The 124,483-nt window shown below is 45.0% G+C and overlaps 6 protein-coding genes across 6 annotated transcripts; 2 read left to right on the forward strand and 4 right to left on the reverse strand.

Annotated features, from left to right (window-relative positions):
* Nucleotides 1-15,180: 15,180 nt before the first annotated feature.
* On the reverse strand, nucleotides 15,181-21,868 carry LOC128726783 (uncharacterized). The gene is made up of 3 exons (XM_053820611.1): nucleotides 17,310-21,868; nucleotides 16,859-17,036; nucleotides 15,181-15,528 (listed from the first exon to the last, which is right to left on the reverse strand). Exons 1-3 carry the CDS (start codon nucleotides 21,866-21,868, stop codon nucleotides 15,382-15,384), a joined length of 4,884 nt encoding a protein of 1,627 aa, XP_053676586.1. The 3' UTR covers nucleotides 15,181-15,381.
* A 17,333-nt stretch (nucleotides 21,869-39,201) lies between these two features.
* LOC128724890 (DNA ligase 1) lies at nucleotides 39,202-42,395 on the forward strand. The gene is made up of 4 exons (XM_053818611.1): nucleotides 39,202-39,221; nucleotides 39,659-39,817; nucleotides 39,913-40,407; nucleotides 40,496-42,395. The coding sequence occupies exons 1-4, from the start codon at nucleotides 39,202-39,204 to the stop codon at nucleotides 42,390-42,392; spliced, it is 2,571 nt and encodes an 856-aa protein (XP_053674586.1). The 3' UTR covers nucleotides 42,393-42,395.
* Nucleotides 42,396-42,532: 137 nt separating this feature from the next.
* LOC128724891 (trichohyalin-like) lies at nucleotides 42,533-46,961 on the reverse strand. The gene is made up of 8 exons (XM_053818612.1): nucleotides 46,615-46,961; nucleotides 45,896-46,550; nucleotides 45,525-45,726; nucleotides 45,051-45,166; nucleotides 44,675-44,978; nucleotides 44,569-44,603; nucleotides 43,536-44,130; nucleotides 42,533-43,261 (listed from the first exon to the last, which is right to left on the reverse strand). The coding sequence occupies exons 1-8, from the start codon at nucleotides 46,959-46,961 to the stop codon at nucleotides 42,594-42,596; spliced, it is 2,922 nt and encodes a 973-aa protein (XP_053674587.1). The 3' UTR covers nucleotides 42,533-42,593.
* Nucleotides 46,962-47,332: 371 nt separating this feature from the next.
* LOC128727254 (vigilin) lies at nucleotides 47,333-58,895 on the reverse strand. Its single transcript, XM_053821148.1, has 5 exons — nucleotides 58,867-58,895; nucleotides 57,307-57,387; nucleotides 52,728-55,066; nucleotides 51,014-52,643; nucleotides 47,333-49,395 (listed from the first exon to the last, which is right to left on the reverse strand). Exons 3-4 carry the CDS (start codon nucleotides 54,997-54,999, stop codon nucleotides 51,022-51,024), a joined length of 3,894 nt encoding a protein of 1,297 aa, XP_053677123.1. The 5' UTR covers nucleotides 55,000-55,066; nucleotides 57,307-57,387; nucleotides 58,867-58,895; the 3' UTR covers nucleotides 47,333-49,395; nucleotides 51,014-51,021.
* An 8,056-nt stretch (nucleotides 58,896-66,951) lies between these two features.
* LOC128724892 (ionotropic receptor 75a-like) lies at nucleotides 66,952-69,321 on the forward strand. The gene is made up of 6 exons (XM_053818613.1): nucleotides 66,952-67,144; nucleotides 67,220-67,615; nucleotides 67,684-67,885; nucleotides 67,948-68,266; nucleotides 68,343-69,016; nucleotides 69,090-69,321. Exons 1-6 carry the CDS (start codon nucleotides 66,952-66,954, stop codon nucleotides 69,319-69,321), a joined length of 2,016 nt encoding a protein of 671 aa, XP_053674588.1.
* A 138-nt stretch (nucleotides 69,322-69,459) lies between these two features.
* LOC128724893 (diuretic hormone receptor-like) lies at nucleotides 69,460-90,381 on the reverse strand. The gene is made up of 14 exons (XM_053818614.1): nucleotides 90,376-90,381; nucleotides 89,579-89,761; nucleotides 89,348-89,471; nucleotides 87,677-87,860; nucleotides 87,505-87,598; nucleotides 87,076-87,175; nucleotides 80,423-80,503; nucleotides 79,081-79,157; nucleotides 77,128-77,238; nucleotides 76,841-77,026; nucleotides 74,725-74,852; nucleotides 72,605-72,670; nucleotides 70,423-70,576; nucleotides 69,460-70,194 (listed from the first exon to the last, which is right to left on the reverse strand). Exons 1-14 carry the CDS (start codon nucleotides 90,379-90,381, stop codon nucleotides 70,171-70,173), a joined length of 1,518 nt encoding a protein of 505 aa, XP_053674589.1. The 3' UTR covers nucleotides 69,460-70,170.
* Between the last annotated feature and the right edge of the window lie 34,102 nt (nucleotides 90,382-124,483).

The raw sequence follows: 124,483 nt of genomic DNA on the forward strand, positions 1-124,483 counted from the left end.
AGAGCAAAGCATGCTAAACTCGTTAGACCTAGTCCTATCCATCATCGGTGCTCACCATGACCGACGTTCTTCAATCTCACCCTGCTCATGCGTCAGGGTGAAGCGATTGCGTCATAAGGTAGGAAATAGCAACAAAAAGGCCTGGTGTAGGCCACGAAATCGTGCGCGAATCAAAACTAAAATAATTAATTCAATCCCGAGCAGTGGCCAAGAATAGCGACTGTATTGCAATAAAGCATTACACGCAGACTCGCGAAGTAAATATTGAATCCTCTGGATAGGTCAGTGAATGTATCTCGGTTTCCTGCCGGAAGATCAGCTCGTATAGTGTGATTTGTACGAGGGAAAAATAGAAATCACTTGCCTGGTTGGACATGAACATGGGTATGATTCGCTTTTCCATGGAAAATTCTAAATTTAGCCCTAAATAAACTGCTCGTCGTGTGGTTATTTTTCTGGCTTTGGTCGATCGTACGCACGGATGAAAGCTGGTGGAAAGCACCCGGGCAAAGGTTAATCTTGTCTATTTGTGTTTCTTTTTTTTCGCTGCTTCCTTTGCTCCAAAAAACCCGTGTCCACTAAAGCTGAAGGTCACAAGTCTACTTTCCTGTATGTTTACAGGCATTTTGTTGATTTTATGTAGCGGCATGTTGGTGCTGTTTGGATAGTGTGATGTAAGTTTAAAAAAGTACTACTAATGCGCCAGTGTAGATGAGTGGTTAATGTTTCTCGTGAAATGTTTTGCTTTGGCCACCAAATGTTAGTAATAGTAACGATCACTCCCTCTCTCTCTCTCTCTTTCTTCTTCGTATTTGCCACAAGCCATCCGTAAGTCAGCACATGCGGCCACGTTTAGCTCAGCTGATTAGTTGCGTTCGTAGTTAGATGAGATGAGTAAATGGTAATCTCGAGGTGTGCTGATAGTGAACACACTGTGTTCCCCAAAATGGACGCTGACCGAATGGAGTGGATACCTAGCCTGAGCTTGGTCCAACCACTCGACGGCGCTTACCTTGAAGAGAAGTTTGTAATCGTTGATACGTTGGATCGGAAGCTTGAGATGTTCGGTGAGGCTTTTATCGTCGTCAATTTTCGCTGAGAGCTCCTGTGTTTGTTCCGTAACGGTCGTAGTAATACAAACAACACCAAAGATAAAGAAGGACAGAGAGAAGAGAGAATAAAAATTTGGGCTTTTATTAACTGATCACATATTGATGCACACATTCACTGGCACTGATGGGAGTAAATTATGCACATTCCATCGATACGTTCGAGTCACTTAAGGGAACCTCACGAAAACACTCAAATATGCACTGATTTCTTGCTTTTGGTTGTGTCTACGAACGGCAAGCCAAACGTCGCACTTTTCTAGAAATAAATTCAGCCTCACGCTAGAGATTGTCACATAAAATTAAGTGACGCTTTCCGTTTGAACAAACCGGATGGTCGAATAAATTTGGAGCAGCACCCGTTGCAGGTCCCGTCTGTATAATTCGGTAAAAATAGTCCTAACTGATAAACGGCACCGACTGCGGATGTTTTCGACGGAGGAAATCGATCGCATCGGTTCGTAGCATCACGCTTGGGTTACTATTTTTAATCATCTTCCATAAGCCGAAATTCATATGTGGTCCCGAAACACGAACGGGTTAGTTGATTCAAGACGTTTAGTAAGATTTTTATACATTCATCAATGTTTTAACCTAAAAATATATCCAGCAAACAACACTCCGCATATAGAGCATCTAACTAGGTTATCATACTAAGAAGATCAAATGGAGGCCAAGGCTGCCATCATGTGCACCCGATGACTTATGCGAAAGAGTCTGGAAACGGCCCTACTTGAGGATGAAATCACTTCATCGCACTACTCACAAACCACTGATCTCGATAGTGATCATCACCAACGCCTACGGTTGGAATAGTTTACCAGGGTGACATTTGATGGTCATCTTCTTTGCCATAATTTTCAGTAACTCTTCATAGCATGATCTCAATGGGGGGTGCAACGGTTATTTTCAGCCTGAACGGAGGCACGTCCAATCGAGCATAAGTCACTCAGCTCGTGAGTAATGTGCGCCGTGGGTGGAAAACTGACCACCAGCCAACCAGGTACAACATCACAAACAACACTTTTACGATGAATCGCGAGAATGAGGTAATGTCAGCGCTTCACAGTGTCCGTGACAACCCCCTTCAAATGTCTCGGTTCCGGCCGTATAAGACCGGAGGGTGAGATGATCTAAGACGGTTGTTGATGGAATAAGCCGTGTGGAAAAGGAGGAAACCTTGGACTGGTGAAAAAGTAGAGCAATGTCAGCAGGGACGCAATAGTGTTCTGGTTAGGCAGGGTTTTTGTTGTAAGGGAGCCTGTCTTAGACGATAAATTTGTATTTATGTAACTATTTTAAGCACCAAATATTTGTATGTTGTGCTATTACTATTATTATTTTACATTTAAACTTAAGTTCAAGTTATGTTTGGTACATCGAAAAGGTTTTTATTTATCGCTAGACCTTGTTGTTCCAGTAGAACTAATTTTGATGGAGACGCCCAGTCTTTTTCAATAAATTTTTCTTATTAAGGGGAATTTCTTTAAAAGATGCAATACCACTGAGTTTTCCTTAAATAGTATATTATTTAGTTACTGCTTTAACATAGCTTAATCCAACAAAAAAATTAAATTTTGTTCTTACGACAGTATCATCAAAGCTACTTGTAATGGAGGCGCCCGGTCTTTTTGATTAGCCATGTGATCAATAAAACCACCTAGTGATGTATATGAACATAAAAAATTCTTGATGCTTTCTAAATAAGGATCATAGAGTATCCGATAAAACCTTGATGATCTGTAATATAATTTTGCAATCCTTTTAAATAGAATGTCTTATGCCCCACTACATCAATGGAGGCGCCTGGTATCTGGTGAAAGCTATTATTCTCCGTAAAATAACAGTCGTCTGTTGCTGCAAACTTGATAGCTAAATTTGGTCGGTTGCAAAAATATTTCTTTACGGTCTGAGTACTCTGTTTTTATACGTAAACAATATTTGGGATATATTGCGCTTATTAAAATAACAACTGTATCCACAAGTTGTTTCAACAAAACCATAAATTACGGTCATATTTCCCCGAAAATTGTCATAAATTTCTGATATGCTTAATGAAGTACGTGTACCGCTGCCTGACGAACGACTTAGCGATTATAAAAGAGTTGAGATGTTTCTGTATTCTATTGCTACTCAAGAGATGCACAATAATTGATGCTTATGAACGCTAAAAGGAAGACAAACTCATGTGTGTTTAGTGACTATCTACATCCCCAGACCAAGCACTCTCGCTCAAATTATGTTCCTTGGGTGTCTGGTTGATCTGGTCTGGTCGTGGGCTAGTTGATTGTTATAAATAAAATCTGTCCTGCTTTTGTCACGACCAGCGTGTGCAATTGAAACGACTGAGACGGAGAACATTTTCGATTTGTTTTTCTGGCTCGTTTCTAAGATCAAGTGAATTCAATTTCACGGAAAGCCAAACAAACTCAACCAGACGTCCAAGCGAGGTGTCGGTGAACGTTTAAATATTTAAACATCCTTATAGCATGATGGAAATGTTGCTTGTTCCAATCGAAAAAGATAAGCATGAAGACGGATAAAAGAAAACAACTTGTCGCTGAAAAAAAGATTTATTTTTTCCTTATTGTTGCCTCGGACGATTTATTTGCCTTCGAGCGAATGTAGATGCTTCCGGATATTGCGTGGGTGAGCCGTGACGTAAATAAGCGACCACGAAATACTATTTCTCACATTTTTTGCACATAGCCCTCGCTCTCTTTCTCTGCGTCTATCTCTGTTAAACACATAGAAACACACTTGCATAAACGTGAAATTTTTGGCGAATTAAATCAGCACTCGATTTAGAAAATCATTTGCTTTTTCTTCAAAAAGAGCCTTATTCTTCACATATTTTCACACACAGCGTTTTCGATAGCTAACTTTTGGATTATTACACATATTGGGATAACATTTTCTATGATTAATCACATCACTTTTGCTAAAAGATTCGATATTTGTATTTGTTCAACAAATCATTACTTCATCCAGGATCATCCAGGATCATAAGAAAAAAATATAGCACACAGCTCTTCCTCCCTGTCATTCTCTTTCTACACAATAGGCCATGATCAGTTGTTCAAAAATAAAACGAAATTTCCCACAATTTCTCCCCAAATTTTCAACACCGAATTGCACACAAACACACGGGTAGAGCACATATATGCAAACAGAAGCACCAGAAAAATTAACGGCTTTTTTGTTGAGCGGGTGAGACACACTGATAGGAACGATTATGCAACAACCCGTCGTTGAGAGGATCGGGTTAACCATTGACACTCAAATGACACTGGTCGACTTTCCTCCTCTGTGACGTTACTTATAGCACATTCTTTAGTAAACGAGGATTTAAGCTATCAAAGTAGGCGTATTCTTTTTGCAACGAATCTTTTATATTACACCCTATTGTATTGCTCATTGTGTGATAATTACTTTTTTGCTGTTGTGTCGTAGCGCGAAGAATATGCTAACTCGATATGGTGCAGACGGGAGTGGACGAAAAAATTCACACACCCGATAAACTATCACTCGGTTATCGAGCTAAATTACGCCGGTCCGCGATAGACGCGACGATTCGCGACTCCAGCAAAACGGCCCGAAAACCGGATGCGATCGGACGCACTTCCTCACACGGGCTTCGCACGGATTACGGATTATCGGTCTTTCTCAGACGGTGCTCGATTCGATCTGTCTACTGGCAGCTTTGAAGAACGACTGAACCTCGGCCGCCCGCCATCGGCCGTGAGCGAAAAATATAGATATTCTAAAATTACGTCCGGACCGTCGAAAATTTTCTACCACCGCGCGCATCTCGTGTGAGTGTGAGCGTCGGGTGCGTCGAACAGTTACCGTGGTGGAAGTAACGAAGGGAGCTGGAGGTAACAGGTGGTGCCCCAATGGTGCCCGTGGCTGTGTGTGTTCGTTCACGGTGTGACGACGAACGAGACAACAGTGACGATGAAGTGGCCATTTGTCGGCCGTTGGCCATTCTGTGCCGGGGATCAGGCTCGATGTGATCGACGAATGATGGGAGTGTTTTTTACTGCGGATCAGGCAGGTTTGTTGGTTTCTTTTTTTCTGGAGCTGGATAGCTAAATTTACACACCAACAAACTGATGTTCTTTTCCAATCAAAATTAATGAGAACTAACTACAGTTTTGACTTTGGGAGGTCCGAATGCCATTCTCTACGGGCGCTCATTTGCTTTCCCCTACTGAGGGTTAGCCATGGCAATGGAAATCAGGGAGGTGGCGCACATGGCATTGATTTTTAGACGCGCCTGGTGACGTTAATGTTGACGCCAGGTTAGCAATTTTCTGGTGCAATGCCATGTCGACGGTGAGTTGAAAAAAATGGAGAGAGCCATCGTAAAGGAATGCGAAGCTGCCGAAAACGCTGCTCACCTTGACTTATTTCTCTCACCGGATGGGGCGGAAAGAATATGGGGGATAAAATTATTTGCTTTTGCCTCGGTGCAGGGAATTTATCACATTCACGGCACAGCACCAATGTTGGCGCTATCGCAGCGGATGTTGGGTATGCATTTAATTGGTAGAAAGCACTTTCATGTCTTTCAAAAACAGAACGTAGCTTACAAAGTATTTGCAGCTGTTTGAATTCAAATCTGCAAAGAACTACAGTATGTGACTTTTAGCATGCATTAATATTTCAAAAACTTGCATGTTGCTTGTGCTTCAAATAGTCGTTTGTGCTTATTTTAGCTGTAAATACTTAAATACAGTGGGCCGAAAAAAAGGCGATCAATATTACGCAATATTGTTTTGTGTTGGTTTTTTTTCTCAGCTAAAGATGTAAACAGCATCATAAATACTGCAAACCAAACATGCCACCATCAATTAAAAGTATATGAAAACCATCGACATATATGAATGCTCAACGAGTAGTATATTTGAAGTATACACAAGAAGAGTTGTTAGCAACGCATTGGATGTTGCAAAAACGGAGAAAAACAAACAGGTTGGAAATCGACGAGACAAGAAAATCGGCTCGTTGTGCATGAAAAATCGTATAGCCAATTTTCGCCAACAGCGTGCTATAAATAGCATATTCTCGGTTCCGAAAAACACACATGCATTCCGTTTCCTCATGTACGGCAGATACGCACCAAGCCAAGCTGTTCCGATCATTGACACTAGCACAGCTGCTTTGGATTGTTCGCTAATCGATCATTTGCTTTGGCGGCCATATGCGATCACGCACCGGAGAGCCATTCCGTCCATCATCATCTGCCGCAAGCCCACTCATTTAAATTTAGACCACCCGTAATGAAATGAGACGCCCCTGTAATAAAATCGAGCATGCTGAAACCCGGCCAGAACTTCCTTCACCGGCCTATTTCAAATCACCCATTCAAATCGTTCTGCTAATGATATCGGTACCACCAGAACAAATCCAAATGGTCCTTCTCTGTTCCACCGTTCGAAACGCTTTCCTTTTATTTTTCTTGCTTGTTTTTGCACCACCAGCTATTGTGTGTCAGTACGTGATCAGGGGCCGCCATCTTGCTCCCATAAACACGCTCGGATTTATCGGGCACGTACAAGTTAATGTACCGGGGGCCATATCTTTCGTTTGGCCCCAACGTTTATTGCCCCCGGCATCACAAGGTGCCAGCATGAAATCCGCGCTCGGCGTGCATGTGTGTTGGTCGCAGCTTCCTTCATTGTATAATAGCAGAGCAATTCCACCGAGCATTAAAACTGTGTGACATAATCGAGTTTTGATGAGTTTGCCCGTCCCAAAGGATGTCGTAATGGGGCCGGTCAAAGCGCCCTGTGAAAGAGTGCTTTATCGCAATAAAGTCGGTGGGGTTCGAAAAATAGAAACCTAATCCGCCCGTAGCATGTTGACCGAACCTAGGGTGCGTCGAACGCACACACGCCATTTCCGGCAGTCACGATTGAGTAACAAGTGTGTGCGCGTTGTTTGCTGTTTCTGCCGGGTTTTGCTGCATGGCTGCCATTTCATCACTTTCGACTTTGACAGCTGCCGGACGATCGCGAACGCTGCTGTTCATGGGGAGGGAAAGCCACTAGAGGCCGCGATTCTCATTACACACCGGCTGGTGAAACTGTACCACAACGGCACTGTGCGCACGTTTCAGTGGACATGCAGTTCCGTCATGGCGCTGGCAATACAATCTTGCACCGGGACCATGTTAATCGGCTGAGCGATCGTATATTAACCAGAGCCGCCTAATCCCGTTGACCGTTTCAGCTAATCTCCGGCGAGTTTTCCGGCATCAGGCATTCAGGTTTGAGGATGGCCGAATCGTGTCTACGTGCGGTAAGGACAGTATCGGTAAACACAAAACGTTTAACACCAGTGAGAAAAGAGAAAAGTGTTGCATGGCTATTCTTTTCATTCCTGGTGTTGGATCAAAAGTGTTGAACGATGCTCAAGAATGCATTCAGAAGTATAAGATAACTCGAAGACAGTTTTCCGCCTTTTTTTAGTAAGGATTTTGAGTAAGCAGATGCACTGAATTCCAACAGATGGCGCTAGTGTCGTGAAAGAGGAATAAAGTTTCTTAGTACGCAAACTTTCGACTGCACTAAAAAGCTTCAGTAACGATCATTTCGTTTGCAAAAGTATTTTGATTTCACCTTACTCGAGGGTATGTGCAACAGTGCAAGGTGTGAAAATAGTAATAAGTTTGCAGTTTTATTACAGTTTTTTTAATCATAAGAGAACTGGGAATAAATTTTTTATAGGATACAAAGCAGTCTGTCATCGATTTGGTCTCTTTGGTCCATCCGAAGAAGCGATCCTCTCTATGTCTGTTATCTTTTTCCAATCACTCAGTGTATGTTTACTCACCATGAAGAAATCGCGGATAGCATCGTTAGACGCGAGGAACTCTTGCGCGATCGGAGCGTCCCGGCAGTACTTCACGTGCTTGTCGAAGTCCCGCTCGAGTCGCAGGAACGTTTTGCCGATCATCTTCGGGTTGTTGGCGTAATACTTCACGCCCTCGATCAGCACCCTGCGGCGAGTGGTACATTAACATTTACGCCCTCGAACATTAAGGCAACACTACTCTAGAGCGCTATAAAACCGCATCCACATGCGATCCCATCGTACCACTCCACTCCAAAGCACTTACGTGTTGTGAAAGTCCGCGATCTGCTTGAAGTTATTGAAGATGTCGTCTTTATGATCGCGAACCACCCGCGGCACCTTATTGTCCTTGTTGTCGATGTACTTGAGGTAGTTGTCGACGACTTGCTGGAGATCCTTGGCGAACTCTTCCTCCGTTTCGACCAGTTCGCGTACCACAGCTCTTTGAGCGGGGAAAAGTGTTTGAAAGAAAAATATAAAAGCTGTTGGTGAAAACGTATCACTACGAGGATTGCGACTTACTCTCGTCTGTAGGAGGCATCGTTGGATTTCTCGCCAAATACGGCCTGCTCGGTGTGCATGATGTCCAGCACGGACACCGGTATCCAGCCGGCCTTGGCATTGTCGTCACCGTCGAAGATTCGCACTTTCCACCTAATTGCGAGAACGTCAGCAAGAATAATTAGTCCCCAAGTAACAGGTGCAAAGCGCTGCACGCGACAAGGACTTACTTCTCGTTCGGTTTCGGTTGATACGGTGGCTGTGGACTAACGCTACGTCGGTGGGCCGAGCTCTGGTGGTTTTTCTTCGGTTTCACAGCCAGCTTGTGCCGTGAGGCGGAACTGTCGAGTCGCTCCTCGGTTTGCCCAATGTTCATCTGCGGGTCGAGCTTCGGCTTTCTGCGGAACAGAATGCAAAAGTACCATTGTCCATAAGACGGAAGCTTGTTTTGTGCACGAAACATGTACTTACTTTGCCGCATTGGCAGCCGAATCGCCCATGTCGAGTACCTCGACGAGATCGCCGATCCGCACCGAGATCGAGTCCGGTCCCTCGGCATCGTAGTTTTTGTTTACAACCAAAATATCGTACATCTACTTGGGCCCGCATGTTGATGAGAAAATCAAAAGGAAATAGATTAATTTCGAGCCAAACAATACGTAGTGTGATTCAAATGACCATCATGTCTCGGGACAATTCATCCTGGCGTAATTTCCGGACCGATACCACCGACATGCGATTGCTCGAAGGACATGATCCGAGACACTGAAAAGCGTGTGTCTTGTACGGTTGAACGAATACGGGCGTGTTGCGCTGGTACGAAGTTGGCGTGTTGCCTTTTCGCTGCACGGACGAATGTCCATGATGAGGATGATGCATGCTATCGAGGTGTTGAAGACGACATTTTGGCATCTCTAATTGACCAAATCTGCTCATTTATTTTGCTAATGCACCCTGCAATGGATGCCCTGAGTTGGCAGTGGCTAAATGCGCACCCGAGTGTTAAAAAAGGGCTGGCTTGACGTGATGGGGAAGTAAACAGCGTCATTGAGCCGGAAAGCACACCCATACGCTTCACATGAAATACGATACTTGTCGTAACCGCAGACAGTTCGCTCGAGCTAGAAAGTAAAATTAATCCCAAATGATGAATTTATTGCCTGGTATTCGATTTCTTCTCGAATAGGGTGAAGTGTTAAATAAATCGACTACGCTCAAATACCGAGACATTCCCGATCCTCGCGCAACGGTGGTATCAACGTGACAACATTTTCTCCCGCCAGAGAGGTACCTTCTAATGAGACCATAAATCCGTCAACCACTAATGATACAATCTATCAAATGCTCGTTTTACTGCCGCTCGTATACCATTTTTCCCATGAGCGCATATATTATCCTCTAAAAATCCTGGCATCTCTCCAGTCAACCGAGCTCTTAACGTACCAATCGTGTATGTTTTTTTTTCGCTAGATATTTATCGCCAAATGCCACTCTAGCGATGATAGAGCTGCTCAGTTGCAGATTAATGGAAGTGATAGCCAAAGTGGAATCAACGATTTTTGATGCCATAAGTCGAAGTCCTTTGCAAATAAGTGGTTGTGGTAACGATGGCCAAACTGTTCGAACCTAATTGAGATCGATCGTACCATTCCTGCACCGGCATGCCATCTATGGACGTCATCCTACTCGGAAAACTGACCAAAGCTGGGACATATCAATTTGCGACAGAATCTTCGGACAAAAAGAAAAATAAAACAAAAAATATCACGCTAGATCCGCGTGGATTTGCAGCATCCTTCACCACGCTAATTGGCGCTCCGTCAGGATATGTCAAAATGCGCACTGACTGAGAACAGGATGAGTTTGTTAACATTCCGTACTATGCGCCAAAATTGGGTGGTCGCGACGACAACCACAAGGTGCAATTCTGGTGGCAACTGAACAAACAAAAACTAGCACACAAACGTGTGCCGAAAAATAATATAATTCCGAACAGTGTCGCGGGAACAACGTCCCTGCCTGAAATGACATTTCCTGCGACATGTGACCTCGTTAGAGCTGGCCTGCTTACCCAAACTTATTTCCCATCTACGAGAACAGCCCGCAAAGGAAAACAGGTGATATAAGCCTGCTTCAGTTCCGACTCAGCACCTTGACCGTGGCGATCTAGTTAGGTTTACGGTATTTTCAAGGATCAATTTTCCCACGCGTAGCAAAAACAACTTCCCCACCGGAGCAGAGGTGAGATGTTGGCACTACGCTTACACGACAGGGTGGGCTATATTTAGCCGATCGTGTTTAAGTGGAGCCGATTTCGATAAGTAATACCGATAGTTTGTTGTGGGATATTCCGAGCGTCTGGATACGGGTCGCTTGGCTTTCGCGTGCGTGCACAATATTTACGATCCTTTGGATCTTCTCCTGGTCTCGACGTCGGAATTACTATGGAGGGACTGTATTTTGAGCCTACCTACGAGGCGGCTGCGTCTGGGAGAGAAAGGTTGCATTGTTGACTTCGAATCTGTTTATCGTGCGAAGGAAAACAGAGAACCCTCACCGTCAGCCGGGAGGAATGTGATTTGAAATATAATTTGTAGCAGCCGGTCGGAGTCGGTGAAGGCGAGCGCGGATCGTAGATAAATTGCACCGGCATTCCTAATGGTAAATCGTGATGATAAATTTTCGATGTGCGGCCATACGGTTACAATTTCGCCGAGAAGTTTTGCGTCGTACTCAATATAGTAGCTTGCAATCAGAATAAATTTCCATCAGGAGATTATTATAATGGCTCATGGGTTACATTCTTTGCGTAACAAACTGTGTGAGATCTGTTGAAGATCTAATTTAATTGATAAAGATAATTTCTATGGATGTGTGTATGGATTCTGTTATTCCATACCATTTTTTAAAGGTCAGTCATAGCTCAAACCAACCATATTCTAATCCTTTCGTTGATGAGTTAATACCTGACAATCATCTCTAAAACCTTGAGTCCAGGTGCTCGAATGTAAGCCTTCGTTTCATAGGCAAATAAATAAGGTGTATTTTGACCTTCGTATGTTTTTCTCAACCGACACTAATGCTACTGGATGAAAAGTATGTTCTTAATTTGGCATGACATTGAAACTCGTCAACCAATTTCCGATCATCTAAATGTGTAACGTGTTCCGAAGCATTGCTGACCTTCTCAGGTTCTTGAGGGTCTCAGATAACCCTATCATAACCTCTTCTGTAAAAACGACCAATCCACTGAAGCTACTTAACGATGTCAATCATGCCACAATGGTGTTCGTGGTTCGTCATCAAGCCCTGAAGATTTTCTCCGAATGCATTCAAGCGAATCATCGAACGGCCCCTAAAAGCAAAGGACGCCGAATGTGGTGAATGTGAACACATAGCTTCAACAGTGCTGCCGTGGTTCGGAAGTGTCGATCATATTTCCCAAACATATATCTATATGCTCTAAACGGAGCTCTGTGCACGTTTGGACACGCACTACCGTCTTGACTCTATTTTTATGCGTTTCTGTCTATTAGATCTTCCATCGGACGATGGGGGCTAAAATAAATAATAAATACGGCCTATTTTTAGTTCCTCGTCTGGTAGCACGGCACGTTCCGGCGACGATGGAAGAAGTGAGAAGGATAGAAGCGCACGCACGCATGATGACGTGACGGTCCAGCCGACGAAAATGGTACCAGTAAGCATTAACATCGAAGGAAATCTCGCTCTTGACGTGCTCGCAGCGCTCTTTATTATATACTCCAAATTGTTGGCAATAAACTGTTTGTTTGTCGTAAACTCTTTGCTCTCGCCACGGGGGGTTTGTTTTTGAAACATTGTTTTCCTTCGCGAACCGGCTCAACACCGGCGAGTGGTGTAGGTCAAAACACGGAAACGTGTCACGTGTGTGCGATCGAGTCGGTCCATTCATGCCTGACAACCAACCAGCTGTTGATTCGAAGGCGTCCCACCCAATGATGCATAGGTTAGGCGGACAGATGAAATATGCCTGAAAACGGCTACAGGCAGCAAAAAAAAAGAAGAAGCGGCAATAAAACCGCTTCCAACGACATCAGCTGAGATTGAGTCATCATCGCGTAGGGAGCTACACCAGAGCATCTGTTTTTCATGTCGGAATCTCCGGCGCGATGGGAATGTTTGCAATATGGAGCCGAGAATGCCTAAGACCTTGTCTTTTTTGTAATTAAAATTAAAGTGTTAATAACTTTCAAACAAGAACCCCCAAAAGAAACCCGTTTTCACACACAAAACCGTTAGACATAGGTTTTTTGTAACATTTCACGGGCGCTCGTGATGCGTCAGGATCTCAGCAAACTGGGATCGAAGTAGGTCACCACGAGAGAATGATTCATTGAAGGCGATCCCTATGGACACGTCATGGTACGTTATGTAAGTCAGTGTAAAATGTGACTACAAACCTGTCGAAATGGGGCGGTTTTTTGTTTTTTTTTTAAATTTCGGATTGCTTTACGTTTCTGTGACAGTTTTCTATAGAGAAGATGATTTAAGGTGGAAGGACATGTCAACTTTGCAACCGAAAAAAGAAAATATTGACGGTAATAGTTTAATTAAATGATTCGTACAATTTTAGAACCTCTCCAAGTTCAGGTGTGACTGTCTTAAACATCCCAAGAGCTGCTTCCTCCCACCAACAGGACGTATTTAATTATGCATGCGTTAAAACCCCCCAACCATCATCTGGAGTTCATTAATTGTCCACGGCTGACGTCAGGTGAGGGAGATGAGAACCTTACCTTGAGAGTGGCTGGTTTTGTTCTCCAAAGTGCGCACCGTTGCGAACAATAAAACATCTGTTAGCAAATGTTTCCCCGGGCGTTCTGCGAAGGCACTTTCAGCGGACAGCGCTCAAACGCAGTACCGCTCTTACGCAAAAGCCGCTCCGATGACGCTCACACAATGAGGTATGGCCACGTTCGTGCACGCTTCATTATGTCCGTCAACGGGCGGGTGGGAAAGGCCATTTTTAGAATTTCCCCCAGCGTGGGAATTGTTCCAAGCTGTTCGGTAAACGAAAGTGTTTTTTCTTCTGGAGCGACGCACACCAAAAGAAAGCGACACTCGGTACAAAGTGAAGGTGTCAGCAAACGGCAAGGGCATAAATATAGCTCCACCCTTTCCGGAGTTCATTCACATCACATCGAATCGAGATTGGTTACCAGCTTCTGTGGGACAACGTTGATGCTAGACGCACCTCGACAGATAGAATACGAGCAGTTCGGACATTTTGGAGCACCTGAGCATCGAGTTTGGGACTGCACGTGGCCATGCGTGCGTGCGTGCGTTTGCTGCGTATTGCCCACGCTTGCCAGCCGATGATGAAGGGCTCGCTAACGCGGGATGGATTCTATTTTAAGAATTATGCAACCATCACCGATCACCAGCCAGACCGAACGCACAGACACACTGGCTTCGCTGACCACGGGAGGATGATGATGGACGTACGGCAACATCGCGGTACACGGTTTGGTAATCGCTAATCCACTAATAGAGCGCGATCGCGTACAGACGACACGATTCCACCAGCGCCGCAGGAAAGTGTCATCTTCATCGCGCAGGCATCAGACGAGAAGTTGGGTGAGTGACACATGGGCCAATTTGGGACCTTTCCAATGCGGATCGCCTAATGAGAGCTAATGAAACAGCAAAGAGCTATTCACACCAACGGTGTAAGAGAGGCTTCCTCGTCGGTAAACGATCTTCGTCGTGTGCACGCAGCGGAAACTCACCAGGGGAAAAGCATTGGTACACTGGCTGTTGGGTTGGTTGGAATAAATCATAAGAACCTTGCAGCTGGTAATATCGGTGCGTAAGAAAACAAACAATTTTCGGCCGATTTTTAAGCTCACTGTTCGATCGTGTACTCCGTGTTTCAGCCGTTAAATTTTCAGACAACGGCAACGTGAGCTACGATAGAGTGGGTTCACTTCATAACTAAAAACCATCGGACAGCCGGAATCTTCAAAGGAGCACTCGCAACCGAGAGGCTGTTTGTTTGTTCTTACGTACGCTCGTAGGCAAAACGTGGCACTCTCGTTGCATAATGGACAGTGTTCGGACGTGGGTAAATATGTGGGTCAAGCACACAGAAGCTCATATCCCGTCGGAGACTCTCCGGACGATGGTCAGCGTTTAGTTGACAGTCGTGACGACATCTTAAGCCGTTGGTCCTCGTGCTTAAACCCACAAAGGCTAAGCTACACCAAAATGCTAAGATCACCCGCTGAGATGTGCAAAAACTCCGAGACCTAGAAGCCCCGAACGTGGACGTTTGAGAAAGTGTTCAAATGACCTTGCTCAGCATGTCAACTGTCGCGTATGGAACACACCATACCTTCCAGCCACGGTCCATTAGCGATCCGGGAGCTTCGCATCAGCGGTGGTCAGCAGAATTCGTCCCACACGCCAACGTTGACACAACATGATTTATGCACGCAGTTTTACTTTAAACGTCTCCATCCGGTGAGTAATTACGGTGTCGTAGAACGGCCCTAAGCCACAGCTCGGACGCAGATGGTTTTGCAACCGTATCCGGTTTCAAGTGTCAGCGGTAAAGGTCGGGTGATATATCACTAAAGCGAGCGCGATCTAGTACAACATCATAAGGTCGACTTCAATGGAAGCAGAAATGCATGTTTTATATGAGGGTGATATTTATTTTATTCCATTCACAGTCCTCTAAGCCAAGAATATGTGTACATCCGTGTGAGAATTCAGTTCAGCTTTACATCGAGCCCTGCTTTGGATGGGGAGGTCAGGTCTCCGTCCAAACGCATCGCGCTCTGCAAAGTTCCCTATCGTGTCCTTAAAAAACTAACTAACACAAGCAATCACGGGCGTGAGTCTGGGCCCTTTTTTTTCGTGTTCATCACTTCCAGTTCCAGTCGTGCATGCTCGTCCGGGATGACGTCCGATGGATCGAGTCCCGACTGCCTGAGCGATGGCAGCTTGATGGTTCGCGACCTTGCGCCAGCGAGGCCTTGATTGCTATCCGCATTGCCATCGGTAGAGTCTGCTGGAAAGAAGCATAGCGTTCATGAAAGATGAGTACACGCGAACGCGGATGCAGAAGAACGAACGTCGAACGATCGGTAGGGTGGCTTATAACGAACCCCAGATGTTCCCGCACCGGACAAGCTGCCTCTCATCGTTTAATTTTTGTAAGATGCAAAGCAAACCCGGTGAATGGGAGCATCTGCGAGGGATTCGGTAACGGTAGGGTCTTGACCGCAATCGATCTATTAGGACCGATGGGATTAATGTGATATTCGACAGCCAAACTTCGACCTCCACCGGGTTCGGCAAAACCCACTCCTCTGATCGATCGAGTTCGCAAACGCCACTAGACGCCCTTTTTAAGCACTATTTATAGACGACGATCGAAGCGATCGCAGCAAACGTAGGCCATTGCGAAGACGACGACGACGACTACAACGAATTGGTCGAGTAGCACATGATCCATTACCCCAAAACGACTGACGAGTTGGTTGGTACGTTTTTCCTGGTGGAAACCCTAGCGTAAGGTATTCTTCTGTGCGCGCTGCTATGCGTCGCAACCAAGCCGAACGAATGGTAAAAATAGACCTCCCCGTGTGGTACTCCGCTATCGTCTATTATCACCTCACGACCGTGGATGTCTTCTGCAGGGATGCCTCTCGGGAGGGTGGAATGGGAACCATTTGCTTGGGCGCAACGTTCTAGAAACGCGCCTCGTAAACAGTTCTCACTCGTGGCAGTAAACCGTAGGGAAGCTAATAATTTGCTGGCCGGGTAATGAACTACGTCCAGGCTGCAATCTGGGTCAGCGGAGGATTTATCTTAAACGCAAACGCAAACCCGTTAGAATCAACGACCGTTTGTTTGGTTTTTTAAACCCTGTCTTAACTTCGGTCCGGTGCCATTTATAACGTTCCTAGCGGCTAATGGAGACTAAGCGTTGACAAGCAGTTATCAGCGTTATGGACAACATCATGTTTTTGTCGTCATCGTCGTCGTCGTCTTCCACATCCCACGGATCTCAGTTGAGATTTTGAGAAGATTAATCTTTCGAAAACATACCATTTTCGAGAGAGCAAAAAAAAAGCACAACACAAAATTGGCTATGAAACTCTGGGACTATCGCTGTTTCTCGCTCCTTCGTGTAGCTTGAATCGCGACGAAATGTCAACTGCTATGTTGTCGGTTGTCCTTCAAAACAGGCGATTATTTGGCCACCTCGATGTTGTCTATAATTAGTGCACGCCCAGTGCGTTCGGCAGGGGCTTGCGACTTCAACCGTCGCTTTGAAACAGGGCTCTGAAACAGTAGGCACACGTGGTGCCAAGAGCTGAGCTGCAAGAACCTACCTTAACATTGTCTGCCTTTGCCGTGGGGTAATGCTTCTGGTAATGCGGCTGCGGCTGGTGTTGCTGCTGCTGTCGAGGCAGGTGTTGCTGAAGCTGCACACTCGGACTGCTGGCTACTGGCAACGAGCCGTGCTGATGTAGTGATTGATAAGGTTGATGTATTGGTTGGTGTGCAGGGCTAACATGGAACGATCCCGGTTGGTGTAAGTGCTGCAGCTTGTACGGCTGTTGATGCTGACCAACAGCAAATGGACCGTGGCCGTGCAGATGTAGCGATGGATACGGTTGCTGAAGCGGCTGGTGGTGATGACTGACTGAGAAAGGCCCATGGAGATTTGGCTGCTGAAGTGGCAGATCATGTTGACTAACAGACGCTGAACCGGTTGTAGTGAAAGAACCGTGATGATGCAGTGGCTTTTGAGTTTTGAACGGCAGCTCAAGGGGTTGGTACGACTTCGACATTGGTTCTCGATTCGTATGGTGGAACCCGTTCAAAGGTGGCATCTTGCGACGTTCCAACCGCGGACTAAACGACTCCTGGCGAGTCTCAAGCTTGCGAGTCGCTCCAATCTCAGACAGAGGTACTCTTAGCGATCCACGACGTGACAGAGGTCGGTAATAGTACGCCACTTCATCCACGGTGTCAAGCGCGTCGTGGCTGCTGCTTCCACTACTGCTGAACGTCTCACAATCCGGCTCTTCTTGTACAACGCAGGTGTACATCGAGAAGCGGTGCAAGAATCGTGGTTTGAGCTGTAACGCCGAGAGTACGTTCATCGGCTCAAAGTGCCGGATACCATCCTCATCCAGCACGGTATATGCGATCCTTCCAGCCAACACCTCATGGCTAGACTCACGCGGGATCACCGCCTGTAGCCCACGCTTGATGATAAGGAACGCCTTCGGTGCAGATCGCTGTCCAGTGACCCGACCACTTCGCAGTAGGAACTCCTCGATCGCGAGCTGGTTGTTGGTGTAGAACAACGACAACGGTACGTCCCGCGACGATTCGATGGCAGGACGACGTCGAGCAGGTGCGTGTGACAACGCACCACTCTGACGGATCAACTCCCGCAGTTTATCACTCTTGGTAGCGTGAGCGGGCGTTCTTTCCAGCCCATCCATTAGCTCTCGGTACTCGTCGTCGTCCTCGGCAAGCTGCTCCATGATCAACACCCGGTTGATGAGCGTAAACAGTTCGTCCTCGCGATTCAGCTCACGTAGGGCGGTCGGGTTCGTCAGCAGATACCCGAGTGCTTCTGCTTCCTTTGCGTGCCCAAGGGCATGTGCTAAACCTTCTGATTTGCGTAGTAACGTCCGAAGTGCATCCTGTGAGCCTTCATCCTCGACGAGCTCAACGAGAGCGGCTTGCGCTCGTTCCTGCACACTATCCACGAGCGCCGTTTGCAGGATCTCCGCAATGTTGACGCTGTCTTCCAGGACTCCAGAACTGCGCAGACTACCCACGATCGAGCGGAACAGATGTTCGTCCTTCTTGAGTAGGTTTACGAACGCCTCAGACATAGCGCCATTGTCGAGTAGTTGGCAGAATTCCTCGATGGCACCCGTTGGCAGAACCGATCCACCGGTGGCGTCATCTCGAGGTGTACCATCGTCCGTGTCTCCGTCGATTAGCGCCGTAAGCGTTCGTAGCTTCTGGTCGATGTTGCTTCGTACGATCGTTCGCGCGACGGCTCCCATCAGGTAGTCCACAGCCTCCGGTGACTCCACAACATGCCGTAACTCGTCAACCGTGTACTCTCCCGTTGATGCTTTGATGGCTTCCGCGATAAGCTCGTACATAGGACGTTCTGGACCATCACTCGTCTCAGTGAGCATGCCTGCGAGGCTCGCAGCAAGCGCTTCCACAACTCCGATCGAGCCATTACACACAGTTTCGTCGAGAGGTGCTCGTGGATCGCTGTACTGTAGTGACTCCCGGTCAACTTGCCGGCAGACCTGCTTCAACCCATCGAAGATACTCTCGAGTGCATCCAGTTCTGCGCCTGGCAGGCCACCCTCTGCAAGGAATTTCTGCAGTGCCTTACGCTCCTGCGTACTCTCGAGCACGTAGTCCACGGCAGATGCCTCCACCTGGCGCCCGATTGGCATGCCTGATTGTGCCAAGCCCTGCAGGATCGTGCTGTCTAGGCTGACGACAAGTGAGCCCTCACCTGAGACAGCTCCACCGTACGCGGGTTGACTAGGCTTGAGAAGCTTCAACTCCTCAGGCGTTACGGTGAAGCTCTGCACCGAGAACTCTTCGTCGCCATCTTCGGTGTCCTTGAGATCGGGCGCCACAAATCGCGGTCCGTCAGCTGTCTGCACGATCCGACCTGGGATGAAAGTGACCCGATTCTCTGATTCGACGACACGTCCTGGCACAAACCGTGGTCCATCCTCGGTGTCAACGATCTGTCCAGGCACGAACTTCTCTCCATCATCATCCGTACTGATCACCTGACCAGGGATGAAGGTAGGACCGGCGCGTGTGTTGATGATCTGACCCGGCACAAACCTCGCTCCGTCCGGTGTCTCCATTGTCTGGCCAGGCACGAATTTGGGACCACTTTTCGTCTCAATGATCTGTCCGGGTACGAACTTCATGCCCTCGGACGTCTCAATCACTTGCCCAGGGACGAACTGCTCTCCTCGATCGGTCAGCACAACCTGACCTGGCATGAAGCCACCGTCTTCGGTTTTCACGCCCGGTATGAACTTCGACTCGGCGAGCTGGCGAACTAACTGACCCGGGATCACCTTCCCAGCTGGCAGATGTTCTCGCCCAATCCGCTCCGGGTAGAACTCAACACTACCGGCTTCGTTCTGTACCAGATGGCCGAATACACACAGCGAAGGTTCTCCGGCGGCCAATCGGTCTCCATCCACGACCAGCCCAACAGGGATAGCTTCTCGGAATCGCACCGCATCGATGGTAGATGCCAGTTCGAAGGTTACTTCGCCATTTGAACCCACGGCCGTCGTTCCTGGCATGAACACGTCACCGTGACGCGTGCGTACAACCTGTCCCTCGACGAACTTGGAGCCTTCCTTCGTTTCGATGTTCACTCCCGGCACAAACCGGGCACCATCATCGTCGTCGATGCCCGGTACGAACGTGTCCCCAACGTAGCGACCCGGCACGAATCGGGCTCCTTCAGATGTCACGATTGTCTTTCCTGGCACGAACCGTTCGGTTGCATCTCCCGCGAGCTGGTTGGGAACTGTTTGACCAGGCACGAACACTAATCCACCATCACCGGTAGGTACGTTCTGGCCCGGAACGAACCGTTCACGACCAGCAACCGTGATCGTTTGACCCGGCACAAACCGAACGCCTCCCGGAGTGTCGATCGCTTGTCCAGGAACGAACGAACCAGTTCGTTCGTCTACAACACCTGCCACAAATTTACTAGCGCCCTCTGGTGTCACGACCGTTTGACCCGGCACAAAACGTGGCTCGCCGTCTCCATCCACTAGCACCTGACCACACACGAACCGACCCTCGACTGTACGTCCTGCCACGAACGCACGACCTGTCACTTCACCTGGCACGAACTGAACTGTTCCATCTGGTCCGGCCATAGTGACACCGGGAACGAACTCGAGCAGTTCACCGGACGGTAGTGACTGGCCCGGTACAAAAGTGGGGCCCTTTTTACCGACCTGTACCGTTTGGCCTGGGAGAAACACGGGTTGATGGTTCACGACCAACCGCACTCCAGGTACTCCCTCCACCTCGATCTGTTCGCCTTGTGTGCCTGCGAGAGCTGTCACGATCGAAGCGAGATCGTCTGGATGAGGCAACAGTTCACTTCCCGCCAATCGTTCCGTGAGTCGAGCGGTCTTGCTGAGAGTTTCCTGGTCCAGTGCTGCCATTGCAGCTATTCGTTCCGGACGCACTTCAACCCGTGCTGGCTCGATCGTGCCGACGTATGAAGCCGCATCTAGACCGGAGCATCGAGTGAGCTGTTCGGAGTCGATTGCGATCGGTCGTGGGATTTCCAAAACCGCGGGGATCACTCGTAGAGGAGCAGGAAGAGTCCGCACCGAGCTCACAACCCCACCACCTTCGGCACTACGATCCGCGGCTTCACGTTCCAGCGTTCCCCAATCCCAGGACTCGATAAGCGGTTTCACCAGATCACCCAGCTCAGGATCCTGTCCTAGCAGGTGTTCGTTGAGCCGAAGTGCCTGTTGTTGCTCTTCCCGCTGACGTTCACGCCGTTCAGCTGCCAACTTAGCTGCTTTCTCACGGTGTTCCTCGATGAAGCGCTGTTCCTGTTCGAGTTGTTCCTCTTCGGCACGTTCCTTCCGCTCGAAGATGTGCGCGATGGACGACAAGGCGCCTCCATTGGCTTTTGGCTTGGGTCGAGCTGCATCCTCGCGCTCGCGCCGTTTGATCACTTCTTCACGAGGACCTTCACCTTCGTACAGTGCATTATCTGGGCCAGCTGTCTCGAAACCTTTCAACGGTACAGCCACACTGGCACCCTTGCGCAATCGGATCAACAACTTATCGGACTCCTTCGCCAGCAGCACATCGCGTACGTCACCATCGCGTACGGCCGCTTCAAGTCGTGCTGGAAAGACGAGTCCAAAACCACGCTCTTCCACCCGGTACACGTACAGTGTCTGCTCGAGTGGAGCCGTTTTGCGTGCCAACACCTCGCTCAGGTTACGTTGGGCCTCATCACCGGCGTCCAGCACCGGTAGAACGTACCGGAACGCGCTCACCAGCTCGTGTGGTCGGTTTCCGTACGCACCCGGTTGGTAATGGTGCCGTTCCAGCTCGGCGGACACGTTCGTGACACGGCACCGATCCGCACCGGTTCCGTTGCGAGGTCTGGCCAACGCCACCGGGATGAAATGGTGTGATGGTAGCCCGTATGATTTGCCCGTGACCCGGCAAAAACGCTTGGCAGCTGCCGGTGAGATCGGTGGCAACATCGGGAAGTAGTTGGGCTTTGGCAGCGACCTGCACTTGCCCGTGATCCGGCAAAACGACATCGTGGTGGTTCTGGTGGGTGCTTGTGCAACAGCAAGATGTTCGGTTTCGTTCTCGACTCCACCGGTTCAGTCTCGTCCTCTCGGGATCAGACTGGAACTCCAACGAAGCTGGCCCAAAAATAGCTCGTTCCCCTTTTTTGGGGTGCGCGTGATGTTGGTATGAGAGCGTGAGTTTTCCCGTTTTCGTTTCCGGACGGAATGCGACGCCACGCAGGCACGCTCCACCGACGGCGACGCCGGTGAGATTGCGCGTCTTTCGATGTTTATTTTCGGCTGTTCCGGATGCCGTTGGGATGCACCGCTTTCAGGAGCCCTTAAGCAATGTGTGCACTTTTCTTCGCTGCTTGAATGCCAACGATCGTTGTGGGCCCGAGCAGTGGAATTAGCATTTAATGTTTGATTAAACGCGGTGCCTCACGGAACGCGCACACCGATCCGAGATCATAAACGCTGCGAAGGCTTATGTCACTTGCTCGTCGTGATTATTAGTGCTGTTTTTTTTTTCTTTTTTTTTTAGCAAATTTCAGATGGATGGTTCGTGACTTTTTTCACGTTCTGCTGGGTGGTGATGTGAAGCGAACTTGACACGTTCTGACGCGGTTTTCCGACCTCGTGATCACCACGCGTCTGCCGTGCCGAAATACGATATTGTTCCCCGTGAAAAGGTAAAAACCTCACCACCGGGGGTGGACTAAAAATATCACAAATTCTTCAACCGAAAATGTTGCGCTTTTATTTTCTCACTGTGACTGTGCGTCCTGTGGCTTGACAGGATCTAACACGCGTGCGGGTGGCTGTACAGTCACCCCTTTTATGTTGATGTCTTATCCTTCGATTAACCGCGTGCTACACGCTTTATTAACGCTTTCTTCACCGCGACGTGGTGGCGTAACGGACTTCCGTGGTTTTTTCTCCTTTTTTCCCAAGCAAACACTAGCCTTCACTCTATATTCATCACTTCCGCAAAACGTGCACTAACTGTGGGCTTTTAGTGCGGACGGTATGTATCACATCTGTTACCGTCGGTCGGTTTTCTTTTCATCGCTCACACCATCTTTGAAGCAAACACTTTGAAACCGGGAAATGATCGGAAAAACCACTGCTTTGCGATTTCGTAAACAGCCCCTTGCCACACTGCTCTGCCCGTCAGAGCAAAAACTCGGCTTTCGAATGCGTTCCGGCGTCTGGCGGCAACCGGACCGGACCGACCAACCGACTCGAACTGACTGACTGTGCCTCAAGATCTCTGGGAAAACTCCCGCGAGGGTGTTCACGCTCTCGCAAGGTGCGCGCCGGTTCTTGTGTTAAATATATCAAACCTGTCTCCCTTTCTTGCCAACCGGGACTTTCCTCTGCCCCGCTCTTTCGAAATCACGTCTCGCTCACACGCGTTGCATTCAGAGCGAGCGGCTAAAGCTGGGTGAGCGGATTTTCCAACCCGAAGGTGGCAACTTTCCCAAACGATCGTGCGATCCGTTGGAAACGCATGACTCACGCGGCACTCATTCTCGCGCAGGATCTCACCCGTTTGAGGCTGGTGTCGGTGATTTTCCGGTCTACCCCGGCGTTCAGGTGTAAAGGTGAACACCATTTTTCATGAACCGACGCGTACGTGCTCCGGACGTCCAACGAGCCGTTGCTGGCGAGAAGGTGCAAAAATGGCCCACGCCGCCTCATTGGTTTTGAAAATTGGACCATGATGGATGACGCTTCACGTGGCGTGGAAATGAAGGGAAAAGGGCAGGGTTTTTTTCTCCTCTTTTCCATTTGCAAGCAGATAATTAACGACGACACAAAGCGCGCTTGCAACCGTTCAACCAAATTAGATGAGTTCTTTTTTCTCGGCAGCCATGATTATTACTCACCGAAAAGACGGTGATGCAGAATCGTCTAGTTCGCAGCGTCATTGGGTATAAGGTTTTTTTTTGAGGAAATAGCTTGGATGGAAACCTCCTCTATATCACGATACGTGAAATGATTTTTGGGAAAAATCGTGTAAAAATTAAAGGCCAAAAACTGCGATCGTATCGTTTCGGGGGAACCGGCCGTTTACGATGGTTAATTGTTTGTAAACAAGCTGTATGAACGAGAAGCTGTGAAAAAATCCAGCATCTGCTATAATAAACCGCAATCGCATCTGCAATTAATCATTCGCAGTTTGAATGCGTCGGATTTTGCATCGATCAGAATGATTGAGTTATTTTACAAATTCATCCACTCTACGCCTCCGAGCACTACTGCTCTTGCTTATTATACATATCCCCATATTGAACTCATTTAAGTATTCAGTATTACTCACTCAAGTCGGTAATTCCAATTAACCCAACCATAGCCCAGATGAGCACGCAAAAATGTGTTTCGTTGTGAAGAAAGAGAAAATTCTGTCAGCCGTTGTTTTTCCGGCGTGGCATCCCGAGGCAAAGCAAAAAGTCTACGAGTCGAGTTGCTCGTAGAACATGACATGTGGCCTTGTTTGATCACCGACGGAACAGTGAAGCTGCAAGAAATCCAAATTAATCAAACCCGGAGATGATGCGTGGGCCTGTTTCCGGGTGCAATTCACAAGCTTTTTTGCTTCCTTTGAAATGTGATCCGACAAAGGCGAATCGCCGAAATAAAAAGAGAAAAAGAGTGCTCAGTCACAAGTTCTTGTGCGGGGGTATGATAAATGGGCAAGATCGTTCACATCGGCTAGAAGAAAGAAAATTATTGAGAACTTCTCTCGTTGATTGAGAGAAGATAATTATCTCAATAATTAAGTGTGTTACCGTTAGCGAATGTTACAAAGATAAAAGGTTACCTACTTTTGTATTTCCCGCAATTCATGCAGATGCAAAAAATGTTACTTGAAATATTCAGAAATTCAGTATTGATTTTACCACGTCTCTCTAAAAAATTTCTCTGAAAAAAAATTATAGATTTATTTACAACAGATTATAAAACAAAATCTTCACATGTTGCAACGCTTCATAAGCAGCAACGCAATAAAGATAATTGTTACGGTCTACAGAAATATTGACATGAGTAAAGGAATAAATGTTTCGCCACACCATCGATTCCTAGTGTATAAAGCTGCATACCAAAAAACGTAGCCAAAACGGCCCTTAATTCATATCCTAACGGTCGCATGACTAACTTCATTCAGAGAATTTAAATACACGTGAAATCCAATCTGAAATCGTACGTAGAAAAAAACTCGAAACAAGTCCCGTATCGTATGGTTTAACCCGTTTCGAGATTCATTCAATAAATCTGTCGCTGTCCCGGCCCGAGTGTAGCGTTTTTTTATCCTCCCAGGTCCCTGATTAATGACCTTCGAAGAGAAGGTTTAGCGTGATTGGGGCGGAGTTTTTCCTTCTTTGACGTAGACCGAGCGAAACAAAAATGCCAAATTGGCCAACGGATTCAGTTTTCTTTTACCACATGGGTGAAAAATCAACTGGATGGATCGGTGAGTGTTCACTTGGCAGCGGACGATGTTTGCTTTCTGGCAATAAATGAGCCATTACGTGCCAATAAGAAACGGTCCCGGATAGATCCGGTTTCGATTTCAAATCGGTTATTTTTTTGGCCTTTTTTCGTTTTTATAACGATCCTACGCTGATTGATTTGCCGTGGCCTCGGTGAAGATCGTGCACCTCGATCAAGGTTTCAAGCAAGAGGTCGCGATCTTCTTACTTGATCGTAAGGAAAAGAGAAATCCTACAACAAACCACCCGCCCACGGGAACTGACAGCCAAGCTACCCTGACGGATGCTGTTTGACAGTTGGCCGTTCCATCCGGGGTTTTTGAGTCACGCCGTCTCTGACGGGGCATGAATATTCATGCAATCAACCGGGCGTGTGCATCAGCGAGGTGAACATCCAACGCCGGCTGGCCGCGAAATGCAGCTGATGGATGGGTGGATTAAGTGGCCACGGCAGACAGCGCCGGGAAATCGTGGGAACGTATTTTTGCTTTCTCCTTGCACATTTTCCTGACTCTTTTTGCGAATGTCTTGCCCTCTTCTCGGCTTGGAGAAACTAATGAGCAACAGCGGTTGCTTAAGGATTATATTAAACACGTCCGAAATGAGTAGCAAACGAAGAAGTTGGTAAAAAACCTACCATAAACGAGGCGTTAAACCGAAAGGTGTTATATTTACGCTTGTGAGATTGTAAGTTTTAAATTAAATTCAATATACCACCAGTTACCTTGATAGTGTTCTTCATTCTTCAAAGGTGCGTAGTTAAATGTTTTTTCAAACCCAAAAAAAATGAGCACATCTCGAGTACGTGTTTCAAGTGCACCTTTCGGTAAATTTTCAATAAACTCACATTGTTTTCTCTCTTTTCAGTCTTTCCATCACTCCCTCTCTTACTCTCTCTTCCTCTCTCTCCCTTACTTATTGCACTAGTGGCTCACGTCTTTTTTTGCGCTCGGATGCACATTGGCTATGCCATAACAAAAACCTCAGGCATATGCTGTCAGGCTGCACATCTGGTGTGCATCATGAGCACATATCTCTCTGGCAGTGGATCAACTTTGCCGAAATGTGGCAGAGAATACGCTTTATTTTTTTTAAGCCAAAGCTATCATTTCCGTCCTAGGTTCATAGCCAGCTTTGTGGTGAATAATACCCAAAAAATGCACAGCCTCGATGGCAAATCGCAATATCAACTACAAAGGACCAGGCGCCTCCATACGTGAGCAGTCATTTGGCTAGTCAGCAGCTTGGCTGTGGATCTACATCTCAAACGTAACTTTTGATCCGTCACTCATGTTTTGGAGTGACAAATTGTACCATTTACCCTGACAGAGACAAGCTTAATTAATCAAACAACAGCAGGAGAAACATGTGCAGTGTTGCTGTTTTCTTATTTATAGGGATTTGAAAAAATAACTGAGAAATAAATCATACACAGTGAATGGAAACCACCTGGGTATGGCAATGTAGAAACGTTATGCATTAGGAGAAATGTTTGCCAGTAGTGGATGGGAAATGAATTACGGTGAAAGGAGAAATATGACATCAAGTAAAAAATAAATGTAATAATCTCACAAAATAAATCACTACCAGCAGCTCAAAACGATCATGAAACACGTACAGAATCAATTGCACTTGTGTTGGTCATTCTGACCGATGTAACAAACTCTGTCTGTTTGTGAATGGTCACATGGTTCCAAAATTAACTCGTCGTTCATGAGCTGATTCATTGCGGATCGCGAGTACATTCGGTACAAAAAAGAGACGAGCTGTGCATGATTTAATATTCCTTTCTTTTTTGCAATATGTTCATATACTCCGGTATGCGCCTTACGATATGTGAGAAGACTTACGATGCAATCATATAATACTGAGCATTATAATTAAAGACTATTATGAATTATCAAATATCAGGTAACCAGATCCGGAAAGGAGTAATTCATTGTACGCTACGTACATCTTGGTTATCTATACTTTCAATACGCTAAAAGGAGACCAAAGAGAGATGTTCTAAAACAAGATTGTGGAAATAGCTGACTAAAAATATGCAACGCGGATTGCGAAAATGCAAGCTTTCGTAGAAAATGAGCTTTTTGGAAGCATTTTAAACGCTTGAAACGCTTCTGAAGATCGGCTCTTAGAGAGAGATACACAGTTTATTTTCGTCTCGCATCTATCTTTACAGTGCAGCGTATGTTGTTGAGTGCGTAAACGAAAAGAAAAATTATATTGCAAAATGATATTGGCAACATTCGTGTTTGAATAAATAAATTACAAATGATTTGATTCATATGGTATATTTCAAGCTTGTCTCGAGATGTTATAAAACAACATGAAATCCAATTCAAACCACAAAAAATTGTTTTGTGAGCTATAGACATCCTGATTGTCTTGTCCCTGCTCATTTGTGCACTGATAGAATGGAAATTAATAAGTTAAAACTAGTTTTTCAAAAAGGCATTATGTTATTTTTCTCTCATTCTTATGTTCTTCTTTCAAACGCTATGAAATTTTCCCACGGTGTGTGAGATAATTTATTTTTAAAAACAGCCACCTTCATCAAACGACAGCTACTAACGGTGGCGGCGCCGTCGAGCAACCGCAGGACCGAGAGTGTTAAAAGAATGTGAAAATCATATAATTCCCTTGGCGTTTCTTGTACGCCACCCCTATCGAGTATTCGAGCTGGCGCCACCAGAGCACGCTTTCTGTCTCTTGGTATATCTTATTTTCTAAGGTAACCTTGGGAAAAGTATCGAATTTGTTAAACAATCGCTCGAAATTGGTATCGGTCGAAAAGGCTGATGATAGTGATAAAATGTTGCAATATTGCACCACCTACCTTAAAGCCCTCGCTAGGGGTGTCGTCGTCGGATTCGTTGGGATCGTTGGAGTAGCGCAGCCCAGAGGACGTCGCGTTGCATGGACGGTAGTGGTAGATCGGCCGAGTCGCCAGTCGCTGTGACTCAGGACGATGAGTCGCAACACATCCGAGCTCGCGGGAACGCTGCTGGCAGGGCTGTGTTGCTGGCGGTGAATCGGCTGAAGGTGCCTGAGGTGCGCGGTGCTGGCGTTTCGATGGCAGAAGGATGTCTTCCTTGCTATAGGACACGCCGAAGTCTGCTCCCAGCGCGCGCAATTAACCAGTGCAAAGAAGAAGAAAGCAGGATACAAATTAACTGATCGTAAAAGTGAGATTGGAATGTCACCCCAAACAGATTGCGGACGAGAATTATAGACACCGTATTTTTTGCAACACTTTCAAACATATTAGGTATACAAAATCAACCACGGCAAAACACTCGCCGTGCGATTTGTATCCCATCGCAGGATGAATGTCTTCATTATTGTGCGAGATTATTTACGACACGTTCGTTTCCTCCCCGCTGAAACAGCCATTAGTTCCGGTGCGCAAACACACCAACCGAGCCGTGAGCATTCTAGTCTGTTCCGTGGCTGGTTTTATTTGTGGCACTTACGTTTATTAGCACGAACACATACACTGGTTTTCGTATTTACTCACAACACGTTAAACGCAAACATCAAACACTCAACGAAAGAAAGTGTTAAAACCGATCGGTTTGGATACGGTGCGGCTAAGAGATGTGTGAATTATATCTGTTCCGCCCGTGGGACGCGAACACCGACGATGACACAACGAGCCAGCATTGGTTATGGGTCGTAAATTTTAACGACCTCTCGGACGGCAGTAAACAAACGATGGTAACAGAAACCGGGGCGGATTGTTGATGGGAGCTTAAAAATGCAATGATTTAGTAGTTCGGTTCCTGACTCCATACTATTTCGAACTCTCAAAGTATGCTTTTGTAGTTTGCTTTTGTTATTAAACGCAATCATTTGATCAATTTAATGGAAATGCATATTATTCAATGGAGACGCCTGGTTGTTTGAACCCATTGGCGCCTAAAGTTAGTCTATACGGATAACATGATACATACATTAAATTGACCGGTAATTGGTAAAAACCGCAGGGTATGAATTAATAAAAATGGATCATCCTGATCACTATGAAACACACACTCCCTCAAAGAGCAATATTTTGAATCTGTCTGTAAATACGTGTTATGAATCTCGTCTCAAATCTCGGTTGTTGGTTCATTATTCAAACGAGTTTCCCGCCATAATACGGCACCGAACGAACATTCTCTTGCGCATGGTGTTTTGTCTTGGGTTACTGCTGTCGTGGTATTTTATTTGATGCTGTTTTTGTGTAATTTTTTTAAATTCCAACATCATTCACGTTTCGAATGGGAGCAGTACCCACAGCAACTTGTTTTTTTTTAACTTTCACTGAGCCGTTTCTATTGCTGAGCGTTTCTGCGCTAGCAGTGGATCGGGCCTAGCGAGTGAATGCAAATTCATGGCGCCCAATTTGTGCGCCAAATATTTCCCAACGGCACGACATCACCCTCAAGCCAACCGCTCGTGCATGCCTTTTCCGCGACTGAACGAACCGGCCATAAATCACGGCCATTGGCTTTAATTAAACGAACTACCACCGGCCATCGAAAGGAAGCCGGGAGATGCCTCGTGTCTGATGCAACGACAGCGCGTGCACCACGAATGCACCCCAATTGACGTGAGCTGCATGATGCATTTTTCCCTCGCTAGTCGATCGGCGAGTCAGCGGAAATATGAACCCATTACGAAACTAGCAACGAACAAGAAAAGAAATCCAACCTAACCGACCACTCGATGCGGGTTATGTCGCACCGAGCTCGAGTTGCCTCTTTACTGCCACCTAAAATTAATGCGGCGCATCGTTAGGGTAGATAAATTTGTCACCCATTTAAACGTTTAGCGCGGCGTAGGGCGACGACGGAACTCGATCTCACCGTGGTATCGATCGCGTCCACCATTGCTGGCATTTGCTCGCGATGGGATTTGGCTGACTCGGAATGTAGCGGCCACTTGACCTTGTCAAATTGGGTTTGCGCGGAGATGTGAACATGTTTCCTGTCAATTACGTTGCACACGAGCGAACGTGTGGTGGCATGCAGCTTAACACATTAATGCTTGGTGTATGTGTGTGAGGTGTGTAAGAAAATTGGGTGTACATTTTTTTTAATCACCGCCAACAGTGGCTACACAGAACAATACGAAAAACAACGGCAACGTTACCCGGTTTGACGTCGGCGGTCAGTATTTCATCTTTCAGCGTCATGCTGACGGCGGTCCTGTGGCGAGGGCCACTCGATTGCAGACACCAGCACCTCTAGGAGACTCTAGGACTCGCACGCGGAACGCAGTACTGGCACGGTGAACAGGGGAGTTGGAAGCGAATTCAGCCCGGCCCAGTAGCCGGTTCGAGAGAAAAGCAAACGGGGATATAAGGTAGGATATGCAGGGACAGCACGGGGAAAAACAAACACTAGTGCACAATCACGCACTCACACTCACACACACCACACACGAAGCCACGTGAGGTGTGTATTCAGTCGGAAAATTTTTCTCCTTCAAACAATCACTAACGCGATCTAGTGGTGGAAACCCACACTAGGCTGCACGCACTGCACTTATCGTAACAATAACTACAAAAAAAAGAAGCAAAATCACACACTCACACACAGGGGCGCGGACGCGAGAGCTCAATCAAGTGGGAGATCGCCCTTTTGTTTTGTCGCCACTGGGAGGGGGAAAAACTGTCACCACCGTTGGAAGGGGACACGAATATGAAGAAAGATTGAGAGAACGTAAGCGATAATACTTCATTAATGGTATCGAGCGCAAGCACAAGTAATTAGAAAGATTGGAGCGATACGCTTCACAAGTTTGTCAGTTTAATATACTTAAGAAGCAAACAGCACCCAGGTAAACGCTGTTTAGCGAGATTAGAGCAGATCATAGAATCGAAATCGTAACACCGAAAGCGTTGTGTTATCTTTTTTTATGTGTATTACGATCTGGAACCTCATACGCTAATTTGGAAGCAAAAGCAAAAGCAGTGTATCGTGTTTGTTTTGCTCGGGTTTTGTGACCAGCAGTTTTTCTAGCTCAAAAAGCAACGCTTGATGATAGTTTAAAAATGATAAATAGAAACTTAAACGTGTTTTTGGTGGGCATTTTGATTCATGAAACGTGTATTGCTGCAATGATTGTGAAATTCTCAACAATCCGCACTTCGTTGGCAATAGAGCCATAGGTTACCAAACGCATGTTTGCTCCTACCATGACTAAAAACTTACAAGTAACTATTTAACTAAAATAATTACATCACAACTGAACTTCAGCTCGCACGTCAATTAGTGTCTTGGCATTCCTCGTGGTTCTGCGGCTCAAAAAAAAAACGAGCCCACATAAGAAGCCAATCCCGAGGCGATGATCTATTGTGGCCATCGGTCACAAAACAATGGATTGGACGTCCGATTAACATCGAAAGTTTAAAATTAGGGCTAAATTTAATCACCCCTTCACACGCCGCAACGCTTAAAAGCCACATCATTTCCCCCGCGGGGCCCGTTTTACGATAAGTGAATGTAGTTCGTGCGCGATTGGCAAGTCAATTACGATTGCGCAATGTTCGTCAACTGTGGATGGTGGGTTTTTACTGCCGATCCGGCACAAGGTGAGGTCGAAATAGTTGCGGCCCGGCAATCACGCACCATCGGAATCGCTCCGTATCGAGGCCACGCGAAGATTCGATTTCGACACGCCAAGGGACAGGCCATGAACGGAAAGGGAAAATCGCAGCAACATTTCACGTCGCCCACAAGTGGTTTCCGCTGTTGGCTTGGCTTCAAACTTATTTACCTCTTTTTTCGCTAGGTGCCTTTCTAGACCCATGCGCCTTTTGCGAGCGACAGGTGAGTAGACGCCAATTTCGCACCTGGTGATGGCGTTGTTTTCACCCCGCGTAGTTGCCATCCAAACATCAACCAGTTCTTCCTTTTCCCCGGCTCAAACCCGCTCATCGAAACACATTCCTTTGCCTCGCGTACCCACACGAGGGTTGAAATTCCGCACCGTAATCTCGTGTGGAGCGGTGCCGGAACACTGCAAACGGCTGACCGGTGGAAAGCAAAAACCCGCGAGATCGTAAATAATCCATCGCCTCTGGCAAGCCGATCGTTAAATGTGCTCATTTCTGCACTTGCTCAACCGGCACATTTTGCGGCACGGTGAATTAATAGCTCGTCCTGCTCCTTCACTGTGGAAGCCAGTGGTTCCGGTGGAGACGCACGCGGTGTTAAGCCAGGTATTAATAATTTTCAAGATCACGCGGGCCACCGTTTTCCAACGACCTTCTTGCAGGCGTTTGGGATGATTCTTTTTCTTCCTACCGTACGGGAGAGAAAATGTGATGCCGGATAGATGGGTAAGTTATGACTAACCACGTTTTCAGCGTGTTCCTGGGTAGGTTTTGCGAGAACGCGTAGGTTAGGTTTTGCGAGAAGAATTTTCTGTAATACACTGAAAGATTCGAACACACGTGAACGATCGATCGCGTATATAATCTCCTAGGTAGAAATAGCAACAGATATTTGAAGACCAGGTGTTGTGGTGTTATACCACAAACGCATAAAATGGTCGTGATGGAAAACGAAATCTGAAATCTTTAATACAACACGTTAAATTACCAACTCCTATGTGGAATTTTTTAGCTTTCGAATAAGAAGCGGCTTTTACAAGAGCATTACATTTCGTTCTTGCAATCATAAGACAATTCCTCCCTTGAATGATCAACTTAGATCCACGAAAACGCCCAAGAAGAGACAATTGACGAAAAAATGGACCGACTATTGACAAACTATTTCCCAGTTTTCGCCGTTTCCTTCCTGTGCAGTGTTTTCAAACGCCAGGACGGCGCATTACAATGTCGCAACGTTCGCTTGACGTTCGTGTCCAATCGTGATGGACGCCGTTTAAACAGTGCCATTACCATTATGCGGACCTTTCCCGCAATGCGCTGGGTTTCCGTTAACCTTGCAACCGTCAAATTTTTGGAAGCAAGCCTAAATCTGCTTGAAAAAGCGGCCTAAAACATTTTGCGCAAGTGCTATTCCCCGCTCGTACGCTCGGAGAATTTGAAGTTCGGTTTTAGAAAAATGTTACTGTGGTTTATCACGAGGAATTGCAACAGCGTCTGAAGCGTGATCATGTCATACAATCACGTGTCGGTAACGACCTGATACTTTATCTACAAGGTGCAGCAGCTTGAAAGAAGTACTTGTTTGACAATCCACAGGTATTACAAAAAGATTCTGCGAATTCGTTCATAGTGGCATTGCGCCAGACACATTTGGCCTAGGTTTCACTGGATGTTTAGTAATCAGTTGCAATCAAACTGCTCTCGAAATTGACAACACGATTGTAGGAGATTATCGCGCTGTATAAACACATATTTTCGTTAAGCCATTCGATCGCGAATCACCTGTAGCTCCGGTAAACAAGCCCTGATGTTAATGACAAATTTGTGCTTGTAAATTCTCGACTTCGAATAAAGATTAGTAAACGTCAAATCGCAGCATAACGCTAGATTCTTAGCACTCGCAAACGTTCGGCATCAACTCGATCAACAAACACAGTCAGAACAAACCGGTTGCCAAAATAATCAGGAAATCAGATCCATCGTCGGATTGTTGTGTTCAAGCGACAGATGCTTGATAAATTTTCCCCAACAACAACAGTCAAAACGCGTGAACTTGGGAGGTAAGATCCCAACGCGTCGTTGCAGAACCTCACGATCATAAAACACTCCGACAAATCCGTAGAATCCGACAAATGAAATCGATCCCTCGCTTCACAGTGGTAGTAGACATGTAGCAGGGTTGAGAACACCCGGCGATCATAGAGGATCGTACGGCATTAGCCGGCTGCTAGCTCTAATTATACATTACGCACTCTATCACGCCGGCCACCAATCGAACGGGACGGGCTAAGTAAGCGGCTCAACTGTCTGACTTCCTCTTTCATGGGGATTGATTTTGTTTTGCTCGTATCAAACCCCTTGGCCAGCGCCAGGAGGATCGTCTGCATGCAGCCGTGTATTGTCGGCTGTCATTGCCCGACAACAAGTGCGTTGTGCTTGGCGGCGCTACCGTGAGGCTTCTATTTCATTCCCCAGCTAACCAACCGATTGCTGTGCTTCCTGCTCGTGTCTGCAGCGATCCTCACCACGCTGTACACTCCTTGAGTTTTCTTTTCATTTTCTTTTTTGCTCCACCCAAACGTGCCGAGAAAGCGACATTGTCGCACCCGAAGGCAGTCGTGAAATTTCACTTTAAATTAAAATACCATGTTCTAGATTCTATAAATTGTTGGCAAACGCTTGATGAAACCGAACCACCCCGAATGGGGAGACCCGTCCAAGGGTGCTTGTATTGAGAAGGATGCGGGGATTGAGATGCTGTGTGCGTGTCCGTGCAACGAGGAGATAATCGAAATCTGCGTCGTCGTGCGTTGCGATTTATGCTCGGATCCGCTTGGCTTTTTATCGTTGTGCGCACTACCCCCGGGGTTGCGAACACGCGTCTGCTAAACGCCACCAACCCTTAAGGTGCCAATAATGGTGGACCTTCGTTGGTGTGGAAAATGAGCCACAAATCCGTAACCCTTAGCTGCGAGGGATGAAATATTTCTTCACCCTGCAATACCATACCAATGCGCCTACTAAGATAATGGCATTCGAATCATTCACACGTGAATAATTCGTCCTCATTCAAGAGCTGCTTATTGGCCAAAGTCCCCGTCAACTAGGCAAAGGCTCTCGCAGGACCTATTTCGCAATATGAAGCAAACCAGTTGCACTGTTGTATAAAACTACCAATTGCAGTCTCTCCCAGTTCTTCGCTGTGTTGCTGTGGAACTTGATCAATTAACAAGGCTTCAGGACACCCATTTTACAAGGCTTAATTCAGCCAACACCATTAGTTTTCCTGAGCGATACTGTGAATTTGGTAACACCATCCATCTCAAAACCGAGTATTAACGATTTTAAAACGATCTCCTCAATTCTTCGTCAAGTCTGATCCTGGCTAAGGCGGAACACACGCGATTAGTTTTTTGACCAGTAGTCACTTTCTTTCCACCTGCCGGTCAAAGGGTTTTCCCTTCTATTCGCCGGTATCGGTGTACCTCGCAGCGTCCCGGTTGACGCCGAGAGTGACTATCGCCAGCGTTGTATCGCGTTGCTGCACTTCATCACCACGATCGCTCACGGGGATCCGCCAGTGACGGAAGGGATTCAGAGCACAAGCGCACACCCAACAACTCCGGCCACCGAGGGAACAGCTGCTACGCCTCGACCAGGTGGCATAGCCCTCCCGAGAACCTGCGGCCGTGCGTTCGAGTACGCAAGACCCGCAAGCCGATCGAAAATAACACCACCGGGAATCGTTCGGATCTTCGGGAGCTCGGTCGCTCGGTCGGGCTCGGGAAAGTTCACGAACTTTTCACGTTTTCCCAGCACCGGCTGGCTTTTGTTTGCGTCCCCTTCACCTGCTTCTCCACTCTCTCTCTCTCTCTCTCTCTCTCTCTCTGCGATGATCCGTTTCGAAGGGATAAACGCACTGCCGATGATGCCGACGACCGAAACCTGTTGCTTCGTTTCACTGCCTCGCCGTGCCGCGATCGCTCGGATGCAGTCAATTAAACGGAAGTCTCCGACCGTTTACTCGACCGAATCACGACGAATCTAATCCCTCTCCCTTGCCGAACACACCGTTGTTTTGTCTGCCCCACTAGGCCCCGTGTCGAGGTTTCGTGTGTGGCATCCGAGCTGACATTCATAGCACTCGCACTCGCAAAACAAAAAAAATATCCACCGCACATACACGCACTGCCACGAGCCTTTCGGGGCTCATGAAGAGGAGGGGCCACTGAGATCGATCGCTGTTCGATCGATCGTTCGGGTGTCGATTTTCGCGACTATTGCCCATTATGTGATCACTTTTTTGCACCTTATGTAATGGGCTGCAGCGGTTACCCAATCGTGCGGATTGGCTCCGGAAAATCAGCCCTTTTCCACCGACAATTTCCGCTTCGATGACTCACCGACGGCGCACCGGCCACGGCGAGGGCTTCGAACGGAAACGCAAAACACAGCACAATGCCCAACGTCAACGTATTTTCCACAAGTGCGCCTAGAGAGTTGTCGGATACCTTTGGAAAGGATACTCCTTCTTGTCGTTTTTTTTCACGTCCACCGATTGTGCCTGCTAGTTTACTTCTATTTCTCTTTTACACGCAGTGGCACTTGTTTTCAGGAAATTCCGGAGCACAGTTTCCCACCGCGAGTTTTCTCGAGAATGTCACAGACGGGACCGTGTGAAAAATGTATGCTTTTTGGACACAACGCATTTTCCGCTACAGCCCAACGCATATCAAGGATACGTAACACTTGGCTATCGCCACAGCGAATCCTAGCGCGGAGGAATCGCCTCCCTTGCTTTGCGATTTACTCCTTGTCCACAGGAGCACCGGATTGATAACTCACTTTTCTGCTCGAAAGCTCGACTGAAACTGACTCGCGGTCGAGTGTCGGTGTCTGGCTCGAGGGAAGATCCGCCGATTCGCGATCGTCGCGCTCGCTTGTGTCGCGTTCGTTTTCCGCATGGTTCGGTAGCACCGTATATCCTCGCCGGTGAGCTGAGGTTGCCAACACCAAAGCAAGAGCATATGTGTGTGTGTCTATGGGGATGCAAAGATGTTTTCTTTTCTCTTGCGTTGATTTTCATGATGCCGACCAGTTGTCGTCGGTACACGCCACCTTCGTTTGCTATCGTGTTTCTTGTCTTTTAATCGAGTCAAGTTCGACCCAAGTTTTGTCGTTTTATTCGTTATCATTTAATCATAGCTTAGCGGCTCGTCACAGAGCCAAAAATCACATGCGTTCGAACGCGACCAGGCGCCTCCATTTACTACTTTTGTTTGCGATTTTCCTCCCATGTGCTTTGCAAAAGGCGCGCATAATAGCGGGCGATAACCGTTATTTTCTTCGGAGTTTCTCTCTTCCGTTTGCGTCCCAAACATCGCGGAAAACATTATTAGAACCGCGTAAATATGGGTACGATAGTGTACGGCGCATTCGGATCGGAAGTTAGGCGGCGCATCGATGTTTGCGTGTGGTGTATTTTTAATTACAATTCTCACTTGTTGATCAACGAACGATGCCTGAATCTGTAGTTTACTAGTTTACTTTTAAAATATCTCGTCTATGGTTTAGTGTTCGTGTGAAGCCGGGTAGCTGCTTCGAGCGTTTTGTGCGGCAGTTTCGTTTACGTCACAGGGTAATTCATTTTAAATCATAGACTGTGTATTGTGTCTCATGTAATTTAATGCGGCAACGAAAACAATTTTCACGTCAATTTGTTTCTAGAATGAGTCACAAAGCAAAGTCTTTTGCATTGGTTTGCATTTAAACTAAAAGAACACGTAACATGAACTTTATTAGCTTATTTTCGAAACGAATCAACACATCCAATTGCATTCCATACTGAAACTTATATAAAAGCAAAAAATTTATATCTATGGAAATTTTAATACAATGTATATTCATTTGGATAAAATTCCAAAAGTTGGGCCATAAAATTGGTGCGAATTGTAAAAAAACGAATATGTGCTAAGCAAGTTATGCTCAGTAAATATGAAAATACAACAGCTACCACTTTGCACAACCACAGAAAAACTGTAATTTTAGAAACTATTAAAATTTTAAACTGTAAAATTAGAATAGAAAACCCTTACAGAATAATTGCTCTTGATAATCGATTATGCGATCTATGCTTCAGAGACGGGACCTGTCGATGAAATGTTGCCTAATGTTGAAACGCACAGTTACATTAGGGTTGCAATCGAACTCCGTCGCTGTAAATCGAAGCAACATACTACCACCATATATTTTATATTAGTGTAATAACATCAATAAAAATTAGTCAGATCTCTTCAACCACCATGACATTCTTCAACGGTCGAAAGGATTGCGACAAATAACGATTCAGACCAATTGCCTTACCATGTTTTTCCAACTCCAGATTCGCCCTAAATTATGATTTTAAATTTTTTCGGAGGGCTACTGTTCTGTTTTAGAAATATTTCAAAAACAGGCCATCGATTTAACTGAGTTTTTAAATCGTAATTCCGGGAAGCTTCATACACAATTATATCATCATTCTATAATATTTTTAAGTTATCACATGTCTGTTTTCCTATCTCAGCATATCACGTGCCAAGCGTTTTTTTAGGAAATTTCAAAGAATGCCTCGATTCAAGCGTTTCTTGTTCATATGTCATAGCCACGGTTGCACCGGCTCTAATTCTTTACGTTCTACGTTTGAGATGAATTGTTGGATTTTTTTTGCGTTTATTCGTATTTCTGTTTGGTCATAATTTTGATATTTAAGCATAATAGCTGTTCTAAATATTCAAAAATTGCATTTTAAAATCAAGCGTTTTTGCCGTCACCTAAAAATGGGTTACATGGCCTCTTGGAAAATTTGTCGTCACCCATTTTTTGAGTGAGGGGGCACTTAAGGAGTTAATGTTAACAAGTTTTAATAATGGATTTAAAGAAAAAAGATTCAGTATTGCTCTCCGTAAACGGAACAATCTCCTCTAACTGTCAAACACTTATAATGTATGAAATAATGGCCTAGCCTTGTCTAAGGACAAAACTGGTCAAAATGTCAAACATAGCTAACATCACTTTGGCATTTAAGCGCGTAAATATTAGCGTCGTCGGCAAAAGTCCTGTCTATTATTACACAAGAAATACATGCCGTGAAAATATTTCAGTTGGTTCCGTTCGATACATTTAACCTTAGTTATTTCTAGGTACAGAATATATGCTTTTATGACGCAGTTATATGTAAGTTATATCTTGTGTCGCGCAACCGTTCGTGTTTAATCATGTCTCAGAAGTCAATACTGTAAGTACGATCAATCATTACGATAATTCATGTTTTCTCGAACGTAATATTTATAAAAACAACCTTACTTAGTTCATTTTTCAGTAAACAACCTAGCAAAGGTACCACACCAGTTGAAAAAAGTTCTCCTGCTAAAAAAATAAAAGTGGAAACCAATGGTTCTTCTGGAAGGTATATATAGAACTAATATCGTCAAGTTTATACAAGTGGCAGTCGATTGTGCTACAACAGAGAACCATGCTGTTGCAAAATATGGCGAGTCGCTTGTTGTTGTTTTCAAAGTCCAGCAGCAATATCTATGCAGCCGTGATTTGTTTCACAAGATACACAATGCAAATTAGCAGCACCAGCTATTACGTATCGCTCAAGGATTGTGCAGTAGTACCATTAAGATGTGTCTCTTCTTATCATTTCATCCGCCGTTCTGTACACTGCAGTATTTCACCGGCGAGCAAACGAATCCCCGATCAAGAAGGCAGCGAAGCTTCCAACTCGCCAGAAAAAAGCCTTAAAAGAACGAAAAGAAAACGTGTCATTTCGAGCAGTAGCAGCAGCGGTGAGGATGAGCAAAACTCACTCTCGAAAGCTTCCAACAAGTATGCATTTACAGTTGAACCGCAAATGTTCCATTATACTCTTCTTTTAAACCATTTCATTCTATTCTCTCTTGTTCTCCATTTTTGTGTTTCAGTAATGCTGAAAAGAAATCGGATACGATAAAAACTCCCAACAAAAAACATCTCAAGAACGGTGATGGTAGCCCTGGAAAAGTTAAAACCGAAAGTCCGGAAAAGGAATCCACTCAACATGATATTAGAGCTACTGAAAAAGCTTCGACGAAGAGCAGCCCTAAGTCGAAAACTACGCCCAAATCAAACATTAAAACTCAACCTAAAAAGGAAAAGATAAGCCCGAAGGGGAGCGTGCTTGCGTCTCCAAAATCTAACGCCAAAGCCCAACCGAAGGAGGAAAAAGTATCACCCAAGCAGAATGACTCTACGTCATCATCTAAAGCATCCTCAGACACAAACGGTGGCCAACCAGTCGCTCGTTCGTTTTTCTTCTCAGTTAAAAAGAAACAAGATGATGCGACTGGCGCATCTGACAACAATAATGGACCGACGTTCGATCCTTCAAAGAAAAATTATCATCCTACCAAAGATGCCTTCTGGAAGCAGGGTGAAAAGTAAGTTATTGATGCCCTTACAGTGGCTACAGTGGTAATATGGTACTAACATTTTGTCTTGTGATATTTCCTTACCCATCCTTGACAGAGTGCCCTACCTGGCGTTAGCCCGTACGTTCGAAAAGATCGAAGAAACGAGCGGCCGATTGAGGATGATAGAAATACTGTCGAACTTCTTCCGCTCCGTCATCTTGCTCAGCCCGAACGATCTGCTTGCCAGCGTGTACCTCTGCCTGAACCAGCTCGCACCGGCATACGAAGGTGTGGAACTTGGCATTGCAGAATTTTCGCTAATGAAGGCTATCGCGCAGTGCACCGGGCGCAGCCTAGCACAGATTAAAACGGACGCTCAAGCAACGGGCGATCTAGGCCTGGTGGCGGAACAGTCCAAAAGCAGTCAGCATTTAATGTTTCGTCCGACGCCGCTCACAGTGGAGGCGGTGTTTGGCAAACTGCGCGAGATTGCCTCGATGACCGGGTCCACCTCGATGGCGAAGAAAATGGACAAGATACAGTCGATGTTCGTGGCCTGTCGGTACGCTGAATCGCGCTTCATCATCCGTTCGCTCGCCGGAAAGCTACGGATCGGGCTGGCTGAACAGTCGCTTCTGCAGGCACTAGCACAAGCCACGGCACTGACACCGCCCCAAATGGATCCACCGGTTGTGAACGCGCTAGCGGGAGAGTCGGAAGCGCGCGTGAAAGCACGTGTGGAAGAGGTCGCACTCGCGCTCAAAACGGTTTACTGTCAGTGCCCGAACTACAACCAGATCATACCGGTGTTGCTGAAGCACGGCTTCGAGAACCTCACCCAGCACTGCCCAATGCTTCCGGGTACCCCGCTCAAGCCGATGCTGGCGCACCCAACGAAGGGCGTTCAGGAGGTGCTGCAGCGTTTCGAGGGAATCGATTTCACGTGCGAGTGGAAGTACGACGGCGAACGGGCACAGATTCACTTGCTGGCCGATGGGTCGGTGCAAATTTTCAGCCGCAACCAGGAGAACAACACCAGCAAGTACCCGGATATTATCGAGCGACTAGAGTTCACGAAGACGGAACAGGTCACAAGCGCGATACTCGATTGTGAGGCAGTGGCATGGGACACGGAGCAGCAGCAGATACTGCCATTCCAGGTTTTGAGTACTCGCAAACGCAAGGATGCGATCGCGACCGACATCAAGGTGCAGGTGTGCGTGTTCATGTTCGATCTGCTCTACCTCAACGGGGAACCGCTCGTAGAGCGGCCATTTACTGAACGACGTGACCTTCTCTACTCGCACTTCCGCGAGGTCGAGGGACAGTGGAAATACGCAACCCGGCTCGACACGAACGATCTGGACGAATTGCAGCGTTTCCTGGACGAAGCCGTCAAGGGCAACTGCGAAGGATTGATGGTGAAAACGCTGCAACGCGAGGCAACTTACGAAATCGCGAAGAGATCGCGCAACTGGCTCAAGCTGAAGAAAGACTACCTTTCCGGGGTTGGCGATTCGCTTGATCTCGTCGTGATAGGCGGCTACCGGGGGCGCGGTAAACGCACCGGCACGTACGGCGGATTTCTGCTCGCGTGCTACGACGACGAGAACGAAGAATACCAAACGATCTGCAAGATCGGTACCGGGTTCTCCGACGACGACCTACAGCGGCATACCGACTTCTTCCGCCAGCAGATCATCCCAAAGGCGAAGCATTACTATCGCCATGAGGCGAACATGGTGCCGGACGATTGGTTCGAACCCGTCCAAGTGTGGGAAGTCCTGTGTGCGGATCTTTCACTCAGTCCCGTGCACCGGGCGGGTATCGGTATTATCGATCCGGAAAAGGGAATTTCGTTGCGGTTTCCACGCTTCATCCGCATACGGGAGGATAAGGGCGCAAACGATGCCACTAGCGCTCGACAGGTGTCCGAGATGTACCTGAATCAGGACCAGATCAAGAACCAAACCCGCACCGCTGGTCGGGATGCCGAGGAAGACTTTTACTGAGCCGCAACGACTAATATTCTCTTAGCTGTGTGCCTGATTGCTCCATGTATTGTAAAATACGTGTTTGTGTTTTGATAAAAAAGTTTATTGATGAGACGAATAAAGCTCTTCGTTACATATTGTGCTAATTTAAATGAAACTATTCCCCGCATTGGTAAAATAAACATACTGGTAACGGTTAATTGTAATGCAAAACAGACTTCATTGGCTCCCCGCAAAAGACTGCAACAATTTGATGTCCTCGAGCACGATTTGCAGCACGCCTATTTCATCGTGGTTACCTTCGAAATCGTAGATGGGCGTATCCAGGATAAGTGCGGCACTCTGCCCCGATGCTGCGTTTTGTAACGCGTTCCTCAACCGAACGGTGGCGTAACCAATGGTATCGCAAGCCTTTCCTTCGTTCTCGTTCACCACGACAAACCTTACCGCGTCGTTACCGTCTGGTCGAAGCATCGTCCTTAGCTGCTCCTGGCGTTCTCTGTGCCGTTCGTCGTCCAGCTCCACACTGACACGAAACTTAAACGTATGACTTAACCGGAGACTACCGTCGGCCGCGAGGAACTTATCCGAACAGGGTGTTTCCATCCGGTGCCCGTGTAGGTCCAGGAACTCGAACTCGACGTAGTAAAGCGATATCTTGGCCGCCAGCAAACGCTCAACGGCAAACTTATGCCATCGAACTGATCGTATCTCGATCGTTAGCACATCGCTTTTTGGAGACGGTGTCGCGATCGAGTGCGCGGGAGTTGTAGATGTAGATGGGGATGCTGACGGTATGGCGTTGTCCGCAAACTTGTGCCACATGGACGGAACCCGATGGATCTCGAAGAAACGCTCATAGTTTGCTTTCATCGCCGTATTTCCAGCTGCGGGTGAGCGTAATGATAGAAATAGTTACTTATAAGAGAACGGCATCGCTGTAGAGCTCTTTATACGCCTGTCGAAATACGGACCGTTGTCAGAATCAACAAACGAAATCCTGCGCTTATCGGAACTGGTCGAATGCCTTGGAGCATCGCGAACCGTTTGTTTTTGCCGAGTTGACTTTTGGAGGTCATAGAAGTAGTCACTCGCGCGGAAAGATTTCTATAATGGAAAATAATGCCAGTTTTACTACTCCGGAGGAACGATCGCCAAAACCAACGAATTCAAGCTGGTCGTAAATTACCTCCAGCGTTGCGGGATAACTGTTCGCAATCAGCAACTCGACATTGTTCGGTCGGGTGGATTCCTCCGCGCCGCTGTTCATAATTTGCGACAATTTCGGTATCATCTGGTTGATGCTCACGTGCCGGACGAGCTGCTGGGCAGCTTCGGCCGTTTCCACCGCGTGTCGCTCCCGACTCATTTGTACGGCGATCGACATGTGGCGCACCTTCACATGTGACTCCGAATCCATTCGAGCAGCATCTTCGTTCACCGGATCCTTAACGAGCACGTGCGATGGCCTTCTCATGTCCTGACCGTCGTCAGCAACAGCTTCCTCGTGGACTACGAGTTGCTCGTGGGGCGTTTTCGTTTTTCTGACCATATCTTTTCCATTTAGCTCATTACTTTCCGCAAGAATTCCAGCAAGAGATGTAGACATTTGAACGGACGTCTTAGGCGGTTCAGATCTTTGGAGATGCATTTTCGACTTTCTAATAATATCCTTCGTACTACCATTGTCATCTGTTCGGGGTTCCTCAAGACCATCGTTAACCGTCTGAACGGCTGCGTGCACCAGTTCCAGTCTCTGGAGATGAAGAAGGAGCGAAACGGAAAACTAACTAAGGGAAGATGCGTTCCAACGTTCCAATCGAGACAGGCTTTCGGTAGTCGGTGGGCAATAGCCTGCGATACACGCAATCAAAACGCCACGGATTGCAATAAACGATAAACGACGGACAATTGGTTCTATTATCACACTTTCGAGTGCAGCTGCTCCACCGGGAGTTTGAAAGACTACAAAATCGTGATCCTACGGCTCGTCAATGTAACTGTACTTTTGGTGCACAACTCCGTATCGTTAGTGGGCGAGTCCTGCCGAAAAGCATTGGAAGCGTACGCTTTCGCAAGTCAAAAGGTTCGTTTGAATGGCTGCTCAAAAACACGTCGTTAGTCCAGTCGGTGTGTTTGGTCGTGTAATTCGTCGATCCAGTGGGAAGAAGTAAAACGCTGCGCTTTAACCTACCGGCGACATCGGGCGACTTTCTCTGATAGGTGATGCTAGAAACGAGAAAAAACACAATCACATTAGCAAACATGCCGCATGAAACACACTCCAATGCTGGTCGAACCTTCCAAACTCTTCAAACTCTGCTCCAGCTGGACGCGTTCCTCGGCTAGCATTTCATTTTCGGTGCGCAATCCTTCGAGCATCACCGACAGCGTGTCGTTGTCCTGCTGCAGCGTCTTCAGCTTTTCCAGCAGTTCACGCTGCGATTCTTTCGTGACGAGTTCCTCTTCCTTCAGCGAGTCGATCTGCTTCAGCAGGTCCTCGTTGTGTTTCCGCAGCTCGTCCAGCTGATACTTGAGCAGCTTGTTTTCGTCGACGATTTTGGAAAAGTTTTCCTGCTGCCGTTTAAGGAAATCCCGCTCGATCTAACCAGAAGAAGATGATGCAGTTGTTTTCTGGGTTATTCAACAGAGGCATAGAAAGTGGCTCTTGCTTACCTCGACCTCGGACAAGTTTTCCTTCAACTTTTCAATGTTCTTCTTCAAGCGCTCGCATTCCTCGAACAGGGACGTGTTTTTGTCTTTCTCCTTGCGAATCTGCGCTTCAAGATTACCTACAAGAAAAGAAGGCAATGTATTGTTGGCAGCTAATACAGCATCGCTTACAACTTTACCGAAGCTAGGGCGCCTATGCTGCGTGATTATGTGCGTAATCGTATTTTCTTTACTATTTCATAAACAAGAAAAAAGCTACCCGTGTTGAAGCATATAACCAGACTGTAATCGCCTTTGCATACCAAAAATATTCACGAGGAAAAGATTGATCAAGGATTTCGGTTGTAAGTGAAAGAAAGGCATTGAAAACATCCCAACGTGGGTAACGATAGATTATTTAAAGCACCACATATTTGGCCCCTAGCAACACTAGCATCCGCCCTGGTAGCCTGGCGGCTGGCTTTCACTTTCTCCTACCTTGCTTCCGCGCCTCCTGCTCCACAGAGCGTTTCTGTTCGTCCACCTGGCGTTGCAGCTCCTTCGCCAGGTCCTCCACCTGACGGTTGAGGTTGAGAATTTCGAGGTTCTCAGCCGCGTTTCGCTTCATAATTTCGTACGACAGCTTTTCCTCGAGCTGGCGTGCCAGCAGCGCACTTTTTTCCTTTTCGTTTTGTAGTTCCTACCATCGGAAAGCAAACAATAAAAAACAGGATACAATGAAAATTAATACGGCTTGCCGAAGGTCACGGCTTGACGCGTGTGACCTTCACACCTCTAGTGGCAGGTACATGATGGAAGCACGGAAAATCGATTTCCACTTCATCCTTCCACCGCTGTGAGACTCTCACCTTGTGCAGATACTTGATGTTGAGCTTCATTTTTACGAGGTCAGTTTCAAGGGTAAGCTGCTCCGTACGATGCCGTTCGCAGTCGGGACAGTGTCTATGCGAATCCTTGCTCCTTGCCGATCGAGTATGGCGTTCCTTCCCACCACCGGTGACTCCAACCGAGGCAGACTCCCTTCCTCCCGCGTGTATGTCGTCACTTTCCCCGGACAGGACATCCCGATCTTCGTCCTCCGCTTCAGCGTCCTCTTCATTGTCATCCTCGTCATTATCACCCTCATCGTCGGCACCGTACGATTTCCGGTGGCCGTTTCTGTGGGTGGCCGCATGGTTTTCCTCCTCATCGTCGGTGCGGTCGTCGGTACTGGTGCGAGTTTTCCCGGCGACCAGCCGTCGACACTGCCGTTCATCCTCCTCATCGTACCCGTCGTTCGACGGCGTGGAAGATTTGTACTCCCGACATCGGCCAACTTCGGTATCCTTGACCGGGTGGGCACTCTTCGAGCGGCGCTGGTTTGGCGCTATTTGGCGTGTAGTTCTGGTACCGCTGGGTTTGTTACCGCTTACCGACCGCCGTCCGTCGGAAGAAGTCGCTCGTCGAAGCGCCTCCAGCTTTTCGTGCAGTTCCCTACGCTGTAGCTCCAGGTCGTGCAGTCTGCTAGAAATACACCAAAGAACACACGTAAATGACGCGTGCAATGCGGATGTTATGTCTCCTTTACCTGTAATGCTCACTCGAGTTTAGATCCAACCGTGACTTGGATCGGTTCGTGCTTTCACTGGACAACCGCATGAGTTTCGTCTTGAGCCGCTTGATCTGCTCCTCCTGGTCGTGGAACCGCTTCTTGATGCTGTAGTTTTCGTCGCACAGGCTGAGATACTTGTCCTCGAGTTCGCGGCGCGTTAGCTTCGACACCAGCAGTCGATGGTTGATCAGATGTCGCTGGCAGAGATCGATCTGCGGCCGGTAGTTCTCCGAGTACGGTGACGCACTAACCGGACGGCCCGACCTCCGACTGGCACCGGACGCCATCACGGTGTCCTTTTCGCGGATGGAATCCTTACCCATGCCCCGGTCCCGTGGGAGCCGATTTGTGCACGCCTCACCTGGCAGAGGGTGGCGTCGAGTGAAACACCTCGGCTACGGACGATTTCGCTTCGGTGTTCTTCAGTCGCTGTGGACACGGGCGAACGCAGCAGGCTGACAACGAGCTGCCATTTTTTTTCTTCCTATTTCAACCTCCAAACGAGCAACGGCAGCGAGCCCATCGAACGCGAAAACAAAGCAAGGTTGCTGCAAAATAGTTGGCCTCTCTGCACACGCGAAAGGTAAATTGATTTCGTTGGTGTTTTTGTTAGCACCGTCACCAGGGAAACGGTTTGAATGCAAGAGTCCTTTCGTGACACTGCATGCAAGCCGTTTTTGCACGCAAGCGTCTTACGAAAACGAGAAACGGCGCAATGAAGGAAAAACGCTAACACACCGAGCCGATTACAGAAAATGTAATAAGTTTTTATTTCACCACAAGTTGTATTAGCTTCCTGGGTGACATGCTGGCTTACGCCACCTTTTCGTGATTTTCTCCCCGCTGGGCGCAAGACTCTCTTTTTCTTCTGTGATCGAAGTGGCCCACCAACCAACCGCGAGGAGTTTCTGAGCGGCGCTATTTCACTCTCGTTATTACGCTTTTTTATACCGTAAAAGGAAGCTAATTTATAATTCCTTCTCGATCTCGTTGCACGGCGTCTCCCATGATCCGCGCGTTGTAGTATGTGGCTGCTTTACTACAAACCAGCCCCTTTTCTCGTTTGGGGCCATCATCCGTCGCCGCCGTTTCAATTCCACCTAGTATATCCTTGCGCACAGGACGATGCCACTTTCAGTGATCACCTTCCGTTCATTCCCATAAGCATGCTTGTGTGTAGGCGTGTTGCGCTGAACAAACAATCTTTTACGGGGGTTTTCCGTCATATCTGTTATAACACTTCGCCACGATTCACCGTCGCAAGCACCTTTTTTCTCGATCTTCCTCTCTCTATTTTCTCTATCCCCCGTGTTGTTTTCATCCAACTGTTGCACAATGCCATTACTACAATTATTAGTTTCATTCCACTCTTAACTTTTCTCCATTATATCTCTAAGTTCAATATATATATTGTTGTATAATTAGTTTTCCTTTTGCGCCTCTCTCCCACATCATAATTGCAGCAATTCAACTCAACGAGTTTCGCCAGCCTCTTCCTCCTACTAGAAACCAAAGCCAGCCTTCCCTTAGATTTACTCAGTTATTATTGTTTCCATTTCTTTTTAGCCTGCAGTTTCTTTGTCCGCTAGAAGCGTGATACTTCGTTCAATCCTTGACGCGCTTCGTCTTTAGGACGAAAACGGGTCAGGCTGATTTGCGGTCAGCTAGCTTGCACGCGCTGCTTTTCTTGACGCAGGGTTACTGCTCACTCAGCATCGTCTCCGATCCGGGCTATGTTTTACCTAATGTAAAGAAACGGACGCGATCCTGTCGAACGGGGTGCAACCTATCGAGATGCGAACAGCGCATTTGCACACATGCACACACACACAAACCTTGTCTTTATTTTATACGATAGTGAAAATAATATTTGATTATCAAAATATGTATATATATGTTTTGCATTGTGTGTGTGTGTGTTTTTGTCGGTATATATCTCTCTTTTCTAACGTTTGTTACAGTTTGTTTCGTTTTCTGTCCTCCGTAGTCCTTTATGGTATCCAAAAATGGTAAATATTACACCACTTTTACAGAAAAAACAAGTGCAAATAAAACGCTCATTCGCGATCGGCGCGAACGGCAGCACACAGGTTAATTATATAACAGCGATAGAACGAAAATCGGTGAACACACAAAAAGAAATAGAGGTGTCCTCTCTCTTTCAACTACTGGTGTCTTTCTCATTCTTCGCGTTTCACGTTGCTGACTCGAAAGGAAGCAAAATTGACCGTTCGCAACAGTGAAGTGTAGAAAATATAGAAGAGAAACAAAAATCTCCCTAATCTTTTGGCTAAACGGGTATCGTTGCAAGGGGGAGTATTGTGCCGGTGAGCAAACGTGACAGTAAGTTTAGTTGCATTTCGAACTGCAGTCGTTCATTTCGTCTATGCTAGAGTAAGAGTGGATACTAAATTCTGGTACGTTGTTGGGTTCCTCTATTCTCCTCACCGTTCCGTTCTGTATCTCTATCGATTGAGCTTTATCTAAAAACGAGCGCCCCAAATTTTACAGTATTGCATAGGATCTCCGCTGCCACCGAGTGGACGAGTGCGGAGAGGACGCAATAGAGGAATTGCACCGGTTGCGGTTCCGGTATACTACTTAAAAGGTTAACTTTCTTCCTTTCTATTAACAAATGATTGCTTTTGTAAGAATTATTCCAGAGTCCTGTGCCGAGGGGGTTGTGTTTAGGGGTTCGACGTTCAATCCATGGCGAGCCGGGAATAAGATGGTGGGACGAACGAAAAAACTTGGCGCCTGTTGATGTAAATAAAAAAAACCAAATTAATCAACGTGATCACATTGCTATAGCAGTTAACTATTAGGCATGCTCTTTCTTACTGTTTACTTATTAACGAGTGGTGTGCAATGAATAAATTACAAAAAAAAACATCCATTGACCGTAATTACATAACTTCGCGGCAGCTGTGATGAAAGTGGTTTCTATTTCTCAAACGAAGAAGGCCCTTATTAATGGGACCCAATTAAACAAAAGACGCGTTTTTAATATGTCATTGGGAAGAAGAAATATGTGAAAAAATCAGATGCCATCCCTTTCTGTTTTATCTTTCGGCAAAAAATGCATTAAAACAACACGCGCCATCTGTCTGTTGAATTTTCCCACTTGAATGTACTGCTAGCGGTGAGATATTTCTGTGTTCTAACTAATTTCGAAACAGAAGAGGTTTAGAAATTTCATGACGTACCCGACCGCAGCCCGTCACTTCCAGTGTCAAAAATCATTTTTTGAGTCTATTTCCTTTCTCGTTGTTAAAATATCTACATTGCAATTCCATTCAATAATAATTCGCCAGTTCTACCATGTTTTTTCAGTTGTTATCCAGCTCAGGCAAAGCATTTGAAAAAGTATATTCATGAAAAAGACATACACAATCCGCTTACAAAAATTCTAAAGTCTAATTTAATATACAGTCCTCGTAGAAACCTTATCATTTTCAATCATAAAACTCGGATAGAAATGCAGATTGATTTCCGAATAATCATGAATCAAACGAGGACAAAAGCCAAATAGCCTTTCTCAGGCACCGAGATGTACGTAAAATATAAATACACGATAAAAGTTCACAACTATCAATTCTCCACATACGTATGACAAAATGCTTTAATTTGACAAAACAATTAAGGGCAAAAATTATTTTTTAACGCCGTAAAAAAAATCGTAACACGGCAGAAAAACAAAGAATCGCACTAAATATAAATAAATGGTTAAGATGGCTGCGGATTGCCTTCATTGCTGGAATGCTACCATTCTATTGTGTCGTGATTTCGATAAACGGTTCACCATGCAACATAAAGCAACTAGTTGTAGACCCTGGCAGAATCAATAAAAGAATGTTTCTATGTTTGTCCTTCATCTGTCATGCTTCTTTTGCTATCTTAACTCCTCGTTTTTTCATTTCTCTAACTCTCACTCACTTGCTACTGCATCAGATTTTATATTTACACTGTATCGGACGCGATAGTTCATTTGCGAAAGAAAAAGTAACACATGTTGATCCTTTAGCGGAAGGAATATTTCCGAAGGACGAACATCAAAAGAAAGCAGCCATTATTCCATTATCACGAAAATGCACGCTTCTTTGCTAAACGATAATTCTCGTGCACTTCCATCATCATTTACAGAAAAATAGGGTAGCATTTCACGGTTAGGATTTCCTTATATCATACCATCCAAATGGTGTTTCCACACTTTCTGTGATCTTTCTTTCGCTTTTGTGTCGTGTTTTCATACCGCAAGTTCGTACTCGGATGTTCCCTCTTTCTCGCGTTTGCTGTCTGATATTGCTGTTCGATCGTCACCCCACGGAGCCCACGTGCCATTTAACCTCTCCATATTTTCCCAGCACAACCGTACCTCGCCCATTAATGCTTGGCATTCCAGGCAGAGTTGATGGGCGCCTGCGCGTTCTGCTCGGCGCTAGCCGCTGCCGGTCCCGGACCCCCGCCAAGTCCACCAAAGTCAGGGAAATCTTCCAGCGATTGTGTGTTGGGTGCCTTGCGCTCCCACGGAGCACCACTGACAACGAAGCCCTGTTTGTTGGTCTGCTGGTTGCTGAGCGTATCCTCCATAATCTGCGAGAAGCTGGTCGGTTGGGTCGGAGCGGCCGACACGTCCTGCAGGAACTCTTCCTCCAGATTCAGCAGGTAGTCACGGCACGCCTCGACGTTATCCGGTGTACCGGCAAGCGTGACCAGCGATTTGTCTGCATCGTCCATGCGCGGGAACGTGATCTCCACACCGTACTGCTCCTTGATCTCGCGCAGCCGCTTGCCACGGAAACCGATGAAGCGTCGGTGCACGCGCTCGTCGATGCGGATCTCCTCTTTGTACACCGAGCTGAGCGTGTCAACCATGGCGAGGATTTCGTCGCGAGCCGCAAGTGCCTTCTCCTCGTAACCCTGGATCGTGATGATGCTGTTTTGTGGGTCGTCCTGTTTCGGGAAGGAGATTTGCACGTCGTGGTTGGCGCGGATCTTGTTGATTACGACACCGCGCCGGCCAATGATCTTCTGGTGGTAAACCGGATCCACCTCTACCTTGACCTCGAACGAGCGAAGCTCTCGGTCCTTTCGGTCCGCCTCCAGATGTTTGATGCGCTCGGCGATCGCCTCCTTCGCGTCGGCGATGGCCGTCTTCGTGCCTGTCACCTTGATGATGTCGAGCTTCTTGTCCTGCGGCGACATCTCGATATGCACGTCGTACGTGTTCATCAGCTCTTTCACGTCGCGACCTTTCTGTCCGATCAGCGACCGGTGTAGGTCGAACGGCACGATGATTTCCTCCGTCTGAGGCACCAGCGCCAGCAGAGCTGCCTTCGCCTGCTCACACTTTTCTATGTTGCCGCTGATGCGAATCAGGTCCGAAACACGCTGGACCGGCTCAACGACTGCCTGCTCGCCACCGCCACCATTCAACACAGCAGCCTCTCCGCCCTCAGTGCCAGCTTCTCCCTCGTTTGCCTCGCCGCCATTGCCGTTCTGTGTGGCGACGGTAGAATCAACGGTCATCGGAGCGTCCATCGTCATGCCAGAACCGCGCTCGGGGAACTTAATGTTCACACCGAACTCCGACGTAATGCCCTGCACCTTGGAACCACCGCGGCCCATCACGATGCGATGGTGACGGGCGGGAATGTAGCACTCGATCGTCACCATCGATTCAAGTTCACGTACGATCTCCACGATACGTTGTTTTGCCGTTTCAATACAGTCCTTCGGGCCCTTCAGCGTGACGCGATCGTTGCGGTCGTCGCGATCGCTGCGCGGGAACGAAATCGACATGCCACCGCACTCCTCCTCGATGCGACGCAGTACCTTTCCACGGTTCGAGATGAAGTGCTTATGATACTTCGGTTCTACGCTGATCTCGTCATCGACAATGTTATCGATGTTTTTAATAATCGCTTCCAGCTCGATCTTTGCCTCCTCGACGTTTTCCTTCTTGCCCATGATGGTGATCACCTCATTGTCCTGGTCGTTCACACCTGTAAGTAACATTTGGCACAACAATACCGATTAGAGAAACCTACGAGAGAAATTCGTACAAACCTACCAGCAAAGAAACCTACCTGGGAAGATCACTCGAGCACCCGTTTTGTCACGAATCTTCTTGATGGAAGCACCGTTCTTGCCGATCAGGAACTTGTGGTGCTGCGGTTTGGCACGGATCTGCACCGAGTATGAAGACAGTTCCTTCTCGCTGGCCAGCTCCAGCAACTGCTGCTTGGCACGTTCCACGTCTTCCTTAGGGCCGCGGATTACCACCTTGTCGCTCTTGGCTTCCGAGTTGGGGAACTTGATCGAAACCCCACCACATTCCTCCATAATCGAGTTGATCAGCATACCGCCGGTTCCGATCAGCGAGATGTGATGCTTCGCCGGGATGGCCACCTCTTCCGATACGATGTTCGCCATCTCGTTCTGGATCTTCTGGATACGGTCACGGGCTTCCTTCACGTTCTCGCGCTTGCCCGTGATCACGATCATCTCGTTCTGGTCCCCTTCATCGGGCAGGTCGATTTTCGTTTGCGTTTCATCGCGAATCTTCTTAATGTTGGCACCACCCTTACCGATCACATACTTGTGAAACTGCTTGAAGATCGGCACCTCCATCACGAACGAGTGCTTCTGCAGCTCCTTGACGTACTGTGTGAGGTACTTGTGGCACCGATCGACGTCCTCCTTCATGCCGCGGATCTTTACGATGTCCGACTTGTCGTTCGGTCCAGGGAACACAATTTGCACCTGGTTGTGCATGTCGCGAATCTCGCGGATCTTCTCGCCCTTCGCACCGATGATCGTCTTGAACAGCCGGTGGTCGATGATGATCGATTCCTCCTTCTCGTTCTCCCATTTGGCGATCTTCTCCAGCAGCTCCTGTTGCGCCTTTGCCACACCCTCACGCGGCCCTTCGATGCGAATCGGCTTCGCGTCCTTCTCGTCGATGTTGATCTGCACGTCGTACTCCTCCTTCATGCGGTTGATGTTGGCACCCGCCTTGCCAATGATGTGCTTGCAGTGCACCGGGTCGACAGCCATCTCAGCAAACGTCAGTCGGCCGGTCAAGTCGTTCACCATCTTCTGCAGCTCATCGGACGCGACCTCGACCTGTTCCGGTGGGCCGTCGATCTTGATCTTGTCCTCGTTGAACTCGACGTGCACGTTCGGGTGCTGGACGGAGAACTCCTTGATGTGGCCGCCCTCACGACCGATGATGTACTTGTGGATCCACTGCGGGCACTCCAGGACATTCGTGCGGATCGAGTGGGCTTTCTGATACACCACGCTCAGCGCGTTACCCAGCTTGTCCTGCGGGCCACGCAGTGTGATCGTGTCGCTCGGTGAGTCGCTTGGGGGCATCTCCACCGACACGCCCGTCATCTGCAGGATCTCCTGTATGGTCGAACCGCGCGGACCGTACACGTATCTATGCTGAGCACGCGAAACTTCCACCGCAACCGAGGTACACTTCTTTTCCATCTCCTTATAGATCGCCTCAATGCGCGCCTTTGCAGCCAGCACGCCCTCCTTCTCGCCCGTAATAATGATTTCGTCCTTCTGCACCGACTGGGGCGGTACGTTGATCTTGGCGCCCGTCTCCTCCATCATCTTCTGCAGATTCTCGCCGTACGCCCCTTGCACGAACGGATGGTAGATCTTCGGCACGCTGAATCGCTCGAATGCCTTGCGAGACTGCTCGTCGGACATCGTGCGGATCTCATGCTCCGCCTTCTCGATGCCTTCCTTCGTGCCAAGGATCGTGATCACGTCCGATTCCTCGCTGATGCGCGGCACGTTGATCTTCGTCGCCGTGGTACGCTCGAGCTCGCGCAGCCGCTCACCCTTCTTGCCAAGGATCCAGCGGTGGTGTTCGCGAGGGATGCTGATCGTCTTGCTTGCTTGCGTCTGGAAGTGCACCAGAATCTTACGGCGGGCCTCGAACACCTCGTGTACCTTGCCCGTCACCAGGAACGTCAGCGACTGATCCTTGCCGCTTGAGATCTCGATGTGCGCGTTCGTTTCCTTCATGATTGTCTGGCACGTGCGCAGGGACTCGCCCTCGCCGAACTTGTCCGAATCATGCTTGCGTTCGCCAGACGGAACGATGAACACCTGCGTCACGACCGAGCTACCGACACGCATGCTCTGCGCCGCCGGAGACAGGGCGCTATTGAAGCGCGGTGGTTCGCTCTCCGGTAGCGCCGGAAACAGATCGTCGTAACAGGGCGTCGACGCAACCGGGGCCACATTGACCGGCATGCTGTTTTCGTAGGCCGCGTTACCGGACAGTTGCTGCTGATCCATTCCTCCTCCCATTGCATTTGCGGAATCCTCCATCATTGCTGCCTGCTTGTTGTTACTGCTTGGAAAGAAAAGTCCTATTTCGTTGCAAGTCTTTACAGTACAGCTGGAAAGCACGAGAATGATTGAATATTAGTATTAGCGCCGAAATGGTATTTGTTATATGAATACGAAAGCGTACCATCGAGAGGTGAGTTAATCAGTCTAACACTAATGTTCCTCAATATCCATCAAAGTAAATTAACAAAGAACCTCCTAATGCATCAGCCATGATGCTGATATCAGAAACATCTGATCTGAAAAATAAATGCACCCCAAAAAGTTCTGATATCATCATCTATCTGATGCTGGTATTAGAGCAGTGATGGTATCAGAACTTTTTGGGGTGCATTTATATTTGAGTGGGACAGATAACAGGGGCCGTGACGATAGATCTCCTTTAGAAAGAGACACAAGAATGTTTGTGTTTTCCTTTAGATATTTCCTTTTCTCTATCTTTCAGAAAATTCGCTGTAAGTCCTTCTTCACCTCTCACAACAGTTAACACTAATTTACACGTACATATGATTGCTTTTGCGCGGAATACGTTTAACCGTGTACGGTTTCATCTATGTTAACAAGAAATATAAGAGGATAGTGATAGTAAGATACGTTTAAAGCTAACTTTTTTAAAAAAATGGTTTGCAATAAACATCAACTACCTTAATATTAACGGTATAATTGTTAGAGGAGTCTCAATAGCAAAGAGTGGAAAAATTAAGCCTTAGTAAAACATCAGCATCTCGCTTAGGTTAGATGAAAGCAAAACATTTTCACGGTTAAATAAGATTTGCTGCTTTTCTCATGCACTATCCAGATTTTCAAAAATCAATGCCTATCAATATTATTTTATGGGCCCGATTCATACAAATTATATTTACGTGAACCCCATCATCAATCCAAAATATGTTTTAAGTTCTATTTCTATTCGCTACATTCACAGATACATGCAACTATGTTGTGCATCAGTAACTCCCCGTCTAAACGGCCACTTGCCCAAGGGTATCTAAAGGATCATCTTCGGTTATCAATGAAAACGCAATGATGAGCGGCCAACAGTGAACGTTCGACCGTTTGCGAACACCCCTCCTCTACGCTTTCGTTCCACGTTGGTGCACTCCGCGTTTTCGAATCGCGATGCTTTATCGAGACAGTTACGAAGGTACGCAGTCGGGAAAACGGAGGGAAACGCGGCACAGGTTAGACAGCACACTACCATCGGTAACTCGGTGCTGTTGGGCAATCGCTGGAGGCTGATAAGCATGAATCGGCTTGGAACCAAGCTTGGAAGCAATCAAGAACGCGTCACGATGCTAGCGGGAAGCTGGAGTTGTGAGTAAAATCTCTTAGCCCAGCCGGCATCTGCTGTTGATAGTATAAGGAGGAGCCATGCTCACTCATGCTGACGAAGAAAATTATAATTCAGCACATCGTGCATCGGCACCCCCGTTATCAGTAAGACTGGTTGCTGGGGAGCCGACTTAGGAGGCATATTCTTTGAACATATTCGTTCTCCGGTCAGTTCCCGGGACGATGGTTGGCTGTGGAGCAGCAGCAACACGTCTCACGCTAGAAGATTAGACCGATGGCAGATATTGCACTACGTGGCGGTAGAGCGGAGCAGGTTGTGCGGAGTCATGTGACACGTGGCTTACAGTTTTGCGACCATTTTCCGTACAATTAAGATAGTGCAATCGATTCAATTTATGAATAAAATCAATTTTTCTAGTCTACAGAAGTCCACTCGTTGAGAAAATAGTTCGATGTCCGACGGAGGTCGTTGTCTTGTTTTTTTTTTCAACAAAGTGTTGTTTCACATCTATCTTTTCTCTTTTCAATTTCCCTTTTTGGTTTCTCTTCCATTCTCTTTGCGCGCTTTCTTTACCCGTGGCGAAGAATGTGCGGTAAGAATAAACAATAAAAAAACACATAACGGTGGTTTTGTCAGGTTATGTTTTGATCGGCTACGAATGTCGTCGAACCTGGTTCATGCTGTTCCAGCGCGGCGAACGAATGAACGACGTCGTGTCAGGTTCATTCTGTTCATCTTCTGTGCAGGTTGCACACACGCGCGTGTGTGTGTGAAAGGGACAAACACCAAACACCGTACACGATGTTTTCCGAAGTCCTTTTAGGTGAAGATAACTTAAGAGGAAAACCTTTACAACATTGGTTTGTTTATGTAGAAGAAAGAGGTTAAATGCACCCATCTACGGGTGCGTTGACATATGGGAAAATACTGACACAAGATGGACAATTCACCCCGGTTCAATGTTTTATTCAACCAGGGATACATGTATTACTTACTGTACTGCGTATACCAAAGATCCGGGATTAGATGGGGGTTGTCCTCGTTAGAGACTCCAGTTTGCTGCACTTGGCTTTGACCTTTGAGATGCCGGCACGGCAAGAGAGAACGTGCAAATCACAGCACCAAACCACACACGGCACGTATAATCGCATTCACCACGGTACCGCAAACACGCAATTTCACAACCGGACCAACATGAAAGAAAAACGATTACAATTAGATTATCCTGCCAACCAAAACACCATCCGTGCACGCGTATTATTATTAGGATTTCTGCACTCCACCCAGCGACGCGAGAACGAGAAAGAGCGCGACTAGCGTACGGTAACAGGGACGACCTGCGAGGTTTGATTTGTAAGTGTGCCGACGCACTATTTCTGCCGTTTTTCCATTCCCCCTGCTTGCGTTGGTAGCACAGCCTGCTACGTACGGAATATTTTGTCGCTCCGTCTGGGAGGCGCAATATGGGACCGACTGACAGCTCCACTGACAGCTCGTCCTGCCAGCTCCCCGGGATGAGAGAAAGAGCAAGCGAGAGAAGTGCCCGATAATAGGGTGATGCTCGAGACCACGTTTTTCCCAATGCTTTGACTAAAATATGCCCGGCTCAACGCGAATCCCGCTATCCACGCCAGAACCACTTCGATTCCATTGCAATTGAGCTCAAAAAAAGTAGCCACTATCTAGGGGTCAGATAACTTTCCCGTGCTCGCTGCACAGCCATGGATTTTCCCTGGACCTATCTCTAACCCGCGATAGCGATAAGTGGCGACATCTTTGCACAACGTTGTTCTACCTTGTTCCGACAACAATAATAGTACTTTTTTCGGGCGATAAAATTCCACTCAACGCCGAATTGATACGCACTCGATCGAGATCGCCACCAATTGCGACACCCGAAACGGTTCGACGTAATGACACGCGCACAGATAGAGCGAGCGAGACAGAGAAAGCGCGGCAAGTAACGTGCCAGACAAGGAGGTCTGGACCAGCAGCAGCCACCGCAGCACCAGCAGCAGCAGCAATATGGTTCTGCGGAATGTCGTCGACCCACAATGGGAAGAGCGAGATTTACCGCGGGGCAATTAGAACACGCACATCGAATCGGGAAACTGTTCCCAAAACCGGATCCCGAGCGAAGAACGGTTCGTGTACGTTCTCGTTCCGTCACCGCGGCATGGGTCGGACGGAATTCGATGACGCGTCACTTGCCGCCGATGAACCGGAATTTTTTACCACACTTCGCGCACACACTCAACCAAATGGGGACGGCACAAAGAACCGGCAAGAAAGGACAGTGATTTGGACACTGCGGATGATTCTCTATCAGCCCCCGGCCGGAAGACACGACACCGTTTGCACGATTTTACACGCGGTGCGTGTCACATCTTGGCACACCGGGTTGCACGGTTTTGGCCAACTGTGCCTACGCAGCAGGAGGAAACGACGGAGAGTTTTCTACACTGTACCGGCTCAAAAATAAAGTTCCAAAAACACGTACGGTGCTGGGGAGCGAGAAATAACGCCAACAACGAGATTAGTATGCGTCCACTGACCAGTTTTCAGAGCGATTGCGACCCGTTCTTTCTAGCGACTTGCTTTCGTCTACGTATCAAAAGTCTGCTTCTTCTTGCTCTTCGTCTTCTTCTTTGAAACGGACGAACTAAATGCTACGGAACCTATGCTGTTACCCTGCTTAAAGGTCTACTTTAACTGTGCTTAAGCCGTACGTTATTTCGCTAGGTTCTTTTTTTTGTCACAAAGACCATAGGTTTACTCGTATTTTAAAGAAATAACCAAAATTTTGGCCAACAAAAATACCAACCGGAACAATCGCACAAACACACTCACTTTGACACTATGAATGTCATTTTCGTATGACTCTGCAGTCAATTATGAACCCGTTGGAATACGTTATATATTAGACTTTCTTCACCTTATATAATATCATAATATTTTGTATTTTGTTTTAAACATAAAACTGAACTTAACAAGTAATTTTCACTCTCCAGTTAACCTTTCAACGATGAAGAAAATCGGCAAACAGCTGTCAACAACTTTAGAACACACTTTCTAATGAAGTCTACGGGTTTTTATTAAAACTTCGTTCAAAAGAAGACATTTTGAAACAAAAGTATTAATTTTATCACACGAAGTCTAGCTAAGCTACCGTTCAATACCGAGGCTTCCATTTTTTCGATCAACTCGCAATTGGATTTAATTAAATTAGCCATTCCTACCAAATCGGCATACTCGAGATTGTGCTAAAAACTGTTGTTCTAATGTGCAGACAGAGCTGTCAAACTAATTTAATGGAGTGCACTGAAAAGCGATAAGTACTGATTATATTTTACTGGTATTTTCTAATAGATCTTTAATTTAAAGTTTCTCAACAATTTTTCAAACTATAGAACAGTACCTTGAATGTCTTATGATGTATATCTTATCTTACATATAATTTATTATCTGAATATCTTATATATAATTTATTATAGAGCAAAAGTATCAGCTTGAATTTTCGACATCGAGAATCATGTTAAGGAAATCAATCGAAGACATAGTGCCTAACATTTCTTTTTAAATTACTATAGACATTGTTTCGCGTAATGAAACAGAAGTCACTATGCTGCCATAGAGCTAAAGCAAAGTCATGAGCCCTTGAGCTGATAGTCGCAAAAACATTTTTTCAAAAATTGTGGTCAAGCATGGCTGTTGGCTTTGAATTACACCGTTGAAAATCCCTTTAACAGCTATGTTATATGACCCTATTAGGTAAATAAAGCATAAACTTTTCACAGAAGTTTTTTTTCTCGATTGAAACCACAATTTGAACATGGAACAAGAAGTAGCCTAAACAAGAGAGCAGTATAAGAAAGCACCAAGCATTTTTTTAAATAATACAGAGAACAAAAGATTCACGATGCGATCTATTAAGACTTAAGGTATCCATATTTCTATTCATATTTTGGAGGCTTTGGCTTAATATCCAATAAACCTAGTTTCATGCTAGATATCTACCACGGGAAAACCTGTACTTCACGAAGCATTAATGTTTAAGCGATAGTTTCGCAAAATTAAGTTCGTGTTGTCTCTTGGCGACGTGCATGCATAAAGAAATAAATTACTCCTTAAGTCAGTGCACACCTCCAGCCTTGCCATTATTGGTGTCGTTATCTGCAGCGGTTCCTTTTGAGTGGATAGCATAGCCGTCAGTGCTGCAAAATCGCTTATTTTAAACACGACTGTAACACGGAATCAACCCATTATTTCTTTGTGCATTGGCCACCTTCTCTCGTTACGCTTGCTGCACCTCTTTTTTCGGATGGTGTTTGTTTAATGCAACTGAAACCATAACATCGTCTTAATAGCGTGTTTCGGGTGAAGACGATGATTGCTTCTTCAAGTACATCGTCTCTGTGTACTTCTTCCGTTCAGGTTAATCCTAAACTGAAGCACCGGCGAGGACCGAGAGATTGCATTTTCCACACCTTCCTTTGCTTGATCACGTACTTTCGCACTAGTAAAGCTTTTACGATGGGATATTATAGCTTTAATCTGCAAAGAAAATCGATGCCCTAATTCGACCAAGCGTTTCCTAGTGCATTTGATCGCATGTGGTGATTCAATACACAGCAGCTCTTGATCTGTAAGTGGAAAGTTTTTCCACCCACTGGCGTGATTTACATCAACGATCCTTAGCGCTTTTAATCAGGAAGTATGCTGCTTCAAAATTTAAAAAAAATTCAGTCCTTAGGTGCATTGCGTGCGTTGATGAAAAGAAGTCGCATACAAATTGGTCGATTGTGACATGCTTTTTTTTATTCTTTTCAGCTAACAAACACATACTGCTTTGAATAGATTTTCATAACGAAGCGATACGCAGCAATTCATATGTTAAACATTCATAACCCCAGTGCAAGGCCAAAACATAAACAGCGTGTTTTTAGCACATAATAATAATAATAATAAAAGTAAAAAGAACACATAACAACAAGCTGATTGCTACCCCCAGAAATCCCTGGTGATTAATTTGTGGCATGTTGTGCGTTGCTTTTCATCAAATACACGAATTGTGACAAAAAGATACCCCCTTCACTCGACTCAATTTATTTCCACTAGAACGCAAGCGATGTAAACGTGCAGGCTAGGCGTCTACGTTCCGAAACCGCAGAACGTACGTGTATTAATGAAAAAGAAGTGCATAAATTTCCCGGAACGCTTTCTTCGCTAACGATTCCAGATGATTGCACGATCCACGACGAAATGCGGGAGCATCATTTCGCGACAAAGCGCCCTGCCAAGCGCATCGGTTATCAGTTGGTGGTGGTACAGCCACCATGCGCCTCCATCGAAGAAGTAGGCTACGGTGGGTTGCCATGGTAGCTCTTGCCCTCCATGCTCGAGCTTCTCGAACGCTTACTTTAGAACGGCACTGCCGATCGATGACTGGGTTTCCTTCCGAAGCGGCTTCTTGTCCTGATGGTGCGTCGAAGGACGATAGCTCTCGAACAGCGCTCGCACGCTGCTCCACCTAGCGGCCAGAACTGGAACTGTTTTCGGTGCATTTTTTGGTGGCATCGTCTCGGGTGCCGTTACCGACGCCTTTATGCTACCGGCGCCCGATGAGTGTAGTTTTATTTTCGCACTTTTCTTCACGTTATCACGACGGCTTTCATTAGCACGCATTCTTTTCGCTTTGCTCGAATGTTTCACATGTTGGTGGTGATGGATTGCGCCGTGTTTGCGATGCTTTGCTTGCTGTATTTTGGCCGCTTTGGATTGTGGCTCTTCATCCGAAGCTGGCGTCACTTGTGGGCGTTTTGTGTGTTTTCGTTCTTGGTGAGTTGGTGCTTTTTCTGTTAACATTCGACGAATCAACGTTTTCTTGAGGCTTGGCTTAGCAGGCGATTGAGTGGTGAGCTGCTTTGGATGCCTCGTTTTCATCCTGAGCTTGTTGGAAATTTTGTCACTTGGTAAAGACGCCGCTGTGGAACGAAGTGGAATGAAGAAAATAGTAGTCGATGTGCTGCGTTTCGGTGACGGAGACGACAGGCGTAAGATGGGTTTGGTGCGTCGCGTTTGGTGCATTTTGTCTGAATCACGAATTGGACGATATTTTTCCGTTTTATCCGAAACCAACCTCGAGGAGGCCACCATTTCTGCTGGCGCAGATTCCTCAGCAGGATCGGTTCCTTCGCCTTCACCTTCACCGCCCGCTTCTTCTCCTTCGCCACCTCCTTCTTCTTCACCGCCTGATTCTTCTTCGCCACCTGCTTCTTCTTCACCACCTGCTTCTTCTTCGCCACCTGCTTCTTCTTCGCCACCACCTTCTCCTTCCTCACCACCGCCTTCTCCTTCCTCATCACCTCCTTCTCCTTCCTCACCACCGCCTTCTCCTTCCTCACCACCTCCTTCTCCTTCTTCACCACCTCCTTCTTCTTCACCTCCTCCTTCTTCTTCGCCCCCTGCTTCTTCCTCACCACCAGCTTCACTTTCTCCTTCTTCACCACCTGCTTCCTCACCACCTTCTTCACCCCCGCCTTCTCCTTCCTCGCCACCACCATCGCCTTCTTCACCACCAGTTTCATCCCCTCCTTCATCACCACCTTCTTCACCACCCGCATCCTCTCCATCTTCCCCACCTTCACCGGCTTCTTCACCACCATCGCTTTCTTCACCACCTCCTTCTTCTTCTTCTGCTCCACCACCCTCCTCATCACCATCGCCATTTTCTTCACCATTTCCATCACCTTCCTCACCTCCTTCTTCTTCCCCTCCATTTTCTTCTCCTCCATCGTCTCCAGTTCCTTCTTCATCAACCTCTCCACCATCTTCTTCTTCACCTTCTTCACCATTTTCTTCTCCACCCTCGTCGCCGTCGTCTTCCTCCTCACCTTCTCCATCGTCCACCTCTCCGTCTCCATCGTCTTCTTCTGCTTCGTCGTCGTCGTCCTCCTCACCTTCATTTTCTTCATCTTCCCCTTCATTTTCTTCGTCCGCTCCATCCTCCTCACCATCTTCTTCCTCCTCTTCATCATCAGGCTCACTTTCACCGCCCTCTCCATCGTCCGCGTCCTCGCCACCATCGCCACCGTTGTCCGGCATCTCGTCCGCCTCATCCGGGACGGAAGTAATACCGGTCACGACACCCGTATCAATCGACGACTCCGTGGTGCTGGTCCTGCCGGGCATTATATACACCGGATAAACTGGGTACACGACGCCACACAGGTTTCACGTGCGCGCGCACCATAAAGAAGAAGAAAAAAAAGAACAATAAAGGACAACGTAAAACAACAGTCCATCTAAGGCGGCGGAACGAGTCATCGATCTTGAATGAAAGCATGCGCTCCTTGGATTGAATTTGAAAAAGCAACTGCTTTATTGAAGCGAAACTCACATGGCTGCCGGAACCGGCGGGTTGGTTTTCCCCGAGTGGGGGATGCACTTTCCAGCGGGCTTACTTTTGCGACTCACCTGGATAAGCACAGCAGGGTCGTCGGACGAACGCGATCCGGACGTAGTTGGCGCAGTACTTGCGCACACCAAGGTCATCGAGGGCAAACACGTGCCTTCCAAGGTCAACGATGGCCGCCTGCAAGTATGGCGGGTAAGCCGGCCACCGACCGGTCGCCGCATAATTGCAGAGGATTTCTGTACGGAAACGGAAAGCGAACGGGTTCAATTACCAGCTGTCTCGGCGACATGTCCAAAGGGGGTCCCTCGGGACGCACTGGTAAAGTAAGTGCACCTTGGCACCGGCAACTCTGGTAACCCTGCTTAATGCACAAAACCAGCTGCGAAACGGTCACTTACGGGGCAAACGCAGCAGATCCTGAGAGCTGCCTTGTGGTTCCTTGGGTCCGGTTCCGGAGATCGGTGGTGGGAGTACGGGTACCAGCGATGGTGGTCGCCAACCATTCGGTGGGTCACCTGATATCGGCGAATCGGTCGGAATGGGACGTATCCAGAAGAAGGTGGCCGCGCACGGTCGGATGCTAACGCAGGCAAGCAGCACAATTAGCAAAGTGCTCACGAAACACCCACTTTTACATGGGATTTCCATTTCGCACGACCCGTGGGTGCGGTCCCTGAGGCGCCAACAGTCAAACCGGCCGGGTTTGGGAGCTTAGCCGTAGCAAAAGCTCAGCAGCTACGCAGAAGTGAGCTGTGTTAATTTGGTTGATCAGTAACAGAGGGCGCGTTTTTCGTTTAAATATGCTTCATTGTTGTGATCTTGTAAAAAAAAATTTTTATATTTAATTACGGAGAGATCACTTGTCAAAAACTTCAACAATGAATGCACTGTCTCGTTGCCGTCAAAACGTCTTGCGATCCGACTCGAGGTTCACTTATGGCCTGCTGCGATTAAACTGTGCCCAGTTACTAGCGATTGTCTACGAACTAGGGGCAAAGGTACTAGTACTTCTTCAATATCACATCAAAAAAGCCGTTGTGAAATAAGGTATTACCGATTGATAGTTCTTTCGTTGGTCATTAGATTGTGTCACGAAATATATGGAACAAATGATGCAAGTTGCCTAATACGCTTGGCACAACAGTAAAAAGAATGGATATCAAGTGAATCTCTTGTGAAATGAGCTTTTGAGAATGTGCTAGTTCGATTATTCGAAATCATGGCTTATTATTTAATGCTATACTGTAGAAAATTGTTCGAATATTCTTTCCAATAAATTTAATATGAAATAATAATTGGTTGTTTTAACTTTGACTTAGTAAAATATGAGTAAAATTGTTATTCTACTAGTTTTCTTTTATCATTCGCATGTTTGTCGACGAAATGAAAGATCTGCTTGAATAAGTACTTATGCATGCAGTTGAAAGCTTAAGTACGAATAGGAAAATCGATCTCGTTTCGCCATTGTGGTGCAAGCTGCAGTTGCAAAGATGTTACATTCTCAACGACCCTTGAAATGTTCATATTGGTCGTATCATCGTGTTATCACGAGCCATGTGAGTTTTCGATCAAGTCAAAATTAACTACAGCCAATGCGATCGACATACCGGAAGCATTTCCACAAGCGCATTTGCACTGTGTACCGTCCTTGATGCAGGTCAAGTGCAGCGGTTAAAGGGAACTGGATTAACTTGTCGATGTTGAATGTTACACGAGGGACTACCCTTCTCCCAAGGCGTTCTTGCATCGGCGTTGCTACATGTATGAATATCACGACGGCTAAGCAACAGGTTGCTGGAAAGCGAGTTTTTCCACCGGCACTCTCAGTAACGGAATGTTTCAACTTGTCAGCTACGCAAAGGAAGCTGAGCCTTTTGCGTATGGATGGTTCGCATCACCATGTCTGGGCGAAGAATGTGCTTTATTGAAGCACTCTGGGAACATGCGAGTCGAATACTTGTGTGGGACGTACTGTCCTTTGGAACTTTGGTGAGTAGCGTTTTTCCATACCTGGAGCTAACATCCGCTTTCACGTGGGAGCTCTGACCGGTTGCTGGTAATGGTGATGAGTGTGCGCATATTACGATATCGTTCGGTGTATCGGTGGGGGTATAATTTTGTAATACTATCAGTTTCGTGTACAGTCAGCTATGCACCATTTCCCAGGCTTCGTTTTTCTCTTTTATTTTCCTCACGGGAATAGGCGATTTCCAATTCCATTTGTAATTTCCATTGTGCCAAATTTGCATATTAATATACATCACTCGGAAGGTAATTGGAAACGGAGCTGCTATTTCAGGGGTTATATGTAATTTGAGCTTTTCACACGCTTTGACCAAACTGTGTTTACAATTACGTTTCCGTGAAATTCATGATGAATTTCATATTAAAAAAGCAGGGAATGAATTTGTAAAATATTTTATCAAAAATAATTTTCATTTCTTATGTAATAGACACGTACCATTTAAGCTTGTGATTCTTTTTAAGAATGCTTATAAAAGTTAGAAATGCGTACATACCGTTTACTATTTAGGTCCATTTTCTTCTGCGCTTCGTAGACTTTCTTAAAGCGCTGTTCCAACGTTTCCACTCTCTTTTTGACGATGAATTTTATGCGAAAAAGCTCACCGTATCGCATGCCCGGCCACAATGAAACGAATGTATGATATTTGTCTCGATAATTCGATTCGTACGTGGGACGTACCGCAGTAAAGGATCATCGCAAGTGCTCTGGCGGGGCGTATCATACGCTCCCGTACCACATCCCGATCATTCTGCACCGTTCCTGGCGCTAGCACAGGTGCGACCACTTCCCACGGGCTACGATACCGCGTATGCAAATGATAAGGACGAGCCGGGGCTTTGGTGTTTACCGAGCAAATGGTAGCTTGTTGGCAGTGGATAATTCAATAACCGTATTCAAACGGCATTTCTGGGACCGGGCTGCCTTTGCGAGCTGAGCTGCCAGTGACTTGATTGCATGCATGATTGAAACCCGGACTGGCTGCGTCTTGGCCTTTCACCTGCAATCGGTTGGCTTTCTTTTCTATTGACTCTCACAACGGAAGTTAATTGTGTTTGCTCGGGGTGATTGAATCTCCGGCTATAAATATCGGCTTCCCGAGCACATTGTCGAGCCTGCTTTGATCTCATCGAGCGGTGTGTGTGTTTGTGTGCATTGCAGATTTACGGAAAATCAACCAAACGTGGCTGTATGATCGCAATGATCGGAGGTGGTGCACGGAATGTTATTCTGCTCTTACAGGCGAGTGTTCTACCGTTCAGCCTGTGGACGCTTGCAATCAACGGACAACATTCTGCTGCTGAATCATCTACTGCCGCAGCCGTAGGAGCATTGCTGAAGCTCATCGGGACATCTCTGAAAGTAACTGCCTTTGTAGAATGCTGGGATGAAGGTACGTAGCCGAATTGCGGGGGAAAACTAAATTACAATTCCTAAGAATATCCATTTGTTATCATCATACAATCAGATGAAAGGCTTGAGTTTGCAAAAATCAGTCTTCAAAGTGGTCAGCACTTTTGGCAATTCGTGAGTTCAAAAGACGCACCCGTTGGAGAAAATGGCGACAGGAAAGATGCCTTAAATCAATGGTATTCCACGCTCGATGCTGACATTGAAAGCCACCAATCGCTGGTGCTGGTGGATCTACGATGCAATCAATCGATGCGCCTGTTGAGAGAAGCAGGACAGCGCCTTTATTTGAATTACCGTTGGTTAGTAATGGATTCACGTAGAATCGATGGTAACGTGGTGCCGAATTCATCTGAGCACACGCTGGACGTTCTGCGCGATCTGCCGGTTTTAGTGAGCAGCGAGATTTTCGTGATGGTTAGAGACGACGATGGATCCTTGAACTTCATGCAAGGTACATTTCTTGCGTCTTTCGATTGGAATTTGCAATAGGTTTATGGATGTTTGAATGTGTCTTTGCAGTTTATAAAGTGAGCAAGGATGCGGAGTTGCGAACGGAAAACTATGCTGTGTGGCGTTCGAATTCTACCAACGGTGGAAAAATGACCGATTTACGCGTACAGAAGGTCACCTCGGTTAGGCGTAAGAACCTGTACGATCACTTTTTGCGCGCTTCCATGGTAATCACCAATCCCGACACGATCAACCATCTAACGGACTACAAGTAAGTGCTTTAAACGAGGCTAACATGGGTTTTGCAAGGATTTGTCGCACATTTTTCTCCAGAGACAAACACATCGATACGATTACGAAGGTGAATTACATCTTGACGAACTACTTGGTGGCGTACCTCGGGGCACGGGTCAATTATTCGCGTGTCTCAACCTGGGGTTATTACAACAGCAGCACTGGGATGTGGGACGGTATGATAGGAGAGCTGGTCCACAATACAGCTGATTTGGGTGCTTCGCCGCTGTTCTTTACAACTGATCGAATCGCGGTCATCGAGTACATAGCCATGACGTCCGAAACGCGCTCAAAGTTTATCTTCCGTTCACCGAAGCTTTCGTACACGGATAACGTGTTCGTGTTGCCGTTTGATGATGTAAGCTTTTCTACTTTTACTCCTTCATGTTCGTGTAGCAGATGCGTGTTTGAGAGTGTTTTATTTCACATTTTAGAAAGTTTGGTGCTGCGTAATTGCAGTAATCGTTGTTTCTGCCTTCCTGCTACTCGTCACACTGTGGGTCGAATGGAAAATAAAGTCCCGAAGCGGCAATAAACCTACTCAAACACCTGCCGATGGCTCAGTCATGCCTGTCAGCCTTCGCGATACGTTGCTGATGATGTACGGAGCTTCCTGTCAGCAGGGTTCGTCCGTTCTACCACGCAGCTTTTCAGCCCGCACGATCACGATGCTGTCGTTCACGGTGCTGATGTTTTTGTATGCCAGCTACTCGGCCAACATCGTCGCCTTGCTGCAGAGTCCGTCGAGGAAAATTCAAACGCTTGATGATCTGCTAACGTCGCGGCTCAAGTTCGGTGTACACGATACGGTCTTTAATCGGCACTATTTCACGCATGCGACTGAGAGAACTCGGCGCGCGCTGTACGAGCAGAAAATACGCAGACCGTATGGGCCGGATGCGTTCATCGCGCTCGAACAGGGCATCGAGCGGATTCGGCATGGATTGTATGCGTTTCACGTGGAGCAGGGCGTCGGCTATAAGGTGATCAGCGAGACGTACCAGGAGGATGAAAAGTGTGGTCTGCAAGAGATTCAGTATTTGCAGGTGATCGATCCGTACTATGCGATCCAGAAAAACTCCTCTTACAAGGAGATGATCAAGATCGGGTAAACGAAAACCGACGAACTAGAGCAGGCGACACTTGCTGGCTAAATTTAAGCGACTGCTTCTTCGTTGCAGATTATTTCGGCTGAATGAGCACGGCATTCAGTACCGAGAGAACGCAAAGTTGTACACCAAAAAACCTACTTGTTCCGGGGGCGGCGGGAAGTTCGTATCGGTGAGTCTGGTTGACGTGGAACCGGCCGTGTGGATTATCCTGTGGGGTGGTGGGCTTGCGGTGGGATTTTTTGTTGTAGAACTCATCTATTCGCGAGCTCTGCCTCGTTTGATGAAAGGAAGAACGGAATGAGACTTTTTATGACAATGAAATTACACTGCACAACGGGCAATCAGCTTGTCATCAACTTCAACAGAGATCAGAGTGTCAGAGTTGTCTTTTGTTAAATAAATTTATTTACTCAAAAAGAGAGAAAAACTATACCGATGAGATTTTAACTACAGTATATGTATAATATGTATGTATAATGAATGTACTACAGCGAGTATACAAATAGTAACGGTTTTCACGCGTTTGGTTTCATTGTTCGTTTAGTAGGTTTTGCACATCAATATAATCTTTGTTTGCCTTATAGGTAGAGATTTGCCATACATTTTCATCGATTTTACGTACAAACAAAACAAGATATATACTACTCTACAAGTGTCTCCATCTACCAGTCTTCCCGAACGCCGCTTTCAAGGCTTACAAGACTTCCTTTATCGGTGCAACATCATGCTGCCTAAATCCTAATACAATTTTTGTAACAACATGCTGATAAAATCTTAATCCAACTGGATTTGGATGTGGTTTTTTTACAGTCGTGTCTAGGAATAATTTTCATTTGCTACACCTTTTGCTGAAACTTTTAATGGCATGATTTAAATCTCTTAGCTTTCATGTCAACCCTAGCCTTACCCATCTAGATGGACCGTGGTGGTGTACATATGTAAAGAAGTAGCTGCTCACTCTCTAAAAAAACGGGACTGACTTTCCTGCATCCGGAATTATCACCATGAAAGGCCAGTTCAAGTGTTACAGCTAAAGTTCGTGGTTGATAGCAGCCCGTTGCGTCGTTGCCATGTTACTTTTCGTGCATTCGATTTTCGTTCCATTAGAATCGTACTTGCTTCCGACGTCGAGTCCTTTTTAAACCCCTTTTCATACAGAGTTCTCATCAAGACCCTAGAAGAAGACCAAATGAAAGAAAAGAGACGATACGATACGTAATGCATAAGACGAACGAACAAAAGGTCTTTAGTATGTTTCCTTCTGTGGAGAAAATAAAACTACATCAAATAAAGGCTCCGATATATGGTTTGATTTTTGTAACAATTCAACTGAGCCACACGATTTATGACCTTCCGCTTTTGCACGTTCCATGGTCAATGACCACGTGTGGTGTCAACATACCTGCATCAGAGGACTGATTGCACGGGGCGCAATCGATTGCATGTGAAGAGCGCCATTGGATCCTCGCATTGCACTAGGGTAGGTGTGTGGACCCAGCAGGGTCGTAGTCGTGGCCGATGAGGCACAGGATTCGCGCTTGTTGTAGGTAAGCGGTCTGCAATGAACCAAGACGAGAAAGCACAAAACGCAACGATGAGAACCGATTTCAGCACAGGTCGTCGAAAATCGTCCAAATCAATTACAGAGCTCGGCATGAGCAAAAAATGAAATAGACGGGAAGCCGGAAAGCTTCGATTAATGATGGATAGCGCCGACTCGATTGGCGTCGTCTGGGATAGGGTTTTGTTCCTCGTTTTAAGCGAAAAAGATCGAACAGATACTATCATGGTCGTAAGGTTCTGGTGGGTGGGTCGTAAATTGGGGTAGTATTCCATTTTGGGTGCGCGAAAAGCTCTATGGACGAATGGAATGGTTGGAAAAGTAATGGCCACTAATCAATTGCAAAGTTGGCTACCACTCGGAAGGATATGGCTAGTGGACGGAAATTCGTTAAATTTATTTCATGAGTTGAAATTTACGATAAGCAGTTTCCGAGTGACAAGGAGTCTGTTCTTGTTTGGAAAAAAAAATCAAAACTTCTTTTAATGTTGAACTAATACTCATGTGCAATAAATGACGCGTTAGCGACGAAACATTTACGGTGTTTCATTTTTCTAATTTAAATATCAAAAGGTTTTTTTGTTTCCAAAGTGTTGGCTACCTTGGACGCCACGGATGACGATAAGTTTTTTTTTAGCAATAGACGTTTGATATTATACGTAGGAGGCTGTGTATTTTTCTTGACATTAACGTAACGGGTTGATTGTTGAAGATATGTAATTTTTGGCAACGGATGCAGCAGAGCAAAACATTCTCGGCTCGAGAAGCAACAAAATGTCTGTGCAGACAGCTGAGTAAGTGAACTCGTGAACGTATTTTTATGGTTAAAGAACAAAATATTGATGCAACAATAATATCTTTGCGTTTGCAGTGGTAGTTGTTCGATTTGTCTGGAGCGCGTCGTGACAGATGAAAAATATCTATGGTGTACCCATCTGTTCCACGAGTCTTGCATTAACCGTTGGCTGGAGTATCATTCAAGCTGCCCCTTATGTCGTTCTCGTGAATTCTCTGATGTGGAGGAATACTCATCTTATGATGAAGAAATGGACACTGAACAGTCTGCCTGGCAGGAGGAAGACTATGAGAGCAGCGATTTAAGTATGGTAGATGATACAGAACTGAACTCAGGAGATGAACTATCTGGTAGTGAAACAGAATTATCGGAAAGTTCAACAAGTTTGCCCACCTACCAACATCAACAGACGGATAGTTGTTAATTTCTATAGGGCGTATATTCTTTGTGCTCTCAAAAGTCAGTGCTATATTTGTAGTTCATTACATACATTTTGAACTTGTTTTCAGTTCGTTATGAACGTAGCTGATCGTGATTTTATCGATTGTAGCAAATATCCTTGTAATGTAACAAAAGGTTAAAATTGCAGCATATTTTGTGTTAGAGCGAACTTGAAATTATTTGGATGTACACTAAAGAGATTCTTCTCATAGATATATCCTGATGTTATTACTTACTCGCTAGTACATGTTTCCGCTAATTAACAAAAATATATAGCAACAATTGTTCCATTTCAGGTAGACAATTTATTAAAGCTATTTGTTAACAGATGCGTTGTTTTTGTATAACTATGTAACGAGTGTCAAAATAAAAAAATATCGTGGAATACTCTATCTTTGGCTGAATGGTCGTAGAAGAAAAGCTTTGTTTAGGGTTTACGAGGCTTTACAATATTGATTTTTTTTTCACTGAATGCTAGCGTGAAGTGCTACTTCCGGCATCATCCACAAATATGTGGAGGATTGTGTTAAAGTACGTCATTATCGTTAAATTTATAAATATTGTTTAAATAGTGATCTAGGCAGAAAAGCTATCAGTAGAGGTGCAGTTAACAAGCAACCCTGAATCCCCTCTTGCGTGCAGAACGTTTGTATTCGTTATTTAATAGTTATAACAATAATCATTCAATAAGTATAAAGTAGCAAATCAAAAGATACATTCAAAGCAGTCGAAATAAGAACAATGCACCGATCGAATCAAACAGAAATGTGGGAAAAACGGACTTACCGGAAGCTTTCCGTGCGAGACCGTGGAGAACATTCTTTCGATTGATTGTATCCGGAATTGGTGAATCTAGATTGGTGGTTGGTAGATGAATTCGCGTTTGATACACATGCAATAACGTTGAATGATAAACGCCGGAGAAGCATAACAGCGCATCGGGATGGGAAAGATGCATATACCGAGATAGAAGGAAGCAACATTGAAAGACGCGCGAGACCAAGAAAGAGATGAGAAGTATGGCACGAATCATTAGTAAAACGTTCAATAGCGACCAAGGAGTTGTTGTTTTCAAGGAATCTACTGAGGAGAAAGAAAAGGCAAACTTTTATAATTTTACAGAAATATTTACAGTATTTATGCTAGTATAATTTCTCGTCACATTTGTGCTCATACACGATAATCAGATAAATGGACGACTATGCTTTTAAGAGCGTAAAGCGCAACATATGCAAATTTTTTAGCATACTCTAGGATATTTTTTTTTGTATTTTTACCATGCTTTTTTACATTATTCAAGTTTAACGGATAAATACGACAGGGGCTTTAAGATTGGTCGGTATGGAATTGTGGCTAAATCGGCTATTTATGATGAAGCGCAGGAGCACGATGCCAGCCGGGTACAGCCAGCAAAGCGCGATCTGAAAATCGCAGTAAGCATGGGAACGGCTATTTTTGGCTTGGCTCGACGATATTCGGCCATATTTTACACGATACCGTTGCACTCGATTTACTCAGCCGCACCCTGACCAACCATTTTTTTTACGTTTACGTCAACGGAAGCTGGTGGCGTGGGATGATTGGTAGCGATAAAATAAATCGGTGAAAAATAAAGTAAAACGTGCCCATGAAGGCAAGCAATGGGCGGGAAAATTGGCTGGTCTGGAAAAAGAAGGCAGGCTTTGGGATAGTGAGAGTAATAATTTTGCTAATTTACAAAAAAAAAACCGAAGCGATCCTCAATGGTGGCCTTAGCTTTCGTTGCTCATCGTCAGTCATGAGATACGTTTCTTGGTGGAAAGCAGAACACCATGGAGCGCCTCCGGTATCGGGAACGACGTACCGTGTCCGTGTTTCAATTTTCTAAAGATAAACTGGGGGCCATTTTTCTTCCCGCCATGCCGGAAGTATCGTATGTCGAGATTGTTCATTTTTCCTTTGTTCGGAGCTCGCCTCGAATCGCTTTGTGCTTGGTTTAAAATTTTCTTGCCCGCACAACGAAGATGGACATTTTGGCTTGGATTTTTTCCTCGAATTTGCCATCGTCCTATGGCAAAAATGCCCCAGTATTGCAGCAATGCGAAGTAGAACGATGAGCATGCCATATGGCTTTTCGTTCGGCTTTGTGTGAAAAGCCACTTTAACTCTTGCTGCAGTTTTTAAACTAAAAATAAGAGAACTTTGATTGACTTATAATTATATTATTCATCATAGAGTATATTTCTTGGACCATTTCATGCGAATTTTCCAGACGATGTTATGAACAGGAGCTAAAAGCTGGCTGACGATGGTCGGTATAAAACAGAGCTTTAATACCGGTAAATGGAGTAGATGGATAAGCAGTACGTCGTGTGCATCGAGTGAGCTGGCATTGCAGCGTGAGTGCTGCATAATGCACGATTATGCACCAGCGTATTCAATATCACCGCTACCTTAGCGGTACGGGAGTAAAACAATTCTCGGAGGACGAAAGAAAACGAACTATTATATCTGCTGGGAGGAGCTCGTGACCCATTCACGCGCCTTTGTTTCGCAAAAGTCATAATCGTAAATGAGGCTGAACGATGACCCGAGTCTTGGGCCGAGCGAAAGGATGGAAGTGGTGCAAAAATGGCCGTAACCTTCAACGGAAAAGAACGAACGCAGAGCACGTCCGGTGGCACGTTTTTAATGATGCAGTGTGAAATTGAGTATACGAAGCTACCTAACCCTTCGGTGCTGAGTGTGTGAAGCATATTAAATGAATTATGAAATTACTTTAATTTTTTTTGGCATGAAACCATTGCATAGCAATACATATTCCTAAAACATACAGGGTTGTCTGTTCAAACATACGGGGTTGTTCTCTTTTACATAGATAAGAAATTTTCAGCAATAAAAAAGCTTGAGAATCCTTGCCTACTTACCGTCGACTTCGTTGCCGCACCTGACCCAAGCGAATGTTGCGTTCATCCCGCCAGCGTTCCAGACGATGCCGCAATGCCAGACGGACCTCCGAGTTCAGGAAGCAATAGAACAGTGACACGGACAGCCCCTGGAGAAAGAGAAAAGCATAATGAACAATCTTTTGCGTGCTGACGAACGAAAAGCGGTGCTCTTTTCCGATGGGCACACGACAGGGACATGAGATTATCCTAACTAATGCAAAGGGCAGCATTCGGCCAACGGATGATGGGGTACGCTACTTCCGGCGATAGAATGATTGCGTCGTTGTTTTATGAGTTTTCCATGCAGATCGCAGAATGACGCAAGGGACAATGGAAAATAATCTCTCATCTTTTATTGCATCCTGCTGCGGACGATAGGAGTGCAGCTTTTTTTTCAACCGCCTCGATTTCGTACTGTACATTTATTCTTAGTTCTGGGATAGTTGACAATCTGTTTATGGATTCTCATCTAGTATCCGCGGATGGAAAGGTGATGTTAAAAAATAAAATTAAAAAAAAATTGATGGCATCTCGAAAGCGCATGGCGTATTTTGAAAATTTCTAAAAACTTTAAGGATCAATCCTGTTACAGATTAGAACCGTTTACAAATATCCCAAAACTCATTAAAATATCGTATCCTTTTCATTAATTTATTACTTTTAAATTGTTACTTCCTAAGAAAAATTCATTTAAAAAGAGCTGGTAAATCAAATCAACCAAATTTATGTATTTTAAGTTGCTAGGCAATTTAAAAATAAATAGAATCATCTTTATTAGGATAATCAGCTTTTATTTATTCCAACCCAAGATGAACTCACGTGAACGCACGCCATTAATCTATCGTTTCTAATGTGTGCCAACATAATTTACATTAGCAATGGCCACTATCAATGCATGCAATCATCACAGCCGGATCGTTTTCGAACCCAACTCGGTGCACATGAATTATGTTTATCCTATCATCAACGGTTATTGTTTTATGTTTGATGTGCTTTATCACACCCACTTCGGTTACGAAATCACGCCTAACCTAGTTTCGTGTCCAAAACCCCACCGATGGATGAGCACGTAGCGTTATTTAAGGCTCGCTCATTCATGGCCACATCCCAGCCGAGGTGAGCATTAACACTCTCCCCACCGAGCATGCAATGACAAATCGCTTCCGGTCGCGGTTGGGTCGGTGCGGGTTCCGGCCTCCCGACCGTATGGGCCTGGAATATTTCATCGCGTTTACATTTCAATTTTAGATTAGTGTAATGGAAGTCGGTGGGAGTTTGAGGATTCCGGTGCTTCAGCCTGATGGGGTCATACTCGAGTGGTTCGCATGCGTTTGTGCATATCCGCATACTGCAGCTGTTTGGCATTCCTGAAGCTTTCTCATCGGTTCGGGAGCAAGGGTCGGAATGGCATCACGTGATGGTCACGGAAGCCACCTGGTCGAGGCTGCGTTTTACTAAGTGAACAAGCCACACCCGCCTGTACAAGGGGAAGCTAATTGGAAGCTCGATTCGAACGGCTCGTAGTCATGCAAGCGTAGCATTTCATCGGGAGCACATTGTTGCACTTTTAGTATTCTGTTTATAGCCATGGCTGTGGCCACTTGCTGGTCAACTTTAACGATCAGTCAGTGTTAGCGTTTATTTTGACATTACGTTGAAAGACAGTACACATTTTTTTGTGCCTGTTCACATGAGAAGCATTTATTCATGTCCCAGCTATGCCGAAAGTAAATCAATTTTTGTTGCAAAATATCAGGCAAAATACAGTTGTCTCTAACAAAAGTTCAACATTAAATCTAGGGGAAAATGGTAGTGATATAGGTAAACGTATATATCAAAAAAAAACCTAGCAACATTTATAAATTTTTAAATTTTCTCCCTGATGGTGTTAGTGAAATAAAATAATTCGATTTCCTCTATCTCGATATAACAGCTCATTAAGCTAATAAAAGCGTTATTGGAACAGCTTTCGAAATGCAATATCCAATTAATAGTCGACAGGACGAGAGTGTGTATTGCCGAGTGGCAATCCTTTTTTTGTCCTATTATTTCCTTAATTAACATACAACGACCTACACGGCGTAACGTAACGTACCTGGGTGCTCAGCAGGAGGGCTCGGGCGATGGCAAAAATGTCACTGACAACCCCTTCGGCAGGTGCGGCCAGCACGACCAGGTACGTTATGCCCAGGAGCGGAATCAGCACAAGCAGCGCCTTCGAGGCCTTGCGGTATTGGCGCGTTTCGACTGTATTGGCCGATCGGAGCTTCGTGATAAGCACCTAAGCGAGAGCGAAATGGAATGGGATACAGGAAAAGAAAGGTAAGCAAAAGTTAGCTCACAAAATGGTGGAAGCAGAATACAGCCTCCCTGTTGACTTACCCACATGATTCGTACGAGAAACACCAGATTGATGATCAGCACTGCACAAACGGGTCCCTGGAAGATCCAGTCAACCACCGATTCTCTCATCCAGGAGCATTCGATTTCGAGCTGCGATGTTGAGGAAGCATAAAAAAGCAACGCATTAACAGCCGGCGGGTATATCGATTGGAACAAAGCCACTGCCGAAAGGGAGGGTTTTCTAGGTAGCCAAACTAGGTCATTACGCCGGATGTTTGGAGCCGTTCCGTGATGGACTGGGATGGCTCTGTGGCCACTTAGTAGTTTGGAAAGCTTTGTTCATAGTGTGGGAAAATGCTCCCCATTTTTCGAGGACTTCCGAAGACGTTCGAGTCAACCATCAACCGAGTGCTAAAGGGCAATTTCTGGCTGGCGTACCTCCCCGAAAGCAGTGTGTTGCTTCTTTTGCTTTGTTACGCTAACGAACGGGAAAGCGAATAGAAAAATAAAAATATACACGCTAACAGGCAAGTCAATGGATGGGAAAGCCGGCTCGGGTTCTCTCGTGGAACAATTATGGCTCTTTTCCCTCGATTCGAGCTTTCCTTTTCCAAGCAAACCCACCGAAAAATCTCACTCGATGGTGGCTCTGGAACGTGCCTTTTCCGGGGAGGAAAAACAATCGCCACTAATTGAGCGAATCCCATCAGTCGGGACCGGTCTCTGTAGCAGAAGGAGGAACCGATGTTTTCCTTCCTTGGGTGATGCTAAAAAAAACATGGCCACGGTTGACTGTTTTTGGATTCGATTCCCTGCGGTGGTGTTAGGGTTCTAACTTATAGTGTTTTCTTCGGCCAATATCGGTCCAAAAAAGGAAGCATTTTTAGAATTAGAACAAAATCAGATAAATGAAATAAAAATAAAACGATACGAATAGATAATTTTGAGTGCTTTCTCAAACATTTAACGTAATTTGATGACCATGGTTTTTATTTAAAGAACTCTTATTGGATTCTTATTACTTTGATTCATACATTTTGATGTGTTTTCGATTGTTCACTTGAATTCTAAAGGTCTAAAGGATTTATACAGCTGCATTTGTCTATCGTAATCAACCCATAATTTAAAATGATCAAAAAGCCATTTGATTTTGACAAAAAGATAAATCAAAATCAAAACCTAGTAAAAAAATCAACAAGATGGATGCTTCATCTTGACTCGCCTTAGCGGTGAGTTTTTCAGAGAAACATTTTGGCATTTTGATTGCAAACTAATGGTGACAAAAGAGGTTCTAAGTTTTTGTTCTCATACAAAAAAAACGGGACACATAGTCCTCATCTCCGTCTATCTAGCAATGAAAGTCACGAAAACAAAAAGCAGGCTGAATGGAAAAAGCCTGAGGCAGAACAAATGGCAAAAGCTGGAGATTTTTGTCTCGAAACCTAACCATGCTTCAAAAACAATGCCTAAAGCAGCAAAAGGTGTCGCGTACAGTTTTGAATACTTCATAAATGGTAAGTATTGCTTGAAGCTGTCCAAATTTACGTGATGTTTTGTATTACAACTAATGTTAGCATCATGCAACAAGTGAAATCGAACCCTTTTTCAAACGTATAATTATTCCCCTTTTGATAAAGAAATAATCAGAACAAACGAAGCATATAACTTTAGCGTTTTTTGTCACACATAGCCTTATGAACTTTTTCACAACCGATGGCCATCACTCGGCGATGGCTGACTGTCTATCAGAGTGGGTCAAACCCCGCAGGGAATGGCCGGATACGGGACATTTCAATGATGGTGGATGGAGTGGAGAATTAGAAACAAATGTCAGCTTTTCCGAATGTCGAGCTATCGGTCTCGGAAAAGTTAATAACAATTTCAACTTTTCCCCGCCGGGTGTTGGGCTGGTGCACAGCAATCGTGAAACCCAATCGTGGGATTGGTGCCGTTAGGCAATTGTGGAAGTGTAGCGTCATTCCATTTGCTTACCGTGTCCGCTTTACCCTGCCCGGACAGGGTGATGCCTTTGGCGATTGCCCACAGCATGACGAAAATGGCTGGTCCACCTGCGGGAGTTAAGCGAAGCAAAATGGCGTTAGACGCGAGTTGACAATCAAACGGTTATTAACATGCGATCGAAACAGGTCGCCTACGGTTCTGATAGGGGAGGGAGATTAAACGAAACAACCGATAGGACGCTTTCAAAACAAGTTCCTTCTCGCGTACGTTCAGCTTCGTACGAGTGTCCTGCTTCCGCACAAATGGGGCTGTAATTACTGAGCGATAATGATAGTGGGCAGTGTTTTCACGCCATTCGACGCCGTTCTCGACTTTTAATGAGGCTATCCTGGTGCGTGCAAGTGTCGCTTCCTGTTCTTGCGTGTCTTTCATAACATATTTCTTCTTCATAATGGCACTCGAGGGACCAACAGCTTTGCTTTTGGGAGGAATGAGACGGAACAAATGGTCAAAAGGGACAAAAACGAGGTAATGCTGAACTGAGGAGCTTTTTCTTTCTGTGTATTTTTGGTGTTGTGCTTGGTTTTTGGGTCACGGTTCAAAAACATGACTGCGTTTGTGTTGTTGCATCTTCTGAACGACTTTAAAGATCGTCTAGCACTCGCACACGCACAAATGGGAAATTTATTTAGTGTTTACTGTGGCGAAAATCGCGCGGACATAATGTGGCCCTTGAGACCAGCATTACAGTTATTTTGCTCGATCTCATATATTTTTTTTAAATTTTCGATTGGTGCTGATCTTTGTGCTAAGTGTTTGGTTGGATGTTTGCCAGCGTACCAACGGATATTCTGTTTGTGACATCGATGCCAAGGGAAACGCATTTCTGCTTTTTTTTTACAATTTCAGAAAGAAAGTTTTTCAGCCCGGTTTATGGATTATCTTTACTGCTGCTAATGTGTCACGAAATGCCAAAGATCGAAAAGTAATACGGATGTTTGTCTTTTTCCATCAGAGAACGATGTTTTGAATTGTTTTTCTTGGGTAAGGTTTTGAAAAAATCATCTACTTTAAAATGGTGTAACGTTAAACGACGAAAAGCCTGGCAGCCGAGTTTGGTTTCTGACAGATAATGAACATAACTTGATACGTTAGATAACAAAATTTAACAGTACCTACACCTGCACAGTTGGAAGGTGTGATTATTTAAATGTAAGCATTGGTGTCAACACTTCAAAGCTCGTTTGGTAACCTAGAACAGAATGTGAAACTGAAAGCGGCTGGCAAAATAAGAGGCGCAGCGGTTTCAAATGACAAAAAGAAAAAACAACCGCATGGTTCTATCAAAACCACATGAAGAAGGCATACTCACCCCATCCGATGGCGGCGTACATGTTGAAGCGCAAATTATCGCCCGAGAACGTTTCCACCACAAGCATGTACAGATAGAGACCTAGAGAAGGCGAAAGCATGTGATGAGATGAAACTGATCGCAACAAGGGATAATGATTTCTGGTAGACAATCAAATTACACATCGAAAGGGTCTTAGAAATCGGCTCGGAACGTTCAGCTCGTTTGGAAACCATTTCATTTCGGAGCAATTGCTAGCGAACGGAATGGCTCGACGAGCATTTCACAAGCTGCAAATCCACTGGCGCTTATTCGAACGCTATGATCTACAGAGGAAAATGAGTAATTTTTTCCCAGAAACGACAGTCCCAAGCTCGAGCAATCTGCATGGGCGCTTAATTATTCGACCTTACGGTGTTTGGTTTCCACGGCCCGTTTCGATCCGGCAACTGGTCTAATCATGCGGGCGATTGAAGCCGGTGTAGTTGTTAATGATTGATATCGGTAGCGGACTTTGCGAGGTATCTTGGGATGCCGGGATTAGTGCTACGTTAATGGATTTTGTGAAGCGCTCCGAACGAACGCATCATCCGTTGTCCGTCGGCAGCCAGCCGAGAGATAGAAGGTAACACGAGTTCCATCACTCGTGGGGAAAATAATACAATTTTCCTTCGCTTATACTGGCCACCGAGAATTCACCGAAGCTTAGGATGCTATCTCCGTCCATCGCACGTTCATTTACATCTGAGCGGTTGTAATTTTCCAACGGGTGCGAGCGTTATTCCAAGCTTAGATCGCAATAGCAATGGCGTGCGAGGGGATTAACAACTTCTCAACACAGCGCTCCGTCGGCAAAATGAAACAACGGAAACGCTCGCTCTGTTCGCCGTTGTAGAAAAAGTTTTGCCCGAAAGCTGTTGGGAAAATGTTCGCCCTTTTGCGTTGGAATCGCTGCGGTTAGCTTTGCTCGTCGCTTGCAGAAGTAACGCCGGGATCTGCTTTGCTTTTAGTCGGGCTATGTTCGGAACACCAGCGGACCATGTGTGGAGAGGCATGTTTTATGTTGCCAATCATTAATAAGCAAGGTGCCCAAGAGCTTGTGTTTCTGTGCGAACCCGTGCACCCCAGATGATGCGGTTTTCTTTAACGAGTACGATGGAGAATTGAAAAAGTTGCTCCATCGGGGAAAACGAAAGTTCGCTCGTATATGTTTGCTGTGGTTTTGCGGTTGAACAGGCGCTGCTGTAGCGTTAATGAGAGTTTGTGGGTTTTTTTTTATGGGCAGGAGTATCGGGTTTACGGATGATCTTTCTAGAATGGGTTGCTTATGGCATGATAACAAAGCTCGGTCACTTTTACGATGCGTAGATTATCAGGGGATTAACAATGGTGAGAAAAGTAGCTTTTTAATTGCAGATCAAAACAATCATAAATAAATCGATGGTTTGGTATTACAAAAACTGCTCTTGTCATTAATTTTAGTCGACCAAGATGAGCGATAACGTGAAACGGGTATTTTAAAAAAAATGACACCGGCGAATATCAGAGTCGTTTTAAACAACCACATCGTCGCATGACGATCTTTTTCTAGAGCGTGGCCAATTGATAATGGCGGATCCGAGAGTTTGCGGACAGTTTACATCATACTGAGATGAAGGTCACTAGCGCCCATATAAATACGTCCCATCGACTCTACACTGTTCTTTCCAGTAGTTCATGACCATAGGACGTAGCTTGACGTACACCCTGCAAAATCACAACCGGCAGAATGTGTTTTCGATGTGTTTTACTGTTGTGTGTGGTAAATCTCAGCTTACATAATACCCCGCTCGACGTTATGCGCTATTTATGAATGACTCTCCCGTAGTTGTCGCTGTTGGGGATTGTTTCGTCGAATCCGGATGCTGTTTGCTCGCAAAGACGATCCCATGAAATGAACAAAGCGCTAATGGTAAGAACCTGACCCGGTCGGTTGGAGGAAAACATTTCACTGCTGTTTTCCATCCACCTTTCAGACGTGCTGCAATACGACGAATTTCTTGGATATTCAAGTGTCGGTCGAGTGCGAGAGAGTGATGCTGGGCCAACCGAGAGGCCACGAGCATATGGTACGATCAAAGCAGAGTAAAAACTTATCCCGTTTAATTACCTATCTTTCCCAAGCACTGACACGTGTTTTTCTTGTTAGTCGTTTGCGTTGTGCATTTTCCAGGGCATGGGTATAATCGACGACGAAGGAGTGTTCCAACCGGAAAACTTTCGTCAGTATCTGAAGCACCAGTTCGCCAACGATCCACCGATGCAGGCGTTGCTGGAGCGAACTATGATCGACGAATGCATTCCGATGCTTGAAAAGTTTACCCAATCGCAGCATCGTCCGCTGATTGACGAGGACGCAGTTTTGCTGGTGTTTACCTGCGTAAAGCTCCGCCTCATTCTTGTGAGTGATGTGCGAGGTGTTGTGATCTTGAGCCTGTACTTGTTTAATCAACATTTCTATTCTTATTTTAGTTCTGTCCGGAAGATCAGAAAAATGGCCAAGGTAAGGTTATAAGCTGTTGCGCGAAACGGTTCCAAATAATATGTTGTGATAAACTTTCAGACAGGACGTGTCTCCAATTGGAAGATTTTTTGAAAATTTGCACTGAAGATATGGAAAGTGTAGTAGCGTTTTTGAACCGGCGTGATTTGTTCTGAGAAAATAATAAAGTAATATATCTTTATTTTTTATTTATTGAAATCTTGGAATAGAACATGTCAAAAAATTGACTATTATTAATGTGCAACATTCAATAATTAGATGGTAAACTATTGATTTGGAATTCCCATTAGTGGTCCATTAGTGGTGATGTAATGTGACCGATCTACAGAAAATGCACTTCACCCGAGCCAGATTGGTTTAATATTGTTTGGTGTGCGCTTCTAATTGATAGTACGTGACGTGGAAGAAGGGTGCGAGATTATTTCAATTGCTGCCGGAAGGAGAAATTCTGTGATCGTTGGAGTTGGATGGATTTGTTCCTCGTGCAAGCACGCTCGGCAGAAAATGGCCAGAAACGAGAGAGAGAGCAGAAGAGAAGTAAAAATAGAGAAAGAGAGATAGGAATACAGTTCGGAACTATCCTTTAAATGATTATTAGATAAAGCTGGTGGATGGCCTAATTGAAAACCGTACTCCCGGTGTTAATTGCTGAGCGATACGGATCACATGGCTGACGAGGAAAACTTGTTCCGATCCTAATCAGAGAATCCCGGCAAAATCCTGTCCACAAATGCTATCGAATTACAATATCTAACCGATCGATTTTTGAGTAATTCTAGAAAACCCGTTCAGAAAACGTAACACTTCGGTTGACAAGCAGATCCAATTGCTAATCCGACGTCAAACCGGGTCAAATCTTTCGATCCCTTTCTATTTTTTGTGTCGTACAACCAATCTCAAACAAGCATCCGATCCGGTGGCAACAGTGGGTAATTCATCCCCAAAGGGCACGCAATACGCTGGCTTGTGGTCGGGAAAGGCTATCCTCTTCCAGCGGGCCGCGGAAAACGAGAGCGGGAACGATTCTGGTTTGCAGCATCGATTTAACCCGGCTAATCCCACCATTAACGTACCGTGCTTCATCCAAGGACATAAGACCATAATCTTCATCGCTTTCCCCGTTTTCCTCGGGTACCGACCCGTTCCCGGGGTTTCCACGCGTTAGCTCTCGTTGAATCCATAATCAATATTTATCTCCTTTCGCCCATTTGCCACCGTCTTGCCTGAACGTCGGTGGAGCTTCTTGGCTCATGCTCTGTGCAGTGTCCTTGCGCTAACGGAGGCAACTTACAAAATCAAGCGAAAAAAAGGACACTCTGGGAAAGCGTGGCTTTGCTTAATCGCCGGTCCACTTCGGTCCCGATGTCGCCAGAATGTTCCATCACGGATCCCACGGTTCGGAAGGATGGCTAATAATATTTCGATCGAACAGAACTTGAGCTAGATTTGATAACAATTATTTTTCGATGAGGATACCATCGCTTTTCAGTGTTTTTCTTGTTCTCTGCTGAAGGTTGGGAAACAAGGATAAATGATTCGATTCATTATTTGAAGCGTGTCTCTGCTTGACGTAAGTGTTTGTAAAATGAATATTGTTAAGACGCTCGGTATTAAGATGCTCGTCGCAAGGATGCTTTTTTTTAACCCACGTCTCGAGCCTGGCGTAAATCGAAAACGAATAGAATGGTTATTTTTAGAACATTGAGTGGCGTATGACCCTATTTTTTCGATTCATTTCGACAAGCTATGGTTTGAAATCGGAATAAAGAATCCTTCAAACATTATCGTTATGCGGTCGATGCTGCTTCTGAAATATGATAATCGTATGATAAACTCTAGCATCTTCTCAACATTCATTGATTTATTCTGACCAATTTTACATATATTATTTTAATGATATTTTTGTGCACTTTTCAACCTCATTTCAGTCCTTAAGATTCCACTTTCATTTGATTGTACATGATTGATAAGAAGCTATGGCCATGACAAATAAAAGAAGCAAGAAAACGATATTGTTCGATCAATTATGCATCCATTATGACCGATCATTACACCGGATAGCATCACGAGACTGGGTACGTTATTACATTCCTCCAAGATAGCATCGCAACGATACGATTGGGTTGCGAAATTGGTGTAGGTCCCGAATGCGAAACGGGCACATAAAGAAATGAAGGTTTCATATTTATTGTCCCTACACAATCCTTCTCATCAGCTGTGTGCGAGGCAGCACGTCTTGTCTTCATCCTTTGCTCGAAATGAACAAACGCAAAACGAAGCACCTCCGTGACCGACCGCATCTGCTCGTTATGATTTTGATCACGTTTCCTTTGGCGTCTTAAAATCTGGACCGCACTGGCTCTGGTAGCAATGCACAGAGCGTCTTCGTTGTCTTGCAGCACCTTTAGGGTGCATTGGTCAGAAGAATCGCCATCGTTAGCCATCGAGAAGAATTTTCTCGATGGATCAACGCCCATTAGCTCACGTTGGCGTTGGGTTCTGCGTATCGAAATCATACGGAGTGGCAGAATAAGCGACCAAAGTCAGCAGTGAAATTGGCGAACGTGCTACAACCCAGCAGGACGTGGTGCCGATCGTAGAATGTTTGGTAAATCCGAAAAATAGCTGAAATCTGGTCAGTTTTAAGTAGAAAGATATCGCTAAGGAATGTGAAAAAAGACCCAATATGGCAACTGTAGACGCTCTAAGGCACTTACAAATTCTTTGAAGTGTGTTGAAAAACGCTTCAAATTAATGTATAGAGAATTTAATAACGAAGATTCATTACCATGTTAGAAACAAGCAAAAAAAATGCAGTTCTCACCTGTACTATTTGTGTAAACGTTATCATTCAATTGCAATTGTCAGCTTGACCAATCAACAAAACACTCTCTGATGCTGCTTTTTTTGCAGCAGCAACAGAGGAAAATTCAGCAAACGTAGGAAAAAGTTGTACATGATTTCTTCTCCTGTTTGCATTAGCTTCTCGCCATCCACGTGGAAACCATCCGGCAAAGACTGCGATCGCGTGTTTGCTCTGTGCTTCCGGTGCAAATAAAAGCGAGCTGGCGATGCAGCGAGAAAAACATGCTCGCCTTTTGTTGTGCATGCGTCGGCAAGGACGAAACTCCCTGGCACACGCACACACACACACACACACACACACACACACACACATATTCAGCGCTACCTTAGAGTAAACAACTCTCGAGCATTCGAGCCCCGGAAGGATGTGAAACCGAGAAAAAACCGGCAGTGCGTTTTCTTCGGAGCTTCGGAGCTTCGGGTTTCTGCCATTTTTGTGTGTGTTTATTTTCGCCCCTTCAAGCAAATCTAAACATTGCCTGCCGCCATGCCGGGCAGGTTTTTCTCGTGACGGGGTTTTTTTTTCACTTCTTTTGACACCGGAGGCGCCCCGTTTAAGTGGGATTTCGAACGATCCACCGAGTGGGAGGTGCCGGCGCCGGGAGAGAAAACTCAAGATCCAAAGAAGCACCGAAGGACGCTCGTCACAACAATTCATCCTGTGGCGGATGCGACCGAGCGGTGTTGGTGGCGTTTTATTAGCCCGCGAGAAACACGAGCTGGACGTTGCCTTTTTTTGCTTCGTTCTCTCTCTCTCTCTCTCTGTTTGTCTCTCTTTTTAACGCACTTCTCTCAAGGGCCCAGTTCCGTTCGGTTCACAGGCGTTGAGAGCTTGGGTGGAAAATTTTGAGAAGCCGGCGGGCAGGAATTTAATGATATCAACACGCCTTCGTGGAATCATTCTGAGTGCTTCTCGCATTTCTAGGTAAAATGAAGATTTACGAAAAACGATGACGCGTGTTTGAATTAAGCGAGCATATTTAGCGCATGAAGTAAGGTTGGTCGCAAGTGGGCGTTTAATTTCGATATGAGAGGGTAGTTTTTCTCAGAGATAAGCTTAGAATGTGCACACCGAAGAGTTTGCACTCTCTGTGGCTAATGTTGCTCAGGACAAGCGCATATCTTCTGTTCTCTAGGGGTAAACTAAACGTCAGTAAATCTTGATCAAAAGGCACTTTTCCAGGACACAATCAACGGCCTTCAATGAGGTTTGCGTTTTTGTTTTCTTTGGAAACAAGCCGCCAACGAAGCAATCTCACATACTCACCTTCAACGAGCATCCAGAAAAAGTTGGTCAACGTGAAGTAATGTAGAAGCGTAACGAAGATAACGCAGCTCGTCATTCCGGGGCTGCTGTTACTCGACAGCTGAGAATAGCAAATAAACGTGAGCTTTTAGAGGCCGTTTAAGGATTGGTAAACGTGTACGAGGAACTAAAACACCAAGGACACCATTGGATTGGAGCAACGAGATGCCCAAGTGTCGCAATATAGCTGAGACATGTATAGTTGTATATCGCATGCTAAACACAGCCTGTCAAACGTTATGCTTTAGTCGTTAAAAAAACATTCTTTTACATGAGTTTTTAAGTCTTTTTTACTTCTGGAACTCAGCAGTTTATAGCTTCATACAGTAGCCCAAAACCGGTTCTAGGAAGGATAATAAAAACGTCACACTTGCCATGGCTGTGTCTTACCTGCAGCGTCAGGATGATGATCCACAGCAGCGCCGACAGGATGTAGGTGACGAAGAGATTCGCATGAATGGTATTCCGCAGGCACCGCAGATCTCTGTCGTGCATAAAAAAGTGAGGAACAATTAGCCTTGTTTGCGACGAACCGCGCTCGCTTCTCTCCTACGGTACTAACTTGAAGTAAACGAAAACTATCACAGCGAGGCTCAGCGCCACCAGGCTGATGATGTAGCCGGTGTAGTATATGATGGACGAGATCTCCACGATGTCCGGCGGGGGCTCGTTCATGTGATGGCAGGCGGCGTAGTGGCTGTAGTTGTCCCACTTACCATTCGGGAGGCAGAGCCGTGTGGCATTTTCTGAGCAGTGGAATAAAGAGGGTGCACATTAGCGAGTTGTATTCGTTGCTCGAGTGTAGAGCTTCAGGGTGTGATGGTTTCGGAACGACAGACTTCCGGTCCGGATTTTGGGCGGGTTATTTTGGGGGGAGCGTTTGATTGCTCATTAAATTTGGAAAACCCTCATTTGCTGGTCCCGGTTTGGGTGGATGGATGCAAACCAGTTTTGTTAGTGGCAAGTGCTCTATCCCTCGTAGCAGGCGTACGACTCGTTCTGTGGCAAACCTCGGACCACTTGAAGTTCAAGTTTGACACCGGCGGGCATTTCTCTCGGGCACACGGCGCGACGGGAAGCGACGGTCCTTTCCAGAGCTGTCTCTCGTCGGCTTGCCCGAGTAAGCGAGTAAAAGGGTAAAAAGTGCAAGTGCACAAAGTTTCAATTACGCCGCTGGTGGGAAACTTTAATTGAATGTCATGCCGGTGGTGAACGTGTGGTTTTAGCCCGTGGAGGATGTTTGAGAGAGTAGGTGATTCAATTCGTTTGTGTTCTCTAAACTTCCTGTACCATACGGACTTTAATGAATTTTATATAAACTTTTCTCAGGTCGTGATCGTCAAGAAAGAGAGCATTTTCCATGATGGTCCCTGTGGTCTTTAACAAACCCATACGAGATATGTAAAAGCGTTAATTATTTTATAAAAGTAAACAAAAATAAAAGGGCAACACTGGTGTTATTGAATGTTTATTCGTAGTTACTTTATGCAGGTATTTCACAAAGGTTTAAAGACTCTGAATCAGATAAGCGTAAATCTTAATTATCTGTAGTTTTCTTGCATTCGAATAATTGAACAGTAAAAGAAATTTATCAAGTTAATACGAGACGGCAATATCAATCAAAGTATGACAGCATTGAAAGCTCCTGGCAGTTATTTGTAATTCCAAAGAAGCGCTTATAGCTGACAGTTTTGATCAACAATGCTTGCTGTTCAATGTATGTGATTGGCACTCCAATTATGAGACCTGAATTCCGCAGAAATTCATACCCCTTTTATCTCAATTGTTGTGAAGAAAACAATTTGAATCGAATTTTGTGTAGGAAATCTCGATGACTAGCGAAAAATATACACATCATGGGTTATGAGGAGCTTACGTCCCAACAATCTCTTGTCTAGCTGTCCGTAGCTGAACGAATGTGTTGTTGCTCGTTATGAAATGGTTTGTTCTGATATTTACTTCGCCAGCAAACAGCTCGCTCGATGCCATATAATGATTGATCAAAGAACATTACATCAATGTACCCGCATCAAGCATCAAGTATCGCGCTTTCCCAAGGTTCTAGCGAACGCGCAGAAGATGCCTTCTGATGTTTGTAAGCCACCAGACACCAAAGCAAAGTTCGAGAAGTATTCACCTTCTAGGTGTTTGTGCCACCGGGAGGATATCTTGTGGTCATTCGACGCAGGTGTGAGGAACAGAAGAGAACGACATTGAGTGTTGGACAACTTACTCGTAACATCGTAATGGACGCCTTTGAACTCCTCGAAGCAGGGTAGCACGGCCCAGGTATCGGGGTTCGTCTTCGGCCAGCACATGATCCGATCAAAGTCCACCGGACAGCCATCGAACGACGTCTGAAAGGGAAAATCTCAAGTGAGCGGCTGAAGCGAGTGGCTATTTATAGTGTCGTCCACGTGCTGGTGGCCAGTGACCGAGCTGAGTTGGCTGCCAGCTCACTTACCTCGGACTGTGCATCCTGATGCGCCCGCAGAAGACATTCAAGCTCGGTGCTGTTCTCGAACGCACCGAGTAGGTCTGGCGGGAACGAGCTGAGTTCGTCGTAGTCCGCCACGCTGACCTCTGCACTCTGCCGGTTCTCGCCTTCGTGTCCTCGAGCTGCCACTTTTCCGGATTTGCTATTACCCTAGCGACCTGGTGAGTAACAGGAAAGGGACTCGTTTCCGTTTGGGCAGACGGTTGAAGTGACCGGTGGAATTCCGTGGGACTGGTCTCACTGCAGGATATGGTTATGGTTAGGCATGGTTCCGTTGCCGGAGGAATTCAGGCAAGATAACTGCGCTTAAAATGCGTCCCAACTGGTTGCCATGAACTGGAAAGCGAAAAAAAAAAATCGGTATGGAAATGGACTTAGTTTTACGTTTGTCTAGAAAAAGGGACACACATTTGTTTGAGTGACGGTTATTACTGACTTCGAAGAAGGTCGGTAGGACAAAATGTTTGCATGTCCGTGCGAAGGCGTTGTTGCATGTAGACTTCTTTATGTTTAAAGTGTACTTTTTTGGGGTGTCAAATTCTGACTTTGATATGGAAAACAAACAAGCGATGAAACTTTTCCCAAGGCATACGCATTTTCACTACAGTGAGCGACTTTTGTCATCGCCTGGAAAAGGACACAGAAACGGTTGAAAATTTGTAACTCAAAAACGTGCTCGCATAAGCGTTGATGGCGGTATCACGCGCAGTTGTGGACATTTTCTTTATTAAGTTTATCGTCTTATCGACGAAGGCAAGGCTAACCACCATTTTGCTCCAAAACCACAGCTGACAACCCTGATGGGTATTGCGATAAATAGAGCGGATTTCTGAGGCTCACCAAAATTTCCAACATCCCACGAACCTTGGCAAACGCGACAACGGTAGATTGTTCTTTCAGCGCGAAAAAAAAAACCATCCACTGGAAGGAAGCAAATCCCACGCCCCAAGCTAGACGCGAATCCCATCCGATTCCATCCGAGATAAGATTGCGAGATAAATGAGTTTGGGGGCCGGTGGCAGCACGCCCAAGCCTCCGGGAGATAAGCGCGTTTGATGCGGGGGAAAACTTTTGCAATTATCCTGCGCTAGCTGGTTGGCCACGGATGTACGGAAATCACTAGGGTTGGCCACCGAGGCTTGGTTGCGCTTTAGGCATCGCCGCCTCTCGAAAATAGTGGTAAACGCTCTGATAATTGGTTCGCCGCAGAACTTAACCCCAGTTTAGGTGGAGGCACCGAGAACCTGAGGGAAAACGTCCGTGTGGTTGAGGCTTTCGGTGAGAGGGCTTTAGCCGGGAGCAAAGTTTGGACAGGTTTCGCGGTTTGTCAACGTCCCGGAAAAAGTTTGATTGCATACACCTTCCCAGAAAGGGCGACGGCCCGTTGACGACGGTGGGTTGATTTTAGGATTGGGGTGTCTTTTTTTTTTATTTTCGTAAAACCGTGCCACTCGCCAACGGCAACGCAATACTGTAGAACTTTTGCGCCATCACTTGTTGAGGAACGATGATTTTCTGCGAGTATTTGAGGTTCTACGAAAATGTTTTGAATGACGGGTAAATTATTTTACAGTCAGTTAAACGGTTCTGGGTAAAACAGGGATATTGTGAATGCATTTTTATTATGTCAAGTACCAATCAACACTTTACGTTTGAAAAATTACAAAGAAAGCATTTGATTTATGAATAAGTACATCCTTTTCTTGGAAACATAAATAAGGATTTTGAAGCTGGAAACATTATTGCTATAACGTTAAATGTTGTGTTGTAATGCATTTATGAATCCACTTTGGTTTGATATGAGGATAAAGGGATTTTACATCTGTTTGGATTGGGGCTAATTTTACAGTAAATTTTACATAATGGAACCAGTACTGTAATCAACATGCAAAGGACTAATAAAAAATTATTCGACAGTTCAGTAGAACTTCTAGATGTTCATAAAAATGGCAATCTATCATCGATATTGCAAGCCAATAAATTTGCCACGTGCCAGCCGCTCTTCTGGGGAAAAATGACTAATAATACAGCTTTATTGCACAACCCATGCCGCCCGGTGTATGAAAACCTTTGTGCAATTCTACCGGCGCCGACGAAGCCACGATCCAGAGCAGTGTTAATTATGGCTCCCGGGGACTGTAATTCGTTAGTTAGCGGCATAAAAAAGCCTTGAAAGTCGCTGAGCAAAAAACCTCTCGATTACCAATATCACAATCCATCGGCACTGTTCGTTACTCTTTCTACTGTGAACCACGAGACTACATAAATCAGGTTTGGATCCATCCACCCCGTCATCTACAGAACTCTCCGCAGGACTCCCACCGACAGCGAACCGGCACGCGAGCGTATGTCGATGATCTCATGAAGAGCTGAACAATGCACCCCCAAAATGTGCTTGCATTTCTATCCTATCCTCTATCCGTTTGTGGAACTGCTGTCACGCGAACGGCGTTAGCCATAATTTGCACAGGTATATGAGGGTGGTTTTAAAGCCGTTTTTTGCACGTATTTTTCCCTCGATGTGACAAAGTTCGTCTATATTCGCGTTTTGGTTTTGCGGGTTCCATTTTGGTCGATTTATGATGCCACTCCGTCATTGGCATCCGATCAATAGGACTAAATCTGGGTCGCATAGAGCGAAAACAAAATGGATTAATTTCACGATCACAATAGTCTCCCACTCTCTCTATCTCTGTCCGGGGAACATTATAAATGAAGCTATTGAATATATTAAATTATCGCGATTGTGTGGGTTGCTAAATTAACAAGGCAAATTTATCTATGTAAATCAGTAAGCTGCGAGAAACGAGAATAACAATGTTTTCCATAATTTAGAACAGCATGTAAAAGATACTTGTCGTTTACAGGATGATTAAAATACTATCTAGGCAAATCACCGCATTTTAATTAATTTGATAAAAATTAATTAGTAATTCATTAATTCCATGCAAAATAATTCAAGGAAAAAAGTGTGCATTTCTTAGATAGTACATTCAGTTGTCGTTTAAGGAAACTATTTGATTTTTTTGTTTAATCTTTCTTAAGCAAAAATGAACTAATTTTAGTCAATTGATTTTATCTGACTTGTAATGCAACGTAGTTTTTCGTTGGGTTTTCCTATCCGATAACATGAAATCATCTGTTTGACTAATGACATACAATAAGGTGCATCAGTAGGAAAAATCCTTGCCACAAAATCAACAACGTCGGCGTGAATAAGCTCATTTTCATCGCACGGGCATCGAACGAAATCATTAACAGGCGGTATCATCATCCCGATCGAATTGCTTGGAGCAAAAGAGGCAAATAAAACAGACCAAAACGGTGGCCGTCGGTTCCCGGTACGTTTCGACGGTCATTAAGCACTTGAACGCACGCTTCGCAAACAACGATTATAGGATTGGTAGTGCAAGAGGGCTGATAATTACTGCAATGGTATCGAGTAGTCGTGGTGTGCGTTCAGTTTCATTTCCCAGAAAGCGCGGTTAGGGATTTGGGCAATCGGCTGTACTTGGTTCTTAACGGTGTTCCCAGCAGGAACGCAACGGAGGAAGGACACGTTAATAAGGTTCCGGAATCTGGTGCGCATATGGTCAGACTTCGCACCACCAGATGCGGTTAGCGCATCGGATCGATTAATCTAGTTTCAATCGAGGCGGAAAATGGCTTTGCGGTAAACGTGAGCTGCAATTACGATGGAAGGAAATGAACGATCGAACGCATCTGCTTTCGAATGCTTTTACGTATGGCACGGCCAATCGAAACCAGCAGTTGCAACGCTTGGTTTTACAGTCGATGGTGTCCATTTTTTTCTTTACTTATCCTGCTCGGGGCAACAATATGCATTCGAATGCTTCTGGTGCCATTTACGCGGTTGTTCAATGCCTCCGAAAGGAGAATTGTGACGCCCCCTGTTTTCAGTATCACTCTCTGTTTGCAGCGCGTCCCTTATTAACCCCACGGGGAGAATGACTTAATTTTCCCGCATAAAGGGAATTATAGTCGAACAAAAAAAAAGAAACGCAAAGCTTGCGGTACGGCTAGAAAAAGTCAGCAAAACTTAATTATGCCGCCGTCGTTAGGTGGGACAAAACTTTTCCATCATTCTGGGAAGCTGTTAAATTGGATTTTTATATTCATCTGCCGCACGTGCAACGCGCTAGCTGCGGTGTGGTCTGGCCGCGCCTGATCTAGACGAATGATTGTGGGAAATGAAAATTAATGATTGCCCACCAATTTTGCAGAAGCGGTTGCTTCATTGATTTGAAAGCCAAAAAAAAAAATGGCCAGCGGTGCAGTATGGTTTGGGTCATTTCTCTCTTTTTTTTCTGTCGTCGATTTTCAAGCATTTTGTCCTTTTCAGTGGAGACAAAAAAAAACTTGTATAATCAAACTTTTGCGCCTGGGTGGCAACCAGGGAAGGGCAGCACTCGTTTCGGAGAGTTTTATTTATATTTTGACGTTGTATCGATTTCCGACAGGCGAAAGTTCACGTTTACCATCCTCAATTGCATCGGGAAAGAAAAGCAACTGGTGGTTTGCTTTGCATGGGTTGGCGATATTTTTTTTTTATTTGGCTTTGTATGTCCTTTGAAGGGAATGAACATTTTATGTCATCCAATTTCTTTTACGACGTTACACATCTGTTACGGCGCTAAATTTGGGCTTCATCAATAGAGGGACAAGTTCGTCATTTGTTGGATGAGGTTTTTTATGGAATAAAAAAAAACCCTCCCAGAACTGTCCAACAGCAGTACGAGATAATGCAATTTGTTGCCGCAATTACTTGAGAACGCAAGTGTCCGTCGGACGGTCGAGTGGTTCGTTAAAGAACTTTCCCGGTTTTCGCTTCATTTGTTCACAACTTTTGGTAGTGGTTGAAATTTTCGAAATTTCAACAAAAAAGACACGAAAATCCATTGTAGAGATGGAAAATTTCCAATTGAGTTTCGATGGTTACCGTTCCTTCCATTTCACACAGTGAAATGACCGTGGTCGAGTGATGAGTTGTGACGGACCTTTACGGGTTTGGGTATCATTGGTTGTTCCTTTGGGGTTTCCTTGGCTATTTCTTCCCAACCGTACTGGAAAGCTATGGGATATCACCTCGGCTTTCGGTCCCGGCAAAATGGGTCGGTTCCTGCTGGGGCGATTAATTTAATTAGATTTTATGGAGCTTGCAGCGGCCCAGGAAGCGACAGTTAAGTCTAATTTATGTAGAGCAGGCCTGCCGCGAATGTCTTTGTTTTCCTTCGCGTAGTCCGGGTGTTTTTTTTTCTTTATTCTTGGTAGGTTATTTATTTGTTGGTTTTGTCTCTCCCTCCCGGACGTTGGACACTGAAAGAGGTCCACTATTGGGTTGGGCTGGTTTTATTTTTATACGCTTTCTCGTTACCCTTCCGCGTGCGTTAGGAATGCAGGATGTTGCTCGCGACCGTTGGTGGCATTAATGGCTACCGCTCGGGTGTGATGGCCATTTTTGGTGGGTATTTTTGTTGACCAAAGCCAACAATAGGGCTGACAAATTTATGAGCCGTATTTCATATATGCTAGTAGCTGCTGTTGGTCACGGGTGCCTGTGACAATGCACTGGTGGTAGAAATATATTTTACAAAGTTCTATTATCTATTAGCACTGGCAACATATGCCAGTTAGTGGTTATGCTTTGGCCACAATTTACGGTTATGGCTGCTCATAATTGAATGTAAGTTTTTTTTTATGTTATTTTAATTTGTAGTATTGTTCCTTTGCGGATGTTATACACACATAAAAGAAAATACAAAAAAATAAAGGTAGAGATAAAACAATTTTAAGGGTAATTCTAATGATTTACATCAACAAGGTAAATGTGAGTTTTAATAAATTTTATACTCAACTTTGTGGTACATGCAGAAGTAATTGGAATAAAACTGGTTCTATTGATTAAGAAGGAAAGGCAATTAAATTGCTGTTTCTGCATTATATCAGCTCTAGATGCTTGATAAATTGTGAAGGCATTTCACAGAAGCTTTCCAACAAGTCAACTTTTGCTTGATGAAAACACACTAACATGAAACGATTTCTTTACTCTTCTGTGTTCAACTAGATTTTTGTTCTTGAGTTAAAGCTGGTGAAATTATTCCGTGCTTAGATAGCAAAAAAACACTGACGCAATCAGCCAGTACAAGGAGATGAAGAGCTTGACTTCATTCGTTTCGTCTTGTTGTAGCGTTACGAACTACTCGGCTGAGTGGTGAAAGTATTCTTAATTTCTGATCCGATTTCAGTGCTCCTGAACCTCGTGACCTGTGACCGTTTGGCATAATGCCCCCCGGGGTGTACCGAGCATAAAGTGTGGCTGAGCGTGTGATTGCTCCCAGCTCCCGAGAACTAGCCCAAATTAGTATGGTTCGTTTCGGGAAGGATGCTTACGCTTGGTAACCTTAACCGGAACGAGGATAGCTTCTGCAGGCAGGAGGTTTGGCTGGCGGCCGGTTGTTAACACCAGCCAGGGTAGTCAGCGTTAGTGTTCTTCTCTATCATTTTTTGTTCTTTTTTTGGAGCAACGAGGGCTTTGCGGATGAAAATTCCCTAGCCCTGCGTAGCACTGTACGTTAAGATGAATGGGAATAATATTGCGCAGCCATCGTTCCCGGACGCGAGGTGCAATCAAATCGTTTATTGCAAGGGTCCTTCCCAAGCTCGAGTGTCCTTTTATTTTAGCTCGGCTTTGGCCATTGGACATGGTGGTCGGACACAGCTCTAGCACCGTGCTCATTGCAGCATGAAACATTGGTGGAATATTGATCCCAAGCATCGTGCTCTCGAGTCCGAAAAGGGTGAAACAACGGACACTTATCATCATTGGCCCAGGTCAGGCCAATGTGCCTGTTCAGGGAAAGGAGGGACTGCTGAACCCCTTAAATGAATTGAATTGGAAAATAGGAAACGGCTACCAACCGGCTCTTTGAAATCCCGCTCACCCGGTGAAATAACAAGCGTACCGAGTAGCAGCGTTAGCGTTTGAAAGATGACAGTTTCCGTACCGCTGCTCGAGTGTTGTGGCACAGGAAGACACTGATTGGTTCGTTGGCCCACGCAGAGTGCAAAGGATTTGGTAATCTTGAACGTGATAAATCGGTTTAATTGTAAAGCGGTCGTAAACCTTTCGGTTGGGCATTCTTGAACCAGGAGCGGAACTCTCGAACGGGCCGAAGGCCGGCAGATTCAAGCATTCAGGAAAGTTGAACAATCGGTGGTAGACAAAATCGCTCGATTTCGCGAGAATTTCACTCTAGACTGGCCTTTGAGCAACCTTTTCGTTAAAGAATGGCTTGAAGCGGGTGTTCTTCAACATGAAAAATAAATTATTCTGACAAGTGTTAGAATGAAGTACCAGGCGCCTCCATCGTGCCTTAAAAGACTAGGCGTCTCCATCGAATTGCAGTTAATGATAACAGAAAATTTTACGATAACAGTAAATTTAATTTTCAATGACATTTTGTGATAAATTTAAGATGCATGATTTCGACCTTTAAACGCTGCATGCTGATTGCAAAAGATATATTGATCTTTCAATCCGCGTTGATAAATACAATCTCTGAGCGCTAGGGCTCATTTATCTTCATCTGACATCTCGAAGTGCGACCTTTGCAGCACTGGAAGGTTGTCGATAAACTCATCAATAATAAATAACGACACACGAAGAAATATTGCTCGCATTCGACAGCTGGCTTAGCGCATCGTTGCTGTCGACTTTTGTTCAAATAAATTCGTCTGACCCCGTACGGTACGAAAATGAGAATGTGCTCCGTTTGCGCTTTGTTTTTTCTCTCCCTCTGACAAACAAGCTTTCGAGTGAATTGTGAATAACGGCTCCCACGCAGTGAAAGGAAGCTATGCAATCGCTGGGTGTGTTGATTTTTCCATCCGCAGTAACATTCGTAACGAAGCGCAAGTTGTTAGTATGCATAATTTAAATTGAGGCGCATAAATCATTTCGCCTTCACTTTTTGCCCATTTCTTGAGTGATTGAGCATGAGAAAATGGATATCGTTTCTTAAAGGCGTAAGTTAAAGCTGTGTACTACGTGAATAAAGACCATTTGGCAAAGGTTAAAGGACAAGAAAACTGGTGGTTCTCTTTTAATTGAGGCACTATTAAGAATGATTGTAATCCGCTCGAAGGTATTGAAAGTATTCCACCCATTTGAGCTCGTACGCACCTAGCTTGAGGCAGAAAAGAGAGGAAAATTCTCATAATGCATAATGAAAATTGCTTACATCGTAATTTTACTCGGAAAACTCACTCATCCGCTACGGTTCGTTTGAACCGAATCGAGAATATTTTGCATGCTGAGTCGGAACCGTACTGACCCGTTCATGCATTCCTGGCCACAGGAAATGTGTGTAGAAAGCATTTCTAACCGTCAGCTGTGGTCATTTCCTACTCAGAGAAGTGGCTCTCTCTTCCTTTCTGAGTATCCTTGCCCCAAACGGAAAGGTGAAATTAGGTCGAATCAAAATTTTATTGCTTGCTCGACAGAAAAGCAAGCAACTGGCTTTTTTGTCACGAACTGCGCAATCCTTTTTATTCTTTTACGGTAGCAATATATCGAACATATTACGTTTGCCTCACGGTCAATAAAAAAAAAGTCAAATACGAAGGAACGGGAAGCAAGTCAGTGAGATGGTGGAGAGGGATTTGCTTCGTTCTCTTCTGGTCAGCAAGGGCTCGCGTGTGGTACCGGTGCCAGCGGGTTGGCGGAGTGATAAATGTATCGAGCTTATGAAGCTCTTATGTGGGCAAAGTGGGGATAAAATGGCAGACACTTTCGCCAGTACGGTTGGTAGCCAGCAGCTGTCCGGTCGGTTCAGTGCTGGTAGCCATGTAGATGGAAAAGAAGAAAAAATAAATCCACTCCCATGTACGAAGGGTCGGTGAAAAAGTGTTTTTCACACTTAGAGGATCAATTCCAGGAGATGAATGCGGTTGAAGGATCCTCGGGATAAACACTGCCATATGGCATTGCGGAGTTTTTGGCGTAGGAAGTGGATATGTAGATGACGCTGAATGAGAGTGTCGTGCTAGATTGCTGAAGAAATTTGTCGACACTTTATACAAAATTGGCACTTGCATTTCAAAGTTTTCAAATACACATATTGCTAGACAATTTGTTAAAGTTTTCTATGATAGCAAAAACTATTATTGTGATGCATTAAAGTTTATTGTGTTTGAGTTTACTCGTCTATCTTTTAATTCATGAAAACGGAATGTCAATAGAATAGCGTTTTTATAAAAAAAAACCACAAAAATACTTTTAAAAAGTAATAGCTCTTCGCTCACAACCTCAATTGTTGGTTTTAAAATAATGCTTTTCAGCCATAGCGGCGGTATTCGATCTGTGGTACGATTTGCGACTACTAAAGCTAAGTACACGGCTATTTGATCAAGTAGCTTAAGAAGAAACCACCAGGACTTATGGCTAAACTAGCGCAATTTATCGATTTTATGCAGATGAGGGCTCAAACGGTCTTCTCTCAGCACCACTATTTCGATGTTTAAAGCTATTACAGTCATTTATTTCCGCTTTACTCCCGGTTCGGTTACGGTTCATTTGTTAGACTTGGAACGATGCCCAACTATGGAGGCAAGACTATTTGTATTGTCTTTGGATGTTGTGTGACGACGGAGTTGCGTCCGGAGCTGTGGGCGGAAACGACGGTACCGATAAATAAGGTTATGCGACGAACTGTTATAGGAGGTGAAAGGTCAAGGGTTTTCAACAAGGAACCCATCATATATGCACGAAAAAAAAAGAGCAAAGCTGGCAGTGCGTTTTTGTTGCAAATTTATCACACATCCGAGACCGTTGTCACATTACTTTAAACCATCTGTCGCTGTTATGAAATGCAGCACGTTGTCCGAATGTCGGGCATACCCATTTCAACCCTCGTCCTTTGGCTGGTGCCAAAATTGGGGGGAGAAAAAAGAGAAAAACTCGCAGCGTGTCACCGAACCCGAAACGCAATATCCGTCAGGACGGAAGCATTCCAGGCGCATGCCAATGATAACGCTCATGGGACATTAAACTCCATCGGGTAGTTATTGTAGCGAGCCAGGAAACGAAATATGCTGTACGCCAGCTGCCGCCACGCTGTCAGTGACCTATTTTTCGCGATTGCAAGGCCTACTAGGCCGCTGCATATTATGCTTGTTGGAAGGCTGCAAGGGAGTTGAATGGTTTGTTGTATCGGATTCGAGTCGAATCGAGTGCATCCGGTAAATGGCGATTTCGGTCCGAGGCCGGGCGTGGCATTGAGCCCAACGAACATGCTTAGGGAGGTTCTCGCGTCCCGGTCAAACTGGCTCGCTGGAGACGTTTATGTGACCTCCGAGTCGGGTCGTGTGCCTAAACCGAGGACAAGCGCCCAGTTGGCACCGCCAATCGCAACAGTAAGTCCGTGGATGCACCCATTCTGTATAGTCAACCGCTTGCGGCGTCCGCAAGGGCAATCATCGCCTCCCGGAAATGGTTACCAGCGCGGGCTCATGGGCTCATGCTACATGGGAAGTGCGTTGACAGTGGGGCAGACATTTATCACCATTGTTCCATTGATGGTAGAACGGTGGCGAAGGTGTCCCGTTTGTGCTGATGCATGGGCGAATGTTTTCACGAGTCCTTTTTCCGAGTAGCGGTAAGCTCGCTGCGGTTGAGCACCATGAGGACCCACTTGCTTCCGGCGTTCGTAAGGATTCTAACTTCAAAGCCACCCATGCGGGCATCAAGATGAATTTATGATGCTTGGGATTTCGTGGTTGTGAACCAAGAAATTAGCCAGCCGCCGGGTATGTGTGCGAAGTGCTGCAATGTGCCCCACGCCTGGCTGGTGACGGGTTTGGCAGAAATTGCTGCCGCTAAATTGTCAGTAGCACCACGAGGCTATTCGCCCACAATGGCCAATGGGTTCGGGTGCAGTGACACAAGTCATGACGAATGACCAGCGAAGCCGGCTTCGTGAAGTGATGGGAGGTTCGCTTAACGCCAGAATGTCTGCAACCGTTTGGCATGACAGGATGTGTTGCTTGTGCGATGTGCCGACACAATTTACTGTTCAAATAATTTCAGACTTCAGGACAGCAATTTCGTCTCATCTGTCGTGGTCATGTTTGTGAGGCTGCTGTTACCACGTGGTACATCTGCCACTCGTGAACGTTCGGTGATGGTCTAATTAGTTGCACATTGATGCAATGACAGGCGCTCGTTCAGAAAATCAAATCATCGTTGGATCATGCTCCATTTCCTGCAACGTATGACCATGAATACCGTGGTAGGATGTTAAAGAGGCGTGTCTAATAATTGATCAGCTGTTTGATCTGTTGTTAGGAATGCATTTCCAAACACCATATGGTTTCGCGGTTTAATTCACGTAACGAAAAGCAAAACACAGCATAGTGTTTTATGTTGAATGGTTGTTTTCTTCATTTTCTTCAATCAAAATTATATTATCCGTAAAGACTTCCTGAATTGTAACCGAATATTCAGGTTACTTTTTTGCAATTGGTTGAAAATCCAACGTTGAGCACAACATTTGATGTAAATCATTTCTTTTTGAACAAATGTGGCTAACCTTTCTCGTGCAGTTGCTCATGATGTTTATCTTTTATCGATTAAAATGGTACACGAGCACATGGTTTTGTTTTTCTCTATGAGACTTCAAGCAGCTGACGTTCACTATGGATACGCTTGGATTCAAATACGAAACTCGATATGATTTGCTATCCGGTTGAACCGAACGAGATTTGATGGCTTTCTTGTTTTGATTGGAGGAACGCAATCAAAACTTCTTGTCGTTGCATCAACCCCGTGGATTTTGATATTTCGAATACTACGGTACGAAGTTTTCATTCGTAACGAAATGTTGAAGTGGAAGCTCAGAAAATGTGGATACAGATGATGGATATAAGAACCTAAAATTCAGTAGCGATAATATTTAAAAAGAAAAAAATGAGACTATGAGAAACGTGGTGGTTTTGTAATATCAACACGAGTCAGTGTTCAAGGCTAGAAGGGTAACAAACAAAAAACATAGGATAGGAGCTTGGAATAAAACAATTGTATCATAGCAAGATTTTATTTTGTAATGTAATGTTATCTTCCTGACATTTTCAAAAGAGTTCTATCCTTTTATTCGCTAATAGACTGCTAATAGATACTGCCTTGATGCTATAAAAAAACTAGCTGAAAGTAAATTGTTGTTTTAAGGTTCTTTTTATTCCGGTCATCTAAACTCACACGAGCAGGGAATACCAATACACTGGCGATTTTGGGCAATATTTCTGTTTGTTTTTTCGATCCTGCAAGCCCTTTCTTTTTACCACAGTGATATCGATGCGTAATTTGTCGTTATTCGTCCATCAACGCATGTTATTGTTATTCAATAGCTCCACTCCAACTTTGCAGGAACCGCGTAGAGTCGACGTTATCTGCAAGCTCAGTCAGATTAAATTGGATCAAAATGGCCTTTCGAGGCTTATTCCACTCCAGCAGGACTTCGAAACACCGGATCAACGACGGAGGCAATTTATCGCCACACAGAGGGTGTTTCGCGCATGAAAATCACACCCTCTGCTAATGGTGTCGCTTTCTTTTACGGGCGACTTGGAGACCGACCTGATACGGGTTGAGCTGTTCAACCGGAACCAGGCGCCACAGTGACGTAGATCGATCGATGCGCGACTTGCATTCGGTTTAATGAGACTTTAATGGCACGAAATGTTCTAACGTTACGGCAGAATGCTATTAAACACAGGCTTACTCAAGATCGATAGAGGATGTCGAAAGGCAGAGAGAAAGAGAATGATAAAGAGAAGGAAAGAGAAAAAGCAAGAGAGAGAAGAAGCAACAAAGAAAATGGATGGTAAAGGCCAACTTTGGCTTTAACAATTTGCACTCAGCCGTTGCTGGGAGCTATGGTGATATATTTAGCCTACTGAGGTGACAAAAAATGGTTTATGAACAAAATAGATAACCACATTTATTGTTTGGTATGGCTGACAAAATGTCAGATATGGAGCGATAAAATTGAGGAATTCAAAAGCGAGATGAAGAACGTCAAATTTATTGCTGAACATTTTCTGATTCCCAGCCCTGCTATCGAAAGCCATTTTTGACGACAAACAATGACGAAAAGCGTCTCGAATTAATACGAGTATCTTTTTCATTTAGGTTGTCATTGAAACCGTTCTCATAAAAAATCGCATTAAGGGTTCGTGGTGTTCTGAGAACGGTTCCGTACCATGAATTTAGGGGCGCAAAAATTTCACCGCTCGCGGGCAGATGCCTGCTAACTTTTAGCCTTTTTTTAAGGCACACGAGCCGAGTATAATCGGAATATGTTTTTTCTTGATCGTACTCGCTTCAGCCGGTCAGCTCATATTTTGTGGAAAGGTTAGTAGAAAAGGCATTACACAAGGAGGAAAATAAGGTGCTGAATGACTTTACCGAAAGACAAAGAAGGATACCGTAATGCCACGTCGAATGACCGGATTATAATTAAGCGACAGGGAAGGAAACAAAATGAAAGAAAGGTTCAGCAGTACGCACAAAAACGCTCGACGGTGCCAAAAAAGAAGGACCGCCTCTAAACGGAATGCGCACGGTATGATTATCACTCGTTCCCAGTAGCGAGATAAGGCTGACGCGTTTTGATGGTAATGATAAAATGTGTCGAAAAGTTTCCCTCATTCCGGGTGACTCGGTCACAAAAAAGCTCGGTAGAAGGAATAGCTTAGCTTAAAATTGAGAAAAAGGAAGAAAAAAAAGTCCTCTCATATTAAAGCATGACTTTTTCGCACCTTATTTTGCGTGGAAAAGTCGCCACGATTGCATTCGGAAGCCATAACTCGGGCAGTTTTAGTGAAATCCTCCCAAATTAAAGCTTACAAGTTTAGCTCGGGTGGGAAGAGAACACGAAAAATGCTCGTCCTAAATTTGATTCCGCTGAGGGGAGAAAAAGCCAAAGATCCTTCCGGAGCATTAACGCCATCGACGGAAACCCATTAGGAGGCGGGACAAAAGGAGACATCCGGACGGGAAAAGGGGTTTAATTTGACAGAGATTTGTCGTTTGACATTCCCAACGTCCCGTTTGACGGTGGGTGAAGGTGCAAAAACTTTGCGTCCGGTTTTAAATTCCAAGCGCAGAAGTGCTTAGGATAATTTGCTGCCGTGTTTTTCTTCGCGTCCGGTTCGAGGCGAGTTGCGATGCTGTTTCCAGGGTTATATTATACTGGACCCAAAATTAAAGCCCACTCAGTCCCACCCGATGACCTATTTGATTAGGCTACTGTGCGGAAGAAAGCAAACGTAGCTTTCGTTAGCTGTTGGAAAACGGAAGTAATGATGGGATTATTTGTGAAGTGTACCAGCGGGAAAATGGGCTCGGTGAAAGTACATTTTCAGGATAAAAATCTTCAAAGTGGAAAGAAAATTTCACATCGCATCGTACGAAACGTGCGGCTTTTATTTTCTTTATTAAAATTCACTTTTTCTGCCAGCGTTATGGGCTGATAAATTAAGGTGCAAATAAAGCCCGACGGAGCAAATAGCAGTGCAAGTTTTCAAGAGTAGAATAAAGATGCATCCGAACCATTTCCTTCCGGGAAAACTGTTTTCCCTTGGCTCACTGCCTTCGCTGCCCAAAGGGAATGGTAGGGAAAAGTATTTTCACGTGAGTGAAATTTCCCCGACCACAACGTGCCAGCACTTTTTATCGTGTGCCAAGTTTGTTTCAAAACTTTACCCCGAAACCGGCCAGATCGGGCCCTCGTTTGTCGCTTCGTTCTGGTATTTTTTGGTTCCACCTCTACTGGGTGAGTGAGTTTGAAATGATTTTCATGTCACCAGTGAGCAGGAAGCCTTACTTTCGCTTATTTTTGGCGACATTCTTGCGGCGACTTTTGTGTTACAGTTTTTTTTTCACGTCGGCCACAGTCAAAAAGTTTAGCCCTGTGTTGAGAATAGTTGAGGCCTCATAAATAACTCAAAAATCCTCGGATCGTTTCGTTCAGCACAGGAATACCATGGAAAAGAGCGAATGAAAACTCGTGTCCAAAAAGAGAGGCGTAGTCGTGTTTGTGGATATTCCCAAGTGGAAAATTCGGTCAGTCCCCGACGGGTAATACTAACAAAACACAAATTGTTTGCAATTTTTCATGGTTTGATGCTGACGTTAAACTGCAGGGTGTAGCTCTACGATAAGGAGCACGGGTGAATATTTTTAATTTTATTTAACAGGTAAGCTGGCTATTTCGATGCTTCAGAGAATCGGTTTGTTTACATTTTTCATTCTACGAAGCATGCTGACGAGAAAAACATGCTTTCAATATTTTGTTGATTTAAACGACCACTCAGTTCGCGTGGCAACAATAGCCCCAAGCACGAATTGAGATAAGCTTTAAGCTTTCATTAAGAATATGTTGTTGTTTTAAGTATAACAAGTAAATCGTTATAATTGGGAAAACTAATTTGCTAAGCATGTTTTTTGTCAGTGTAAGTTATCTGTCACGTATTGAATTACCAATTATTGTTGTTAGATGTTTGTAAACAAAATATTGTCCGTTAAACAACCACCATTCAATTTCACTTATTCAATCCATGATCAATGAGCTTTAATAATCACTCTTTAAGACTAAATTTGTGATTTATATTTAACGTGTCTCATTTTTGTTTTGTTCATCAGGTTTTCGGATTTGAAAGTAAACGCTAATGAATAAATGAACAAGACGAAGCACAATCACGGACGCACGGGTTCATGACTTATTACCGGTTTTTTGTTGCCCTACAGATACCGTTTTTCGTCTTCGTTTAATATTTTTTAGGTTTTTTGTTTTAAGTTATTCCACCCTCTGGTTTGACAGGCGGTGTTTTCATTTGCCAAACTGCTTCAGGCATCATGCGACGGATGGAGACGCATGGTTGTTCTCAATTTTCGTTCGAAAATTGTTCATCCTTCTCGCAAATGAAAGCCTCACACGGGTACAGATTATCGGTCGGAAACAATTTAACCTTCTGTTTTTTCTTTTTCAACGTTGATGCGTAAGCAAAAGTACGGCGCACGGTGGAAGCCATAGAAACTTGGGCCTGTAAGCATTCGGTCATGTTTGCGAAAGTTAGTCTAGCAGATATCTCGACTCGGTGCTTCTGAGTGGGCAAAAACAACTCGTCGAGGTGGGTTTGATCTGGTTTGTTGATTGTTCTTTACTGAACATTCGTGAGCGAGCAAAACAAACACGCAATGACACCAAACAAACAAGCGAACAAGTATGACAGAAGCGAAGGAATTCAATTACCGCCCGGTTGGGATGCGTGAATCAAACGTGCGAATGGAGCCGATGGCATAGCTCGGAATGGATGTGGGTTCATAGAATGCAAAAGTTTCTGTTTTCGTCTCCGAAGAACTGAGGTAAGGATGGAAACTAATAAATCAATTCTCTATCCCGATGGTAGATGATGAATAGGGTATCATTGGCGAATCGTCATAGTGATTGAATTTTGTTCACAACTGACATCTCGAAATTGAATGATAGTTGAAACAAAAACCTCTTGGTTTTCTGAGAATATGTTTTGGGTTTGGAAACATTTATTATTGCCATTATTAAACGTATACAATTGTACACTAAAAAATTCATCTTTAGTTCTTAAATACCTGTATCCAATACGTTATTAGCCATTTGGCCTGGTTTAAAAAGTTCAGGAATATACATTGCAAACTAATATAATTCGCGTGGAGCTATAAACTTTCGAAAAGAATTTAAAACTTTTACATGCGAAATCAAAGACCGCTTGCATCCATCACAGCCTACCAGAACGTTGATGGAACATTTAATTAAACAACCTGCTCAAGGCATCTCCAAATTATGTGTTGCTCAACTTGCTGTTGGTTTAGGTCGCACAATAATAGGTACGTGCCTCGTGGAACAACGCAGGGGAGCGATAATAGAAAGGAGTGAATCCAACAGTAGATCCACCGGAGCTGCACAGGGATGGAAGTGATTTTGTTTTAAAGTACATTAAGTAATTAATCGAATTTACCATCTGGGCGAATGCAAGAATCACTTCGTTTGTGGTAGAGTGGAGCTTTTGTTGGTGACTGATGTTGTCTGATGTGAATTCGTGAAAGTGTGATTGTGTATGTAATTGAAATTGACTTGAAGAGGACGAATCGTTTGAAATGAAAAGCTGAGAAAGGTTGCGTGTGCTTTGCAGGCGTATTTGAAATGGTGCAAACATGACGTTATCCATCCGAACGTTCTAGTCGTGTTTATTTTGAACGAATTAACCATTGTGGACCATAGCAAACATTCATTTGATGTATGATTGATAAGTTAAGCTGAAGGAGACTTTTAATCATATTGTTTGTTTTTTTCGTGTACAATTTGCTTATATATATATATATATATATATATATATAAATATATATATATATATATATATATATATATATATATATACATATATATATATATATATATATATATATATATATATATATATATATAAATATATATATATATATATATATACATATATATATATATATATATATATACATATATATATATATATATATATATATATATATATATATATATATATATATATATATATATATATATATATATATATATATACATATTTTTATATATATACATATTTATATATATATATATATATATATATATATATATATATATATATATATATATATATATGTATATATATATATATATATATATATATAAATATAAATATATATATATATATATATATATATATATATATATATATATATATATATATATATATATATATATATATATATATATATATAAATATATATATATATATATATATATATATATATATATATATATATATATATATATATATATATATATATATATATATATATATATATATATATATATATATATATATATATATATATATATATATTGAAAAATGTTGTGGAAATTTGCTGAAAACGAATAAGTACCATCGTAGCAAAACTTTTTATATGCATTCTAGATTGAGGGCATAAGCAAATACGCACCCATACCGGAAGTAATGTTCCATAAACAGAAATAAGACGAGTCAACTATGCATTAAGTATAACTATTAATTTACCAGTTAACCCACCCCGTTTCTCACGTTTCACTTCAGCCCAGTTTCCGAGCCACTCTCGTGATTGAGTGGAAAAGGCGTATGACCAGCGCACTCTAGATTTTAGCACCGATACGATCCTAATTGAATAATTACCAACTCTGAAAGTAGCCATGGGAGAAAAGCGGCCAAAAGTTGAACAATGAAAAAAGAAAACGTTCATCATTCGAACGCCTTCTGCATGTTGGTGGCGGCGAAGAAACTTATAGCTTCCTTCCGGTGGCGAGCTTCCGGATAGTGAACTCTGAATTTCGCGTAATACTCGAGGTGCATACAAAATAATAAATTTGCTCTCTTCCTTGAATACCAGTTCCGGAGATGGACAAGATGGGCATTCTGTACGTAATCTCTTCTTCCTTCGCCTCTGTCGCTGCCATCAGATAACAGTGGTTGGACTCTGGCGAGTAAGAGAGAACATGAACTAGTGAAAACATCGCGTCTATGTCAATACATGAGACTGTTTTCTACTGACACGTGATTGTGCTTTTCGACGAAAACTTGCGATTCGTTGAAGATCCCAGGATGCTTGAGAGAAATATGCCGAGCTAAGATTCCTAACAATTACACACGATGATGAAAAGTAACCTAGCCAAAATTCTGGTAATGTTATATTTACACTTTGCAGGCATTATTTTAGCTGGAGTAAATAAGGACAAACGTACTTGCTTTATTATTAATCATCGCGATGTGCTGTGAGAGTGAAGCACAAATGCTCATAATTTATAACCCAAGTAAATAGCTGTAGCTGACGGGTTCTTAGATCATATCTAACAAACGAAGCTATGTGCATGGAATAACAAGTAACTGGACTTTTCCATGCTCATTCCATTTTCTAGTTGTCCTTTTGGTCACGAGCTGTTGGAATAAAAATTTATATAAATTTTATACGATTCGTTTCCTCTTGTATCTATTTAAACATTGTATTAAATAAACAAGCTCCCCAAAGTTAGTGCTATAACAGAACGTCCTTAAGGATTTAAATTTGATTTTATATGTCTCGAGTTGAAAAACTCCAAATACAGTTTGAATATTTACTGTTAGATATAATGGTCATCTAACAATACCTCTTAAGATCTTCGTAAGAATCCTTATCATTTGAAGTATTTCCCATTTTTTCGTTCCAAGCATGCATGCTGTTAGGCGTTACTAAAAGGAAAAACAATCTTTTCGAGAAGATCTCGAAGGGTTTTTAATAAACTAAAACAAAATCTGTTTTTCACTTATCGTACTTTCTGATGATCGAGCTAGTTTTCTCCGCTATTGTCCTAAGTGGGTAATGCTATCGCTCTTGAATTTCAAACGCCTCTGTACTTCCGATCAGCTAGAATGCCGGTTATACCATGCCATTATGAAAGCCAACTTAAAAAAATATGCCAACAAAAGTCATACCGTATCAGGGTAGCAAGTGGTTTCTCATGCTTTCACTTCACGAGTTGCGATTGCAAAGATTTCAGTACTCGATAAACTCGTGAAGCAGTTGCTTGCCTAGCCCATACCAATCTGGCACACTCGATTGGCGTACTTCAATGAGAGCGCAATTGGATCGAGCCGTCCCTTCAAGCAGTGCAGCAAGCAGTTGCTTCCGCCCACTGATGATATCGCTGAAAGAAAAGAACCGGACTGTGCAAGCAACAGGATAACCACTTAACGGGCGTGGTGTGAAAAGTTCCCGAATGAAAACACACTCTTCAGGAACTCATCGACTTACATTCTGTCTTCAGCCATTTTTTCGAAGAAGAAGAAGGATTGTGACAAAAAAGAAGGGATTCAAGAAGGGCCAAAGTTTGTCCGATTTTGCTTCAATTGCGAGCTTCGAAGTCTTGAAAATGGTTTCAGGAAACTAGGCGAGAGCAGGCTCGGTGAAAACTGATGGCAAGACGCTTTTCAACGCCGCAAACCAACCGAGAGGGTGAAGTAATTCCCGATCTCGGGTGAGTATCGGTTTTCCGATTCGAAGTGAAGATGGCGTGAAATTGGCCACCTTCTCAACGGCCAACTTTGTCGGTGCTGTCAACTTGCGAGTGGAGAGTCGCTTACAATTTCAGTGTCCATTACGCTGTCACCATTGGAATGGACGGGTGCATCGTGGATTGGTTTGTGGTCAGATCGCGTATTGCATTTTCCAAGTCAAATGCGTTTAATTTGAAAACGAAGCGTTGCTTCACTTCGACGCATGTTGACGCTTTTGATAATTACGTTTTGATGGGTTTTCACTAAGAGTTTCCAGGGTGAGACAAAACCCGTTTCGTCAAATTTTACTTTAGCACATTGATTCGTTGAAATAGAACTAATATAGCCTTGAATCTTGCAAACTTCAAATATATTCTATTTACCACACATGTTTTTAAATATAGCTTGAACTTAAAACTGTAAGAAAATTTGTTGGCTTTTTTGCATTGAATAATATAACAAAAAAGAATGATTAAAAAAAACCTATAAAACATAGTAATTGTTATGCGTTTTGATAATTTCGCCAAACTTGGTTTGTTGATTATTGTCAAGTGCTATTAACAGATTTATCTGACGTCAAATTGAGATTTGTTGGATACCTTATTTATCCGCCACAGGGGATGAGAATTTCGTGAGAGAGAGGCAGAGAAAGAGAGCGATAGGTAAATGGATTATTACGGTTTTCAAGCACCGACCTATTTATTATGTGACCACAAGCTCAAATGTCAATGGCTTCCTGGTTTGTCCCATGGTGTCGGCTTTCAGCTCGTTTTCGGTTTTTTGGTAATTGGTCTTCCAAGCCCTACCAGCCTCAAGAATCTGGCTACGGAAGCAATTTCGGTCAAGTAAATTTCGGTACCGTTCTTGTGGCCTCCTTTTTCCAACGGCGTTACGGGTAGAAAGCAAAATGTGTGAGCTTGTTGTGATGGGCGACTTACTTTGTTCCATGTCCAACCGTGCGGCAGCTCGTGGAGCTAAAATTGGCTTGAGTTATTGCGACCGTAAAAAAGAAACGGCACAATGGGGAGGCCGGATTATACATGAAAGTAAGGTGTTGGGAGTGAATTCCGAAGGTAGTAAGAATAGAAACGTTCCCGGAAGAACAAGCACAAGATTCTGCCGAAAGAAAATAAATGAGTCTAGCGGCAGCATGCCGACGTGGCGTGCCGAATCGTTGGATTTTTGTGGGCGACCAGGCGCCTCCATCAAGCGCAACCGGTAATGGAGACGCCTGGTGGTTCACATTTCACATCGTTCTGCTTCCTCGACCAGGGTGCCACCCATGGAAGTTAACTTCAGCAGATGGACTTCGTCTTTCAGCTTTGTGGTTTTATATTCTCCATGGTTTACGAGCCACCGGAAGGTCGCGACCGGCGTCCTAGGGGAAGTGTTAATATCACGTCTGCTCGGGCGTTTTCCTTCATCCCTCACTAGCAGTATTTAGGGTGTTGAGCAACAACGGGTCGAATTTTCATTTTTTTTGCCATCGCATGTATTCACACTTTCAGTTTTGGCAGTAAACTTTTCGCAGGATTCAACGCGAACAATACGCGTCGGGATAAATTTAGCACTCCACTCTCCCCGGTGGAACAGTGAGAAAAGAAAAGCTAGCATCACGTCGGTGTGTGGTTTGTGTACGGTTCGTGTCTGTTTGCTTTATTAGCGATTTCCGGGAAAGGTTTGGCAATTGTGTTGCCTTTCTTTGGATCGGTCTGACCGAGTTGGTGCGTGCCGAGGCCGTGGGTCGTGCGAATTACTTTTCGCAGCGGAAACATACTTTCAGAACGATGTGCCACTTGACAAATTACTGGAGTGAGATACGAGGAGTATGGGATGTAATACCACTTCCTCATCGTCAGAATTGTCACGCAGCGGTGAAATCGCTTTTCTTTCCCAGCGTCACGAGGGCAGAAGATTCGCTTTCTTGGAAATCTAGCTGGGATTTGCGTTGAACGAAGCACAGGAAGAGTTTCCGAGAAAGGTCGGATTGGTTCGGCTGCTTGAAAAAAAAGAAGAAAAATAAATAAAGAGCTAGTTTACGTAGGAGTTGCAAGACGGAGGCATCGATATGTTTGGCACGTTTCATTCTCCATTGCGGTCACACCAATAGTTCATCCGTACGCACTCGCATTCCACGCGTGATTTTTTTTTGTGAGTTTCGCCAAAAGCCAAGGCACCTTACGAAAGGACCTAAGGCTTGCGTTAAGGCAAACGCTTGTGCTGATACGGCAAGGATAACGTTCGTAAATAGCAATAACGCCTGCCGGTCGTGTGATAATGCACCGGGTTAAAGCTCTGTGGTGGAGGAGGCTTATCCTTTGGGGAAAAGAAACGAATGAGAGACGCGAGTTCATTCTCATCTCTTTACTCTGGATGGTGTGAATAATTCATTCCACAATACCACACCACGCATGGCACGAACAGGAATGGTATGACGAATGAGGAATGTTTGCAGCAAATGTGACCAGCAACATCCGGTGTTGGGTTTTGTCGGCTATTCGAGTCATCTACGAGCCGACCGAGATGAGTCGCTCAAATCCACGAAACGCGCTGGGGGCGATTCAGATGAAGCTGAAGGTGGAGATGTTGTTATGGCGGGCTTAGCAGAGGGATCAAGACAAACGGTTGAATTATGAATCGCTCAAGTGGTTGTGATGGATCGTGATTTTGTTTGCGCTCTCGTAGCCATGGGCGAAAAATTAGTTATGATGATTTAATCTCTGGTGCTCGCTTGCTTGTTGGAGGGGTTTTTCGTTCACTGCTCATGCTCAATGATCCGTGTAAGGATGATCATTTGTTTACTGCTAGGTTTCCCGCCCAAGAGGACTTTATTACTGGTCGTGTTTGTTTTTGGACGTGTTTCTTTTCATAACCATGATCATGTATTTAAGTTTGTATATCGCGCATGTTTTCCTACTCCTATGCGCTTTAGTATTTTTTAGTATGGTCTATTTTATAAAGCAATTAGGAATAAGTTTTCTTCCTTCCTTTGCTTATTTATTATGATAAATCACCTGATGAACCCCATACCCTTATCATTCGGAAAAGGTCTTCTCGATCGCGTTCCAAAAGTGGTTACTTTCCAAAACCTTCAGGCATAACGACGTATGTTGCAACACGAACACGCTCTGTGGTAGATACAGGGATTAGCGACACCTACACGGCACGTAATCCTGCGTACGAGCGTTTAATTAAAATGATGGATCCCAACAGAGCAACCGTACCCGGTCGATCTCAAACCCTAGCGTCGGTTCGAAATCCCACGAGTGCCGTTGCAACGGAAAGGATCGTCGTGCCATGCAAACTCGGTGGGTCGAATTAATTATGCTAGCTAGGCTAGTACCGAGCGCCCGCGCCTGGTAGATTCGTCACTATTTGCGCGGGCTGCTATATGGGTCAAACTGCGCGCTTCTGGAAAAGCGCCTTCGTACGCGCGGATGTACCGCCTTCGTACGACAAGCAACCCGGGGCGTTTTGGGTTATGTTTAATGCATGCGCAACTCATTAGTTCGTTGCTGACGATGAGAACAAGCGTCTGAAGCGCAAGAACACGGACGCTACGGAACGCTCTCAAGATTCCCGTTTACTTCTGTTTGTGCAGCTGCAGCCGTGCAGGCTGGAACATGCAGCAATTGCCGTGGCGCGTTTCGCAAATTTATCCAATTTATTCCACGCAGGAAGTCGTGCACGTTGGTGAAGGAAACGTTTTTTTTATATGTACGTGTACGCCTATTTCTTTATCCCGCGCAACCAACTCGCGGTGACAGTTGGAGTTCCCGGAATCGCAGCCTAAATAGAAACTGACAGCAGCTGTCAATCGTCGGTAGCGTTTCTTGATTGAATTATCCCACCCTTCCTGATGCCGGGCCGGGGCGTTCGACGTTCACTTTTAACGAGCTCATGGACCTCCCGCTGTCGTCAGGACACGATTTTCTAGAGCTGTTTTTTGCATTTTGCTTTTCACGCTCAATTTTATCTTCATCACACCGCGAAACAGCCGCAACCAGCCGGATAGCCAATCCGCGTGCGGGATTGGGCTCAAATCCGATCCTACCGATGTACAACGTCTATCCGTCAGGTACTTTTCATGTTCTCTCTCTTTTATTCTCCACGCATTTTGGCGGAAAATTAAAGGCTGTGATTGAGAGGGGATGGTGACGCGCTCACCAAAAGCATACGGTTTGTGTATGCAACCCAGATGTGGAACCATCGCTTGCGCGGCTGATGGACAAGTACAAGCCGGCTATCAATCTTTTTTCAAGCCGCCGGTTTCGCTCACATTCAATTTGAAGGGGGCAGGCTGTTGTTCGTTATTGGACGGGCCTACTACATTATTGTCGTGTCGAGGGGTTCTATTGACGGACGGTTCTTCAAACCTCCAAGATGTGCTTATGTGTGTGCTTGCGAAATTGACCAATGCGAATAGGCACTAGAGGAACGCGTTTAAGGCGTTCGCTAGTAGGCGAGAGTGGCATTCCATGTTAACCTAAATAACGCTGTCGATCATTTAAATGTGTGATTGAAAGTCCCATCTACTAGCTGGTTACACATTTGGGGTGATGTATACATGTGCAGCTGTTATTGGGGGTTGCGTTCCTTCTCCTGTGGCTATGATGGGGCGTGATGAAACTTGGCTGTATGGTTAACTTAGCTTAATGATTGAATGATGAATGCATTAAAGATATTTCAGGACACCTACAGTCTCTGCGTGAAAGTGCCAAATACAGAAGCTATGGAAAACCGAGTGAGAAGATGTGTTGTTGGCAGTTTAATGCTTGTTTATAAAAACGAAAATATCTGAATTCTTCATGTTGGCCCCAATAAAGTCCTCCCCGAACATGTGTTATGCTTCCATATTTAATACAAGCCGCATTACTGAGGACATCAGAACGAAAACCAAACTACTTCAAAGCTGACACGCAACCAGCCTGTCATCCCCAACCATTTCGTTCGTAAAACGAAAGCTCTCCAAAGCTTGGCAAACATTTTCCTGTCAGTCCGACACCCGGCACTCGTCAACGCTAATCGCTCTCGGTGACGCAGGTCCACACGTGCCCATTCATGTCCGGCACAAGTTATCGTGGTAATCAGATTACATCATTAGAAGTCCGGCCGCTTCCGTTCGCAACCGTTGCTTCCGGATGGTTCTGCTCATCGAGAATGAATGCTTGTTTTCCTGCTCGTCACACCTTCTGGTTTCGTTTCCCATTTTCCACCGCGCTTGTGTAAGCCGTAAGGATGAGGTGATCGAGACAAAGCGATCGAAACACAAGCGACAAAAGGACATAAGAATTATGGAAGGGTGGCCAACGGGACAGTGTTTGAGTGGCGGAAGAATAACAAGCCACCTCTGCTCTTGTCCTTATAAACGCAAACGCTATCGTACCGCTCGTCGTGTCACGATTCAATTCAATGTTCTTTTTCTCCGTTCTCCCTCGTAACGTTATTGTTGAGTTTAAGCAGCGGGAAAAAAAACCATTTCCGTTTTCACCTTTCCCATTGCGAAGGGCAGGTTGGATAGGTAAAAAAATGCTAGGGTTTAAGGGCTTTTCGAACAAGGAGTAGAAGCGAAAGTGTGAGGAAACATCACTACACCGCTCCCGTTCCACTAGCCGGAAAACACTCATAGAAGCGGAAATGGAGCAAGTCCATTTTTATGTGGCAGATCGTAAGATTATTTCGGTACCAAAAGGATAGCCACCGGGGAAAGGACACACGCAGTACGAACGAAAGAGACGCTTAGCGTTGGGTGGCCTGCCCTTAGTGGAGTGTGGGTTTGTTGTTTGCATTACGTGAGCGGCTAGCGTGTCCGGCGAATAAATCGTATTAGCATCATAATGGAATAATATGGATCATCAACCCGTGCGCCCTTACGCTTACATCCCTGAACTCTCTTCATGCACCTCTTGGCTCCATCTCGGGCCGTATATGCATAAATAAGTGCTTCCATTCCCGCTCTCGCACCGTCCAGGAACGTTTCCACAAGGCAACGACGAACGATATGGTGCAAGTCACTGCATCTAACCACCCTTCACCCACGGCTGCTAATGGAACGGAACGTTGCGGAACCATGCTGGCTTGCCGGGAAACCCCAGGCGACTCGGTAGTACCACGCGAAGAAATGTGACCCTCCACCGGTCGGGTTGACACTTTTTGATGTGCAGCATAATGTTGTTTGCAAAGTGCAAAGACGATCAGATCAGAAGGACGGCGTGGGTGTGAGAGAGAACCATCGGTATCGGTGGGTTTTTCAATTCGGTCGTGATGCGAGTGATGAAGTGCCAGACCTCCACCATTGCCACCGGTATGACCGCGTAGCAACGGGGCGTTTGATTGACAGCGGTTTCATTAGATGCGCTCTTATTATGCATCCACCTCACGGACAGAAGGTGATGGGGTGGGGGGGGATGGGAGAGAAGGAGGGGGGGAAAGATCCTTTGCCAAGTGGTGCTGGAAGAGGGGATTGAATTACTCCCGATCCGCGTACGGTGGTTAGGTTCCATGGTCAAAATTCACGGCCATCATCGCCATGGTGTGTGCTAGGCAGTATTGGCAGCGAGTTTTAGTTTAACTTTCTCCAAAGTGTGGCATAAACAAGGAGATCTTTTTGCCAGCTCCATGATGCTGTCACACTTTCTTCGTGATGTCCTGGGATTCGCGGTTCCCAGCCCTTGAATCGAGGGGATATGATTGATGCCTGCGGAATGTTCTTCTTCCGCAAGCACACGACAATGACACCCAAGTAGCCATCGTCATCGCCAGACATGATGGTAGATTGGAGGCTCGATCCGACCGCGCAATAGATGCCGCCATCGTATTTATGAAATTGTAACTGTCAGTGAAATTCCCAGCATGACGTTTTATGCGCCCTACTCTAGAGCTTGATGGTGCTGATTGTGATTGCTTTGGGAGCGAGTGGTGGTGGGTGGTAGGTTTTCCCGGTTCTAGGCTCGACGTGCCATTAATCATCGGATCAGTACGGTGAAGCTTTTTCGCGAGAACAGACCGATGGAATGCGTTGCCGAAGTGAAGAAGCTCTAGGTGTTTATGGTTCGGTGGTTCGCGAGATCTCTTACGTGGGTGTACGTTTGTTTGTTGATTTTGGTAATTTTGACCGAAATTGTTTTAGTATAATAGGGGAAAAAATGGTCGAATGAGTTAAAATAATTTTCAACCAAACTAAACAATCGTTATAACGAACCCTCTTTGCGATTTCTTTAAAAACGTGTCAAAAGTATGTCATAAATTACGAATGTTTAGTTACAACAAATATTAAAAAGATTAGTTTGATTCTAGAAATATTGCATTAAACAAAATTAATTGAAATAAGCTTTAACAAATCTGCCCACCGTGCGAAGCGCATTATCCTAGCGCTTCCTTTCACACCTCTTTGACCTGTGGCTGCGACGCTCTTTTGATTTTTGCACCTTTTAACGCTGTACCTCAACCGAGTTTCTGCTTCGCTTGTTTACCGTCCGCTGATGAAGCACAACATTAATTAATAATTCTCGTTGAAAATAATTAGCCTCGTAAGCGACCGTCCCCGGTGGTGCCGCTTATGCCGGCGGACGTTCGCTGCACACCTGTCAGGTTTTGTGCCCGGAGCCGGCTCACATCCTGCCATTGGATGAGTCCCTAGATTTGACTCAATTTGACCATTAATTTTCCGCATGGTGGGCACGTGGACAGTAGGACGGAAATTTAATGCCCACGGTCGGTTGGCGGGAACTTTGAGCCACGTTATATGCCCGATCTCGGTCGTTCATTCGACCTTAGTCGGGCGTACAAATTCAATAATCGTTGAAACTCATGGCGCGTGGTTGTGCTCGATTGATTCGCGGTGGTTGCGCTGCGTAATTGAAAGCCCACGTAGTCAAGTTTTAAGAAGAACGCCTTCAGATGGGGTTGCTATTTTGATACGCCCTTGCGAACGATCTGTTCGAGCTCCCACACGGCAGCATAGGAAATAATGCGTAGATACTTTCTGCTTAGTCCGGGGAAAATCTTTCTCCCTTCTGGAACTAGATGAAGTTCTCTTTAAAACTTCTGCTAAGACTACTTACGAAGGATGCTAGTTTCGTTCTTTCTTCCGTTTCAGAGCCACAGCTTATACATTCTTTAGTAGCTTTTTCCTCAATCCGCAAAAATTACGTTGGAATGGCAAAGGAGAAAATGAAAACAAAAATCCACAGAATATGCGCATGTGGAACATCCATTTCACCACGGGCATTTCATCGCACCATCATCGGTGCTACAACCAACGGGAGCAGCATTCGCAATTATTTCTGCTATATGATGCTTCGCGCGATTTTTTTTTGTGCACACCATTCTCCCAGGAAATAATTTGCTCGTTTGCATTGAGAAAAGCGCGCTACATCAACGCCATTATCGAGCTACCGCAACGCGGAATTCCCAACGTTCGAAGAGATTATTCATGCGAAAGCAGAAAAAAGCCATCAAAAGAGAGAGAGAGAAAGAAAACAAGACAGATGTGGTGAAGAAACCCCACAAACGGATGTTCATTCGACATGCCGAGTTGTGCATATTCCGAGCGTACCGATGGAGCTGTAGAGAAGAGATTATCGTGCTTTCACGCGCTCAATTAAGGTAAATTTTCAAAGCCCATCGATGCCATGCCATTTTTCATCCATCCGGTTTGGTCGCAATGGATGTGGGTCGGTGAAGGCATCCGGTCTTGGTTCAGGTGGGATAAACGCCTGAGAACGAGCATGAGCATGTAAATCCAGGCCTTGCCGTACGACGCAAGTGATGAATTATTCCGCGCGAAATGACGGGCACAGACAGGTTCGAGGATTTCGTTTTTGCACTCAAATGACGAAAGAGCCTTGTTAAACCAATCGCTAATTGTTGGAAGTTTAACAGTTGGGAAGGCATGTGGGTTGTAAGAACAACATAGAGGCTGAGTAAAAGGTGCTCTCACATGCATTATGCTACTGCTAATTATTGTTGCATTGCCTTTTGGAGAAGGATTCAGGCTTGCTATATTTTGTTAACAAGTTGCGCAAAATGTTTACTTGAACAATTTGGAAGAAATAAACTTAAGCCAATGTATCAATCATATTGTGAATAATGAACATCCGATAGAGTACTAGATTGCTTTGAGATTGAATATATAAGGATGTGTTCAAATAATTAATTATTTAAAAAAAAGGCCTATAACAGCTAGAAAAACATATCACGTACACAATGACAATGTCAAAACGTTTCTAGTCAAGCTAAACTCGTGCTTAGCAAAAGCGTTTGTTTCACTACATGGAACGTGGTCTATTCATCCGCAAAACTAGATCTCAATGTTGGATATGTTTGGGCAAAAATTTTCTCTTGGCGGTTTGTTGATATTTCGAATGTTCTTTGTTTGATCAGTTGCCCATATTTGGACGACCTTTGTCGTGTTTGCAGCGCCGGGATTTGAGACGCTATTTATTCGAGCTACCGTAGGTGGGAGAGTTCCAAAGGCCTGGGCGACCATCAGCCTTGAGAACGTTTTCAGTACGTAATTAGACCCCATAATGAAGCCCAGAGACCTTTGACACGCGAGATCCGAGCCGGACGCACAGGAGCAGGAGATTCGTTTTGGCCCGTTAAGGACGCAAACCTAACATAACGAACCATGATTCCGGCCACTATCTTACACTTCTAGACGCAGTTGTTTGAGCTATTTCATGGTTGTATTGGCGTAATAGACAAAAAGAAAAGATGACGGAAAAAAATAAAACCAAAACCAAGCGAAGGTTTCGAGCGAGAAAGAAAGCATCGAAGATCCATCCAACATGCGCTTTTCTGTGCCTTTGAAATGTCAATCTGTCTCTTGAGCTCGTGCTCGAGCAAGTTCGTTTGAAGTATAACGCCCGTACAAAGCGAGCAGCATTCAGTTACATTTGTGTGATGATCCTTCTCCCAACAGCATTTTTCTCTTCTACCGGATGACGTTTGCATTTGTGAGGCATTTTTTCCACCACGAGACGAGTGTTCTTTATTCGCTGAAGATCGGAAAACAAGCCACACAAAACGATGAGAAGTTAGCTTGGGTTTGTAAAAAAAAAAGATGTTTCAGAAGAAACAGATGCTGCTCGATTTGGTTGCATTTCAATAATGCCACGAGACCCTCCAAGTTTTCTCGAGCAATGGTTTTTTTTTTTATCTTTCAACAAGCCAAAAGTGAATACACTGGGATTTCTTTTGAACATAACTGGCAAGCTTCCGCTGCATTGCGTTAGATTTATAACGAGCCAGGAAAACAGCTCTCGTTTGACCTAGGTCCGGATCCCGATTCATTCAGTGGTTGCTCGCAAGTCAAAGTTATAATGGGTGGCAAATTGAAAACGTCCCAGGAGCGCTGATGGTTGTAATATTGGCTCGGGTGTTTTTATGCCATCCAACAACGTTCCCAGGCGTGTCGTTTGTATCCCGTCAAAGAAAAAAATCTGTAACAAATTCGTCCTCGAAAGCGGAGTCCTCGGAAGCCAATTTTGGACGCGCCCATCCCAGCGGCAAAATCGGTTCGAATTTCACCCAAGTGCAAAGGGAAGTGGAACCGAATGAAAAACGGATGAACGATAAGCTGCTCGGGGAAGCTAACTCATCGAGTGCGTGGGTGATATATTTTTTGGACATTAATGAGATTTCTTTCCTTTTTTTACTCTCTGTGCTTCTCAGCCACTTTCCTGGAATACGAGAGAAGATGTTCCGCAGCCGGAATATTCTTCCAGTGTGGAAATTTAATCATACTCCAAAGCTCTGTTTCGTTTTCTCCGGAAGATGGTTAGTACATAAATGGAGGGGCATGTTTAATACGTCTTCCCGAAGCTTGGACGCAATAAATGCTATGACCTTCGGTTTGGAGAGAACACTCCGTCACCTGCCGATGACCTAGATTTAATAAACACGGCAGCAAAACACTCGTACACCCACTTCAACGGCACTTGCAACGGGAAGAGGGATTAAAAACGTCCTTTTGTTTTCCACCTCGGTTACCTAAGACTTTTGGACGGGTGTTGGTATGGTCCTGGGGTCGAATGAGTAGGGTTTTTCGGGAAAAACTGAAAGCGTGAAAGAGTACACCTGTTATTTCATTAAAAAATAAATTACTAAAATACGTTGAATATTCAATAGTTCTTTGCAACAATCCAAATGGATCATTGCTGGGTTCGTTTCCGTGGCGGGAAAGTTATAACATTTCATTAACTTGTGGTGCTTAGAACGAACAGTGAATTTAAAAGTAGTTATTTTTAATGTTTCAGTCTCTGGTAGAGAAAGGTAAACCCATAAGCTGACAATCAGCCACAACCGACTGGCTGAGGCTTCGCTTGTGGTTGCTTTGATGTTGCTTGAGCTGCTCTGTAGCGCCATAATTATGGCCCATTGTGCATTGTTTTACGAAGAGGAATTATTAACCATTCTCTTTCAAAGAGAACTTCTTACCAATCCAGTGGAAACGGATGGCGGTACAAGCGGCGTACTGAACAAACAAAGCCACCCGTATACAGCTGCTAGTGGCCATCAAAAGGCCATCGTCGCAGTCAAATGTCGCCATAGGATACAAGGTAATGGAAAATTTATTCACTGCTTGAAAAAATGCAATTTCTCTTGTGTTATTGCATTTGTAAACTTGCAGAAGGAGCTTTGCACATAGTAAAGGTAGCTATTACATTATTAAAAAAAGTAGTCGTTTGAATTGTTAATAAATGATTATTATTAGAACGCATATTTTATTTGTATGCAGATCATAAAAATGATGTAGCAAATAATTGATCCAGGAATGGATGTAGAAGAACTTATTCGCGCAGTTCTGTTTATTTTAGTTATCAATAGTTGTCTGAAAAACATAAATGGTGGCTCCTTATTTCATTTCAAATAGATACATATTTATTTTAAATATTTGCGAGCATACAGTTCTAATATAAAAATGTGTTTTTTTTCTTCGCATTATTGAATAAGAACATGTTAAAGTGTTGCCTTTACAGTTGAATATTATGGTCATTACCCCCGAACAGTGGAATAAAACAAATCAGTTACTAAATGTTGCTGGATACGTTGGAGTTCGCTTGATGAAGCATTTAATTAAAACATTCCATAGTTTACTCAGCACTTGTCGTCCTTTACGTTTATCGCCGAGAACCAGGAAGCTCTATTTAACCACTCGTTTGCAGCTAAATCAAGTTGCACTTTTCCTTTATGCTGTCACAAATGAATTGCATGCGAATATTCCACCACTGTCGAATCAACCGTCAGCAAATGATTGCAATTGCCTCACAGCGCGAGCGGAAGCACCTTACCGGAGCGCAAATTCAATTACCATCGTAAATCCAATTTTAATTCACTTTCGCCAGCAGAATCCGCCGGACCCACCTTAATGAATTCCCCTGTTACGGAACGCCATTTGTCGTGTCCGACACCGCGCTCCATCACTAACGGTACACGAAACCTTTCGCGAAGGTCAAATGTTCGGTTCTTTTTTGCCCCTCCTTGGGGACATTAGTGTTTTCGGCACAGAAATTGAAGAACACACAAACACGAAAATGACCGGTTACATTTCACTTAACAAGCGCACGTGCCAAATAGGCCCCTGGATGGACATTGCAACCCGGTTCCTTTCTCGTGGAGGCCAACACCACCCAAGGACACCTGTTAATCCTATGCGATTAAAGCATTTTCCATGCGTATTTCCCAACCTGTACCGAACCGGTCACGGTGCGATTTATGTTGTTTCGTGTATTTCGAGCCACCGTCTCCGTCGGATGGAGTCTCTAACGAAAACAAGTCACCGATACATTTTGGCCATGCGAGGTGCAAAAGGTACCCTGCTTTGTGGTCGGTTCAGGCACGTCTTGGCAAACCAAACAATGCCACACAGGTGGACATATTTACAACGATACACATTTTTACCATCGAATTTCCACTCTAGCACAAGTACACATGCATACACACGCACGCACATGCACCATAGAAATACGCCAAAATTTGATATAATCGCACGAACACTCATCAGAAAGTTTTTGAACATCTATCCAGTGGATGTTTTTTGCGAATCATGTATAAATTTTTATATTGTTTAAGCTTATAAAGCAAAACAAAAGTGATTACCTTTAGCGTAAATTCAATAAAGAATTTTACGATGTTGAGTTTAGGTTTTATTACTTATTACGATTACTATGCATCACTCTCACGCATTTTAGAACTTTCGATAGAACATTTTTGTTACCAATCGCGAACTAAAACCGACGTTCACAGCGTTAGTCTGAGCCACTAAATACCGAACTGCGCGACAGGAGTAAACGGACACGTCCGAAACGAGCCACGAGTAACGATAAACTAAATGATATTGCATTGAGCTATGGCAACGGAAACAAGCACTCGTTTGCACTCTGCTTTGGAACGATCGCTTTTGACTTAACGAAACAAACGAACGGCACTGAACGAAACTCGTTTCGGGCTTCGGCCACGAATGCTTCGTTGGTGGAAGCTGGCTTGTTTTCTCTCGCTGGAGAGCAAAAGTATTGAGAAAAAGAGCGTTTGCGCTCTCACTCTCTTCAAGCTCGTTGCCATTGGATACCAAGGTACGTTGTTGGCGGGAACTACATTTGTTTACGTTCTCTGGCAGAGAATGTTCGAATTTCGAAAATCACCGAATGCCACCGATGGAGGCGCCTGGTTGTTTATGTTCGAAGCGCGTGTGCTTTACTGGGGGAGTTGAATAGTCATGATAAAGAAAATACTAAACATAAATTGGCGACAAGGATCATTTTTTTCGTATACACATTTAAAATTTTCGTGTCTTGTTCAACGGTGAAATACTAATGTGAGATAGGGTAAATAGCGTTTCTTTGTGTACTAATGTTGGACATTTCTGATCCAACCATGAAGCAATTGAAAAACGTTAATCATTTTTGGTTCTCAAGAATAACTTGTCTAAAATATGGTGTACATGATTTTGATCCAGCTTTGAAATGTATTCATATTATCAATTGCTCTTATGTAGTAACGTTTCTAGTTCATTTGTTTCCCATTATAAAGCCATTGCTAAAGTTCTCATTAACAAAACAGGCCATTGATTTACTTTAAATTGAGGTTACTTGTGGATTACTGTTGCACCAATTCAATTGAAAATTATTCAATTTGTGTGATTGTTTGTAAGGCTAATCTTCTCATTTACTTATGTGGCTTAATATCCCATTGATTATGCCGTCGGGAAAGCCACTGGCACTCATCTCAGTCCAACGGTGGTATTTTTGTCCAAGCCCACACGTACCGCTTAATGAGCCCCGTTCGATATATCATCCCGTCATCGCGTCAAAAACATTAATTAAACTGCTTCACTTGCCCGCAGGCGGACGCTCAATTTGCGAGCCACCCACAGATTGGTGAGACAACGGCAACACGAAACCGGAAGCAATGGCCTTCTCTCTCACCCACCAGGCCGTAAAACAAACCGCAAGAAAAGGAACAGTAGCCACTCTGCTACGAGTCTCACACCGGCTTGCCGACTGCCGCTCTGGGCACTCGGTGCTGCAACCGCAAACCGCTATAATCTTCTCATAAATATTTACATCCGCTTCCGCCCGGTTGAGACTAGGGACATACGATGCAACCGTGTGCGAACGGGCAACTGTGCAACAATGTTTGCCAAAGATTTTCTACCACCACCAGCAGCAGCAATCGTTTTGAACCAGCTCCCAGGGCATATATGAGCTAACAGGA

This window comes from Anopheles nili, chromosome 3 (genome assembly GCF_943737925.1).
Source record: "Anopheles nili chromosome 3, idAnoNiliSN_F5_01, whole genome shotgun sequence".
Classification (NCBI taxonomy): domain Eukaryota; kingdom Metazoa; phylum Arthropoda; class Insecta; order Diptera; family Culicidae; genus Anopheles; species Anopheles nili.

Coding starts and splice junctions, on each gene's coding strand:
- LOC128724890 (XM_053818611.1), top strand. CDS start 39,202: ATGTCTCAGAAGTCAATACT. Junction 39,222..39,658: donor ATGTCTCAGAAGTCAATACT/GTAAGTACGATC, acceptor TGTACACTGCAG/TATTTCACCGGCGAGCAAAC. Junction 39,818..39,912: donor CTCTCGAAAGCTTCCAACAA/GTATGCATTTAC, acceptor TTTGTGTTTCAG/TAATGCTGAAAAGAAATCGG.
- LOC128724893 (XM_053818614.1), bottom strand. Junction 77,239..79,080: donor GGCAGGGTAAAGCGGACACG/GTAAGCAAATGG, acceptor TCAACATCGCAG/CTCGAAATCGAATGCTCCTG. Junction 74,853..76,840: donor CCCTCCTGCTGAGCACCCAG/GTACGTTACGTT, acceptor CTCTTTCTCCAG/GGGCTGTCCGTGTCACTGTT.
- LOC128724892 (XM_053818613.1), top strand. CDS start 66,952: ATGATCGGAGGTGGTGCACGGAATGTTATTCTGCTCTTACAGGCGAGT. Junction 67,886..67,947: donor AACCATCTAACGGACTACAA/GTAAGTGCTTTA, acceptor ATTTTTCTCCAG/AGACAAACACATCGATACGA. Junction 69,017..69,089: donor AAGGAGATGATCAAGATCGG/GTAAACGAAAAC, acceptor TCTTCGTTGCAG/ATTATTTCGGCTGAATGAGC.
- LOC128727254 (XM_053821148.1), bottom strand. CDS start 54,999: ATGATGGAGGATTCCGCAAATGCAATGGGAGGAGGAATGGATCAGCAG. Junction 52,644..52,727: donor TGCTCGAGTGATCTTCCCAG/GTAGGTTTCTTT, acceptor TGTTACTTACAG/GTGTGAACGACCAGGACAAT.
- LOC128724891 (XM_053818612.1), bottom strand. CDS start 46,961: ATGGGTAAGGATTCCATCCGCGAAAAGGACACCGTGATGGCGTCCGGT. Junction 46,551..46,614: donor AACTCGAGTGAGCATTACAG/GTAAAGGAGACA, acceptor GTGTATTTCTAG/CAGACTGCACGACCTGGAGC. Junction 45,727..45,895: donor ACATCAAGTATCTGCACAAG/GTGAGAGTCTCA, acceptor TTCCGATGGTAG/GAACTACAAAACGAAAAGGA.
- LOC128726783 (XM_053820611.1), bottom strand. CDS start 21,868: ATGTCGTTTTGCCGGATCACGGGCAAGTGCAGGTCGCTGCCAAAGCCC. Junction 17,037..17,309: donor CGAGAACCAATGTCGAAGTC/GTACCAACCCCT, acceptor GTTCCATGTTAG/CCCTGCACACCAACCAATAC. Junction 15,529..16,858: donor CAAAGGCAGACAATGTTAAG/GTAGGTTCTTGC, acceptor GCTTCTTTCCAG/CAGACTCTACCGATGGCAAT.